The sequence below is a fragment of the Hermetia illucens genome, chromosome 2, assembly GCF_905115235.1.
Source record: "Hermetia illucens chromosome 2, iHerIll2.2.curated.20191125, whole genome shotgun sequence".
In the NCBI taxonomy this organism is placed as follows: Eukaryota; Metazoa; Arthropoda; class Insecta; order Diptera; family Stratiomyidae; genus Hermetia; species Hermetia illucens.
Genome location: NC_051850.1, coordinates 145,517,018 through 145,659,820, shown reverse-complemented (window position 1 = coordinate 145,659,820; position 142,803 = coordinate 145,517,018). Strand labels below are relative to the sequence as shown.

The 142,803-nt window shown below is 40.2% G+C and overlaps 3 protein-coding genes across 11 annotated transcripts; 1 reads left to right on the top strand and 2 right to left on the bottom strand.

Moving 5' to 3' along the window:
- Positions 1–3,825: 3,825 nt before the first annotated feature.
- Positions 3,826–44,914, bottom strand: LOC119648896 (peptidoglycan-recognition protein LC). Of its 3 annotated transcripts, none has more exons than XM_038050795.1 (5): positions 44,760–44,914; positions 43,266–44,696; positions 4,965–5,180; positions 4,682–4,833; positions 3,826–4,617 (listed from the first exon to the last, which is right to left on the bottom strand). In XM_038050795.1, exons 2-5 carry the CDS (start codon positions 43,930–43,932, stop codon positions 4,231–4,233), a joined length of 1,422 nt encoding a protein of 473 aa, XP_037906723.1. In that variant the 5' UTR covers positions 43,933–44,696; positions 44,760–44,914; the 3' UTR covers positions 3,826–4,230. The 3 variants fall into 3 exon arrangements, with proteins under 3 accessions (XP_037906723.1, XP_037906725.1, XP_037906724.1); XM_038050797.1 differs by having other exon boundaries at positions 5,037–5,180; XM_038050796.1 differs by having other exon boundaries at positions 43,266–44,710; positions 44,760–44,913.
- Positions 44,915–71,336: 26,422 nt separating this feature from the next.
- On the bottom strand, positions 71,337–115,287 carry LOC119649357 (peptidoglycan-recognition protein LA). Of its 4 annotated transcripts, none has more exons than XM_038051469.1 (6): positions 86,326–87,063; positions 86,088–86,252; positions 72,305–72,508; positions 71,920–72,152; positions 71,590–71,796; positions 71,337–71,525 (listed from the first exon to the last, which is right to left on the bottom strand). In XM_038051469.1, exons 2-6 carry the CDS (start codon positions 86,164–86,166, stop codon positions 71,388–71,390), a joined length of 861 nt encoding a protein of 286 aa, XP_037907397.1. In that variant the 5' UTR covers positions 86,167–86,252; positions 86,326–87,063; the 3' UTR covers positions 71,337–71,387. The 4 variants fall into 4 exon arrangements, with proteins under 4 accessions (XP_037907397.1, XP_037907398.1, XP_037907395.1 ...); XM_038051470.1 differs by having other exon boundaries at positions 86,088–86,248; XM_038051467.1 differs by lacking the exons at positions 86,088–86,252; positions 86,326–87,063 and adding an exon at positions 114,633–115,287.
- A 7,171-nt stretch (positions 115,288–122,458) lies between these two features.
- On the top strand, positions 122,459–140,392 carry LOC119648726. Of its 4 annotated transcripts, none has more exons than XM_038050539.1 (5): positions 122,459–123,075; positions 139,489–139,709; positions 139,787–139,997; positions 140,056–140,149; positions 140,213–140,392. In XM_038050539.1, the coding sequence occupies exons 2-5, from the start codon at positions 139,541–139,543 to the stop codon at positions 140,375–140,377; spliced, it is 639 nt and encodes a 212-aa protein (XP_037906467.1). In that variant the 5' UTR covers positions 122,459–123,075; positions 139,489–139,540; the 3' UTR covers positions 140,378–140,392. The 4 variants fall into 4 exon arrangements, with proteins under 4 accessions (XP_037906467.1, XP_037906466.1, XP_037906465.1 ...); XM_038050538.1 differs by having other exon boundaries at positions 122,460–123,075; positions 139,448–139,709; XM_038050537.1 differs by lacking the exon at positions 122,459–123,075 and having other exon boundaries at positions 139,247–139,709.
- Positions 140,393–142,803: the final 2,411 nt, after the last annotated feature.

Below are 142,803 nucleotides of genomic sequence, written 5' to 3'. Positions count from 1 at the left end.
GCTCACCTTTGCCAACGCGATTTCTATGATTTCACTCATAACGGAGGGATACATTCATGACTCCAATATCCACTCGGAGTGCTAATTACCTAATGAAGGGCGGTTTCTGTGCATTTGCCTTTGAAGTAGGCTCGCTGGAAATTGGGGCTTTCGGTATGAAAGCCAGGAGACTGTCTCCAGCATACATGAAATGCGTCACCACCACGTCCAGGAGCCCCTCAATTTTTAAAAAGGGATGAGTTCCTATGTTCTTGGCCTGTCAATGTTTTGACAATAGCCCAGCCACGATCGCTTTCTGGCGTGATGATCGATTTGTACCCCTTCAGGCAGTCTTTGTAAAACTGTTAGTATTTGCGTCAGTAGCAGATATTGAAAACCTTCCTTATCAGCTTCCCAAAGTTGGACAGATTTTCATTTTACCACGGTGGCAATATTATTTGTTGTATTTTATAGGGCATGAGACTTCGTTTCGAATTCCTTTTCCGGAGCCCCGACTTTTAACTCCAGTTCGTCTGTCGTACCAAAGTTACCAATTCGCGTACTGGAGATTTTGTTCTAGATAACTTGACCAGTTGAACCTCCTGGGGTTGCTGATAGGATAGCAAACTTCTACAGCGAGATTTTGACTGAAAAGTATCCAAATGTGGTTTGAGATGTTTTCCATCCTGAAAATCACATTATCGGTTAGTTGGGTAACATCATTTATCTTTCCAATCGTCACATTTCTCCAAGCTGGGCAAAAGGGGGGATGGTGCTGCCCTGTTACACACCGATAAGTTTGTGTTAATAGAAAAAAGGGAAGAAAAGAGATTCCCTTTTTTGTTAATTTCCGAGCTGCCCCAAAGAGTATACCTTGCTCTGGCGTCGCAGTCTATCAATATGATAGTTCGTCTGCAGCGTGCAGGGTCTTTCTGGCGAGGATAATTGCGGTCTGCCCCGGTGAATGTACCTTGTGTCGTGCAATCAATTGTAATTTTGAATTCGGAGCCCTTTAATGGTTCGGCCTCCAGCGCTCTTGTATTAATGCAACGTTTGTAATCACTAATTTAGCAGAAAATTCGATTACTTGTTTAAACAAAATGAGGCAGGCAAAATGGTATAAAGCTTAACTATCTTGGCGCTCGGATAATGGGGGAAAAGTGGCGGAATCTTTAAGAAAACTTTAAATGCCGATATCCCCGAGAATATTGAGAATCTGGAGGAAATGAAGGAGCAGTGGAACGTTTCGAAAAAGTTTAAACGCCGATATCTCCATCGTTATTTTAAGGGAAAATGGTATGAGGGAAAAGTTGAAGGTTTATATCTTCGGTAAAATTGAGATTTTGGAGAAAATGAGCGAAATTCATGATGACCAGTTGAGGGGAGAATGGAAAGAGGAAAATTATATGGGTTCGGGGATATAGGAGTTGAAAAAATGGTGGCAAGTGAAGGTCTCTTTTGGAAAACTTTAAATGCCTATAAGGAAGGAGCGAAATTCGTGATCAGTAGGGTCGAGGAAAATGTTGGTTGGAGGACCCGGGGTTGGGAAAAGTGGTGGAATGTTTTGGGAAACGTTGAACGTCGATGTCTCCGTTAATATTGAGATTTCCGTGATCCTTAGTTTATAGAGGACTGAGACGAGGCGTAGATATGCTGGAGGGTCTAGTAGCTAGAAAAATAACGGAGTAGTGGTGGAATTTTTTTGCAAACCTCTGTCGCTATTAAGCATTTGGAGAAAAGGAGCAAGATTCTGTATTACTAGTTGCGGGGATAATGAGCCAAAAGAAAATAGTATATAGGTGGAGAGATCTAGGAACTGGGAAAATAGTGGAATCTTTTGGAAGATTCTAAACGCGTAAAACCTTCGTTCAGAATTTGGAGAAAAGGGCCGAAATTTGTTCACTGGTTTAGAGGAGAATGAGATTAGCAAAATGAAAGTGGCAGAGTCTTTTGGAAGACTGTAATCACTTAAATCTCCGTTAATATTGATAATTTGGGAAAGAAACGATGTTCGTGCTTTTTAAGTTAGACAGGAATGGGGTGGGGGAATTGGAATATGAATCGGGAGTCTTTTGAGAAATTTCAAACGCTGATGTCTTCGTCAATATTGAGAATTTGGAGAAAAGGGGCGAAATTCATGATCACTATTTTAACGGAGTATGAGAAGAGCAGAAAGGTATATTTTCATCAACTGATACGTCACGGGTCTTTGTGCCGCCAAAAGGCGTATTTCTCGGCATCGAGTCAATCTGTCTGTAGCGCTTCGGTGGGGCCAACCGCGGTATCATTGAGTTTCAACAGTTGGTTATCCAATCGATCAATTTCTTTGAAGGGTCACTTCAGAGATGGCTTTGCTATGTTACTGAGTGGGCTTACCATAGCACAAGAGTTTATAGTGACTTTTACCGCATTCGTCTTTTACGTCATTACTTTTCTTGCATTAATACATTTACATAAGGCGAGTAGAGCCGCCGACTTTGATGGGCTCTCTACAGCCCATTGTTTGCAGCCTCTTCAGTTTCTCTTAACTACTTCCTCTTATATAGAAATCCTTTGAATCAGACATCTCTCCTAGTGAGAAACTCGCATGCATTTTAATTGCGATATTTGTTTACTCCTGTCGCTAAGGAATTTGTGGAACCTATCAAAGAACATCCCGAATACCTGATTGTCCTGCATCAGTCGCATTAATGTCTTTCGGATTATTGTGGAACATTGAAGGGAGTGTAAATCTCCGTTTCATCTTCTCTTTATCGACTTCGAGATGAATTTCGACAGGATCAAGAAGGGATCAACCAATCTTATGTATTTGGAGCCCTCTACATAAGATTGGTTTTTCGGAGAAATTAACAGTGATTATGAGAACGGCATATAATGGCGTAAAACTTCACGTACTGCGGCAAGGTATAATTGGGAATTTGAAGTTCAAGTGGAGTCTACCAGCGTTGTAGGGTTCGATTTTGTCATTGATCATATTTCCTCATCACCCATGACGTTCTTCGTGCTGCTTGAGCAGGAAGACATGGAGGGGTTTAATGGTGTCACTTTTCTTTAGATACCTTCAATGCGCTTATGAAATTTGGTTCTTTAACGAGCCATGGACCTTCACTAGAAATCTCTAGATTAGGAGGAGGCAATTTGGGAGTAGCAGCAGTCGATAGGTTGCATATTGAGAATGGGCGATTGAGATCCTTTACAAAGTGAAGCCCATGCTGAATTGACAGATTTGGGCGTGTGAGCCATATTGGCGAGCGCAGAAAGGGGATCTAATGTTAGAGTTAAATAAATTGAGTAGAGGTAGTAATTGAGCGCAAGCACCTAGTCGAGATTATATACGGGAGGACAACTGGGTGTCGCTAAGGGAATATTTTACCCTTGGTGGCATAGAAGACTGTACAATAAAGAGGATGATGAAGGCATTTGGGGATACACAGACCACTACTATTAGCCTGTCAGTGAAATCAGCTGCTAAACTAATTACCGCGGGCAAAGTAACGATAAGTTAGGTCGTTTGCCGACTTACGGAGCAAGTATCTATTATGACGTGCTTTAGATGTCTCAATTTCGGTCATTTTGCAATAGCACGCATCAGCAAAACGATAGATAAAAAACTGAAGGAAGTGTGGATAAGACGGCTATCTGATCAATGTTTGTACTAATGCATATTGTGTAAAGGAAAAGAGGGAGTGGACCACCGCCACGTTGCAAGTGGTCATGCAATGAAATGCTTAATTTCTAAGTGGCTTGCAAGCGGGTCGTCCTAGAGCTACATCGTGCAGAACGCGTTTCCTTTTCGAGGGTAGACAGGTTTCGGTTTTTAGGTTTCAGTATAAAAAAGAATGATAATAAATCTAGTTTTTTCGTAACTGTATTTACTAACAAAATGCATTTCTACATAAAATAATATACTTATGTATATTGTTACATTATTTACATTTAATAATGAGCGATCTAGAAAGATTTACTAAAACAGTGAGAGTACCTTAAATTAAAATTACGATATGACTTTCGATAATATCCGATTGCTATCAATGAAGTAACTTCGCTCTTGCACATTTTTTTCTCCAATATTGCTCATTAGATACGTTTACAAAATATAACAAACTAACTGTGCAAGAGTAAAATTTTCACATTTTTAATACAAATTTATCACAATAATAGTTCAATAAAAACATTGAAAAATATTTACATCCTTGAACATAAAATCACTTTTTCATATTAATTCTAATTTTCTATGAAATATCTTAATTTCTAAACTTCAATTTCATCAGACCAATGGGGCCATTTTTTGATAATTTCATAAAGTTTCTCACCAGGACTCTCGGAAGGAATTAACTGTCTATGACCGAATAATTTATAATCTTTAGAAATTTTGTTCAGTCGGACACCTTCTTCGATTAGAAGTTTCGCGGCATTTAGCTGTCGATCTGGAGGTACCTGATTAATAAAGGTTCCAATGAATGCTATGCAAATACTATTTTTGTTGAACCCTTTCGTATGTGCTCCTTCTTTATCCCATCCACGACCTTCGTAAACTGCACCATCACCACCGACTAAGAAGTTGTAGGAAATATCATCCCATTGTCGAGATTCCATGTGAAATGTTTGAATATATCGAACGTGGAAGGTGCAACTACCCTGAAGGAGAAATTGATATGTGTTGTTCAAACTGGTCAAATTTATAAGAGTTTATGAATCTTACTTGAGATAAACATCCTTCGGTTGCTGTGTGGGCAATAATAACTCTCCTTGCAGGAAGTTCTAGATCATTCAAGGTATTCCTAGGTGGTTGCGCCACCCATTCCGCTCTGGACACCATCCTTAAGACCTTGCCTCCTCCGATATTATCTTTTCCTGGAATATTTATTGATTTAATAATTTCATTTTCTGGTTCAGGGATTCTAAATGGCAAGAGCGAGGATTCAATAGAGAGGGAGATAGATTGGAGGAAGATTTTGAAGAGTTATCAAAATTATATTGAATACCTATAGTGGAATTAATCGGTATGTTTAGCCTTGAATCATCGCCATCGCCCAATTTGGAATTTAATGACTTGCTTTTTGCTAAAAGCAGCGAACTTGTGATGATTGTGATGAGTATGAGGATAACAAGGATTATTCCACCAGTTATTGTCACCGCCTTTTTTTTAAGAAATATCTTTTTGTAATCTGTTTTCTGGTTATTTGTTCCATTTTTGTCACCTGCAATTAAAATAAATTATTTATTAGTCGGGTTAGTCTATTCGTCGAAAGGTTTAAATTAAATCATGCTGATGAAAGCATTAATAGCTAACATAATGGGTATAAACATAGTCTGTAACTGTTTAGCCTTTATTATTTATTTATTTATTTAATGAGGACAATACACAGAAAACAAATTCCTTATTACATATTGTCTTCAGAGGGAGGAGCAAGTGAATGGCTTGTTTTACGCTTAAAACTAGAGAAGGAACTAGAGTCCAAGGACCCAAGCTTTCGGGCGTTGTAGGACCGATATAGCCTCGGGATCGGAGGGTGGAAGTAAATCTCAAGCTCCGCGAAAGGTACATCAAAAAAGTCCGCACTACGTGTTTTATGAAATGAGGCGATACGGAAAGTAATATCCGAGTTGGCGGAGAAGTCAATCAGACAATTGCAGAGTTTGAAAAGAGTACATACATCAAGGAAGATACGGCGTTGCTGTAGGGAGGAGAGATTGAGGGTGCGGAGTCGTCACGGATAATCAACCCGTGGAAGGTTTTTTTTGTAAAAGAGGGTCCGGGTGAATTTGCGTTGTACAATTTCAAGAGCGCGGAAGGGGGACCAGACTACACGGCAATATTCAAGGATGTTTCTGACAAGGGAAAAGAAGAGTGTTAAGGAGGGCTGAATTGAGGTAAAGTTGGAGGAGGAACGTAGGATAAAACCAGATATTTTGCTATCAGAGGAAACGGTCTTTCTCCACAAATAGCTAAAAGATTTCTTTTCTCTAATATTAAGGTTGTGCCTCTGCTGTTGGCCATAACAAATAAATAAAAGAGACTTGGAAATTGAATGACAAATAAATATAATAATCTAACTTTTCTTTTAGGGTTGAGAGAGTCCTGAGTCCATCATCCACCGAACCAATTGAAGAAAAACTTTCCCACACTTTTTAGTCCACAGTCCTCTCTTTTTGGGCAGGCAGCCAATTTTTAAAAACAGACGATTTGTGGTTTCGTCCAGGGCAATTCGTACAGTTCGCTATCAGGTAGATGCTGGACTCTTTTTACAATCCTATAACAAAAATTAGTTCTGCTTCGATTGGCTTGGTCCTGAGCTACTAGGTAGCTTTTCGTCCAACGTAATTCACACCCATGTTATGTGCGGATCTATTGCAGCGAATGAACCGATTGTAACCAAATTTGGTGGAAACGTTTTGTCTGAGAATCATTTTATTTATAGCCAGTAATGCTATTTTGTGTTCGGTTTAAGGGAGGCTTCTCCATTCGTGGGAAAAAGGGGAATACATTTTTTTATAGAATATATTTGCGTGGGGTATGAAAGGAAATGGAGCTCATTTGAACTTGCTTTTGACATCAGGTGAAATAAAAGGACATAAGAGCTCAACATGTGTTTGAAATAATTAAGACTTGCTTTTTTTATTCGCTAGTGATATTTATTATGGTTGCAAATACCGACATTTCGGGAGTCACTTGTTCCCTTTATCGGTGCTAATAAGTCTAAGTAAGACTTAATACATTAATTTAATCGCTAGAAACACCGTGAAATTGCAAAAATGAAACAGTTCCGGGTCAAAGAACTTATCTAAAAAATCAGGAAGATGCACCTATATGAAATCTAGACCTCAAATACATCCCATTCAAATGTCTGCTCAAATAAAGTTAATAATGGTATATTACTTTATATATTTTAGAAATTAATCATCCTAGAAGTATAAAAATCTGTACGAATGTAAACAATATTGTAGGGCATAGTACTGGAAAATTTGATGGAAATCGTACAATAACAAACAAAAGTCTAAACTTCCTTTTTCATATAAATCTATGAAATACGTGGAATTTATTTCATATACATATATACTTATGTACTATACATAGTATAGCCATAAGTTCTGTCAGTCAAACAAATCTTTATTTCTCGCAAAGTAATAAACCAAATCAATCGAAAAGTACACCATAGGAAAAGGGAAATATAGAGCTTTCAAGCGAAAAAAAAATTATTCAAAATGAATGCCGCTAGCAGCTATACAGGTCCGAAGTCTGTAAGGCCATGCATCGATATGAAGCGGCATTTCTCGAGCTGCACGCACGATGCTGGCCTTCAAACTCTCCAAATCGGTCTAAGTTCGATCACAGGCAGTCTCATCTAACTTAGCTCAAAGGCTCAACTCCAGAGGATTTAAATCTGGGCTGCCTGAGGCCCATTCACCCGCGGTTATGAACTTAGGAACATGCGCCGCTAATCACTACTGAATTATCTTGGCTTTGTGAGCGGGGTCCGAGTCCTGCTGGAAGCACCACGACTTTTCAGCGAATAGAGATTCACTCAATAGCTCGACTATATCCTCTAACATCTTTTCGTACACGCTCGCATTGGTTTTTACGCCGGCCTCGCAGAAATGAATATCAGTTACTCCGTGATATGAAATGCCCCACCATACCTTGGCAGAAGTTGGATGGTGAAGACGATATTTTTTTACCAGGAAATCGTTGCAGAAGAGCAGCACACCGAGTTCGCCGTATTTCCTTCAGTTTTGGGGTTAACATATGGCTAACGCACCGCTGGTACGCACCGAGATCGAGATCTCCTCGTAAAATACAACTCATACTTCGAGTTGAAACGCCCATATCCGCCGACATCCGTTTATGCTTGCGGAGAGGATTGCGATGAACATGATCACCCACAGCATGCCCGACATGCGGGCGACGTACGGAGGGCGGGCGCCCATCCCGCGGCCTGTCAACCACATCAGCTGTTTTGCGGTATCGAGCTAATGTCCTAAAAATGAATCGTTCGTTTACCGGGAGCTTTTCTAACAAGCTATGAATCTTTTTCGGCGTATTCCCCACATTGGTGCAACGCAATAATCACGATTCTTTTTTCATAGTTACCGAACTTCATTGTGTTGTCATTCACGGGCTACTGACCTTCGGAATCTGAAAGTTTGACGGAAGTGGGTATCGTTAGGTACTCTCCGTGCGCAGTGTTACCATTTTCGGTGGCCTAACATTTCTCGCTATACGCATCGACTGACGGAACTTATGGCTATACTATGTATATCAATACCACAATAAAGTGAAAAGTCTGAGAAACTAAAAGCCAACATATATGGGGGCAGTTTGGATACATCTTATGTAGTGGTAATCTTATTATTACCATTTCTTTAATCGGTTTGGCAACTTGTCCACTTCTTAACACATTTGTGTATAGTATAATTCTAAAAATTTCATTGCTCTATCTCTTATTATTAAAAGGTCAGGTTAAAGTTTATTTCAAATGCTGATACAAGAGGAAGATAGGGGGCGTCCTTATAACTATTACACCCTGCAACCTATGGAAGAAGCTCTAAGATGCGACAATGAAAAATAATAATCTATCTGTGCAGCACTGAAATTGAGAAATATTAAAATCAAGAAAGTTTAATAAACAAAAGAAATTCATTAACCCTTCCCTTAGATCTCTAGCATTGCATACATTGTAAACGGCTCCTCTCCTGGAAAAATGATTTTTTTTACTTTAATTGCAGGTTTGACACCGCAAAATGTGAAGCACGATGTTGTTGAAGACTACCATGTCGAAATGATGGAGGACAGCGAGTTGATAGTAGTATCCGAGCTGATGTGTCAGGAGATGGATTAGAACTACTGGCCGGTAAAAGTAGGTTGTCGTATGTATTCTGTGCGAGAACTACATCCCATGAGACTAATCCTCAAATCTAATTGCAATTGTGCCGAAGTTCCCAAAAGCACGGCAATGAATTCTGCTTTTACTGGACTATCACAGGCAAAAAGGACCCCTTTCTTTACTAACCCTCATACGAGTTTTTTCAGTTGGGATTCGATCCTTGACCATAACCGTCTGTTTATGAACAAAATCTGTTAGGCGGGTCACTTAATCCGTATGGATGAGGATGATCCAACCCAGAAAGTCTATAAGGTCAATGCCTATGGTAGAAAAAGATGTGCCAGATCTTGCCTGAGATAAAACGGTGGTGTAGACCAGGACACTAGGCAGCTGTTAGGGATATCGCATTGCTGGACCTCCGTCCAAAACAGGAATGTCTGGAGTTCCTTACTAATTCAGGCCTAGACCGAATACCGGTTGCTGCGCCGTTGATTAAGATGAACCGAATCCTATATAGTCTATCCCCTCAAACACTGTCTCACCTCTATAAGAACTAAATAAAAAGCCTCTCAAATGACTTGCCTCTGCCCTGGTAAGAAACCGTAAAGCCGTTTTCGCTTTCTTTTTTTTCAAAGTTAGATGCTAAGCCCACAGGAGGGGCCCGTGGACCAAAAACAGAGGGAGTCAGTTGCTGATCCGTTCCAACATCAAGCGGTTGCGGATTCAGGATCCCTCAATACTCAAAATATTTCAGCGCTAGCGAAATTTTGGCTCAAAGTATAGACGGATTTACGCTAAGTAGAATTCGCAATCATGTCATGTTTTGCGAATTATCTAATGGAGCGTTTAACATCTGCGAACCGCTTTGGTCACGCTGCTCCTAGGACAGAGGTGAGGCAGCGTTTGACGAGTTGCCTCTGCACTGGTAGGAAACCATAAAGCCGTCTTCGCTTTCTATTTTTTATTGGCACCGAGATTATACAACTTACAAAAAATTTCACCCTCCCTCAGTTGGAAGAGAAAAGAACCCATTATCTGAAATAGGAAATAGGAAATTACGAATGGTAAATCTTAAGGGTCGCTTGGTCCACGAATAAAGAGAAATTTAATAAAATATCGTACAGTGGTTTTATGGCAATGATTACGTATACGATTCCTGTTTGTCCTAAAATAGAAAACAATGCTCCCAATGTTTGACCTACAATACTTTTTGATTGGATGCGGAGGTCACATCATACGTAACATAGCATTTGATTTTATTTTGGTTGATGGATGATGTAATTCCTCAGATCTAAGGTTCTATTCATATATATGTTTCGTAATATGCTCAGCCCTCAGCACCTTAGGCTATAATATTTTTTACATCGGTAGTAAATCATGTTTAACAGTGGTCCCAGAGTGAAATCTCGTGATTTTCTTGCGGTTTTAATTCCACTTGTCTTTCGAATTCGCAGAAATAGTAACTTCTTCCATAACAACAATTTATGATTTTTTCCAATTAATTATATTTCGGTCCTAATCCGCATAGTTAGTTCATGTTGCTCTTCGGTATTCGTTTCTTTACTCTTTTGATCTGTGATATTTGTTCCAAAATTTCGTGATTTAGTTTTAATATTGTTTTTAAATATAGGCCAGTATCAATTTGCCGAGAACACTCTTATCACTTGTAGACTAGTTTTTGTATACATATATATTCTTCTTTTTTTCCAGCTCTTTGGCAACTATTATACATACAACTGATAACCTAAGCAGAGGAGAGGGTTTTCTGGATGTTTTGGGAGATATTTGGTGCTATTATTAATATTATTTCGTCAGTTGTTTCTCTCAATTGCTATGCAACAATTTGTTCTTGAATTACGTAGTTTGTATTAGAGAAACTAAAATTATTCCTTTTAAGTCCTTGAGTGATTTATTGTCCCAAATGTACATTTCAGTAGCAACTTGCTACCTTGATCAGTGGGTTGTGAAAGAAAAAGCCAATGCTTAGTTCGAAAAGTGGGGAATGTGCGTTGCCTGGGTCAGTGTTTAGGCGGGTTTCCTGCGTTTCGCTTTCTATGAAGAAGCTTTCATACAAATCAAGTTTAGCCTGTTTGACCGCTCTTAGTATTTCGACCTCGTCCATTATATGTCCTTCTTCAATTATGTGTTTCGCCACGGATAATTTTATATGCTGCCTATTCTGTTTTTTAGCTAAGTCTGCCTCTTTTGAGTGCTCTTTGACTCGAGTATGAACCAGTCGTTTTGTCAGGGCAATGTATGGGGGGAAAGTTGTGGCACCTCATCCGGTATCCCCCCCTTTTTCTTTGTCTTGCTTCTGGTCCTTCTCTGTAGTTAACCGGATCTTGAGCTGGTATTCTTCGCTGCATCTCGTTAAAAAATTCTATGGAATAGGTGGCACCTAGCCTATGTGATTTACTTTAACTTTTCTCTTGTTTATACAAGGTAGTGTAAATGTTTCTTGATAGTCTTTTTTCTAAGGTTCCAATGTTGTTTTTAAGGTTTTGTGTAAACACAAAACCTTATTAAGATCGGTTTACTGTCTGTCTGTCTTTTTTTTTTGGAGGAGGTGGAGATCTTCAAAAGACACTGGTCTGGACACACCAGCGTGTGGGATTTTTACCCACCAAAACCACCTCCGACTCCCTCCCTGCCCCGCGGAACCACCATAAGGTATTACATCACGGGGCGGAGTCAGCTCACTCTAGCTTAATCCCATTTCTTCTATACGCGGCGCACGTGATCGCGCTTTTCTCCTTTCCTCTGCCTTTCGCAATTTATCTTGAATAGATGCGATCATGGAGTTAACCGCATCCCAATTCTCTTGATGTGCTAGCATTTTCGGCACCAGATTTTCTGGTACCAGCACCTCTCCTAGAGTCTCCTCTAGATTCCTCCTTCCTACAAATCTCGGACAGTGGAAGAATACATGCTCTGGGTCCTCTGGGACTCCCTCACAATTTGGACAGTCGGGTGAGGTCTCCAATTTAAACCTGTGAAGGTATTGGAGATATCCTCCATGTCCGGTGAGAAGCTGGGTGAGAAGCTGGGTGAGATTATAATTAATCTCACCGTGTCGTCTCTCCAACCACTCCTTAATGGCAGGAATGAGCCTGTGAGTCCACCGACCCTTTCCCGAGCGTTCCCACCGCTCTTGCCATCTATAATATTTATGGATCTCTTCCTCTCAGCGTTCTTCGTCTGCGATAAGGGAGAGATTGGCTTCGCATGGTATATATTCGCCATCTCATCTGCCGAGATGTCTGTCTGTCTGTCTGTTTCTGTCTGTCTGTCTGTCCGTCACACGCATTTTTCTCGGAGACGGTTATAGCGATTGACACCAAATTTGATAGAAAGGTGGGAACTGTGAACACTCACGCATACAGTGAATTACATCCTTTTACGTCGAATTTAAGGGGGGTCCCCATACATGCAAAAGGGGGGTGTAAAATTTTTTTTCATCAAATATAGTCATGTGGGATATCAAATTAAAGGTCTCGATTAGTACTTTTCAAAGCCGATCTTAGTTTTGACATTCGTTGGAAGGGTAGGGGGTTGAAAGTGATCACTTCTTTAAGGGGGCCATTCTCAGAAACTACCAAACCGAAAAATCTGAAAAAAATCAGGAGGCTGCCACTATATGGTGCCTGGGCTCCGAAATACCTTCCATGCCGATATCTGTTTAAATAAAGTTAACAATAGTATATTACTACAATTTTTTGTAATTGGTTAGAAACCCCCCTTAAGTTCGTCCTAGTACAATGAAATTTTGTAGTCATATAGGCTATAATGTAGAGCATGATCTTACCAAGTTTGGTGGAAATCGCAATATTACTAACAAAGTTATAATACCTCAAATTTGTGCTTCTTTGAAAATTGAAGACTGTGAATGTCAGTATCACCCGAAAGTGGATACTCTCACATAATATATGGATATATTACGTACTACGTACTAAGAAATACACAAAACCTTTCGTACCTGAAGCGTCCAGCTTCCAGTTTCCCGACGTGTTTCTTTATCGTCTGGTTTATCATCCGGGGGTTGAATTCATTTTTTATTGTTGTCTGTCTGATGAACATTTTTTCTTTGTTGAATCTTTCTTCGGTTAAGGGTACTGTTAGGAGGCGATGTATTATTGAGTATGCGGCCATGTGTTGGTAAAAGTGATTCGATGTGCTTATGATAATCAAAGGGCTATAGGATAGACCAGATGATATACAAAAACCAAAAACAGTCAGTGTAAATAGGCTGGCTCCACTTAATAATAGTTTATATTGTTCTGAGACATATTTCGTATGTAACTCAAAGATCCAGCCAACTTTCATTTTAAATAAAGCATCAAAGTACATAGTTACAAAATTTCCAACATAGCTAGAGTAGTAAACTTTCTCCGAGCGATGGTTCATTAGAGTAGTTACTAGCTTGAGAGTTAGTTGGCAATGATTACGTATGCGATTCACACTTGCCCTAAAATAGAAAACAATGCTCCCAACGCAAACTTTCGCAGCTTTTCCGGCTTAGTGGTTTGGGCACAAACCCACAATACGAAAGTATTGTCTGCAATATCCTGAAGTTTTGGGTCAACTCAGCAGTTTTTCAACAATACATTTGATCCGTTGCTCGGATTAGTTGCTTTAGTATTAACAGTACTTGCTTCCTAAATAGGCATGAGTTGATCGCTAGCACGATGATGACCTCCTACATTCGATGCTAACTTCCTGCTAGCTTGTATGTTCGCATTTCATTCTAAGTATGTCTACATACTCCACGATACCTTAACTTCAGTACAAGAACTTCTTTCTGAGATCTCCTAATCTGGATGGCTTTTTTTCCAGGAGAAAGAATTTCGGGTCTGCCTTTTTAACTGTGCGGGAAATCACGACATGGAGAGGATGATCCACTCTGGCCATATTTTCCGATTCCTTTATTTGTTTTTCGGATTCTGGGGTGCACTATTTGCGTCGTCAGGTTCATACTTCCATACGTCAGCCTGATATCTCTTATCATGACCTATATGTTCTGTGAATGCTCTTCCCTTTCTCAATGAATTCACAGAGTTCTATTAATAGATTTTCAAGTTAAGTGATTGGCTTTTCCCTTCTAACTTTGGCCGAGTAATTAGGCGATGGAATTATGTCCTTACAATTTACAATTTACAAAAGCTTAGAAACTTCACAAACCCTCACAAATTTTCTATTTCTATTTTATCTACATATGCATTCAGACATGGAAACGAATTGAGTTAAAATTGTTTCAAATAGATTATACGCGTATGTATTTTACACTTTTTGAGGAATTAATGATTGTCTTCATAGGGTTACAGGAAAAGAATCTATTGTAACCTTATGGTGCCATACCTCTTCATTCTGTACAATCAAGTCAGAAATATTTGCAAAAAATGGGAGAGAAGAATTGGTTCCGGAGTGTTATCTTATATAGTTGTTTGAAAAAGAAGTAAAAGGCTGGAAAATGTTTTATCTTTCCTGGGCCTTCTATTTTGCGCAAAAGATTTTGTTGCAAGGTCTCTAACGAACAATTTTATATCCTTGAAGCATCCTCTATCAAAAGGCAATCGAATTATTCTAAATAATACTGCTTTTCCCTTTCCTTTGAGTTACGCTATAACATTTATGTAAATTTGTCCCAAAAACCTTCTAGAGCAATAATTCGTCAAAAAACCAAAAATATATTTTGTTTTATATGAAATCAAATCAGATCATTCATCAGATTTCAATTTTAAATGAGCGTACACTTGTTCAGGTAGGGATATAGCCTTGGGCGATGGGATTATAAAAGTCCCATCAACTGCGTTACACAAGCGAAACACAGCCGATAGTATATCAATTTTTTCAACTATATAATGTTGTGCCGTATAGTTTAGACAGTGTAAGTTTTTTGAAGACTTGTACGCATATGTTCATCGAACTGTGAAAAATACGCATAAACCTTTCTAAAACTCCAACATCCAAACCTGCACCTGTTGCTTTTGTCACACATTTTTTTTAATAATTATTATTTTGTAGAATAAAATATATACGACGGCACATAAGAAGTGACCTATAAATTTTTAATTAAGTATTACTTTTGAATTTCCAAATCCTCATTTGATATCAAGGGAAATTCAAGTTGATAATTTGGAATTTCTACGTATTTCCATACACTTTTATCACTAACCAATTGATCTCTGATCTTTGCAGCTCATATGCATATATATAGTACATATGGTACATGTAAGCATGCGACAACAACATCAACTTGATGTAGGTAAACATATAAATATAAAAAAGGTTAGATGGTAAAAGAGGATAACATTTCAAGAGAACAGTTTGAGGAGGAAAATCACTCTAGAGTTTTCGGAAAATTGAATATTTTTTGGTTTAAGCTATATCTCAATATGTATTGTAAAAATTTCGTGAAAATGTTTCTTGTACCAGAAAAATCTGCAAGAGCTAGAATTGTGACGCGATGAGGTAATGCGCATTTGCCAGTAGAAGATCCAACTACTGGTGGAATAGTAAACTGAGCAACCTTCGATCATTTTGCCATCGATCATCTTGTCCACGAGTCGGACGAATAATTTAGATGGCAGCAGGTAAGATCTTTCAGGGTCAAAAAGGGCTCACTTTTAAGAAAACCTTTAAAACTACAAATTGGGCATATAGCGGAGCTAATCAGGTCGCCTAGCAGGAGGACGAAAATTCATCGGTCAATGCTTATAAAATCACGAAGGGATGATTCAGAGGCCGTTTATCTTCAACGATCACGTACCCCATCTTCTCGTTGAAAATCATATGAGAGTTACTAGCTCAGCAAGAGGGAGGGGCAGATAGCTTCCACATCTACAATAGCAGAGAGGAGCTGCTAGAGATTTGTGGGAGAATAGGTGACAATAAAGCCTGGAAGCCATACTAAATAAGACCTTAAAGCTTGCTGTGAAATCTAGACCGATGCTCACTAAGTTCTTCGAAGTATACGTATCCGAGGGGACATTTCCTACATCATGGAAGCGATAGAAGCTGGTACTACTGGTTAACGCTGGTAAACCTTCAGATTGGACATCCTTTTATAGACCCATATCTCTTCTAGACAATATGGAGAAAATTTAAGAGCAAGTGATCTACATTGTTTGCTCCGAATTTTTGAGAGCCCAAGAGGCCTTTCAGATCAACCGTATGCGTTCCAAGAAACCAGATCAACTATTGAGGCCATCACACTGGTTACTGGTTTGTCGGAAAATGTAATTCACGGAGCAGATTGTACCAGTAAGTATTACGTAGTGGTGACTTTGGACGTGAGGAATGCGTGGCCAATTGGAACCCAAAACGGAACTTCTTGACGATGACTGATATTCCCAAATATCTACAACTATAGTTGCAGTCGCGAAGAAGATTTTGTTTTTTTTGAAGAGGTGAAAATCTTCAAAAGACGAGTGAAAGTGTCGGATTTTTACCCGCTAAAACCACCCTCGCCAAGCTACGATTGAGATGCCCCCATCTAGCAGTTTTTGCATATTTAAGTTTCGTTTTTTTTTTTAGAATAAGACCCTGTGGTTTACCCTAGCACTTTTTTGGCTTTACTGAGGAACCAGTAAGCGTTTAGTATGCTTCTAAGCATTTTATTTTGGAACGTTTCTATGACCTTTAGGTTTGATTCTTTGGTACAACCCCAGAGCTGGATGTTTATAAATTAGCATTTTGTTATCGACAATCAGCTGGGAATTCCTCCCTAACAGCCAGTACATATGACTGTATCTGGCATTTAGCTCGTCCTCCTTTTTTCTATTATGTATGTCGCTTTTTCGGCTTATTTTTTAGTGTCGTCCCGCTTTTTTAGGATGTGTCTTTTCCAGCGAGTTTAGCATCGAGTGTCATGCCTAAATATTTGACCTCATTCGCTCATTTATGATTTTAGCTGGATTCTCTTTTTTGTTTGCGAAGTTTCTTGGGCCATTCCACAATGTTGTCAATAGCTGTTTATAGCTTTATTTTTGCTTCATCAGTAGTTTTACCCGTGGCAAGGATGCAATGTCGTCCATAAATGGCGCTATTTTGGCTTCTTCACAGCAAGGTATATCATTAGTATACGAAAGAAATAGTGTTGGGCCCAAGGCACTGCCTTGCGGTACACTAGTTGCAATTTTTTCTCATATGAATGATTTTATGATTTTTTATGATTTTAGTATATCGAAAAATCTTCCTGGTAGACCCTTATGCAATTTATACAACAGAACTTGGTACCATCCCTATCAAATTTCTGGGCGACATCGAGAAAAATGGCTGAACATACCCGCTTTTTCTCCATTGCATTTTCTGTCGGATTTGTGATCCTGGGCACCTGTTGGATTGTGAAATACTTTTAGCGGAAACCCAGTTGGTAGGGTGGTATTAGGTATTAGGTTTCGATCCACAATTATTATAATAGTTTCAGTGTCGTAAGGAGAAGCCTTTCAAATAGCTTGGCTGTAGTAGCGATATTGATCGATACGATTCGACTCTACTTGAATTCTTCCCTGGTTTGGGACTATTATCACTTAGACTACTTTCCATTGGCGAGGGACATATTTTAATCTGAACGCTGCATCGATTATTTGTAACAACTTGATTATTTCTGCAAATTTTTCAGTATTCTGTAATAAGTTCATAGCCAGGAACTGAATTAGAAGGCATGTTTGTTTTAATTTCTGTCCACAGCTCATTTAATTTTCCATTCCATACCACTTTTCTGATTGGGGTTAATCATGTAGAAGTTTGTGTTTCAAGACGCTGGAAGGTACTTTCTAGATGCTCCTGGAAGAGATGCTGAATTATGCTCAGGCAAAGTAGTGACTATTATTTAGGATGTGTTAGGGGGCCCTGGATTGACACTTGCGGAAGAAAAGACCAAAGTGAATTTCATCATCAAGCACCATAAGAGAAATTATATTCGCATCAAAATTGCAAATAATAATACTTGAGAGTGATGGCGAACGCATTGATAAGTACGATTATAATATCAGAAAGTTTCTTACGAGCCATGGAGGATATCTCTAGTGCTCTACAGATTCAAATTGAATATCTCACCAGAGTGTTTAAACTGAACTGAAGTTATACATCAAGGGGCAGAGAGGAGTGGGGCTGGCTTTAGTGGTGAAAATCCCAGGACTCGCATGTCTGGGCAAGCGTCTTTTGAAGATTTCTACTTCCTTAAATAAAACAGACAGTCAATCGATATTAATAATGTTTTGTATTTCATAAATCCAAGAAAATACAAAAGGATTTGATGGCAAAGGACTGGGAAACTAATTGATGAACTTTGAGTTTCTGTATTTAAAATCTAATGGGGGTCATCCCAAACGGAGGTGTATTTTTTCGCTTTTTTGGGGATTTATTTTGAGGGACAGAATAAATTTACAATAAGTCCTAGTCATTTGCTTCCTTATGTGGGTATGCGTATGAATTATATTCAGGACAAAAACACCTAGTAAATTTAAGGACTAAGCCGGTCGAATTATCGACTTAAGAAGGGAAAGCACATTAGGAGGCTTTTGGAATTTACTTTTTTATTCCATAAATTGTTAGCTTAACTAACTACCCCAGAATATGTTGCAGAAATTTCAAAGGGAAATTCGGTGTCCTTTAGAATTCATAGAGGTAGAAGTCAACGATTGTCGGGTACAGACTCAGGGTCCGCCGACCAGGAGGTAGTCACCTTATGACCTTACAAAATCTAGTAGCGTTATGTAAATAGTGTATTTCTAACTACTTGGTGTCAGACCCTTGTACAAGTGCTTTTCTATGTGCTGTAACTGTATTTTTTCGTAATTAAGAGTGATAAATCTCTCCATATTGGAAAGGGCATTTTTCAAACGCGTTTTTCTCAACTCTTTTCTCATCTCTCTTCACATTTGCGGGAATTTTAGTTCAAAAAGTAATAAATCAATCATTATGAAATTTGGAGATATGATTCTGATTTGATGATGTGATTGCTGAGAATTTGAACCAACATTTGGGATGATATCATGTTTCTAAGAGTGTTTTTTTGTATAATTAGTGAAAAAAAGTGGTGCAAATTCAAATATTTTTCTATGAAAACCTGTAAAATTTTTGATTTTTACTATTTTTAGCTACATTGAGGTTCATATTCTTAAAAAATAAGTTAGAGATCTTAAATTAAAAGCTTTTTGGATTAAGACAAAAATTGGAGTGGCTACACGTCCCGTAGTCTAGTTACGACCTTCACCGGAATAAATTTTAAAAAAAATCTCAAAAGTTATTTGGAATATGATTAATTTAATGTCCAGATTTGATAGAATCTCAATCAATTGTTTCAACTAGAAACAGTGGCAGAAAAGTACGTGAAAAAAGGCCTCCAAATGTGGTCCCCCAGCCGCCTTTAATGGCAAACGGACCAGTGAAGGGCTAATGAACTCCCTCTGCCCTGGATGAAACCGCACGTCGTTTATCTTTGTCAAATTAGGTGCTAATTCAAAATTGAGAGATCCATGGACCAAAATCCGTGGGAGGAAGGACTCCCTTAATTCCTAGTGAATGATAACATTAGGACTTACATTGAAAGACGCATGTCGGGAATATTAGGCGGAAACATACAAGGACTTTGATAATTTGATGATCCATAGCAAGGAAGAAATGGGAATTCACTCCGAAAATATTATGCTGTATATGAATGTATCAGCGAGGGGAGAGCTGCAAAAACCGAAAAGAAGATCCATTGAAATTCCTCTCCGGGCCCCCGAAAAGACTGCTGGCCACGGGGGAAACCGGACCTTCCCGCCCCCTCTTGTCAGGTAACAGAACAAAGTGGGAGGTCGTGGCAGTGATTTGGTTACTGGTACACTTACGGGTCCCTCATAACAGAGGGAGTGGCCGCCGAGGTTATTGGTCTAAAGGAAATATTTTTCGAACCAATGGGTAAGAATACTAGTATATTTTAGACCGAAATATATGCCATGTACTTTAACCTCTAAAGGAGCTATAGGGGGTAGAGTATTGCGAATTTAACTGGCGACCAGGTGGATAAACTAGTACGGGAATGCCATAAAAAATTGAATAAGGTTGGTAAGGACACCCTCTCGATTGCTGGCCATATTGCGTTAGAAAATAAAGAGGGGTGGATAAACTAACCAGAAAAGGAGCAGAAACGCGCTTATGTGGATTTGGGAAAGGGTTTATGATCATGACTGTAAGGAATGAATAGGAACAGTTGGGGGACCTATACTGGTCGATTTGCCAGGAATAGAACAATCCAGAATGCTTCTGAGAGCATATGAACCAAAGCACTTGATTATTTAGACCTCATCCAGAAGAGCCTTTGCATCATAGAGGGAATACTCATGTATCACTCCACGCTGAATTACCACCGGGGGAAGCTAGGGATATCTGCGGGGACTGTCTGTACATTTTGAGAGAGAATGATAAGATTCTCACATAAATATATCAGAAAAATATCCGGCACTTGTGTTAAGGTACCTAGGAGAATACTTAATTCTAGATGCTAGGCTGAAATACGTAGAATTAGGAAACACCTCAAAAATCTTTACTGTTATAAGTTTAATCGACATACTATAGATAAAAGGTACACTATAACAATTAAGGGGACACAATAATTCTTTTAGGACGCAGTGAAACCCCATTTACTACTATTACTATTATCATTATTCCGAATATGGGAAAATCATTTTACTTATTCTACACTATATTTGGATACAATCTAATCAATAAAAAAATTGATATCTCGGAGTCGCCACACGAGATGACCCCTTTGCAACGCATTATTCTTAAAACACTTTCAAGTCGGCCGGATTGATATTTTGAACAATTTTTGTTCAATCGACTTAATATTTTGTCTGTGTGCTCAGTTTGATCTTTGACCCTTCGTATGTATGTTGCATTGTTCAATTTATAACAATTTGCGAGAGTTTTTTTTTTCTTTCGAATTTTTGCAAAAAATCAAGTAATAAAGAATCCTGCGCTTGGGTGCCTATGGGAAAACGCTAGAAAACTGGCATTTTATTTTGAATAGCTTTGATAAAATTTAAGAACATTGCTGAATGCTGCTACAGATAATAAATATCTCGTTACCGAATTTCGAAATGTTGTTTAATTTCTTTGAAACAGTTTCCCAGTGTATTCTCTCTTTTTCGGTCTTTTTCAATGGTTAAAATGATTACTATATTATACAATATATAAGACCTTCGTCAATTCGAAAGTATGCATTTGATAATGTAGAAACGTTCTACAAGTAAAATATAAATGCGAAACTGAAATTATTTTGAGGAAATTTTCTAAGAATTTTTTGGTCTTACATCTACACTGAATTGTGAGAGTTTACCCCTGCATTAATGTATGATTGCTTGAAATGAGTACTCACAGTATTATCAGTGTTTTACATTTGTTGACCTTGCACTATTTTTGTTGTTGTTGCTTTATGTATATTCAAAAGTAATTGATATCAAATTGTGGACTTTAGTGGAGTAGTTTGTTTGCCCTTCATGTGTTTTTGCACTGCAAAGTGCTTCATGAATTACATAGGAAATTCAAATAGTTTGCGTTTCTCAGTACAATTTCTAGTTCCACTTCCTTAAGACTCCAATGAAAATGATAATACTTTAGCACAAGTATCCAGTTTTTCCTATAAAATGTAGAATTAAATTGAATTTTTAATAATTCCAGTTTTTCTGTGTTCTAATCTTGAGTTACCAATTGAATTTAATTGATTTATTTTAACACATTTTTTAAAAATATTTTTTTTTTTATAAAACACAAGCCAATAAATAAATCATAAAATATAATTGGATAAATTCTACTGTATCGATCAATATAGAATAAAATATAAAAAATCCACAAGCACAATTTTATATAAACCTAATTCATTTTTCATAGAAGGGATTGTTTTACATAATTTTTGTCATTTGTCATTGCATTTTATGCATTACGCCAGCCTAATCTGCTGTAGCTATAGTGAAAAGTGGTTAGGCTTCAACTATCACATAACTTTTTTTTGTGATATCTGTGATAACTTTGCTACTACTAGTGAATGTACATCGCGCCCCTAGATTTTCATATATTTTGTTTACAAACAATAGCTTATCAAAATTATCGTTGTTCCTATTTCTGTTATTTCTTGAAGATTAATCACCTACATATCTAAATATAGAGGTTTAATTTTTCATAGGATATGAATGATACAATATATGGCGTCTATTTTATCTCTTCTAAAACTTTTGATACAATAAAATGGGGAATTGAAATTGTGTCATGTTCAAAGCATTTTCCGTCGATTGCTATGCACCTCACGTTTACCCCATTTTGTATAATTGGAGGGAAATGTTCTTGGCTATTGCGATGCATTATGCGTACCACTTTGAGCCCAAGCGACATACTTTGCGAGCTTTTCTACGAAATGATTTCTAAACAAGATAAGAAAATATACACAAGGCTTTTGTAACTGAATTTCTTTTTCCTGTGATAATTACAATCATTTCCGCTGGTTATGAATGAGTTTAGCAGATATTTGATTTTTATTCGCAAGGTAATCTGAGATAGAGGAAATTCAGTTAGAAATATTATAATAATAAAAATAAACACAATTCAACCACTGGAATGACAAATTTTATGATGACATTTTGTGATTCTGGAATTTTTAATGAATGCTCGATTTCTCCATTCCCAACAGAAATATTAGAAAAATATTAAATAATTGAAAAATATCTGGAATAAATTCAACGTCGTTGAAGAAACCGGATGTATCAAGTATAATCTGTAACCTAACAGCCTAAGATTCTTCGGCTCTTGGGCAGGGATATCAACCTTGCAACTAATATCTGAACCATGCACTTTGCTGACCATAACGTGATTAACAGCACAATAAGAATATCAGAGAGTCCAAATTTTTATAGCGAGTTGAGGATTAACGTGTTTGGGGAGACCTTCGAGCTTATTGAATTTTGTGCAAAGAGTTTCAAACGTCAACTTTTTGAACTCTTTTATAAATATTTCAAACCCTCCTATTCCTTCAAAAACCATATCCAAACCATGTCCATATAACAAGAAGCCAAAAAAGTAAATGAAAAGATTGGAATGTTAATCAACCAGAAAAGGCCGATTTTATATGATCCAGATAAAGGTTTAAACATTAATACCTATATTCATTTTCTTAACTTTAACGCATATTTTTCGTAGTCCTGGTCGCCTGGTCATCTCGTTTGATTATAGTTGCCTCTTCTATGGTGCACTGGTTTCTCATTTTCATTTTAATTTGAGCAGCTTTTTCGAAAGGTCTGGTTTTCCCTTCGAAAAACTAATCACGCGCTGCTTCTGCCTGTTTGTATTTCAGCCTTGTTTTTCGGCCTCCCTTTAAGTCGTTGCTTCTGCGGAATTGCTTTTAGTGATTCCTTTTTTTTGGTAGTCTACTTGCAGATTGGGGCCTCGAGTACGTGGCGCTTCTTCCTTCCAATGATGTTAATTAAACAATTATCGAACCAGTGACATAACTACTATCTTATTACATATGTTTGGTTAATTTTAAATTTGGCGCCCAATGTGGGATAAAAAATCATTCCGCGTTTTCAAATTTAGTCAAATAACGAGCTTAGTGCGGTCCTTGTATCCTAGATATGGGCCGAAAAGAGTATCAAACACTTTTTCTTCCATTGCTCACTCATTTGCCCATTCTCGGCTGTGCTTTGGTATATCCATGTTTCGATACAAGTTATGATTCGATGTGAACAATAATCTCTCAAAATTTGGTAATAAGTGAACAGTCTTTGGAAACTTCCAAACAATGTTGTTTGTGTTGTTCAGTGGCAGGAACTTTTTGAAAACTAAGACTGATTACATTAACCAACTTCAGCAGGAATTTCCCCAATTGACTACTAGTGATTGATTGCATTATTTTGTTCCGTTCTTGTCTTTCAACGGATCCTTAAAATCTATGGGATTTTTAATGCCTCGGACTGTTTTGCATCCTTAGGAGTACGGCACTGATCAATTTTTCCTAGAAAATCTTACTGGACATAATAGGGGCTACGCAGTGGAGTTTACTATCTATTGCCTTCTATGCTTTTCCATTCTTATTTCTTAAACCTTCAGCCGTTTCTGATTTGCTCGAAAACTTACTATTTAAATCAACTATATATTGTGTTTGACTCAACTTGATACTTTTGTATTTCTTTAGATTGAAAGATAATCCTTGTTGGTAAATCGGAAAAAGATAGAATAACGGTCTCATTAATTTCGAGAGGCGCTACGAAGAGCGAACAATAGACTCCTCTTATTCTTATTTTTCTTATTTTCAATAATGACGAAAATCACTTCTATAGTGCAATCTAACAAAACTCTCAAAGACCTGAGTGAAATTATGCGGTGTTTCCAACGATTAATTATCTGAAATAATAAAAACTTGTTGTTTCTTTTTCGTTGGTGTGAATATTTATTCTTGCAAAGACCGATATTTCGGGAACCACTTGTTCCCTTCGTCAGTGCTAACTTGTTAGTAAGAATAAATATTCCCACCAACGAAAAAGAAACAACAAGTTTTTATTAATTCAGAATCTCAAAGACCGTTTAAAAAAAAAACGTTTGTTTGAAAATATCATTATTATAAATTTCAATTCAAACGCACTAAAAATCCCGCGCCATGTTGACTGACAACACAAGTTGCGCCAAGAAATTTTAGTAGATTCGCAACTGCCAGCTACTCATAAAAAGGCGTCCAAATTAATTTCGCACGCGAATGTCAAGGAAGACAGTGATATACTGTTTTATTCCTTGCTGCACAAGTAACTTCAAAACACCGCGCTTGAAGCTTTTTTGGCTGTTCCGAAAGATGATATTTGGAAGAAGTGGATCGCCATTGTCCGACGAAATCCAGTTTCTTTTCGGTCAGGTTTATATTGTTAAGAAGATCATTTCAATGTGAGTTAACATTCAATAAACGATTTTATATAATTAATAATATATGACTGAATTTAGAATTTTCTATCACTATTATTTATTATTATCAGTGGAAAGATTTTGAAAATTTTACGCAGTTCTCATTAGATCCTACTTCCAAAACGTCAGAACGGCACATCCTATGAAAATTCAACGTGTAGCTGCGGAAAAGCAAAGGAAGCAAAGGGTCTAATTCAAATCAAGTCACAAGCGAAAAGTTATCGCAAGCCCAATCTTCGAATCCTGCTCAGTGCGAATTCACTCTTTTTGCGACCTTTGAATCTTTCAGAAACATGTTTTATTGCCCCCCCAGGTAAAGATGCGAGTGAAGTTTCTTATGTTCGGGCATTATTTCCGCCAAAGCCGTGTAAACATTGGCTTTGCACGTTAACTGCACTCCTCCATTGTATTGTCTCTATAACTTTTACCCTGATTTACATTCAATTATGTAACATTATTTTAACTGAAAAATTTCCTTTCATGCAACAATTTCCCACTTTTCTGTTAAAAACTGATTGATTACTTCAAAAGTAACAAGTAACATACGTTTTCACGTAAATAAATAAATAAATAAAATAAATAAATTCCTCGCTCCGTGATGTCAGCTAGTTGTCAAGTGTCAGCTAATCACCGTGTTTTCTTTTCGGTCTTGTCAGAATTCAATTTTTAAACCGTTATAATTAATAAATGAGTGTTCCAAATTGATTTTTTTTCAATGGATTGATTAGGCAGGCGAAACTACTATTTCGCCGTAAAAAAACATGTAGTTATTTTCTAACGTGAGGAGTCTATTGGTACCAAATTTGCTTGCAGATCATGAGGAAGGCGTAATTTTGGCAGCTTCCGCCGTTCAACAAGAAAAGATCGTCAAGATATATTGTGTACAATTTGCCGCGCAATAAGAGTGCAATAGGTGAAAAAAACTAACATTTGCGCAATCTACTGAAGCTTATCACATTTCTGAAACAACACTTATTGGAAGAAAAAGTGGTGTCAATTTTGTTTTGTTCATGTTCACAAGATTTTGTATAATAAAAGCATTTAATGCCATGTAATTGTGAATTCTACATAGTTCGATGACCATAGTTCCCGAATAGGAAGGGGAAGGGTTCATTATGCTCGTATTTCCTGAAGAAGATAAATTTTCTTGGAAAGTTTTCTGAAATTATTAAGCGAACAAGTAACTATTATAAGAAAGATGTTTAACATGTACTTGACGTGCTCTGAATACATTTACTGAAATAATGATACCATTTACGATTTTATTGCAAGGAGACCACACAATAGCTACCGACTGGTCACTTCTTATCGAGTCGCAAATATCATAATTTAATCGATTACTATTACGATAATTTAATCAGGGGTTAAGATATTATTAATCTACTGTGACCAACTACCGATACCAAGTTCCTTTCCTATTAATTGAATATCAATTGGTTGCGATATGTGCAACATCGAAAATGAGGACAAGAAAAATCCATGTACATGAAATGCATTTAAAGTCTGAACAATGCCAGTATATCGACGGCTTAATTAATAGCCTCTATGCAATCATAATGTTCAAAGACTCGTGTGAGACGTCCTAAAAAGGAAACACACAATGCAATAACAAAATGTTGTGTGCATTCAAGTATTTACTTCGCGTCTATCTTCAGATAAGATTGAATGGTTCCGATAAGAGGTGGTCTCAATTAGCAAGGTAAATGTACGACAATTCTTCTTGAAGTTTTCCGTTTTTTGTTATCCAAAGAATTGTACATGTTTGGATTGATGTGAAAAAAAATATTACGGCAATTATTAATTTAGATTTATGAAAAGCTTCCTAGTGATATCATCCTAAAGATATTTCAAAGTATGTATGTATAAGGCGAAATTTATCTTTTTTAGTATCTTTTGATTGTTGAATTTAGATTCAAGCTAAATTTAGATATTTACATATCACACTACATAGTTTAATAAAGTAATCTTTGGCAAATATTGTAATGTCGGGGGTTTTTGTATGTATGTAGTATGTATGGCATTTCTTTAAATCCATCGTGAAGGAATTGAAGAATCCTCAGATATTTTTCCGGACTGAGATAAAAAATGTGTTTCTTTTTTCCTGGCAAAGTCAATGTAGTTTACTTAAATCCTCTAATCTTTATTCTCTCTTTTAGCATCGGTAGCAAGGTACAGTAGATAATTATCCCTTTATAATTTTATCAATTTTTTGGGCTTTCTGCGGTTTCTCCTCTCTCTCTTCCAACTATCATTTTTTTAAGTATATTTTTTAATAACTTTTTTAATTTTGAAGCAAACAAACTTTTCATCTTTCGATTCAGAATAATACATCGTTTAATCCAAGTAAACATTTTTCACGGTAATAAGTTCTTAATATAAATTTGTAGCGTGGGAAGAAATCGATACAAATTGCTTCAATAGACCAAGATATCTTTCCTCAAATATCTCGGCTACTTGCCATTTATTTGTTATTTCACCAAATCATGCACATAAGCTAAAAGCGTCTGGATTTGGAGTTTTTGGCGGTGCATAGGCCCGGTACCGGTAGACCTGTTTTTTAGAAGGTGCACATGGCAGTGGAAATGTTACAATCCATTGCTAATTATACTGTGAATCTACTCTCCCAGAGTGGTCGGCAAGTGGATCGCCTTGGAAAGACATGGCGTAGAACAGTAGAGGAAGAGTGTAAATTCCTCGGGATGACCTGAAAGCTGAAGCCCTTTTCGGCGGACTGGCGCCCATTTAGACGATATTGGCAAACATACATACATAACAGAAATGATTAGGGGATGTATGTAGTTTTACGAAAGTGATGTTACCTTAAAGTGTAATATTATATTACTAACAGCGAGCGCAATACAAACATTACTAAACGTTACAACATCACCTAACATCACCGCAATACCGAGGGGCTTCGGGCTTGCGTTAGGCTGGCTTCGGGCTGGCTTTGGACTAACTTTGAGCTGGCTTCTGGCTTGCTTTGGACTGGCTTTTGGCTAGAGTATGATTTCAGGTCATGGAAACTATATAAAGGAGGAACAAATCGAGTTTCTAATTGGAATGTCAATGCAAATACGAGGGATAGGTATGAGGTAGCTAAGTGGCGCGTGGGTCGATAACGCCTAGATAGTTTTCTTGTCTATGCTTTCCCCTCTCATACAACACATACGCAACACCAGACTAATGCAAGAAATTTTTCACTTCGGAAGTGATTGAAAAATGTCGAACATTAGCCATGCTTTTCTTCTACCATACAAATTCAAGTAATGCGCCGAGAGATAAATTTCCTGTACGTAGTTTTCTTGTTTCGAGTGCATGTGGATATGAGAATGCAGATTCTGGACTTTAAGTAATTGATTTGTAATGTTATGAATTGGATAGAAAGTCGGCTGCTTGATGATGTGTATGGCGCTGGTCTACGTAATATTTCCTAGTATAAGCGGCCGAGGCAAATATCGAATGTTGATACCGACTATCGGTTGAGAATCTATTCTTTCAGCTGGCTTTGATGTGAAAAGGTGATTTCGACTTTATGAGTGATAGGCAAACTTTAATTATGCCAAGATAACATTTAAGTGAAGTATTGCTCGTTCGCAAAAGTGATGATTCCCTGTTCCTTGCATGTGAAAATATTGTACTCTCTATTATTTTATATTCTTATGGGATCTTTTTTTTTGTTCTTTTCCATGGAAGGCTCCATTTTTCATTGATAATTATTTGGCGCTCTCGTATTGGTTACGTTATAAATGTAATAAATGGAGGGCAAATTATTCTAGTAATCAGTAATATATATTTGGTACTATGAGCTGCCGAATGTTCATATTTGATGTTTATGATATAACATCATATGTACGGTTAGGGTAATGAAATATTAATTTGTAATATCCCCTTTTTCAAAAAGTGATATCATATTACATTACTTGCCAAAGTGATGTGTTCCGCACATCAATTAGATGTATATTAGATGTACATCACATATGTACGTTTCACCTCTATAAAAAGAGTTCCGGTCATTTCATCTTGTTCGATACGGATATTTTTTATCAAACGTTTCAGTTTAAAATTAAGCCTCTATACTTATATTTTTTGCCATTATCTTGTCAAAAATATGTTTTTTGAAAATTCCTTTTCTTTAGTATGCCTTTTTGAGAGTAGACAGCGCCCTCGATATAAGAAGGAAAATGTATATTGAAATGTTTCATATTTAGACAAAAAATGAATTGTGATATAAAACGATCAATCATTTTGTGCATATTTGGATAAAATTGGGAAATGCTTTTGCACCTACGTAATATTTTTAAAAAGAAACATAATTTTAATATGTTTTGCTCCTTTAATTGATCATTACCGTGTTTGATAACAGTAAATAGAGATTAAGTTACGACATGATAACAGCAGGGAATCAACGTTGGTGTATAAAGTAAGTACGTAGGATCAACTACGAATATAATAAATCTGCGCAAGTTACTTATTTAGTCTTATAAAAATAGCTTAAAATTCGTTATTAATAATTCACGATTTGACGCAATCTAAATATCCGTTGGCAGATAAATGGGAAATGGTAGATGTTCTGGCAAATATCCGCAGCCAATTGCTAAAGTTTGTCCAATGATTCAGAGTTCTGTGAAATTCGGCGCCAAGCTACATACGTATATATGTGTATGTATACATAAAAGCAAGTTTTAAACGGGTTGTTTGATTTCAAATGAAACTTTTCCTCGTGGTTTATGCTTGCGTGGTTATTGAATTAATTATCATATTTTAAATTTTCCTATAATAAAGCACAGTCGATTCACTTGAAACATAATTGTATATAAACTATGTATCTATCTATATATTTATATGAACCTTAGATAATAGAATTTTCGAGATGATCATGGATCCAGACGAAATTTTGAAAATTTAGTCAAAGAAAAGCCGCAGAGGATTGACACGATGCATAATGGGTTTCTCATGCAATAGAAAAAACAGATGATTTGGTCTTCTTAATCCCATGAACTGCTTGGAGAATCTTTTACATATCCTTATATAATTTTTTTTGAAAGCTTTGCTTTGTAGATAGCTTTTTAAGGATTTGTATGAAACAACTTGTTAATGTCGGTTTACTGTCTCTCTGTCTGTCTGGCATGCACCTTATTCGGAAGCGGTTAGACGCAATGATAAGAAATTTGGCGGCGATTTTCGAACTTTACACTCCTCGTATTGACATTGGTTGTAAAGAAAGTCAACCTTTGCGGAAGGTATCTTAGGTGATTTTAGGAAGGAAGCTTATGCTAGAAGTAAATAATTACAAAGATCCTATTTCTTAGCATCTACAAAGAAAATCTAAATAGCAATAGGCAGTTTAAATAGTAACAGCTTTCTTAGAGCTGAAATCTAATCTGATGCTCAAGGGCAGCGAGGCATTATCTATTCAATACATATAAAGTAGATATCACGCAGTGCAGCAATTATAGAGGTATCACGTTGCTGAGTACCATATGTAGGATATTCTCCGCTATTTTGCTAGGACTCATATCAAAGAGGCTACACTACAGGCAAATTAGCAGCAGATCAGATTTCCACTTTGCGCCAAGTGATGGAAAAAGTGTTGAGAATGGACAGTTTCGTAGCCTCTATAAAGGCGAAATTTATGAATGATACCACGACCGTCTGGTTATGGACAACGTGCGGCTCAATGCGTTGGGCGGGTCACTTAATCCTTGTGGATGAGGATGATCCAGCCCGGAAACACTATAAGCGCAATATATGAAGTAAAAAAACAAGATGTGGCAGACCCTGCCTAAAATGAAGCGATGGAGTAGGCCAAGACGCCAGATAGCTTTTAGGGGTATCGAATTGGTGGGCCTCGGCGCAAAACCAGGATATCTGGAGTTCCTTATTAAAGTATGCCTAGGCCAGATTCCGGTTGTTGGGTCGTTGGTGATGATGGTGTTATATAAGAATGGAACTTGCTGGATATATTCCGAAAATTCAACGCAGTATATACTACAAAATTTCGAAAACGTACTCATTTTTTTTAAGGTAGGCAGGACATTGCAGGCTTTATTTATCATTAAGCAAATTATGAATTAGATTACTGTTGTGTGTGAAATATCGCCATGTAGAGAAGTTAGACATTTTCAAATAGGCAAAGAAACCATTCTTAATAGGTTGACTGTAGGCCTGTGGTTCGTATGTTTTCAGATTTCCGCTCTGCAACTGACTCAGGGGAATTTATAGTCACGCTAAATGAGAGTAAGTATAAAGGCACTTGTGGGATTGTTGTAAAAAAATCGCATTCCTTTAGGAACTTGAGAAGCGCAAAGCTTTTCCATTTTTCACGGTCCTTGACCATCCTTCTGAGCTTATTCCAGTGTTTGAAAGTTTAATTATAGATGTTTTGCCTGGAAATTGTTTTTGGTCGGTCGTTTCTTGAGTCGACCGAATGCTTTCTTGACGATTTCTATGAACGCTTTATGATTTCCATAATGATAAGCCATATTAATTTGGTAGCAGCTAGTAAAGTGCCTGTTTTCTATTCTATTGTTTGATAGTGTTAATAATATTCTTAGGGACACTTTTGCTACTGATAAACTCTAAATAGCCGATCAGATAGAGTATAGAGGAATATGAATAGGAAGACGATATATGGTAGAGAAGAATTCGAGTTTGGGAGATTGCCCATACATGCAAAAGGAAGGTGAAATTTTTTTTCACCAAGTATATTCATGTGGGGTATCAAATAATATCGATTAGTACTTTTCAAAGCTGGTCTGAGTTCTGGCACTGTATGGCCAAAGAAAGAGGGTGGAGATTTCAAGGACTCATTCTCAAAACCTGTTCACCCGAACCTGAAAACAAGTCCGGAAACCAGAAGCTGGACACTCCAGGCATGAAAGGCTTTGTGTATTTCTTCTATAAAGACATTTGAGTGTGCATTTGTCCCATTAGTACCTAGCACGTAATATATGCATATTTTATGTGAAAATATCTACTTTCGCGTGATATTGATATTCAAAGTTTTGAATTTGCAATGAAGTGACAAATTTGACCTATTATAACTTTGTTAGTAATGGTGCGATTTCCACCAAACTTGGTATGATCGCGCTTCATATTATTAGCCTGGATTGCTTGGATCAGCTAGTCACCGTGGAACAAGTACTCGAGAAGTACCGGAAGTACTGAATACATGTAGGGTTCGCGGCACTGCTTCGTGTGCAAATATCATTCGCCTTTTTGCAGGACAATTTAATAATACGCAATACTTATATTTTTTTCACCTCTACATAAAAAGATTCATCTCCCCCATATTGCTTGCGTTAATGACGGTAGTAGCGGGTGGGAGACACTATATTCTTCCTTACCAGCGAAGGATATTGCCACGAAACCCAAAGACACCCCTCGGGACGGAATAGATCAACGGAAACGATCACTGGACTACTTACACTGGAGTTAATTAAAGATAACTTCTGCAGTCGTCCTGAAACTTAGGAAAATTTGCAACTCCATAGCAAGGTTAAAATATTGTCTGGGGATTTTAGCAAAAAAGGAGCCCACAGCCTTCACAAGGCCAATAATTACAAAGGACACAGCTTCGTTAATTTCGCTGCTAGTATAATAGATATATGATAGCGACAGCTACATATTTCATACATAGGTACAGACGATAAAAACCTGTGCATTTCTTCGAACTTAGGACCGGATTGACTTTGTATTTATTAAGAAAATATGCGGCTTTAGCTTTGTACTTATCCAGGAGAGAACTGCGATTCTAATGACTAAGATATCTAGTGAAAGCCATCTATCGGTATTGCATATCTACATAGTACGAAAACTAAAGCCAGCCACTTTAACACATTCAACATTGTATGTTTCTATTCTGTAAAATAAATATGTACCAATCCTCAACGACCTAAAAAATAAATCGGTCAATGATATAGGAAACTAGCCAATATTGGAAAGGGAAAGAAGAAACAACGGGTTTGAGGTGATATTCCAAAGAATAGTGAATAGGATGTGTTTACGGATAAGTATATAGAAAAGGTGAACGAAAGATAGAATTCGTACTTGCCAATCTCTTCAACCTTTTCGAGACAATACCAATGGGCGAGTGGGCAATTCCGCAAACTGAGGAAACAGAGACTGTCATACTGTACATAACTTTCAGAGCTCACAAGGGCATTTATATATACCCCTATTCCGCTCTAGTCCCCCTAACTTAACAGGGATCATCCTCCAATGAAATGGTCTCCGGATGCCAAGGCAGGTTGGGGACCTCTAAGGCCGCGCATCATCATACATCTGAGGCAGGAGAAACATTTATCGAGAATATGATTCGTTTTAGATCCTCCCTTTTTATCGCCACAGTTGGGTCTGGAGTTTTGCGGCTCCATGTGCGCGGTCGAACCGTTATTATTTCTTTTTAATTAATTTTTAGGTTTAGCTCGGGTGATGAAATGTCGGTAGGCTTGCGTCGTGTTTGTGAATTTTCAGGATCCGATATCCCTCCATTCAGGAACCAGAGCAGCACGTATCGATGGAGCACTTTGATGGAGCGTCAGTATTTGCGAGCAGGCTTTCACGGTCAATTTCGCCATATATTTTGGTTTTTTGCCCTTTTGGTTGTCTGTAGCTACTTGGGATAGTCGATCCCAGATAGTCATTACACATCGAAGTCTACTAAATATTTGTCGACTTCAAGTGAGCTTACGAAATTACCAACCATAATGCATTGTACGAAGATATCGTGAAGTCTCATATCTTAGCGGGTGCGAATTCAAGGCATTCTGACTGATCCATTTCTAATACGCAACAAACGGTCTCAGTCAGAGGACCCAATACTCTTCGACTTGGACCTTGACATTCTCAACCATTCGCAAGATACCTGTTGACAATAAAGGTGCACTGCTCTTTAAGTCAATGCAAGTGGTAGCGTATGTCGATGACATCAATACCGTAGCGCGCTCCGTCATCGGTACCAAGAGAAATTTTGGTCAAGCTCGACAATGCAACATTTGAACTTTGATTAATGCTTCTGAAATAATGCTAAACGCGTTTGAAAGCAAGGTGCTAAGAGTTCCTAGCAGTTCGAAAGGATAACGGATGGCGAATTAGGTCCAATAGTGAGTTGTACGGTATATGTATATGACGACCAGACTGGTTGGGAAGCCGAGAAAGAAAGAAAAATTTGGTACTGCTGTTGGAGGAATGTATTTGGAACAGAGCACTCTCAGTCGTAAAAAATGGAAATGCTCGGTATGGGCGACAACATGCATTGTAATGGGTGCAGGTTCTGTGCTCTGCTGACGCTGAAAGTTAAAAAAAAGTATTTAGCTTCATATATTGAGGGATAGTTAAAGATATTAAATATCAAAGGCACAATAATCCAATTTGGATCCAGGTCTTGAACATGTTAGTCCTTCGTTTTAGGATCGTAATAGTGGACTTGAGGGCGACGTGCTCAGCATTGCATTCTTCCGGGATTATCTGCGTCAAAAACGTGCTACTTGGTGAAACTGATTTTTGAGAGATTGACAAGTCGGTTCAGCCAGAGGATCGATCTTAATTGTGAGATATGATGAAAAAATGTGTTGGGCTTGCGTTCGATCACAGAAAGAGCGCACCCACAATGGTGAAGGAAGGTCTACTCGTGTTGGTGTTCGATAGCTCTGTGGATGTGTAGTTTCAGTGAGGTGATAGTCATCAGCTATCTGCTTGTGATGAAAATATGGTTATATAACTCGCGAGATGATGTAGGAGAACTGGAGCTCAGTATTGATTTTGCATATGTACAGGAAGAGGAAATGAGGGTTGAGAATGACAAAAGATTGAAAAGGTCCGCAAAAAGTTCAATCTATTCCGTGGTCAGCTGTCCCGATTATGGCTACTTTAGTTCGGCATCCTCCGAATGTGCTGTTTTGCTCCAATATCGATATTAAGATAGGAAACTTCATATTACATTTACAAATTGTTTCATATTTGCTTCATTTTCTCGGTTTTTCCATTACTAGACATCTACGTATTCGTTTCAGCATTTATGCTGTGGTGCATATTAACGTACGAGCAAACATGATAAGAGTTTCATGCTTAGTGAAATAATTCAGATGAAAAAGGTTGAAGTTCATTCAAAACTTGATAACCATTTTTAAATTCTCGTTACAATCGTGTTGCTAATGATGAATGCGCGCTACATTTCCCGCGCGCTAATAACAAGTAAAATGAACACGTTGACTAAGAATGAAAAGAACTACTCTGGAAAATATGAGGTTTCAAAGTCTATTTGTTTAACTGGCCAGCAGGTAAATCGCAATTAGATTTCAACCGGTGGATGAGTATAGTAACAGCACAATGGCATGCATTTTAGATAATTTTTGTTTTCTGCTGAAATCACATCGTAACCAGTGAAAATTTCCATTTTTCCAATATTGGAATTTCCAAAAGCCATAGAAACCAATTTGGAGAAAAGTTATTTGAATGATAATTTTTCGTAATAATTTATTTAAATAGGTTGACTTGATGCACACATGCATACGGTGTTGGTGTTTTGCAGAGCTACTTTGCTAGTCAACACAATTCCATGTGTAGTTTGTCGTTTTGTTGGGTAGCACCTGAGTGTGGATAGGTGTGCGCCGTACGATAAACCTGTTTATCGTGAATTCGAAAAGCTAACAAAAATACATCTCCGACGTTCGTTTAAGTGTTGGAAGTTTGTTTTTATGGCTACATATTTTCCAGTTTTTTTAATCAGTTGCCTACCCGAAATAGATGTAATTTTAGTATCTGTAAGTCACAAGATCTATCTCCCATATTTTATTGGCTACGTATAAGGTTGATATCGCAGCATCAAACGGGATTGAATTGTGAACTGCTATGACATGGTTTTTCCCTCGAATAGGATAATGACCGAAGATAGTCTATGATAATTTTGACTTCTCCAAAGCATCAGTAGGAAGTATATATTCAAATTTTTTGGTAACTAAGTTACTGATAAGAAATCAGGTGATGACTAATTTTAATTCCATGTAATTGTGAATTGTGAAAAAACCGATAGATGGACCGACAGACAGACGGATTAACAAACAATAAACTAATTTTGATAACGTTTTGTTTTACACACTTTTACAATATTAAACGATTAGAAAATAATATTTTCCAGAAGCATACATCTGAGAGAAACTAATTGATGGCCTTATTATTTACGCATTCTGGCTAGAATTTTAATTATGACATAATTTAGACAGGTTAGGGTTGAATCAAATTGACAAACCAAAAGTCCAATTGTGTACTATCTATTTTTGAAAAGCCAAACCAATCCTTCAAAGGATGAATTAAGAGTGCAATAGTTCGCATAAAACTGTATCTATGATTGTTTGTATCTTTACTCATCTACTTCCTATGTAGTACATATGTCTATATTTTGGTTAGTGTGGTTTCATTTTGCCAGAGGGAGATTCGTATCTTTTTTACTATGTAATGTCTGTAAATGTAAAAGGACGGCAACGAAAACATGAATGAAATTAACAGAACTAATTGGCGAATTTATCTTGTGTTATTGGTAAGAATGGACACTAATTTTTGGGGTTTTCCTCTTCATGCCTTCATGAATTCTCTCATGTTTCTTTGGTTGTTTCTAGTTTCTTATTATGACTGGTAAGGGCGATACACCTGATCAGATATAGTACGTGCTAGTTATAGCCATAGCTTCTGGCGCACGGGATAGAGGAGACCGCGTAAACCAAAATCCTTTTCAGATTTTTTTATTTATGTGCATATATCGGGTAACTCCGTAGCTACAATCTATAGAAAAATTCATTGGAAATGACTTGCATTTACCTGTCAGCACTATAGTAGATGGGTTGGTTACTCTTTAATGGAAATAGTGCAAACATCTAATACGGACTACAGTGTGTACATTTTATTCTACTGGGTTGAAGGCTGGTCTACCAGCTGGCTAATCTTCAATTGATGTGAAGTGTGGAACATTGCTTCTAAACCAAACTTTAGTTTTTTCTGCGTAATGAATTTCGTGGCTTCTCCTGGCGATCGAGCATTAACATAACTGTTCCGTTAATTGAGCAATTATTCTGCAATGAAGATTGTCTCGGCAGTAAACAGATTTTTTTTGTAGGCGTTCTTTGCATACCGGCTGAGTATTATTTTTCATTTTTGTTTATATTTTAACTTCAAAGTACGAATATGCAACCATGCATACCTAGCCCCCCTGCAGATCTTCTTGAGAAGTCTACACCAATGCTTTACTGCTTTGCGCTATTTTTTTATAGGACGAGCCACTTTTGCAAGACATAGGCAGTATGGCAGCGTGATCTATCTACTGCTACATCCGGTTTCTAATCAATATGCCTGATGAGATTATGTCAGGTCGAAAAACACCGCTGGCATGGTGGAGACAGATGTCAACAAAGCTTTTGACTAACAGCGACGGCCACTTCGAACGTTGACAGCGAATAATCGTAATATTAGGTGGAAATTGAAGTATCTGCACCTCCAAATTTTAAACAAAATAGTGAGGATGTATCTTACGCTAATGAGTCGAGTGACATCAAGTTCGATGCCATTATCAACAAAAACAACGCTATCACGATAGAAAAATTGATTAACTGTTTGGTGTTCTGTTGAGAGACTGAGGTGAATTTAAAGTTGAAGAAACTTCGCGGGACTTTTGCATTCAGAGCCGAATGAAGCTCAAACTTGGTGCATCGTTTAGTTTAGTTAGTTTAGTGTTGCGACAGGAACGAAATGATCGGCAAGCGCTCTTAAAACCCATGGGAGAATGCATGGGTAAGGTTAGAGGAAACAGATCATGAGGCAGGTTATGAAATTGGATTTTTTGACAGCAGTGTTTGAGTTTTGAAAAAGCGAGACGTCATACTTGAAACGGGTCCAAAACATGTTAAAGGGAAAAGGACATGTTCAGTACGAAGGAGTAGGGAGATCTACTTCTTCTACTGCTTGTTTGCAAACACCTTTGAATTTCATTATCTAAAACAGGAGAACCGGCACCAGGATACATAATCGCCAAGCTACGAGAATTTCGATTCTGACAGTTTAAATTTTTCCCCATTAAGTATAGGAATATTAGGAACATAAAAGCGAAGGAGCCGGGCGAAAGCGAGCTTCTTCACTGAATAGAAAAAAATAATTTCAGGGGGATGTGTAGGATTGCAACAACCTTAGTTTCAGAGAGAATCTTTCGCTGCCTTCAATATGACTGTCTGCTGAGTTTGCCACAAGCATTGAATTCTGCGAAGTGCCATCAATTGACCATAGCAGTAGTCCAATTCCTGCATGGACTCATTCGACGATGAATAGAACCTTCTATCGCAATGCCCATACCAACAACTCCACTAACATATAATACATAAATTAGTGTTTAGCGTAAATATCCATTCTTTGCTTACATGTTTTTTCGGATAGCAATATTGTTAGTAATTTTCATTTGATCAGAATACGAAAGCGATCCCACATAACTACGAAAGCGATCTTATATAAATTGCAGAGTGATTAAGTGATAATAGACGAACTAAACTATGGTGACTTGCCAGATTCATCAGTGGATAGTTGAAGCGTATCAGTTTTGTATAGCCTCACATTCCTTTGAGCGTTCATCTACACTTTTTTTCCAATTAAAGCATAAAATTAGATACCCTCGCAAATGCTGACCAGATTGCTTTCAGCAGTATAACATAGTTCTGTAATGTACTTCAATCAACTGTTCTAAGACGCTTCAAGGACGAAAGCCAATTAGATTGTTGCGCCAATGATTCAATATGAGTTTTGTAGGTTTCGTCAATTTATATCGTGGCCAATACCGCATAAACGGAACGCCTACGTGCCATTGGTTTGGAGAAACACGCTTTTGCTCACCACAGATCTCGAGATCCTGAGAAGTCTACGCTCTTCTTCTACTTTTCTGCACTACATGATGTGTGTAATAGTGGATTCCATTACATGGCATGCATTTGTCGCCTTTTTTTAAATGTGACCTCCCCACTGCCACTTCCGCTGTTGTAATGGTGCTAAATTTGGATGTACTACCTCTATGTAAGAACATAAGGAAAACATTAATCCGGAACAAGCTCCACTTGACCCTAATTTTTAGGTATAGGCAGTTCCAAATTTCAAACAAAAAAATGAAGGCAGATTTAGCAGTGTTAACGCGTCGGCCTACAGCAAGTTGAATGCCAACGTCGACAAAAACAACGCTATCGAGCCAGGCAAACTAATCAACACTCTCGATGTTGCGCCCGTTAATTTACCCCTTTGTTTTCTTGGTGTTTATTTTCAATCTGACTTTACGCACCTTCTTATCTAACTCTAGAGTCATTAGGCTAAGGTCCATGACTCAGCGAGACAGCAAGATGTCGTCAGTGTATTCGAGCTTTGAGAAAAGACGTTATGGTCGTCAGCGAAAAGAAGGAGGCATAGTAACAGCGATAGAATCCAACCTCGTCGAACTTCGCTTTGAACTTCAAATTTGTCTGAAATTTTACGTCGATGCAATGCGTGATATTTCGCACTATCATATGTCGCTCTGATAATAACTATTGTTTTATCCAGGATGCCACTCCTGCGGAAAGCATTCCAGACAAGCTGTCGAAAGCCTCCTTGAAATCGAATGATAGCAACTGAATTGGTGATTTGAACTATGCACGCTGCTTCAAAATTATCTGTAAGGTGTTGATGTGGTTCATGCAGGAGGATCCAGAGCGGAAACCAGTCTGTTTTCTGTAGATTAAGCTTTCGAGATGACTTTAATGCGCTCCATCGTAATTTTATTTACAATCGTTGCGATCGTAAGAAAGACTCCACTCACTGGAAATAATCTCAGGTTCCCAGGACTTTAGAATGAATGCAAGCTCTGTAGAGACAGCTGTAATAAAAAGTTCCGCAGGGAGAGCGCATTCATCGCCGAAATAATTTCGACTAGCGATTTCGCCCACAACACGTGCAATTTGACCAGCTGTTCTATGGTTTAATAGCATTTTTTCCACACCTCGCAAATTGTTCGTTCTGGATGAATCTATCTTGCATTTCTTTTGTGTGGTATACACAAGAGATATCGTATTAATTTGCGGCAACTTCTGCTTCTGATCTTTTGTCACGGCGCATGTTTCAAACGCTTCACGTTGGCCAAGCTCTCCACCCCGCGACTCTTTTGATGCCAGACCAGTGGTATTCCAGATATCGATAGAGTTCACTAATTGCTTTGTTTATGTTAGTCACCCTTTACGGTATTATAGTAGGGTCAGATTGACTGCAGCTACTTCTTTATACGTTAAGCTGACATTCAGAGTGTAGTGCCTCTTCCCCTCTCCTCTAGTAAACGAGCTTGCGCCCATTGATGGCGTCATTTCAGCTTAGCATTAAATTATTGCAGATTTCTTTAATAACAATAATCGTTATCGCAACAATCCAATTGATTATTGGCCTCCAAGGGTTAGGAACTTGCCAGTTTTGGGTTCACCAGTGATTATTATCCAGATACGACTCAGGCACTGAATCACAGCAGAGGATGTTGGACGCCAGTCGATTTTATATAGAAGTGAGTAAAGATTCTTGACGTATGGTCGGCGTCAGACGGTAACCAAATTAGTTCGAGCCATAGAAATACGTGTCTAAACGATAATGATTGGCACTCCTATTAAGAAGAACAAAGAACTTGCAAAAGCATGGCATAAGAAACTTGATGGTGTGGTGCCAAAAGCTGCGACATAGAACGCAAACGCGGTAAAAATAGGCAGAAATTTCTCTACCTTGGTAGCTCACGCATACAATAGGGTATTGGCATTTCCATTTTTGTGATCATTTCCGTGACGCCCTTAAAGAGCTTGAGTTGTTTAATGCGTGGTTAATGAGGTTCACTATTGTCTGAGTTATCCATCTGCATCACAGACAGAATTTGTACTTGTCAATACAAGTTTAATATATTAAACGGTTGCCTCACATTCCTACATTTGTGGGAATAGCAAAACTTCAATCGCCATATTCTTGTGAGTAGCTGCCATTTTTCATAATCACTGATAGCAAAGCTATTCATTACGAGAATATTACACCTTAACATAGGTAATTTATTGTTGTCTTTCACATCAAGTCACTTTTTAAATAAAGTGAGGAGAACACTGGACCGCCTCAAATTAAATAGTGACGATTTCATAAAAAAGAGAAGAAATGATCACACCCCCGTGAAAGCGAACCATTCTGGGGATCGAAGAAATATGAAATCAACCCAAAGATATAATCCATACGATCCAGAAAGCACCTTATGTAACCCTCGTGGCTATCAAACTTGGTTCCTGCCGAGATGGACGCACACAGGATACCGAATACTTCTGCTGTTTAATGATAAGAACGGCTGCGACCGATAAATGGAGTAAATACTTCGAGCTGAGCTCATTCATCACTTTCACAAGCACTACTGACATTTTAAGCAAATCCACCTGTCAACGATACAGGAAATGAACAACCAATTGAAGGAATGAGATCTAGGATAGTAATAGGATCAGAAGACGCCGGCGCTGCGCGGTGATTATGGAAAAAGACCGTGAAAATCATCGCCCTCTCTATATTGCATTTTTAGATTTAAAAAAGCATTTGAGTGTGTGTCATGCTTCTTTCTTAGTATCTCACAATAAAGCTGATCCCCCTCAACTAATTCAAAAGTGGAATAACCGCTAGATGCATCTCAAATCCAAAATCGACTCCAGTGTCGTTTCCTTTATTGCCCTCAATGGTTCTCGGTGCTGTCCAGCTATCAAAAGCAATGAATGCCACTCGCACTAATGGAGTCGAAGCTATTGCATCACGTCCCATATGAAGGCGGGCGCCAGGTGGCGTCTGATATAGTATTGTCATGTAACTCGTGTTGAAAAAATTCACTAGCTGAGATTGGCTTCGACCAAGAAGTCAATGGGAAACGATCTACAGACCGACGGAAATGAAAACAGCTCAACACATTACGTGGCGATTGGCAACCTCTCGACTCCACCGGGAAAAGTGGGGGATTCGATCTGGAAAGCCAACCCGTTACCGGAACGAACGCTAAAGAAGAAGAAGTTTCATTCTCCCCTTTGAATACTTATGAAGTCCAAAAGCAGTTGCATAATAAAAATAGAAGTGAAGGACATTTAAATAAGGCAGCATTTGTTAATCTTGGCGTTAGTTCTGCTGAATGACATTCCTTTAAGTGCTAAACAGGTGAAATACTGGTAACAGAAATACCGATATACAGTTCAAAGGAGCAACCTTTCCTTAAATTGAGTAAAATTAAAATTGAAAGTAAATACCGGATCCATAAAAAAGGTGGTAAGCATCATCATCTATCTAATTTATTGTACTGTTATAGCGGAGAGAATTTTAATGGTAGTTATTACGTATGCTCGTTTCACCCTCGCCATTAGAGGGTGGGCGGCAATCATGTTATTGTCGCGAATTACGACATTTTGTCTGGTGTGAATGCACTATCATTATTGCAAACACTGAATAAAAGAATATGTGTCCCATTAAGTAAACCGCAGACAATAAGCTAAATTTGTTTTTTATATTATTGACGCTCAAAAAGTATCCATAATTACAATATTTCCATTAAAATTCTAGCTTCATTTTAGGGGTAGACATACTTCAAATTTATGAACCTCGTAGAATCTTTTTTCTCAGCTCTTTCAATGGGTTGCACATACGAGTTCGTGGAAACGAATTTTTATCGACTTTAATCACGTCTCAATTTTCCCAAGACATAGGAAAGATAATATAAAACCTTCCTGTGGGTTTGTTGCATATTATTATCATTGCAATTCATGATTCATTTGGAAGCTGGGAACGTTCTAATCTTAGCAAACCGAGACTCCTCTTATGAGCTTTTAGATGTTAACCGGAAGCTTCCGTCGCTAAACCATTTTGTATTTGACGTCATTCAGCGAGTTATATGTATATGGTTGGCAGCAATATGTATTTTTTTTTTAGCAGAAAATCAAGTAATTTCAAGTTGATTCTCTTGCTCGCTTTTCAATACAATTCGGTATTTAAGGAACATTATCTTGGCCATGACTGCCATATTTCGGATTGATATTCAATGTAATGTTGGGTCTTAGTGATTTTTCTTTTTAGTTTAATCAATACAGGTTACACTTCTTTAGGGCATACCCGTAAGTTGATGAGGTGCTTACTGAGCTAATGGCAACAAGCAATGCCAAAAAAGCAGAGGAACAAAAAAACATGCTGACCGTGACCACGTTCATCAAGTTCTCAGTTGGAATGATTGTAATTGAAAAAAAATTAAAGTATGGTTTCTCACCCAGGTCTGGAAGCTTATGTTGAATGTTAATTGGATATTTTATGAAACCACAGAAATTAACAAGTAAAATGGATGTGAGCTTCTCCATTTTTCTGAAGTGGGAAAGGAACATATTTAATTTGAGTGATATTTAAGAGCAATTATCGCAGGCTTACAGCTGAAGATAATACTAAAGTATTAGAGATTATGTTTGAAAGTTACTGAACCCCAATTATTCATATTCACTTATGAAAAGAACTTACCATTGGTTTTTTCCGTATCACTTCCATCAAAGGCAGGATTAACGTTTCCATTTGAATCCTTTGGTTTCCACTTATTGTTTTCCAATAGAAATTGTTTAATTGTAACTGGTCCTTGGTAGAAAGTTTTATCACCAAAAGTAATATCCGTGGAATTTTGCACAGCTATGCTGCCAATCTGGGGTCGTGGAGTTGTTGATACATTGCTATTCGAACCGGATTTATCCAATTGATTTTGACTGACTACTATTATTCCATTTTTACAATTATTTGGTGTAATGTGTTGACCTAGCTCCTGAATTATAAATTCACCATTTGTCGGCATGTCCTCAAAGTCTGAATCTGAATCGATAACAGATGAATCTATGGCATCTTCATCAATCGATTCTATTGATATATGAGTGGATTCAGGTGAACTGCTTGGTTTTGTTTGGTTGCTGGTGGTGGTACAATGGACTTTATCGTCGCCATTTTGAATTTGACTGGAGTTGACAATTTTGTACTCATTATCATATACTTTGTTATCGTCATTGACTTGAATCGTCGCGGACATATTGACTTTATTATGGGCGCAAACATCATTGAGAGCCGCTGAGTCCTCTGTCATGACCCCCGAATCGTTTGACGAGCTTTCACTTGACCGCGTTTTCGGCTCCGTTTCGATCTTCATTTTTGTTGTTTCTTGTTATCAACTTCGTAATTAACTTGTTTCGACTTTATAAGCATGCATGCATGTTGATCTCAACACTAACTTTTCATTTAATAATCCAAGATGGCACTGTGTTAATAAAACAAGACAAAATACCTCCTTTTCAAACGATCACGCCCTGATCATGATAGGGGCTGATCACCATATTATTCAAACATTAGAATATTAATTATTTTCACAATTTTATTCCATTTAAACGCTCATCACTTGTCATAAAATTCTCACATGAAATTTTATTTACCTTTATTTTGGTATCACTCTAATTCTCCACTAATATCTATAATTAATATAATTTTTCTTTTTTGAAAATCACATCTTCTCAAATCACGAACTAAGAAAACATCTCATCAGAATCTTTTTCACGGGTGCATTATGTTTTGGAATCAAAAAAGAACATTTCATGAGACAGGTCCGTAGCTAGCACACTGAAAAAGTTTAAGCCGAAATTCACGCTTTGAAGCTTCACTGTCGAGTCCTCGAGAATAATTTTATAATTTATGCGGAAAAAACGTCTGCCCCCGTCAGTACAGTGGAATTAACACTGAACAACCTAGCCAAGGTTTTTCCGCGACTTTTTCGACTTGTTGGTTACAGAGGCGCGCTGGTCGACTAACTGATTGCTCGGAACTTTTCTCCGCGCAGTTCAAGTCTGACTGCTCCATTGCTTCAGATACTCTCATGGAATTGAATTTAGCCAGAGGAGATACCATAAGTGCAGATAACGCCTGCAGTAAAAAATCTATTTAAATTATCTGAATGGTAGTTCAAGCGCAAACTTATTCACTTACTCACAGTAACATGTATCTGCTAACTATAATATACAGAAATGATGATCTGTGAGCTTGAAATATGAATTTAATTTTTTTTCCTGTATAGTTAAGTGTAATTATGGATTATGTGGTATTGATGCAAAAACGGTGTAAGCCATTTAATCGTGTTTTGAATATAATGCTGGAAAGCTCTTGGAGACTATTCGAGGCATACCGACACTATTTTAGATAGCGTAACTTTTTAGTCAACAAAAGCTCGTTTGTTTTGGTATACGAAATATCTAACAATTTAAGGCTACACCTTGAATTCTATTTTTAAATTTTCATATAAATAAGTCACTTTTTAAACAGTCTAGAACTAATTTGTGTTTCTGGAGATATTTCGGCGTTGAATTGTTAATTTTCCCTTGAAATGTGATGCACTCATTGTTGTTGCAACACTCCATTCCACTCCAATATCTTCACCCATTGGAGTAAGAAGCATGCGATGGAGTAAGAAGAATGCAGTATTCAACCAGGAAGCAAATCGTTACTATCGATTGAGCTCTGAAGCTTAAGCTTATAGATGCTTTCTTGGAATTTGGATATAGCCGATTTACACCCGGCCAGACTTTCAGGGAAGGGGAGCTTCAAAACCACCCTTGACGGTGTCAGGATCTGTCAGTTCAGTACTTCACTGGTTGCTGGATTTATAGGTCGGATTGCATTCAGCATGATTACTGGATTTTGAAAATATCACATCGCATTTAGACCAGTAATTGCTATTTGAAGTTCATGTTGAATGTCTAATGGAGTTCTTGGTAGTTTTGACCTCGGGGCGCAGTTTTACTGACCATGTACTATATATGTGCTGGCCGAATTTTGTTTATTATACTAAAAATGGCAATGTTTACCAAACATTTTTTCGTGCTTTTGAGATAAGCTTGATAGATGTGTCTACTTAGAAATTGTATCTATTTGTGTGTAACTTTCTCTCATTCCATTGAAACAACCTTTTTAGTAATTTATCCCATCTAGTTTGGCATAGTGTTCGTGTTCATGCTAACCGCAGTCGGACAAAACTCTGCCGGGTCCAGACACTTGCCACTTGCCGCAAATTCCGAACCTTCAATAAATATTTACTTTGATTTTGCGTATTAATATCGTCGCTGTCATGTACAAGCGCGTTATACTAGTCACAGACGTGCAACCAAGTTGTGAAGAAAGTTGTTGGTTGGTGCGAGATTGCACACGTGTTGGCAATTTGCGGTTGCGTGATCGATCAACCACAGCTTGTCCACATGATGGGAAATATGATTTTTTTCGGTGAGTCGACTCATTTCGACTCATTCAGTTAGTTGAGTCGACTCAAAAGAGGCAGCATTATTTTTACTTCACCTATAGCACTATGAGAAGAATTTCGTATCGACAGCTTAAAAATCAGTTTAAAACAATAAAACACTTCTAAATTAATGAGTAAACATTTTGCTCAATTTATTGAGATCTCTGTTGCCCGGTATTTGACGTTCAGAAATTGGAAAGCAATAGATTGGTTCTTTGAACAAATATACAAAAGTTTAGGTGTGCTGGGGTTATATACAAGTTAGCATATTCCTATCTCTGCCCCAATAAACACTCTCCTGAAGTCAGCACTTACATCAATAAACTCAAGAAGTACATTCCTCAATTTCCAGAGTAATATTTCTCAATTCTACTCACATACAATTATCCGATCCAATTCCATACTCCGAAGACTGTACAATTCAAACGAATTTTCTTAGAGATCTTTTCCGAGGATTGAATAACGTCTAGATCATCAAATTTACCTAAAATGCAACATTTAATTGAGAAAGGAACTATCTGAATGCACACCTGTGTATTCACATCATCTTCCCTTTATAATTATTTTTACCAAAAACCTTAAAATGGTCATTTCGACATGAACAGTACAATATTGCCCTGTCAACATCATCATCAATTGATGCGGCGATGTCGTCGATTCTTCTGAGTCGACTAGCTCTATGATCACAGACATACAATCTCCCTGCATTTGCAACTTCCGACAGACGTCCAATCTTCTTGCAACGAACAACCTACTTGCCAACCTGCTTGCTCGAATGTGGCTAGTATTGAGCCATTAACCCTGCGGGAACCAAAGACAGAGCTTCGTTAAAGGTTCATTCAGGATTAATGGCAATTGGTCTTAATGGCATCTGTGAGCGAATGGTGCTTCAAAATTCCTCTATAGGAAGCTTTGTGGAACTACACGCGCATATATATTTTAAAGGTTTTGCTTGTAAAACAAAACCTTTTTAAAATTGATTCAATGTATGTCCGTCTATTTGTCTGTCTGTCGGTTTATCTGTCTGTCTTTCACACGCATTTTTTTTAGAAACGGATATACCGATTGACACGAAATTTGGTGAAAAGGTGTGAATTGTGAATGCCCACACATGTAGTCAAGTTGGGTATCAAATAAAAGGTTTCGATTAGTACTTTTCCAAGCCGGTATTAGTTTCGACATTTATTGGAAAGGAGGGAGCACGGACGTCGAAGTTGGTCAATTCTTTAATGGACCCATTCTCAGAAACTACCCAACCGAAAAATCTGAAAAAAAACAACATGAAGGTGTGTATGGTGGGGGAGAAGCTACAGCTTCTGAGCACTCAGGCCGTGTTGACCCATTGTACTCGCAAACATGAAGGTGACTCTATTAGATATCCAGGCCTCAAAATACTCTCCATATCGATATCTACTCAAATTATGTTAATATTATAATAGTATATTACTATGTTACAGGTAAATCGAAAAGAAACCCTCTTTAAGTTAATCCTAGAGTTACAAAGTAAAGTACATAGACTATAGAATGGAGCATGATATCTCCAAGTTTGATCAAAATCATGCTATTAATTAAAAAGTTACAGTAGCTTAAAGTTATCTTTTCCGGGCAAATCTATTGCAACCCAAAATACTAAATATCAATATCACCTTAAATTCAATTGTTTGATATGTTAAATATACATATACATATGGGCTACGTGAAAATGGGATAGTTATGCACTCAAATATACTTACAAAAGAAACAAGCAAAACCTTTCATATCTTAAGCGTCTAGCTTCTGGTTTTCCGACTTAGTATTCTTTTGTTTCTGTTTTCCTGCTGGGAAAGTTCAAACTTCCAGAAGCGTGCGATGTGAGCTGCAATTGAATGAACATTCCACGTCGACAAAATTCCTTCCGGGTCGGCAAGGTTCGCCCACATTTCACATCGCTCCTTCTTCTCCCGCACACACACCCTTGCTTTTTCCCAAAAAACCGACCCTCCATTGGATTGTGGGCAAGTACTAGCGAAAGGCCCCATACCAAGCAAAACACCCTGTCCACACGTTTGCGTCATGCCTGTTTGTTGAGATTTCGCAAGTGTGTGGACGCTTCAGATCGTCAGCAAGCGCTAGCAACCATGACAAACGCCCTGTCCATACGCTTGGGCTTGAGACCTTTTCGTAAGGCGTTTCGTAGATGGCGCTTAAAAGGTTGGCGAAATTAACCATGAAAGTCTGCTCACTAATATGGAAGCTCCACTGAAGTGTCTTTTCGATATGCACTTGCAAGCCTTTATGCTGGGCAGGCTCGCGAGTGTTGGGGGAAGGGGGCTTTCTTTTGGATATTTTAATCGCTCGGCTGTCATTATCCTAAATTGAAACCTATTTGTTGAAATCGCTAGCTTTAATTTTTGAATGATATCTGTTTGCATCGTAGGCCAGTTTATTGGTATCCCTCTAGTGATAAGGCAAATGGTGCGGGTATACTTGTGAGTCTAGTACCCTTGCAGTCATATCAGCCGATCGAAGTTCGAAATTTCTGAGTTATTAGATGGGTGACTTGTCTGATTTAGTGGAAGTGAAAGTGGAAGGTGTACCTTTTCGGAATGAACCTTTTCTAAATTTCGTTATTTGCATTTTAAGGTGTGCGGCTCTTAAAGAGTGCTATCTTAATAATGGTCCATGGTTTTTGCCGAATATTAGAGCCGGGATACTAATTTTGAAAGATTTACTTTAATTTCTTTTCTCACAGCTTTTCGGTGAGAGTCTTAAGTTTGCTGACAAAGGATGTCACCACAAATATAAACGCAACGCGGAAATCGCGTGTTTCGTCGAAGTCCCTGTTGTTGCACTATTTACAGGTTTGCTGGAGGCATCTATCTTTCGACGTAACAGAGTTATAGCGCTTATCGTGAACGGTAACAAAAAGCTTGACCTTCCCAAAAAATAACAATTTCCCATTCTCTCAGTCGTTTAATCCCGGATTTGATACCATTTTCGGAAACTACATAAAATTTCTTATAAATCGATATATTTTTTTCCAATTGCAAAGTTCAAGTTCAAGTTTGACAATGTCTTTTATGATGATGTCATCTGAAAAATCAAAGAGTCGCTGTTAAAAATACTCATAAAATCCTCGAGTCGTATATTACCGGTAAGAGATTATAATGAATTAAACAAAGAGGCTCCTCAGTTCAAGTCAATCTGAGATTTAAAAGCTTGGATTGATCACTAAAAAATTTTTTAAAGTACATTTGGATTTCAAAAGGCGATAAATTCAATCTGGACCATTAAATACCGAAATTTTTCGAAGAGTATATTATAGTCTAAGATACAGAGAACACGACTTGAAGACCTTAGAATCGGCCCACACAGAGCGTGGTCAGGAATTCCGAGTTCCACGTTCAGAGTTCTACATTCTTTGTAATATGGACTTGCTGATGTAAAGGCTGATGAAAACCCTTGCGTTCTGTCGTTCCACTCGAAGAGACCGCCAGTTCTCTCCACATGGGATATAGTGTAATTCCTCATACACTTTTAAACACACTAATAAAAGAATTAAGCAATACTTGAGATATTTTAAGCAATATATTTAGTATTTTAGGTTGTCAAAGGGTAGTATAGGTCCTAGGGCGAAAGGTGGGTTGGTATTCACAATGGAGCATAAAACCTAGGAAGCACCTGCTGAACCAACACCAAAAGCTCTACTACGAAACCCTATCTGCATCTCCACGTAGTGACCGCTGGGAGTTCTTTCTTAACGAAAAGCTGCAAGCGGAGAACGATGAAGACGAGTCTCCTGAGCTAAAAATGGGAGAGATTGTATCGATTAGTCCACCAGGTTGGGGCTTGGGTAGGGCTGACAACCCTACACGGAAAACAATTTGTTATGAAGCCATAAAAGGCGCCCGGACTTGATGGATTTCACAACGACGAGCACGGTAACGAAAACAGACGAACATACCCTTCCTACGCAAATCTAATGCTGTCCAGCAGTTAGCCGATACCCTGTCCCAATATAAAGCTGATCTAACAGCATTACGAGAGATACGCTGAATAGCGGCTGATTTCCTGAAAAAGAGCCACTACACCATATATTACAGTGACCATCCAGTAAATCATGTGCTCGGAGTAGATTTGTTAGTCAGCCAAAAAATGAAAACTGTTGTTGTTCGCTTTAAAAATATAAGCGAAAGGTTATGTACTCTCCGCTTTCGAGACAAATTTTAAAATATAAACCTTATTAACATTCACGTACAGACTTTGCGGGGAAGGGTACCTTCTAAAAGGCAGCTGAGCAGACCCTCGAAGCTTGTCCCAAGTATGATATCAAAATCAATGGAGATTTCAATAGCCAAGTAGGGAGGGATCCCGTATTCAGGCGATACGTTGCGTCCCATAGCTTAGCACAGCATAGGGGGCCGTAATAGAATCGGATCACTAACTCCTTGGTATGGTGCTTTGGGCTTGAATAACAATACCGACTAGTATTCTTCTGACAATCAAGTGAGAGTGAACACGGAAGGCAATCAAAACAAACCCCTTTTTAACACCTATAAGGAGAAAATGTTTGCCACAATAACCGCCGTCAACAGTGATCCTGGAGATGAAGCATCGACAAATGACCATCACAATCACCTGAATAATGTTATCATTGATATGGCCACAAGTATAGTTGGCCCCAGTCCCAAGAGTAGTCACAACGGCTGGTTCGACGATGAATGTAACATGTAGCAACGGAACGGGCGAATGCCGTATACCGAGTAATGCTACCCTCTCAAAGAACGAGGGCACGCGCAGAGAGTTATCACGAACTTGGTCGAGCGGAGAAGCGACTTCGCAGACGAAAAAAGGAAACCTGGTAGAATCAAAAGATCTGTGAACTCGAGAAGTACAGGGAGCAATCACACGAAGCGCGGAAGTTTAATCAACAAGTCAGCAAGATATCGAGACAAAGAGGAAAATCTGATTTCTGACAGAATGGGCATATTGGAGCGTTGGGTACACATCGGTGAGTTGGGGTCCCGCCAACTGAAAACGACGAACAAATACTGCCACCACCAAGTATTGAAGAAATATCCCATGCAACTAAGAGGCTTAAAAATCATAAGTCGCCAGGAGCCGATGGAATTACAGCCGTACATTTTAAATATGGGGGCAACCAATTACACTAAACGTTTAATTATCATAACTTATGTTCAAGGTGTGGGACAGGCAATCAATAGGTGACGACTAGTAACGATACATTATCTGCCTCATACATAAGAAGGGAGATATCACGCAGTGCATGAATTATAGAGGTATCACGTTGCAGGGTACCATCAATAAGATATTCTCCGCTATCTTGCTAGGTCGGATAGCTTCACACTTCCAGAACATTATAGGCTCATACGAAAGAGGTTTCACTCCAGGCAAATCAGCAACAGATCAAATTTCCTCTATGAGGCAAGGGATGGAAAAAGCGTTGGAATATGGCCAGCAGTTGCACCGTTTTTTTCAACGACTTCAAGGTCGCCTATGATAGTATAGTCAGAGTAAAACTATATAGAGAATTCGGTATCCCGCCGAAATTGATAAAACTGACTAGGCTGACCCTGGCCAATGTACGAGGCCAGACAAAAGTAGCACGATCACTCTCGAGACCATTCGACATCAACGACGATCTAAGACAATAGAGATGGTCTTGAAAAAACCAAAAAAGCAACAACATCAAATGGTACTGGTCAAATAAGAACAATAAAAATAGGAGACTAAAACTTTGAGCTTATTGATAATTTTTCCTATTTTAGGTCGAAAATTACAACCGATAACAGTTACGATGATGTTGGTTGGTTGCTGGCGGCCAAAAGAGCCTATTTAAACTTACAAAAACCGTTGAGTTCGAAACGTCTCACCATGGAGTCAACGCTCTTACTGTACAAAACAATGATCTTGCCAGTCCAAATCTGTTCCCCGTGGACTTGGGTTCTTAGCAAGAAAAATTGTTAACTAGTAGCCGCGTTCAAGAGAAGAATCCTCCGAAGAATTTTTGGCCCTTTACAAGAGGGTAAATGATTCCGTAACATATATACCGACGAAATCTATAAGCGATACCATGGCTATCAGGTTGTGTATAAAATCCGGCTCAATAGGTTACGGTGGGCGGGTCACTTAATTCGTATGGATGTCTATGTCTATGGTAGAAAAAACGACGAGGCAGACTGTGCCTGAGATAGAACGATTACATAAGTCAGGACATCAGACAGCTTTCAGGAATATCGGATTGGTAGATCTTGGCGCAAAACCGGAATGTCTGTAGTTCTTTATTAAGGCAAGCCTCGATCGGATACTGGTTGTTGCACCGTTGATGATGATGAAATGGTACTTAGGTCAACAGGTATAGTTCAGAATCAGATATTTCCAGGACTACTAATCTCCTTCTTTCTCCCAGAAACAAATCGCACATTATGTCTGGAGCAACACTGGAACCTTGATAATTGTTCACCGCATGTGTGCCGTTGGGATCTCATTTATAAAAAGTTGATCAATTGAAACGGGCATAGTCTAATAAACCTACCATACATTCGAATAGTTTGGTTAGGTATCTCTCGCATAAAATTCTGTACCATCGCTTGAAAAGACTTTTTTGCCTTCCTGAAAATGTAAAATAAATGGTTAACTTTTTCACGCCGAACGCAGTTGAATTTTTTTTTTAAATTTTTGTTTCGTTGACACGTTCTTTAAGAACTTGCTTGGGTGCCTTTTTCCTCCTCCTTTTAATGCATAATGCTACGATTTTGATATTTTGTCCTGTAGCATGTGATGCACTACAATTCTTTCAGTAAAGAAACACTTATTGAAAGGATCAATATCCCTTTGCTGTCTAATTGCATCCAGGCAGGCCCCTGTCACTAATATAGACAGCATTGATATAGTTGGAACGTCGTTGAAGGTCCGAGCTCTATATAGCGCTTTCGATTCCTGGTAACCTAGGTCAACTCGCTCCGCGAGTCTCTTCTTCTGCTGTTTTACGATGTATACCACTAGCACGACCCACACGTCGGTCATATTGGGATAAAGGATTGCAGTGCATGGCATACTCAGGATTGAAGTTTTCGTCCTTTCTCAATATATGATCTATCCACTTCCGCTTTCTGATCAACATGTCCCCGGGTATCTGGCCCGTATGTGAATCAAGTTCTTCATTTGTTATTGCTTTAGACCAGAGTACCTCGAGGACACGACACAGACATGAATTGCTGAAAGCTTGGTGCTTTCGAGTAATAGTGGTGACCACTTTACATTCTTGTATAATTCAAGTTCAATACCCCGATATAATGGACTATACACAAAGAGATGCTAGGTGTCGTTATGAGAATCAGTGATATACGATTTTTACTAGTTATACATATGTTACTTAAAGTAACGTAATATATAGCCCATAACGGTACCACTGCCAATATTTGCACCACTTTGTTCATAAAAAATATTGAACCATTGTCTAATTAGTCCCAGATATAAAGAAAGCTAAATGAATTCTTGGAATTCATTGAGGAAATATGGATATACTACGTGCTACTAGAAGTTATACCTGCCTAGAATGCTAACCTTCCAAAGAATAATCTGATGAGGAACTTTTACAAAGTATTCTTCTTGGTTGTTTTCTTAGAAGTACTATGCAAATTTTCCGTGCTTGCTAACTTGATGATGTGGTTTATTCTGGTTTGTATTATAATACGTGGTTATTTAAGATGAAATCCAAGGTCATAATTTTAATAATGATATGGCGTCACTTCCCAAAATTGTCAGTTTCATTTTGACTGTTTATTTTTGCAGAGAATACCGATACGGATTTCGCTGATAGTTTGAATCAAGAATTTTTATTGGGGAATTACAATATTTAAGAAAGTGCTACTCGACCGTACAACTACCATAGAATACTACTTTTTTGTTTATCAATCTTGAGGCATATGCTGCTAATATGTTAGAAGAGATTTGAGTATATTTAATATATGTTTTCCAAGATTTTAAATAATAAAAAAATAATAGTTTAAGACCTCAAACCAGTTACAAACAAATACGAATCTAGCTATCTAGTTTAAAATGTAAACTTTTTTTTTATAACAGAATGTTGCACATACTGAATTTCCGGAATATTGGTTTCCTTTTTGTGCAAGATCTTTTCAAGAACAAATGGTCCTTGAAATACTGTATATGTGATAATTTTAAAGAAATGTAAAGGCGGAAAAATGTACTATTGATTTACTTTTTTTAAGCTTTCGCTTTATAAAAAAATTGAAAATATTCTTTGAAAACATGATTAATCGGATAAGAAATATGAGGTTATAATATTTCTTGTAAAGGTTCTTGATACATGTTTCATATTTCATGAAGAACACATTTTTTTCTAATTAGGTTTTGCTACTTTATTACCAAGGGTAGTTTATTAGAACTGTCGGATAAAAGGCATAGTATATGCTAAGTTGTAGTATATGAATTTATAATTAACAACTATAATAATAAATTCCTTTAGTGTGCCGCTTCAGGTAAAGGTAGATGAGGTGGAAGTAGTTATCGACTATAAAATTCGTTGGTTATCTGGCATAATCATTTTTCATATTTTAATTATTCTCCCTATAAATTATTGTTGTAGTTATAGTTATAGTTGAAATATTGATTTAAATTGAGAAAATTCTTTACAGAAAATGTAGTCATTGGTAAAAAATTCAAAGCTAATTATTGAAAATGATTTTTTTTCCACTCTTCTCATTAAAGTTAATCATTTTCTTAGTTGCATCTATCTAGTCTAGAAATTTCTAAACTTTGCCATTTCTAAGCTTTACACGTTGCCCACCTTAGTTTTAATATTACTCATCATTAAAAGTAAGTGCGCATTCAGGTGTAATGAAAAGATTGGCTATTCATTCATATTGTTAATTTATAATTTAAAATTCTACTAAAAAAAAAACTCAAATGTTTTCCTGCGTATCTGTTGATCTCTGTAATCTTTGAAAACTTGTACATGAGAATTTGAGTTCAGATAGTTTATACTTGTTCGCATTCGGTTAACATTGCAGTAAAAGAACACTTTACTCATTGGAAACGTGTTTTTCTTTCTAATGAAATTGATAATGTATTATTATTTTAATATGACAATGACTTTTTCATTATTTGCTTCGCCAATGTACGCGGGGAATATGACTTTAGAATTATTTGAGCAGGTTTAAGAGTGACACTTTGTTGTATATTGAAATTTGGAAAATATGGGAATGACTAGCAAATTCAACAAAATCAGTTCTATTTATTGACTCATTTTCTCATGTTGATTTAGTACCGTCCATCATGATTAAGCAAAATTTAAAGTATTTTCCTTGCGGAAAGTTGTGGGTGGATTGAAATTCTTATTTACGGCGAGACTAGAAATCTATAAAGCACTTATTCTAGTGCATCATTAATGTCAGATTTAAGCATATATCATTTTTCGTTCAAAAACGCCATTTTCACACGATTTCGACTGATTAACGCTATCTATTAACCTTTGCAGTTCGAAACTACAGTTTATTGTAAAAGAAATAAATGCATTGCATTTGTGTAAATATTCCTAGTAATATCGAATAAAGTCAACACTTTCACTTGCAACTTAACAAATTCTTAAGTGCCATTCCATTAGATTGCAGTTATTAAAACGCCAATATAATTGTCGAAGACCCTGAGTTTATATCACTATTTATGATTATATATTTATCAGATAATGCACATACTAAATAACCAAGGTTTGGTATTGGCTATAGTGGCGTCGAGCATTTTTTTTATCTATGTAGAAACGTGATTTCTTGATTGTTGCTGTTTTAATTGGTCTAAATGACAGTAGAAAAAGAAAAAGACATTGTTGCATTTCGAATGCCCCAGGAATATTTTTGCTTTTCAGACAGTACACGGCGGGAATACTACTACTTGTAAAAACAATGAACAAAAAAAGCACTAGTTTACACGGTTTATGTACTTCGGCCAAAAAGTGTTTTTTATAGATTCTAATCCACTCGCACCGAAAAAACATTTTTAAAAACCTCTCACGTCTAATTTAAAAAATATATAGGAAATAACAAAAACAGAAAGAAATTAAAAAAGTATAAAATGAGAAAAATAAAATTAATAATTTTACCTTTCTTTTTATGATTTTCTGAATCTTATTCTTTTAAACTGTAGTAGCTCTGGTCCCCTAATATACTCTCGCCCCCAAAACTTTGAATTTTTAGGTTCTGCTGGAAGCGCTTACCTTGCTCGTCACTGCCAGGATCCAAGTTTTCAGGCAAAAAGTTTTAAGAGAATTTTGCAGTTGCAGTTGGAATTCATTTCAGAATTTTCCATTTCAAATGCAAACTTTTCCATGTCCAATTCAGATTTTTTAATATTTTACTATAAACTTTTATATCGACATTTTCTCACTGGATAAGGATGGAGTTGAAATTTTGGGCTTCTCATCAATTTTCTATCATTATTTGTTTTAATGAACCAGTCTTAGAATACAATGGACCTCTAGCACGGATAAGTGTCTGAAAGTAATAGCAATGCCACAATTTAAAGTTCTTAATACAGTCACATCTGCATCGCGAATCACTTTTTCCTGGGCCAGGTTGAAGAGGACGCATGATACAGTCTCCCCTTATCTTAAACCGTTGTTGATGTTAAACGGTCTCGATAGTGACCCTGCTGCTTTTATCTGTCAGTCTTATCAATTTGGTCCGGAGCAGCTGTGCTGCCATAGCCGGCTTCAAGTCGATGAAAAGGTAGTGCAGCTTTGATTAATGTTATCCATTGTCTAGGTTCTGTATTCGCTTCCTAGAGGAGTGTTGCTGTATTGAGGCCAGGTGTAGTTTGTTTTTGATCCGGTTTTCGATGAAGTTCCTATTGTATCCGTTTCTCTTGGCAGGCAATGGATATAATTAATCTATTCGGGCCGGACGCAGAGCATCAAAAGACGCCTACACAAACGTGGATTCCGGGTCACCTCGGCCGGCAGACGATACCTACTTAGGACCCCGTTCCAATCAGTCAAGGGCAAAAAAGAGTGTACTGAAAAAAGTGACATTTATATAATAAGATTTCCTGTCCAGACTGCGACAAGATTTATGTAGCGAAAACAAACAAAACAGCTAGTCCACACAAGCGTGATAGAACACATAAAGGAGACCGAATCAGCCAAAAATAAGAATAGCCCACACATAAAGTCCGCCAAACATATAATAGAGCAGAGAGACCATTTGTCGTTGGATAACGCCAATATTTTGAGGGAAGTGAACGACATTAGGAAACTAGACTCCTACGAGAGCCTCCACATCTTGAAAATTCCCCCAGAAAAAAGGCTTAACAGGGACATGGGCAACAATTTTCCCATCTTGGTGGAACCGTTAGGAAGGACTAGGAGAAGAAAAGAAACATAATTAAGATATCATAATTACAGGAATAGCTATAAAAAAAACCTAAACTGTAAAGAAATTTTCAGAAGATAAAACATTGAAGAAGGGGACAGTTGATCACCGAAATACTAATTTGAATACATTACAAAATAATTTTAGCCAATAAAAAGGAATATATCTCCAAAGGCAAATCTTTCAGATAATGCCTCGTTGCCAGTTATCTGGCGTTTATTCGCTGTCTCACAGCCTCAGAGCGAAATCCGTATGAGAGACTGACAGACAGTGAACTGATTGTTTTCAACATAAGGTTAACATTATAAAGGAAAACTCAGGTCGTTCAAGGTCGTTCACTGAGAGAAGAGGTGCGAAGATATATGTATAAAAGCTGTCTTCGTCTTCTTAGTTAATTCAGCAACTAAGGGTGTAGTGGAGGATTATTCTGTTGAAGTCTTCATCAAAGCGTATAGATGATTTACAAGTTAACGAGGAGTAAACGTAAGCATAAGCGACTATGGAGTAACCTTCCATTAAATATACGCTAATGTAAACTCTCAATTCGTAACCTCACTAGTTGAAGAATTAACGTGGTGGCGCTTCCTTGCAAGTGTTCTTGTTGCATCTGTCATTTCAATTAGTACGAGTAAATGCAGAGACTGATTTTTGCAAACTTAAATTCTCTCCTAGTTCAGATCGAAGCTGTTTTGGACTTACGTTCACAATATTTAATATCTGATTACCCAGAAAATGTATGGGGCATTTATCCCATTGGTGCCTGTAATGTTTACGCATTTAGTTCGTCATTTGTATTCACTCTAGAATGATCCTAACGTTCAATGTCCTAGATTGCAACAAATTTGGATAAAAGAGACAAATTGTGCAACCAAACTTGACACTATTGTATTTTGAGTGTGAAAAACAGGGTGACAGATGGACGGAAAGGCAAACAGACAAGCAAACAGAAAGACAGTAAACCTAAAATAGACCTGGTCCTCCAGGTTTCGGGTTCGGAGCGATTGGCCTAGTGGGTGAAGGCAAACAATATGTACAGATAGGAAGAACAGCCTCGGAGATTATCAATCAAGGGAAATAGCCGTGCAAATGAATGAGTCACTACGCTCTTGGATCCTGGAATGTAAGATCACTAAACAAATCTGGTTCTTCAAAGATCTACTTCAACAGGCCAACAAATAGAGTTCCAGCAATCCTTGAAGTAAATTACTGCGAGATAACTGACATGAAGTCCTACATAATTTTTGGAAGTGGAAAACTACAGAGAAACGTGGTATTGGATTCGCTTTCGTCATAGATAGGGACTTTAAAGCAAATATTGAGTTCAAATCTATACACGAAAGATGTGTGCGCTCCGTATCAAAATAAAGTTTTTGAATATATGACTTAATGAAGAAAAACACTTCGAAATCAAAGAGCATTTTTACGATAGTCTGGAAAGACTGTACTACTCATTGCCTCTGAATAATGTCTTGATGAAATATCAAATATTATAATAACGGTCTCATTGACTTTGCAAGTAGCAGAAATTTAATTATAAAGCTGATATGCTTCCTACACAAGTGTATTCACTGAAGGACGTGGGCGTCCCCAGATGGCATTAGCTTCAACCAGATAAACCACCTTCTCATCACCAAAAGATGGTCATCCAGCGTCCTCGACGTATGATCATATGGAGGAGCAAACTGCGACTGCCACCACTACGTGGTGAAAAACGTTCACCCTCGGAGCAAACATCAAACCACTTTGAAAATTTAAGGGTGGAAAACTAAAAAATGATTCAATAGCGGAAGATTACAAGGTAAAGCTGGACTTCATATTCCCCAGAATTTCACGGGGAAGCCTATAGATAATGCTTGGTATAAATCCCCCTGCGGGACAAGGGAAACGAAGGATTATTATTATTATTCTGTTAAGGGAAAGTCGCACCGCGTCCTTGAAGAACTATTGTGCCCTTTTATTGGTTATAGTGTACCTATTGATCATAGTATCTCAAGCAGGCCTGTAACCGTTAGGAACTCTAGTATGTTGCCCACTTCTAGATGTTTCAGCTTTGCATCTGGTATTAAGTGTTCTCCCAGATGTCTCGACCTACTTTGCACAAGTGCCGGACACTGTCCCAGGACGTGTATAGAGGTTTCGTCCTCCTCCTCACAAAACCTGCAGGCAGTGTCCGTAGTCGACAATGACCAGTGAGTATTCCCACTATGATTCGGAGGTTCTTTTTGGTCAGGTTTAAGCAATACTTTGTGCGCATGGGTTCGTATCCCCCAATAAGCATCCTGGACTGCTCCATCCCTGGTAGGCCCGCCCAATATAGTTCCCTCAACCGTTTCTCTTCGTTTCTTAGATTCATAGGCATGAAACCGTTTCCGATTCCACAGAAGGGTTCTGGCCCGTGTAAAGGCACCCTTCTCCCTTCTTGGCTAGTTCATCCGCTGCCTCGTTGCCTTTCGACCCAGCATGGCCTGGAACCCAAAGTATCCAGACCTTGTTGGACGAGCCGAATGTATTCAGTCTCTCAAGGCATTCCCATACCAGTTTAGAGTTCACCTGGTTGGACCTAAGTGCCTTGATCGCTGCTTGGCTATCGGTGAGAATAGCTATGTTCTGCTCCCTGTAGTTCCTTTGCAGATTAAAGGAGGCACATTTGTCTATGGCGTATATTTCCGCCTGGAATATGCTAGTGTACCTGCCTATTGGCTTAAAGTACATTTTCCTTGGACCAATGACCAATGTGAGGGATCCGTCAGTGTACCAAGTAATCAGTTGCTGGTTTAAGCCGTATGTCGCAGCCACGCTCTCCCAGTTTGCCTTGTTACTCCAACGTGTTTCAAACTTCTTATCGAAGTGAAACCTCATTGTCATGTTGTCCCTCGGTATCAGTAATTCGGGATACCGCCTAGAAAGGATATCAAGCTTCGTTCGATTTAGGCAGCTCCCCACCTCAATCATACTACCGGCCATCCTGAATATTGATCTCCTTGCCTGCATCTGTATGTGCAGATGCAGAGGGGTTAATCCCAGAAGGACCTCCAGGGATGCCGTTGGGCATGTTCTCATTGCCCTACTGATACACACGCAAGCCAGCCTTTGGAGCTTATGTAATTCCTTGGCTTGTGTGCTGAGTTGGGTTCTTTCTGCCCAGATTACCGCTCCATAGGTAATCATTCATAATAGTAAGGCTATTGCAGTATATATCCAAAGTAGTATCTTCGGGCTGCAACCCCATTTTTTTCCTGCTATGGATCTGCAAGTCATCAGAGCCCTCGTGGCTTTTCGACAAATGTTTCCAACATGTGTCTTCCAGAGTAATTTTTGGTCTAGCGTGATTTCCAAATATTTGACCTCTGTTTCTCGTTTCACCTTCATATCATGTAATGTTGTGGCTTTCAGGTGATCCAGCTTACGTCTCCTAGTGAATGGTACTATGGTGGTTGTGGTTGGGTTGATCCGCAGTGCCACCTTCCTGCACCAGGCACTAGTAACCCTTAATCCAGTTTGGATTCTATCACATAGGATATATATGTCGTCCGCATAGCCCTGGACTTGTATTCCAGTATTAGTTAACACGTCCAGGAGTTCATCCACTACCATACTCCACATCAGCGGCGATAGTACTCCACCCTGTGGACAGCCTTGAGTGGTGTTCATGATAATAGAATTTGTACCTGTTTGTACCTCTATTTGTCTGCTTTCTAGCATTTTACCCATCCAGAGTGCCAGGGTGTTTCCCACTCCTTTTCGGCTCAGGGCATCCTGTATCTCTGTGTGCGATGTTTTGTCCAATGCTCCTTCTATATCCAAAAACGCGCACAGTGCAGTTTCTTTTGTTTCTATGGCGTCCCGTAGTACCTCTGTCAGCTGATATAGAGCAGTTTCAGTTGACCGTCCTGCTCGGTAAGCGTGTTGACATTGATGTAGAGGATTACGCTTTACAACGTTAGTTCTAATACAGTTGTCTATGGCCTTCTCCACCGTTTTGAGTACGAACGATGTTAGGCAGATTGGTCTGAAAGATTTAGGGTGAAAAGGATCCTTTTTACCCGCTTTCGGAATAAAGACCACTTTTGCCCGTCTCCATGCCCTTGGTATGTAACCCAGTGCTATGCTCCCCCTTACCACCCTCAGAAGAGACTCTAAGGTAATTCCTAGGCCTCTCTGGATAAGTGCTGGGGAAAATGCGATCTACTCCAGGAGATTTCATTGGTTTAAAAGTTCCCACTGTCCATCTTAGCCTAGCTTCTGAGCATACCTCTTTTGCTAGTTTCCAGCTCTCTTTCCTTCCCCTTTTATTCGTTGTTGGGGTGCCACCGAGGGGTAGGACCCCTGGAAATGAGTTCTGAGAAGCAGATGTACCCTGTCCTCCTCATTCTCGGTGAATGTCTCATCTTCCAGCAGACAGAGGATATTTCCCCGTCTTTGGCTACAGCCTTGTACAGCCTGGTTGCTTCTGTGATCTGTTTAATCTCTTCACAGAATTCCCTAAAGCTGTTCCGTTTCCCTTCCCTGATCGCGTTGCTATACGCAGTCAGTGCATTTTTATACATCCGCCAGTCCCCGGTTTGTTTTACCCGGTTAAAGAGTTTTCGTACCTCTGTTCTCAATTTGGCTAGGTTCTTGTTCCACCATGGTACATCCCTTGATGACTTGACTGTCTTGGCCGAACAGTTGGCCTCATATGCGTCAATGACGATTGTGTTGAGGTTTTCCACCACCGTTTCTAATTCCAGTTCGCTCCTGATGTCACCGCCCCTTTGAAGGTGGGCAATGTTGTTGCTCAAGTGCGTTGTGTAGGATTCCCAATCCGTTCTCTTGGGATTCCTTATTATTCTTTTTATTTCGAAGTTTCCCTCAATGTCGAATCTGATTATCCTGTGATCAGACATTGAGGGTTCATCCGACACCCTCCAATTGCTGACCATCCCGTTCATTAGGGTATTTCCTAGAGTTATATCTAGTACCTCCTTTCTGGTGCTGGTCACAAATGTTGGAGTGTTCCCTACGTTGTATATTTCTAACTTATTGCTAAGAATAAATTCGAGAAGGTACTCACCTCTACGATTAGTGTCGCTGCTTCCTCAGACTTCGTGGCGGGCGTTGGCATCGCAGCCGAGAAGAAGTCTTATAAAAAGAACACATTAGTAGTTAAGCATGGTTAAACATGGTTCACATTGTGCGTTTAGAAGGGCTACTGGTTCGGCAATCACTCATAAGGGAGTAAATTGTTTGTTTAGAGCTATTGTGATAGAGATTCATTCTCTCAACGATTTTGTTAATTAAATTTATCCAAATCAAAATTTGATAAGAAATAGCAACACTTCGTGTTCCTCTTCCAAATCTTTTAAATCTGAGCAAATTTAATCAATACATTAACGCGAACGGAATATTATTAAACTAAAATAAATAAACAAAAATTACTTGAACTCTAGAGAGACCGGTACACATGCTGGAGTAAAAAAAACTTGCAATCATTGGAAGTTTCTGAAAAAGCTATGACTCACCTTTACGATATTTCCTGAATTTCTCGTCTGCAGATAAACATTATACCTTTCTTTTTGCTTGCAACTTTGGCTGTGCAGATTGCAAACATGCGTGAATGCTGCAATCATAAAGGTAACTGGCAAATATAAAATGGTGGAGAGAAAAGGCGTACGTTCAGTTATTTTAAGCATCATTCAAATTTATACAAAAGATGTAGTGTTTGAAGCTGTACTTGACAGGTTGCAACCACAGGTACTGCAAGTGCATCGCTGTGTACATTGAAATTGATGTCGGGTTTTCCAGTTACGTATGCAGTCGCAAAGTATCCACGACTATATTCAGGCTTGGTTGCTTTCATCTCACAGATACGTGTACTAAAACATATAAAACATGTTACTATCTGGTGTGTGTGAAGTTTTGAGATTTTCGTGTTGACATTCAGCTTTTCACCCTCTATCTGATTGTTAGATGGATTGAAACGAGAATTTGCATCCAAATATGCTATAATTTCTAGTTCATACTTGCCTTGATGGTTAGCATGGGTATTATGGATAGAGGAGGATGGCACTTTGCAAAAAAAGTAGTGAATGTGTTTAAGATCTACTAGCATTTCTCTTTTGTACAGTAGCTAGGTTCTCAGAGAATCAAATGCCAATTAATAATAAAGGGAAATATGGCTGGTTCTCACAGGCCGATAATTTCGTGTTCTTAGGAGATTAACTCAATACAATCAGATGGTCTTTTATGTAGATATTTGTATAGTAACTGAGTTTAAAACCAATAACATGTTATTTACAGAGAGGTGCAACCTGATTTACTGATAATAAAAGAATTTTTTTGGCCGAGCTTTTTTTTTGGTCGGACTTTGGTTTTTTTCTAATTGGTTTCGATGCTCATGCCCACCTTAGCTAGCGCCGCCTTTCTCGTAACATTTTCAGCATAGGTGTAATGACAGATCGATCGCGGATGTCCCCATTTCGGATTTATTCATAGCATAGCAAATATTAATCTAACGCAATATCTTCGTCTCTATTACTGTTAGGTGGCGTTCACTATCTTTGGTAGCTGGCGTACTCTCGGAAGGGTGACCGACGCTCTATGACAAAATTCGATTTGGAGAGGTTGGTTGATGGGACGACGTTTTGAGGTGTTACTTTATAGGTCACGCTGGTGCGTATAGTAATTTCATGGTGCAGTTTAGAACTGAATGAGAACACCAGATCCAGGATACTTAAAACGGTCAGCTTTGGGTAGGGAGATGTTACTAACAGTGACAGTACCTCATTCATTGGGGCTAGTTAGCAAAATTTGCCTCACAACATCACTTAAGTAAAGTGATGGTGATATCGATTTTATGGTATATCATGTTTTGTAATGACCGCACCGAGGTGATATCACATTACAAGATATTAATAAACATCATCAAGTAATACTGTAATACATCGTTCGATATATGGGACCGTTCTTTCTAGTACAAGTGGCGGTGGGAACTATCAAATACCGATACCGACTGCCGTCTACGAATCTATTAGTGTTATGATGTTCTCTTGGTTGTCTTTGGCTTTGGGCAAATTATTTCAAGGTTATATGTTATAATTTTCCACTATCAGGATTTTTTGTGATGCTGAGCAAAGCAATAGGAAATCCGTTTACATGTGAGAATATTTTATTATAGTATATGGGAATTTTTTTTTTGCTTTTTTCTTTTCTTGCATGAAAGTTTCATTTTTGATTCAGAATGACTTTACTTTCCGTACATTTTATGCTATGAATGTGATTAACATTAAACAGGAAGTCAGCATCACTGTCGTGATAAGTAATACTTGGTGATATTACCTGCTGTTGGTAGTGTAAGATCACATATACGGTTATGAGAAGCAATGAGAGGTTATGTTAGTGATATCACCTTTTTTTAAGAGTGATGTGATATTATATCACCTAGTAATTTGGTATTTCTCAAATTTCTACTGCAATAATTGGTGTGTAGGGCAGTGGATTTTGGATGTTGAAGAGTAGTGGGCCTCGGCCATGTCCCTTCCTTTTGCGACGAATGAGGTAAAAGCCCTGGAATAAAATTATTAATTCGTATGACCTTTATTTTCTTGTCAACGACATTCAATGCGTTTATTTGATCGGTTTGTCGAGGTACAGGATTCAACCTAATCATTTAACCGACTTCAATGAATTTTCTATTTTCTTTTTAAAATTATTAGCAAGCTGCACAGTTTCTACCCTTTCCCATTCTGCCAATTTTATTGGGCTCTAGAACTCGACTTTCGGGATCAAAAATTAAGAAGACTCCATAAGGGAGAGGTAATGCTGACAAAAACAAATGCAATCAGCGGACGGGTTTCTTTTTTTAGAGTAGTAAGTGCAAAATGCTCATGCGCGTAACTTGCACCAGCACAGAACACGAAAGTGGATGGCTCAAGGGAAACCGAATTCAGACACATAAGGGAGGGAACTGTAGGTTAAATCCCGCTAGTCAGAATCTTCTCTTCCGTCTCTACCAGGAACAGAGGAAGAAGGGAAAGCTGATGATGTGAATGCAACTGGGTTCATACCGGTTGCGGATAGGGATCTGTGCGAATCGGACACAATAAATCTGGGAAAGCCGACTGGTTACTGCGAGACTCTTTCGGAATGAGGAAATGTCCACAGAAATAAGACCCAAAGAAGCGAAACTCACGGTGCGGACAAGCTGGTAACCCCGGTGTGACTCGCACTGGATGCAGCAGACTTTTCAGGTAGATGGTGCTTTTTTTATCATATGGAAGGCTGAAAGATGATTAAATCCACTTGTAGCATCACAAAACTTCTTCCTTTCTTCTGACAGTAAGACAGTAAAATTGTAGATATGATCTTATATTTTTCTGGTTCAACTAAATTTGTGGAATAGAATCCGCAAAGGGGGCTAGAATCTTCTACAGTGAAAGATTCAGAAAATTAAGAGTTTATGTCCTAATATCCAATTTATTAGAAGTAACCATGTTTATTTATTAGAACCAACAATATTTATGGGCAGGTCGGATAGGTTGGAGAAAACCACCTACCTATAGTTAAAAAATGACTCTAGGAAGGAAACCCAGAACAAGAAACCAATATGGAGGAAGAAAGGGAGCAAAAGCTCGGAACCCCCAGAACCCCGGCGGCTCCCAGCTGTCGGTATCTCTCGACTACAGTGCCACAGCGGTGGGTTATTTAGCCACCGTTGAATCTAACACTGAAAGTAGCACTGAGAAAAAGGCGTTCAAAAAGGAGTCACGTACCCCCGTTCCAAAGGCGCGAAAAGACGCTGTTACACGCGGCACCGGTCTGAAAGCGCCTTCAGAATAATCTCAGGCGAGGCAGCATGTATCATTGCGGGAATGATTTCGATGGACATTCTGGCAAGTGAGACACGCTATTTGAACGAGAAAAGTAGAATGAATCTACCTGAAAAGGATTCAGAATATCGAAAGTGACAAGGCGGCAGTGGAAAGTGGAGGCCCCGGAAAAGTGGCAGCAACGGTAAAATACCTCGCTGGACTCACATTCCCTGTATTGAGGAGGGAATTCAGCGACGACACGGCGAGATTAACTAGCACTTAACTCAAATCTTGTCAGAACATGGCGTTTTTTTTCTTTTTGTGGGAGTAGGGTAGGTGAATGCCTTTACGCACAGAGTGTTGGACTCCCGCAACAGCACGCTGGCGGACTACCAACTAAACACCTCCCTGTCATCAGAGAACTAGCCTGGAACCGTTTGACACATTACTTCGGGCTAGCCCTCCCGCTCTCCCGGCTTTGGGAACCTTCAAGTCAGGGAATTCCTTTCACCAACGGGAGGGGAGGGGAGGAATTGAGTTGTTAGTTCAGGGAACCCCTTACCGTCCGATCCCTCTGCCGGTCGAGTTCAATCTTCTTCGTAGTAAGAAGAGTCCGAACATAATGCGCAATACGATTCCAGCTGCCAGCGCTCTTCAGCATCTCTCTGACAATGTTGTCTGGAGAGAGCTCCCCTGTGTCTGCATAAAGCTGCTGGCGGAGGCCGTCTCACCTCTCGCAAGAGAAAAAGAAGTGTTCAGCGTCATCCGCCACTCTATTGCAGAACACACAATCAGGAGATCGCGCCTTCCCAACCCAAGCAGGTAAGACTGAAAACCTCCATGCCCACTTAGAAGTTGGGTAAGGAAGTAATCAATCTCACCGTGCTTTCTGTTCAACCCTGGATCTAATTTGTCGATGAGCCGCGCAGTCCACTTGCCCCTTGGCTCATTTTGCCAAGAAAGTTGCCACTCGTTAAGGGTGCGTTGACGTTCTTCACGGGCAACCACTTCTCTTAAGTTTTCGCCCTTACGGCGATAGATAGCTTTGCGCTCCTTGGCAAGGAGGGCAACGGGATCCCCCCCGCAATCACCATCACAGCCGGTTCGGAGACGGTGCGATAAGCAGACGCCACTCGCAAAGCTCCCCGCCTCTGCACTTGAGCGAGGCGTTTACGATGCATCTCCTTGTCAAGGGCATCAGCCCATACCTCCGCACCATAGAGAAGGACGGACTGCGTTGCTCCCATGAGGAGACGTCTCCTAGTTGATATAGGGCCCCCGACATTTGCCATTAGCCGACTCAAGGCCGCGACTCCTGCTGCAGCCCTTCCGCGGCTGCTTTGATTTGCTCGAAGAAGCTCATCTTCGAGTCGAGCATTAAACCAAGGTATTTAATCGCTGGTTTTGACTCTATAGTCAACTCGCCGATCGATATGGGACGCAAGGTCGGGATTCTCCTTCTGGTCAGGATGACTACTTCGGTTTTTTCCAGCGCAAGGTTGAAACCGTGAGCAGTCATCCATCCGCTTACCCGTCGCATCAATATGCCAAGTCTGCTTTGCGCCTGTTCAACAGTGCGTCCGGCAACAAGTGCCGCAACGTCGTCTGCATAACCGACCAGGTGCGACTCTTCGGGCGTATCGAGTCTCAGCAGACTATCGTAGGAAGCGTTCCAGAGGTCCGGCCCTAGGATGGATCCCTGCGCTACTCCCGACGTGATTTCCATCCTCCTCTGGCCCTCTAGCGTCTCATAGAACAGGGAGCGGTCTTCCCGATAATCCCTCAATATCCGCAAGAGATAGCTTGCCACGTGGAAGGAGTTCTCTAGTGTGCCTAGCATATCTGTCCATCTTACGGAATTGAAGGCATTTCTGACATCAAGCGTTATGAGGAGCACTATCCGTCGAGATCGGCTTCTGTGTGCCCCGGCTCGATCAAACGCATCTACGACCTCCATAACAACATCCACTGTAGATTTCCCTGTTCTAAACCCGAACTGCCTTGCGGATAAGTCCCCGGCAGCACGGATCGCTTCAGCGAGTTTACCCCTGATGCGCTTCTCGAGCACTTTTCCAGCTGTGTCAGAACATGGCGTTTAATGGAAATATCTGGGTCAATTCAGGTTGGATGATTCTCCCTTTTGCCCTGAGTGTAGTAGCATAAATGGTGACCCGGCGCATATCATGTTCTATTGTCCCCGTTCTTGCTCAGAGAGGAGGAGTCTGGAAGACTCTCAGAAAATCAGCATAAGGCCTCACAATATCGTTGGGAAATGCAGAAATTGGAATCAAACTGGTGCGCGGTGAATTCCGCATTCAAAAGTAACTTGGAGAACGCTTGGTCGCTCAAATTGCAAGTCTTTGTGCGAAGTAATACTTCGCGGCGGTCCCGCAGGGAAGCAAGAAGGCTGCAACCTGATGCGGCGGTGTTTTTACAAGATTTCCACCTCCATCCATAAACGAGAAACAAGTCGGAATACCGGGAGCTGGGGCTTCCAGTATAAAGGCTTTGTGTTCATTTTATGTGAGAAACTGTCTACGCACAATTTTCCATTCGTATATGCCTAAAAACCCAAATTATTCCTTCATATCTTTTTCACACTACAAGGAATATGTACATACTACAGAAGCGGCCCAGATTATTGCAAGTGATATTACAAGAAATGAATCCAGTTCTTGTTATGCTTTTGTGATTTTCAGATCTCCGTACGTCTGTGCACATAGAATAATACATGGCTGGGTTTACTGAAGTCTTTTACACCGATGACTCAAAACTAGAACAGTGTTCTGGAGCAAGAGTCTACCTTTCGGATAAAAACGAGAAGTAGATTTTTTCCTTGGGCCATATCCGCTGAGGGCTTTGAACAGTCCCTTGATGCAGAAATGTAGAAATCGTTTGAACTCTATATATTCAATGAAATCACAGATCCTAATCATGAACGGTGCAATAACTGGTATCCGGTCTAGGCTCGCATTACTAATATACTCCAGACATCTCGATTTTGTGTCGAGTTCTACCATTTCGATATCCCTAAAAGCTACCTGTCCTGGCCTAAGTGTTGGCTCCATCTCAGACAAGATCCGCCTCGTCTTCTTTTTCTACAATTTATATTGGCTTGACTTTCAGGGCTGCATCATCCTCAGCCATACAGATTAAGCGACCCGCCCACCGTAATCTACTGAGCCGGATTTTATCCACAACCAGACGGTCATGGTATCGCTCAAATATTTCGTCGTTATATAGGTTACAAAATCGTCCATCCTCATGTAGGGGGCCAAACATTCTTCAGAGGATTCTTCTCTCAAACGTGGCCAAGAGTTCGCTATTTTTCTTGCTAAGAAGCCAAGTTTTCGAGGAATACATGAGGACTGGGAAGATCATTGTTTTATACAGTAAGAGCTTTGACCCTACGGTGAGACGTTTTGAGCGGAATGGTTTTTGTAAGCTGAAATAGGCTCCGTTGGGCGGGTTGGGGGTTGGGTTGTGATTTTCGACCCTAGATAGAAGAAGTTATCAACGATCTCAAGGTTGTAGTCGTCTATTTTTATTGTTCTCGTTTGACCAGTACGATTTGATTTTGTTGGTTGGTTGGATTTTGGTGCTGACGTTGCCACCATATATTTCGTCTTGCTCTCATTGATGTGCGGCCAAGATTTCGCGACAACCACCGTCTGCTCGTTCTGGATGAAGGCAGTTTGTAGGCCTCGGGTCGTTCTTCCCATGATGTCGATATCGTCTGCATAGGCCAGTAGTTGGCTGGACTTAAAGAGGCTGGTGCCTCTTGCATTTACCAGGTTTAGGTTAAAGAGGACACATGATAGAGCATCCACTTATCATAGAACGTTGTTGATATTGAATGGTCTCGAGAGTGATCTTGCTGCTTTTATCTGGTCTTGTACATTGGTCAGGGTCAGCCTAGTCAGTCGGGATGCCTAATTCTCTCACGTATACATTTTTAACCTGGCTATGCTATCACAGGCGGCTTTAAAGTTGATGAAAAGATGGTGCAACTGATGTCCATATTCCAACAGTTTTTCTATCGCTTGCCGCATAGAGAAAATCTGATCTACTGCTGATTTGCCTGGAATGAAGCCTCCTCCTATGGGCCAAATCACAGATTCCTTGGTAAAATGGGGGTCGACCACTCCCATAACGGAACCTTAATCAGCAATTAGTTGGCTGACTTATAGTTATGTTATCATGTTATTATGTTATCATCATATCATCATCATATCATATCATGTTCGTTATCATGTTATCATGCCATCATGCCAGAACCAAACAAACATGCTGCAAATTTACCCGATCGAAAAAGGCGAGGACTTGCAGAGCCCCTGATATGTACTTCTGGTGCTTCTATCAAAGAAAGTAAATTAATTCAATTGTAAAATTCTTTTTTGTCGTTACTAAATTTTACAATTCCGCAAATACCAAAACTGTTAAAGGTAAACAAGGGGTGTGGACACCTTGTCTGAGGAAGGAAACAAGTGGTTTTCAAAATATTTGTATTCGAAAATAAAAAAAACCAAGGCGAACACAAATATCCACTATGACTAGGATTCTAACCCAGAGCGATGAGATCGAGAGGTCAGCGCGCTAAACCCCCCAAACCCCTGGCTACGTGAATGCCTCCTCTATGGGCGTATCAGACATCAGATTCTAGGTTTTCACATACTCCACTTGTACCAAGTACAATATTCCACTAAGGGCTTAGAGCTCAGGGGCTGAGCCTCCTTCCCATTATACACAAAGTCACAGATATCTAAAGTTTTTTTATAAGAGGTATATTCTGGGGAAATTGATAATTGTCATCAGAGCGGTATATGGCGGCTCAACTAGTCTTTTGTTGGATCAAAGAATAAGAAGTCTAAGGCGGAACCCAGGACAGAATGAGGTTCTGTCAACAATACTATTTTTCTTCTTTATGGGTGTCGTCCTTCATATTATCTTTCCTGGATGACGGTGCGGAAGCTCGGCTCTAGAACTTCGCACGACAGAATAAGAGAAAGAGTATTAGAGCATGCTGAAATATATGAATTTCCATATCTTTTCAACTGCAGATAAATCTTTGGTTAAAAATTAATGTTGTAAAAAGACATTTTTTAAATTTTTCCTTTATTTAATAACGCCAACAAGAAATTTTAACATTTCACAAATTCATTTCCCAATTTGTAATTCCAACCTCTTCTCCGCACTTGGGGTGGTTTTCTGTTCCGCATGGGTACCAATGGGGCCATTTGATAACTTCTTTGTAAATGTTTGCCCCAGGGCTTTTCGTCTTTTTTGTCTGCAGAAAAAAGATTGATGTGTTAAGAGATTGATTTTTTGTAAATAATATGGGAAGTGGATACCTGATTCTGTGCTACTAATTTATAATCTAGAGCGATGTGTTTATTAGTGACTCCATATGCTAGAAGAAACTGGGTAGCCTCCAGTTGTTTCTCATCGGGTTGATGCCTTATGTAGTCACCCATGAAACACACTGCCAGGGATTTATTTGCATAAGCATTGGTATAGTCCCATCCTCGTCCTACGTATATGTAACCATCGTTGGCGACCTGAAATAATAATTATGTCCAAAGTTAGTACCGAACATTTGAATTTGAATGTGAAGGATTGTGTGTCACACCTGCCCTAAGGAACATTTTGAAATGAAAAAGATCAACTGAAGGTCTACTTACATAAAAGTTAGCTGGAATATCTGTTAAATTTTTCTCGGCAATTGCGGCATCTTGTATTGTACGCATTTTAATTGAGCACTTGTAAACATTGTAACATGGAACAGATTGGACTCCAATATGTGTTATCAGTACGTAGGGAATAGGCTGTTCCAGACGATGTTTACGAACACTACGATCCGATGATCCCCATTGGATACGATCTATCACTAAATGGCCATTGCCCAAATTTGGAACTATTGTAAAAACAAAGCCCAAAATTTATTGTTTTACCATATTTTCACCTTTATTTTAATATGTTTATATTATATTGTATAAAGTGTATATTTTTGTTCGGTTTGAGATTTATGTTTATCTTATCATTTTATTGGTAAGCGCATTTACTCACTGACTGTATTATCGTAATTATTCCCGAAAAATATTTCTTTGGAACCAGTATCCTGGTCCGCTGGTGACTTAGATTGGGAGATGAAATAAATGGCAACGCCGGCCAATATTATTACGATTAGAAGTAAGACTATGAAAATTGTTGAGTTCTTAGTTGCTCTTTGGAGGATTGTTGTAGACTGATTATTACGGTTGGTAGTAACACCTGAAATACAGTTGAAATTCTAGTTGAGTATGATATGAAATTTCCTTTTTTATAATTGAATCAAAAAGCAAACATATTAGCTAAATACATAGCAAAAGATACTATATTCGGCAGACTTAAATTCAGGGAATATTTTAGTTTATATTCCAGCAAAAGTATGTTAAGTACATTTTTCCCTCAAAATCCACTTATAGGATTGTTATCTTTTTGACCATTTTTAAGTACATTTGTGGAGAAAAGCACCAAGATGTGATAGTATATTCAAAAGGTTTGTGGTGTACACGGCTTGGTTTCATGTGATGCATTTTATTCGCCTTGTCCAGTGACAATTTGATGAGAGAGTGCATTTAAAAATATGCAGCTTTTCGGAATATTGTTGAGAAGGAACTAGCAGGCCTAGGGCCAAACTTTAAAAATAAAGTTTACAAAGCTCAAAGTTTACAACTAAACATATTCATTGTTAGCTTTCAGTTCTCTAAAAAATACAAAACCTGCCCATGTATTTTGAAATTTTTTTTTCTGTTTTTCTTTTCTTTTTATTTTATTTCATTGTCCGGTAGTTTATGTAATCCCAAATAGTGCTAGATGCTATCCTTGTAGACCAAATTGTTGAGCTAGTCGCGGATGGAAGAAGCCAACGTTGCGCTACCAGGACTCTCGGGCTACCGGGAAAGACCCGGTGGGCAATCCGAAAATATAAGGCGAACAAAAAGAGAACGCTGTGGATACAGTGCAGTTTGTAAGGGGTGTGGGGAGGGATTTCTCCATGTGTTCCGGGGGCCACCACTCAACGCACAAATTTACACAAGAGAGTTCATCGAAGAATATGTATTCCCCTTCGCACCGTTTATAGGCCCTAATTTAACGCACGACAATGCGTGGTCACAAGTGGCCACTGTTGTGCCAATGTTGTCAGAGACTAGCTTGATGAAGCCAGTATTCGAACCTTGGAGTGATCATTTCACATTTCGGATCTCATTCTTGCAGAGCATCGTTGTGACCAACTTAGAAGTCCATTCGACAATAAATTAACGTCCTACGAGACCTCCACGAAATGGGCACTGTCACAGAAGGGCAGTGGGACCATATTCCAATGTTATAAGGAACATGCATGCAAGGACGCAGACTGTTATTCAAACAAGAGGAGAAAACACTCAATATTAGAGACTATGATTTGTTTGTCTCTCTCTGCTTTTAACTAAAATTTTGGGATGTTGCATTTTTATTTTTATTTGATAGATTACTTTTATTTTGTCGTTTAATAATTTTTTTTTTCTTAAAATTGCATGTCTTATTACTGTTTATTTTGCCATATAAACAGAATATTTATAAATCTGCAAATTTTATTTGGGTGGGGAAAAGAAAAAAAAACACATGTGGAAATTCAAGGTGTTCCGAAATTCTTGCACTCGCATATTAATGGGCACGTTGTAGTGTCCGTGGCTTAGCGACATGAGCGGTATTTCACTCAGCTTTTCCAGAGTCAACCCGAAAGAAGAGAATATTCTACAATATGTAATTTTCTTTTTTCATTTTAACTCTCTTTAGCTTTCCCAATTACCCCCCTCAATTTCATAGTTCAAATCTTCATTCATTTACCTTCAACATTTAATATGTAAAATGATTAATTTTATTGATTTTTCAAAAAAAAACTTAATAATTGGTCGCTTTCCCCTAAACTCAAAAGTTCATTTACATTTGAACAATCCCAAATTTTATTCATTCATCATAATCAACGGCGCAATAACCGGTATCCGGTCTAGGCCTGCCTTAATAAGGAACTCCAGACATCCCGGTTTTGCGCCGAGGTCCACCAATTCGATATCCTTAAAAGCTGTCTGGCGTCCTGACCTACGCCATCGCTCCATCTTAGGCAGGGTCTGCCTCGTCTTCTTTTTCTACCATAGATATTGCCCTTATAGACTTTCCGGGTGGGATCATCCTCCTCCATACGGATTAAGTGACCCGCCCACCGTAACCTATTGAGCCGGATTTTATCCACAAACGGATGGTCATGGTATCGCTCATAGATTTCGTCATTGTGTAGGCTACGGAATCGTCCATCCTCATGGAGGGGGTCAAAAATTCTTCGGAGGATTCTTCTCTCGAACGCGGCCAAGAGTTCGCAATTCTTCTTGCTAAGAACCCAAGTTTCCGAGGAATACATGAGGACTGGCAAGATCATAGTCTTGTACAGTAAGAGCTTTGACCCTATGGTGAGACGTTTCGAGCGGAATAGTCTTTGTAAGTTGAAATAGGCTCTGTTGACTGACAACAACCGTGCGCGGATTTCATCATCGTAGCTGTTATCGGTTGTAATTTTCGACCCTAGATAGGAGAAATTGTCAACGGTCTCAAAGTTGTATTCTCCTATCCTTATTCTTCTTCGTGTTTGTGTTTGACCAGTGCGGTTTGATGTTATTGGTTGATTCGTCATCGGTGCTGAGGTTGCCACCATATACTTTGTCTTGCCTTCATTGATGTGCAGCCCAAGATCTGGCGCCAATCGCGCTGCTCGATCTAGATGAAGGCAGTTTGCACGTCTCGGGTGGTTCTTCCCATGATGTCGATATCGTCAGCATAGGCCAGTAGTTGGGTGGACTTGAAGAGGATCGTACCTCTTGTATTTACCTCAGCATCACGGATCACCTTCTCGAGGGCCAGGTTAAAGAGGACGCATGATAGCGCATCCCCTTGTCGTAGACCGTTGTTGATGTCGAATGGTCTTGAGAGTGATCCTGCTGCTTTTATCTGGCCTCGCACATTGGTTGGGGTCAGCCTAGTTAGTCTTATTAATTTCGTCGGGATACCGATTTCTCTCATGGCCGTGTACAGTTTTACCCTGGCTATGCTATCATAGGCGGGTTTAAAGTCGATGAACAGATGGTGCAACTATTGTCCATATTACAACAGTTTTTCCATCGCTTGCCGCACAGAGAAAATCTGATCTGTTGCTGATTTGCCTGGAGTGAAGCCTCTTTGGTATGGGCCAATGATGTTCTGGGCGTATGGGGCTATCCGGCCTAGTAAGCTGGCGGAGAATATCTTATAGATGGTACTCAGAAACGCGATACCTCTATAATTGCTGCACTGTGTGATATCTCCCGTTTTATGTATCAGACAGATAATGCTTCTTTGCTAACCGTCAGGCATTGATTCGCTGTCCCACACCTTGAGCACAAGTTGGTGAACCACTTGGTGTAACTGGTCGCCTCCATATTTAACCAATTTCGGTGTGATACAGTGGAATAATACGGATTTAGAATACGTCAATAGACGGGTAAGGGTAGTTCTTGAAAACAACAACATGCACAATAGAGCTGCCGAGAAATTGAGGATCACCATCCCACGTCATCAGGGAGGAAGGGGAGTACTTGATTTGAAAACATTGCACTATAATCAAGTGCATTCTCTTCGTGAGTTTTTCTTCGAGAAACAATCCTCTAGCCAAATACATCAACCTACCGTCATGACAGATAATAAATTATCTCCCAGAGAATGGGCTCCCATGTCGAATGTTACTTCAGTTCAACAGAAGATCGACATTTGCAAAGAGAAGCCCATTCACGGATTTTATTGCCAAGCATTGACATCGAAGCCTCGAAGAAATGGTTGACTAATTGTGTACTGTTCTATGAGATCGAAGCATTCCTACCTTCAATTCAGGATGCTTCGGTCTCAACAACAAATTATAAACGGTACATTCTTCACGACTCCTCAATCACCAACTCTAGTTGTAGGTTAGGCAACTGTGAAGAGGAGACCATCCAGCACATAATATCTCCGTGCAGGATGTTGAGCAGTATCGAGAACACCAATCGTCATAACTCCATCTGCCAGATTCTCCATCAAAACGTTGCGTTGAAGTATAACTTAGTGGCAACCTACCATTCTCATTATAAGTATACTTCGCAGAGAATCTTAGAAAATGATCGGGTCAAACTACTTTGGGATCACACTATTGCCACCGACCACAGTGTTAATCATAACAGACCCGATCTAGTTCTGCTTCTGAAGGAAGAACGAGCGTGCTTCATAATCGATGTAGCCGTACCGTTGGACCGGAACACTATTGAAAAACAACACGAAAAAATACGGAGCTATGGCCCCTTGGCGGACGATATGAAGCAGAATTGGAGACTACGAAAGATCGAAGTAGTCCCAGTGGTAATTTCAGCGACGGGATTAGTCCCGCAGAATTTACATAAAGCGCTGAAAATGCTCGATCTTAGGGCTGGACTATACATGGAGATGCAAAAAGCGGTTATCCTTGCAACATGTGCTATAGGCCGAAGAGTCCTGTCCAGTAACAATCAGACCTAGTGGGTTTCAGTCTTGATCCGTACTGTCTTCCATTTAAGATCCATGTCTCTGTAGTGTAGAACCACCGTGTCATTGCTTGAAGTGTTCGCGACAATCGAGATGTAGCAATACATTTTCGCATGGTCGCACACACTTTGCGTTAAAACGCATCATCGCTGTGATGCGGGCCTTTGTATGTTGCCTTCAGCCCATCCTCAAGTTGGTCGCCCCTCGGTCCGGTTCCTCCGGGAAGAGGGTCTGTGGGCTTTTTTAACTATATATATTTTATCCTTTAATTTTTATTATTTTATCATTTAATTTTTTGCCTTTCTTCGAAAGCTTTTTATTTTATATATATATTACATATATATTAAATTCCGCCATGGTGGGATCAGGGGAAGAGATAAATAGAGTATAGTTGGAGTTATTCCACTATGCTAAATCTTAACTGATCTGGCTTGGTGACAGGTCCCGCATACAATGTCGTTAAAAACATGATGATTGGATTGAGTCACAAGCCTCGGAAAATTGCTAGTGCGTCCACTAGCGGCGGCGTGACAGGACGGGTCCTGGTCCTGTCGAGAAATGGGCAAGGGTTCTTGACGCATGGACGGCGTCAGGACGTAAGCAGTTAGTCGGAACAAAACAAACAAAACAAATACATGTCTGCACGCTGCGTTGGTACCCTAACTGGAAAGACGGAGGAACTCGGAAAAGGCGCATTGATATCTGCGCTCTGCAAGAAACCCGATGGTCTGGTGCCAAAAGCTACGACATTGAACGCGAACGCAATCAAAATGGCTATAAACTTCTCTATTTTGGTAACCCACACACTCAATATGGTGTTGGCATTGCCATCTCAGAGGGCTTCCGTGATGCCATTAAAGAAGTCGAACGATTTGATGAAGCTCACCATTATATCAGCTGATTGCACTATTCACTTCTTCACCGCGAACGCACTATAAACAGGTCGACCTGATACCGAGAAAGATGCCTTCTGGCAATTTCTCGATGAAAAGACTTGTCACGTGCCTGCTGACGACTATATTATTATTGCTGGCGACCTTAATGGTCATGTGGGTGAAAAGGCAGACGGCAACAGATGCCATGGGGGAAACGGGTTCGGAGCGCGCGATGAGGGTGACGAGCGTATAAACGATTTTGCGGACACCCATGACCCTGTACTTATGAATACATGGTTCATCGAACGATTGTCTCATCTTCCGACATTTTATAGTGGGAACAGCTAAACGCAAATCGATTATATTCTCATAAGACGCCGACATTTTACCACTGTCACTGATTGCAAATTCGTTCCCTATGAGACCATCGCACCTCAACATCGGCCGTTGATTGCTGTCCTGCGAATTAAGCCACCGATAAAACACACTGGCTTGCGGCGCATCAAATGGTGGCGATTTAGTGAGAAGAAAGAAGAAACGATCTCACTCATACGATTGCCGACCATTACGAATGTGGAAGAATCGTGGAACCAAATGAAAGACACGATCCACAAAGCGGCCTCTGCAACCCTCGGGGTCACCAAGCCGGGTAAGTTGTACATCAACCGAGATACTTGGCTTTGGAATGATGTTGTTGAAATGATGGTCCGTGAAAAGAAACGCCTATACCATAAATTTCTCGACGAGAAAACGCCTGCTAATTGGCAAATTTATAAGAATACCAACCGGGAAGCAAAGAAAGCGGTCGCTGTCACCCGAGCGAATCATTACAAAAATCTTTACGATAAACTGGACACTCGGGATGTCGAGAGAGATCTGTATCGACTTCCTAAAAGCTGTAACCACCGTACACAGGATATCGTACACTTCTGTTACGTTAATGACAAGAACGGTACTTTGCTTACCAACCGGCGAGCCGCAACGGATAGATGGCGAGAATACTTCGAGCAGATTTGAACTGAAGACTTTGCTCATCCTCCACAATCCACAATCATTGCCGACATTTGGACCAATTCCACCTGTTAGCGCATCTGAAGTCGAGGAGGTAATAAAACAAATGAAATCGGGGAAAGCCACTGGATCTGACGACATCGCATCTGAGCCCTGGAAAGCGAAGAGCTGGGACCCAACACTGTGGCTCAGAGAATTCTTTAATCGGGTTATTCGGGAAGGAAGAACACCATCTGACTGGCAAGAAAGTACGACTGTTCCAATATGGAAAAAGAAAGGTAGTCCAGGAGAATGTTCTAATTACCGTCCGATCCGGTTACTTTCCCATACCATGAAGATTTTTGAACGCATTCTTGACAACCGTATTCGCGAAATCGTTGAAATAACCGTGAATCAAGCCGGATTTGTTAAGAACTGCGGAACTACTGACGCAATACACGTTGCGCGGTTACTCATGGAGAAACACCGTGAGAAGCATCGCCCTCTTTACATTGCCTTTCTGGATCTAGAGAAAGCGTTTGACCGTGTACCACACGAGCTCATCTGGTATGCTTTACGACAACACTTCGTGCCAGAAGAACTCGTGCGCTGGGTTCAATTGCTCTACCACGATCCGAAAAGTAAAGTTCGAAGTATGGCGGGTGTATCAAAACCGCTTCGTGTCTCTGTTGGAGTTCATCAAGGAAGTGCCCTCTCACCACTCCTCTTTGTCCTTGTTATGGACATCGGCACACGGGATATCCGACGTCCGGCGCCCTACACACTGCTTTATGCAGATGATGTTTTCCTAGCATCTGATAGCAAAAATGATCTCGAGCAACTTGTTCAAAAATGGAATGATCGCCTCATGCAACATGGTCTCAGTTGAATTTAAACAAAACTGAATTTTTGATGACCGATCCCCATGAAACAGGCACAATCACTGTCAGCGGCAGTGATCTGCCCAGAACTGAGCGATTTAAATACCTCGGGTCAACGCTATCAGCCAATGGAGAGCTGCGTTATGAAATTGCTTCACGCATTAACGCAACCTGGATGAAGTGGCGTTCCACAACTGGTGTCCTTTGCGATCGACGTATCAACGTCTCAAATCTAAAATCTACCGCAATGTCGTCCGTCCAGTCGCTCTCTATGGTTCTGAGTGTTGGCCGACCATAAAAGACAATGAACGGCGTCCTGCGGTAATGAAGACGAAGATGCTACGTTCTACTAGTGGTGGTATGGTCACGCAATTCGTGCAAACGAGAATTCACTTGTAAAGATTGGTCTGAACATCGAAGTCGATGGTAAACGACCAAAAGACCGATCTAAGCAACGGTGGCTTGATACGCTGGATGGGGATTTGAAAGCCTCGAGATTGCACCCAGATCAGGCATTCGATAGAGCCAAATGGCGAAGCCGATCACGACGAGCCGACCCCGCTTGTGAACGGGACAAAGGCTGAAGAAAAAGAAGAAGACTTAGGAATAAGGTATTGTTGCAATCTGCTTCAGAAAGAGGAAAATGACACCTTCACATTAGATTGCCCTGATTGCCAAACCGATAGGACATGTTAATGCGTTGATGAAGCTTAATTTGAAAAGGAAAGTGATAAAACACACTCGCCATCGATTATAACTCGAAACCGCGTTTGTTTAAGACGGGCAGCCGCAAAGGTTTTTCAGGACTCCAGGATGGACTCTTTCAAGCTCATTAATTCGAGGATTGATCCGATGCCCAAAGTTGAGTGTGTAATTAAAAAGAGTAATCCTACCCAGACTTATTAAAAACAGGGTCTTGATAGGAAGGAAGTTTATCAAGGTCAACAAGCCATTAGAAAATATGGTAAAAGCTCCTGTAGAACAAGTAGCAGAAGGAAAAAGGGCTTCAGGTCAAAAGCTAGTATCTGCTGTCGCCACAGTGTCAGAGGCAATGCTAATGCCACCAAACAAAAGAATGTGGGGAAAAAACGGAAATGGAAAGCACTGTAAATGAAAAGCTGGTGCTTCGAGCACAGGTATTCGCAAACGAAAAGAATCCTAACGAAACGACAGTGGTGGAGACCCCAAAGTTGGGACCAAAAAGGGAAAAAAGCAGAGACGCCTAGAGCCAAAGACAATTTGCAGTACGCAGAGATATTGGAAAAGGTTGAAACTTAGCCCGACCTAAAAAACCTAGACATATATGTGAGCAAGATTCGAAGAACCTAGAAAGGGGATTTCATATTCGAACTGATGCTGATCCAGCATGGGCAATGCTGATAGCTTTCACAGACAAGTAAAGAAAAATCATTTTGGTAAAAAGCCGTAATACGTTCCCGAAGACGGGAGATCTATATACAGTGCAAGTCTCTCGATGAAGTGTCCCTCATCTAAAGGTGAAAACTACATTGCGTTTGAGGAACTTGGGAGAAAAAATTCCATCGAAAGCAACGCGGAAGTTATTGGCTTTCGGAAATATTAGTATTTGATGTTATTTAGGATCGCAGAGGGAAAATCCTGGCTCAGGATAAAAATCATATGAATTCTATTGTCCGTTTTCCACCCTACCTCACTCCTCTGGTCTCGATGTATTGGCTATCGTTCAACAGAATAGACCTTGATAAACGCCTCATATTATTGTACTGTATTGACTTGACAGACTAATACACAAGGTATCGGGGTACATTGGCAATGAATCTAACAACTATCCCAAGTAGATATAATAAGAAGAACAAAAAAGAAGGAAGAGATAACGGACATGTTGCTGGAAGCGATGAAAGCACGAAGTTGCGAAAAAGATAGATAAAAATCCCCAATTATTCCAGGTTTCCTCAGGATTTGCCTGCACAGATCAGCTGCACTCCACCCAGTCTCATATTGTTTTAGCTTGAGGAAATGCTCATGTAGTAGTCCGGTAAGGTTGCATCTTCTCTTCTTATTATCGATAACCTTTTTCATTCTGCCCTATCGAAAGAACGTGGAGGGCTTCAATGGATCATGACATCTTTCTTTAAACACTTCGAGTGACATCTATTTTCCCACGCACTGATTTATGCACATTGGCCAAATGTCTCTCGGTTTGGAAGTAAATCAAGGCTTTAGTCTGACGGGTCATCCCACCCTTCATATTTGTATTAATGATCCGAACATCGAAACGGTTGACCAAATGAGCGTATTTTGAAACAGCCGACGGTGGCATCAAACTTGATTTCGCTCGGCGCTGTTGCTGTTACCCAAAAATTTCAAGCCATCGTCTTATGTCTGTGTCGTGCCATTAGAGTACTCTCATTGTCAGTGCGGAACGAAGAACTTGGGGGACACACATTTTATCAAACCATGAACGATGATATGCTCCCATTCACGGATAAATGACAATCATATATATGAAATGCCAAGGTAGAAGGCAGCCCCAATTCGGCTAAGGATGCTCTCCCGTTAGGATGTTCTACCCAACTCAGGCGGTCAACATTTTTGTATTTCTTTTTTTGCGATCTTGCCAATAACTTCCTTTATTTAGATTTTAGTAACGTGTATGACGTCATCATAATACATCAATTCGTCAAAACCACAACAAGAGAGTTCACATGAATGGTAGATCGCAGGGAAACATTTCTTTTTAGTTTGTTAACCATTTATATATCAATATCAATTACTCGAGGCTAACATATCTTCTTTTTCTTCAGCCTTTATACCGTTTACAAGTGGGGTCGGCTGGTCGTCATCGGTTTCGCCATTATATTTTATCAAATGCCTGATTTGGATGAAATCGCGAGGCTTTTAAATCTCCATGCAGTGTATCAAGCCACTGTTGATTCAGCCAGCCTTTTGGGCGCTTACCTTCGACTTCGATGTCCAGACCACAGTTAGATACTAGACAGCTACCTCACTCCCCCTTGCCCCTCAAGGGGGGAAATCAGTGCGAGTACACACGATTTCAAATTGTTTTGCCCTTGAGCATGAGCGAGATGTACCGAAAACCCGATCAGCTGTGTTTGACATACCGCCTGGACTTGCCAATGTATTGGTGAGATTGGCAAGTTTTTGCTTATGGATAAGTGAATACGTGAAACAACTTTTTGCTATATGGGTGAGCACGCCGTAGTACCAGAATAGCAAAAGCTCACCGATCTCTCTCTTACCAATACGATTTGACGAAGATTATGCCTTTTCCTTGTTTAGCGTCTCTGATGTGTACAGATAAGCTTCTGCAAGCACATTTGAAAGTGTGGTCATTTTTGTAAGGGTACTGCCTATAGTAGATCTACTGTGGTCCAGACCTTGAATCGTGGCAAGTACTAGTACAACGCACCATCTTCGTCTCGATTACTGTAAGACACCGTTGATTGTCTTTTATAGTCGGCCATAACTCAGAGCCATAAAGAGCGACAGGACGGACGACATTGTGGTAAATTTTAGATTTGGTACGTCGATCACAAAGAACAGCAGTTGTGGAACGCCACTTCATCCAGGTTGCTTTAATGCATAAAGCAATTTGATAAGGCAGTTCTCCATTGGCTGATAGCATTGATCAGAAATATTTAGACCGCTCAGTTCTGTGCAGGTCACCGTCGTCAAAAGCTCAGTTTTATTCAGATTCAATCTGAGACCGTGTTGCATGAGGCGATCATTCCATTTTAAACAAATTGTATGTATTATATAAATATATGTATATGTAAATGATGCTTTAGGATAGTGCCCTATTCAGGCAGATCTATTTGCATATTGAACAAGTGTATACATTATACATATTTTGTATGTTTGAATCGGAAATAATTGTTTAGGGTGAGCATAATATGTACGTCTGTTATATGTACGTATATCTTGCACTTTGAAAAAAATATCAAGGAATATTTTGGGTGGAGAAATGTGAATGTGTAAAATGAACACAAAACTTTTACACCCGAAGCGCCAGCTTCCGGTATTCCGACTTGTTTTGTTTATTGTATGTGTATATATATATTTTATCCTTTAATTTTTATTATTTTATCATTTTATTTCTTAGGATTCTTGTAAAACTAAGTATTTTATATATATGTATATATATTACAGGACTTCCTTTTCCTCTTTGACCCCGCAAAACTCTCTTCATTAGGGGGCATCCTCCAATAGAATGGCCTGAGGATGCCAAGGCCGGGTGGGATCCTCTAAGGCCGCATCTCATCTGAGCAGGAGGAACATTAATCGACGATGTGATCCGTCATTAAACCGGCTATTCGTTCGCATACTCGAGTCTGAAGTCAATTTCGCCATCTTTTTAAGTTTTTCGGATAGCTTTCCACTCTTGGTCGTCTTCGGTCACTTAGGATATTATAACGTCAGTGGAGTTGCACTTGAGTTTGTATACAGACCTATACAGGCTCCGACTTCATAGTTGGCAATAGTCAACCCGAATTGGCCGTTAGATAATGCCTTAAGCGTTCATGCTTATTAATGTTTGTATGAAACAAAACCTTATTAAAGTTGGTTTTCTGTCTGTCCGTCACAGGTACTTTTCTCAGAAATGGTTGCACCTGTTGATACGAATTCTAGTGGGAAGGTGGAAACCGTGAACCCCCACGCATGCAGTGAATAACATCATTCTATATTGAGTTTAAGGGTAGTTCCAGACATGCAATAGGTGATGTATTTTTTCACCCAATATAGTCGTGTGGAGTATCAAATAAAAGGCTTCGATTAATACTTTCCAAAGCCGGCCTGATTTCAGGGAGTGCGGAACTGGAAAGTGATCCATTCCACGGATCCATTCTCCCTAATCAAGAAATCTGAAAAAACACGAAGCTACCACTGTACGGTTATACCATATATTATTATATTTTTTAGAAATTGGTTTGAAATCCTGTGTAAACACAAAACCTTATTAAAATCGATTTACTATCTGTCCGTCACACGCATTTTTCTCGGAGACGGTTATAGCCATTGACACCAAATTTGGTAGAAAGGTAGGAACTGTGAACGCTCATACATACAGTGAGTTACATCCTTTTCGTTGAATGCCCTTAAACATTACATGCAAAAGGGGGGTGTAAATTTTTTTTCAAATATAGTCATGTGGGGTATCAAATTAAAGGTCTCGGTTAGTACTTTTCGAAGCCGGTCTTAGTTTGGACATTTGTTGGGTAGGTGGGGAGTGCGGGGGGTTGAAATTGATCATTTCTTTAAGGGGGCCATTCTCAGAAACTACCAAACCGAAAAATCTGAAAAAATCAGGAGGCTCCCACTATATGGTACCTGGGTTCCGAAATACCTTCCATACCAATATTTGTTCAAATAAAGTTAATAATAGTATATTACTATATTTTTTTATAATTGGCTGGAAACCCTCCCCCTAAGTTCATTCTATCACCACGAAATTTTGCAGTCATGTAGGCTATAATATAGAGCATGATCTTACCATCTTGGTGAAAATCGCACTATTACTAACAAAGTTATAATACGTCAAAGTTGTTGCTTCTTTGAAAATTGAAGACTATAAATGAAACCCGAAAGTGGATACTCTTACATAACATATGGATATATTACGTGCTACGTACTAAGAAGTACACAAAACCTTTCGTACCTGAAGCGTCCAGCTTCCGGTTTCCCGACTTGTTTTAATTTTTAAAAAGAAAATTCTTAGAAGACAACTCAGGGAAAATAGGATGTTCCGCGTAGAATGGTGAATCCTAACCCAGATGAAATTTTAATGGCTGAGTGAAAAGTTCCGAAAAATGTATTCAGGGGAAGAGATTAATGAAGGGTTAGGCAGAGAAAAACGGCAACTAGGGATTTATCCGAGTATGCAGCCATTACAAGAAACATAAACTGCGGAAGTGATCATGGGTTCAACTCTTATTATAGAAAACTACTACTGAAAAATGCTGTTCAGCTGGAAATTTTTAATTACAGCCACAATTTCCGGAATAAGTAAAACATTATTCGCGCACATCACAACACTGACTCTATCTGGCTAACGCAACCCACCCAAATTTTACTGCGCGAAATTCTGGGAATTTTTTTTGAAGTTAGCAGATTAGAATTTTCATAAATTTAGATGTGTCTTCAATTGAAAGGTAATAATTTTAGTGAAACATATAAAATTATCTCAATTGCTCGGGTGTTTGCAATTATCCCATACCGGTTCTAGCTTGATAACATTCAGGTCAACTAGTAAACTAAGTGTAAACGTAAACGTATACCACCATATGTTTAGTGGTGAGATACATGACTGGTAAATATATGTAGATAAATATTTTAGCCAGAACATCAACATTTTTCATTCAATTTGTTAACGCTCAAACGAAAATAAATATACGAGTAACAGTATAAACAATAAATCTTGGTCTCTACAAAAAGCATTGGATTTTTTGAAAAGGGGGTGTTGTAAACTAGACATAGTATTTTGTTTATATTACTAATTCCACGCACGTTCACTCCATGGTTTGGTGCTCGAAGTGTTATGACGTCTCCGGGTCTTCTCGGAATTCACTTTTAGCAGCAATTTCATTTTCCAATATGTAAGTGTGGAAATATGGACGCCTTCGAACTGGTCGCTCTTCTCAGCTGCAAGCGCTCACTTTACAAGCAATCTGGCTTCAATAACACAATGTTTACATCAATACAATTGCAAAATTATTATCATATGTGAAGAAAAAGATAGTATTACAGTGGGAAAAAATCAAATCCGGATAAATATATGTTGCAAATCTGAGCCGGATACTAAATACAAAGTTTAGGCATTTCGGATATTATTCAGAATGAATGGTGCAAATTGATGTGCTGCCAAGCACGATTGCTTATTTAATTTGCAATGTTGTCCTTGGAGTTTAATGCTCAACAGAAAGATCGGAGACCGTTTTTTGCAAAGCAGATCCGGAATATTTCAGATTAGCGTAAATTCACTTTTATCAGATTTGGTGTTTATTCAGTTCTGCATGGCACTGTAAATATATGTATGTACATGCATACATATAGTACATTAGGGAATATGAGATTTCAAAGTCTTTAAAGCACATTAAGTTTCCTCCCCTAAGTCGCGAACACCCGGCACAGTTCTATGGATCCACCACTATTTAGGATTGCTCATTATGGCCACTCACGTCCACGAACTGTAATTTAACTGCTCAAGGTAACTATTCAGCAATAAAGAGAATTATGAGCGAGAAATTCGCGATGCAAGATTACTGTTTTTATATCCGATTTCCTTTGCTGCACATATGACTAGGTTCCAACACTTATACACAATACCGAATACGCGTTATCAAAATTGTTCCATAGTTTCTAGCACTGTAGTGTTAGTTACTTTTCGATGCGAATGCTGGATTGCTCATAGTAACGGTGGCCATTCGAACCTCGACAACAAAGTTGTGGTCACTTTGTCGTTTGTTAACATTGCCAAGCTACTCGTCATGGATCTAAGTTGTGCGCTGCACCCACCTTCTCATTCCAACCCCCCGAGCCTCCCACAAATGCATTCATTTTTAAGTAGGTAGGTATCGAGCGTCAGAACACGTCCATAGTTCTTGGGTTAAACGGATTATCGCATTCTGTCGCACTCATCCGTACTTAATACACGCACTGACTCGTATCTAAAGAACTATCTGATATCTGCACAGATGTATGGTTGACTATTGATATTATGGGTACGGTCTATAGTTGACAAGCAGAGAGTAGTTAAAATTCGAATGCAGTCGGTTCGGCGAATCTCATGGAAAAGAAGAAACTTCAGCCTTAATCCATTCAGTAAGCAATTCCTGTTCAGTTCTTATATTACTTAAATCAAAAAAGTTAACCAGAGTTTCATTCACATTCAATAGTAGTTTTGCCTGATTCAGAACGGCAAGTTTGTGATATTTCGGAATCTAAATGCCATAGACCAATTGAAATTTCCTCCGTTGAAGTTAGATTTGAAGCAAAAAACGCAAAAGGAGAACAAAAAATTGAATATCCTAATTTAACCAATAGATTAAGTAAATCTTTGTTTCTTTGTTAATTTTTTTTTTGCTCAAGGCCACAAGTACAGTATTTCGGGAACTACTTATTCTTTTCTTCGGTGCGAAGCCTACTACATTGATACTTTAATTTAATATAATTTTGCTTACTGAATCTAAACTGAAAAAGTGAAAGCCTTTCATCTAACCCACATTGGGCGCTCATTCTTTAAAGATATGTATACGAAGCTATGCATATAACATGTATATATGTGTATGCATGTTAGGGTTTTTTTTACTACGCGGAGGTGTTAAAACATCTTAGAACGACACATCCATTTCAGCTCTATCGTGTGAGCGTCAAAGCTGTCATAGATGTAGTGTGGGATTCGCACCCATTAAAAAAGCACCCCCAATTCGCTCCTGCCTTTGCCCCGTGCGAAAACCATTTAGGCATTACTTCGCGAGGCGGGCTTGCCTTCCGTAGGCCTTCAAGCTTCCAACTCTGCAGTCTTCCGCTTCTTTGCTTCCTGCACCAGATCCATTCTGTTTTTAGGGTACTGCCTCTCCATTTCTTTGTGCTCTTCTTGCGCGTGCTTCTTTCAGGAGCTGGGTTTGTATCCCCACAATTGTGTGGATGACCGAAGTCCAGCTTGCCTCCAACTTTACCATTTCCCGGTTTAAGTTTTGGGGTCTCACGCCGACTCCCAGGGCCTCGCTCAGGCTTCCTCTCTCCTCCCGGAATCTCAGGTACTCAAACAGCACATGCTCCGGGTCCTCTGGGATCCCACGGCATCTGTAACAGTTCGGGGACTCATCCACACCGATACGATGCAGATAGGTTTGGTAGCAACCACCGTGCCCAGTGAGAAACTGCGTGAGGTGATGGTTCACCTCCCCGTGTCGTCGGTCAAGCCATTCCCTAATGTCAGGAATAAGCTTGTATGTCCATCGACCCCTCGATTCCCAACGTCATTGCCAGAGTCTATGCGACTCCTCCTTCCCGTTCGCCGGTGAATTGCTTCCGTTCCTGATGGACCTCCCTACCTCCGTCCATACATACATCGCATCTCCCTCGCTAACAGGTCAATAGGGACCATCCCTGCGATTACAAACACCGCATCATCCGCACTAGTTCGAAATGCGCTGCATACTCAGTACAATCAGACTATAGGCAGAATTTATCTTCCTGCACTTTTGTACGTTATCCACAGCCTCTGCCCACACAGGCGACGCGTACAACAATATGAACCGTACGACACCAGCTATCAGCAGCCTGCTACACTGTTTTAACCCACCTACTTTCGGCATCATCCCCGCAAGGGCCGTGGTGGCCTTTGCAGCTTTTTCACAGCCGTACGATATATACCCTTTGAAACTCAGCTTGACATCGAGAGTCACGCCAGGGTATTTAATGGTCGGCTATGAAACGATCGTATGGTTTCCTACCTGATCGTATTTTTTTTTCCGGCGATTTGTAATGAGCATGGTCTCCGTCTTTTCCTCCGCCAGACTCAATCCGGCCCCCTCAAGCCAGGGCCTTACAGCCATCACTGGCTCGGTGGCGTAAACCTCCACATCCTCCGGGAGTTTTTCTGCAAAACCGACCAACGTGGCCTTCTCTGCTACGGGAAGCAAGAGCACCCCCTTATACATCACGTTCCAGAGCAAAGGACCCAATACCAGCCCTTGTGGTACCCTCGCTGTAAGGATGTGTTCATTGGGCCCGTAGTCCGTCCCGTATCAGAGACAGGTAACTCTCGATTAGCTTAGTTAAGTAACCAGGTGCATTAATGTTGGCCAATGACTCCTTAACGCTTCGCCAGTTGGGGGAGTTGAATGCATTTTTTACATCCACTATCACCACGGCACAGCACTTGCCAGAAAGCATTGCCTCTCGAGCCAAGTCCACTACTCTTCCCCGCCAACAGTAGAGCGAGCTTTCCGGAACCCATATTGTTCATCCGCAAGAACATTCCCGCGCTCGAACATCTTCCCCATAGTGTCTAACAAACAGGTAGGCCGGTAGGATGCTGGATCCCCGGGTAGCTTGCCGGGTTTGGGCAACAACACCAATTTTTGCCTTTTCCATTGTGGAGGAAATACGCCTTCCGCCATGCACGCCTCGAAGGTATTTATGAACCAATCAGGTCTGGTTTCCATCGCCAGGTTCAGTGCTTTATTAGAGATGCTATCCAAACCCGGAGCCTTGCCATCGCCGATCCTTCCGCAGACCTCCCGAAGCTCCTCCTCGGCAACGCGAGGTATTACCTCCACTCCGAATTGGCCCTCCTGTTCCCCGTATGGTAAAGGCCGGTCAAATTACCTTGTAATGTATCACATGCTTTTTGCTTTTTGCAGTCTGCAAGGCAGACAAAGTTGTATGACGCCCTAAATCTTATAACTAAATCTGTGATACTGGATGAGTAAAAGTGGTCTGAACTTCTACGATGAGAGATTCACAAAACGGATAGTCTGTGTTCCGATATCTAATGGATTAAAGGCTGAAAAATTTTCTTCTCAGTACTTAGCTACGGATATCTTACGACACCAAATTGATGGCAAAAGCAGAAACGTCACCATATACGCTATGATTTTCTTTGTCCTCCCTCGGGGGCAGAATTAAGGGATCTTGTAGTATAAGCTGAGTCAGGCGGTCTTGAACACTTAGTACGTTATAATACGGAGGCGGGGAATGCAATTCTATAGGGTAGAAACTATTTGGTTTCGTCCCTAGGTAAGCCTTCATCAGTTTAAGAACGTAATGTAATTGACGAAGTGACGCAATTGGTGAAGTTTCACTATTAGGTAGTTTGTACTGTCTCACTGTTAGAGCATCGTTATTTAGAATCCGGTTTCACTATTGTGGGTAAATAGATGTAATACAAAACCAAATTATATGAAAACAGATTGAGTTTCATCCCGAACCCAAATGGCAGCGGGATGAAACCTGAAGACAACGGAGCAAAAATGACTTCCATATGAAAAACGAACTAGGCCCGAAGACGACTAGTAAGAGTAAGTTCTGCGAAGCGGACAAGGGGCTAATGGGGAGAAGGCTCTCGTTTCTAGTCTACGTGCTGTTTAGAAATCCGAAATCTTGACTCCCTCATAAAAATGGTCGAAGTGGAGGAGGCCATAAAGCGTGAATGTCCAGAGGTAACAAAATGCCCGGCCCAAAAGCTCGCTGTGGTTGAAGCGTTGAAAGTCCTTAGCAGCTGGAAAATCAAAATTGGGTGAGTAGTATGCAGGGTAAGAATGCAGATAACCCCGATCAAGTGCAAGGAGTGTCTGGACAATGGATACACGCCAGCAACTTGCAGCACGACGGAGATGCGGTCAGGAAGGTCATCAAGGGAAGACTTGCAATGAAAGTGAAAGTTACTTTCTCTGTTGCGATCGTGGCGTGTCTGATGAGAACTTCGCACACACTGCGGGTTCAAGACAGGGTCCAATCTTTGAGGAGGAACTAGGAAGAGCTAAGGGGCGACTAGCATGATATACGTCCTATATATTAACATGCACCAGAGTGTAACCGCTCACCAACTGTTAGTGCAGTTCGTTGCCGAGGCAAAGGCTGAGCTAGTGTTAATTAGCGAGCAATACCGGAATAGGGACCCGACTTCATGGCATCTTGACTTATCGGGTACCGCTGCCATTTGTGTTCTTGCGTAAGGCCGAGGGAACGGGTTTGTTTGGATTCGCTGTTTACCTGACGCCAAATAAGCTGATGCCGGATTTTCGGCGTTGGCTAGATGCTCTGGAGGACGCCGTTTCGGGTACGAAGGGACGAATCCTAGTAGGCGGTGATTTGCCTCAGCCAGACTCGAGCGGGAAACGTATGCTGGAAATGACGGCGAGAACCGGGTTTGTAGTATTAAACACCGGATCCACGCCAGCGTTTCGGCGACCAGGCTGCGAAGAAAGCGTTCCTGACATTACTTTTTTGTCGGAATCTCTGGCACCTTCAGTGGACGGATTGCGAGTGCTGGAAAACTGCTCGGTAAGTGATCACTAATAAATAGCGTTCAACGTGGTTGACGCTATTTGCGTGTGGAACATCGCGAGCGTGAACATCGCGAAGTTCATCAAAGCTCTTGGAAAAGGCAGAGTCGCGCTAGAGGGCGCTTCGGAGGGTGGTAGCGTTGCAGTTGATACTGTCGTAAATTCAGTGATGAATCTGTAATCGGCAGCGTGTAAGGTTTCCATGCCCAGGAGGGTCCCTAACCGTGACAAGACTATGTACTGGTGGACGGCAGAAACTGCCGCCCTACGGAAAGAGTGTCATAAGCTCTGCTCCTTGACATAAAGTTTACATGTCCGTGAGAGGGCATGCACCATGAAGACAGAGTATAGATCAGAAAAAAGTAGAGTTTGCAGTGCGATAAATAAAAGCAAAGCTTGTGGCTGGCAGAACCTGGTTAACTGAATGAGGGCCCGTGGAGCTTTGTTATAAACTTTGTTACCCGGGAAATCGGGGCTCTGCAGAAGCCCTGCATATTACGTACCGACCAGATGAATCGCATCGTACAGGCAGTATTCGCCAGGCATCCTCTACGGGTTGATGCAATAGCGCGGAAAGAGTCAATGATTGTTCCCTTTTCATAATAAGAGAGCTCAAAGAAGCGGATCTCACTATGAAAAACAAGAAGCGTCAGGTCCTGATGGTATCCCGGCGGAAGTTTACAAACTGCTATTCTGCCAACGGTCAGACTTGCTGCTTGGGGCGCTCAACGCTTCCTTGAAGGAAGGCATTTTTCCTTGTGGCTGGAAGGTAGTGAAACTTGCGCTGATAAGCAAGGAAAATGAGATTCTGAGCTGCCGTTTGCATGCTGACCGCTGTGTATGCTTGGAATGACCGGGAAAGTCCTCGAAAAGCTCATTAGGAGTAGAATCGCTGAAGCAATCCGCGCTGCTGGGGATTTCGGATTCAGAACAAAGAGATTCATGGTAGATGCTATTATGTGGGTGCGGTTCATCAAGCCGAGGCACACAGCCGCCGATCTCGATGAATAGTGCTCCTCATAACGATTGATGTCAGAAATGCGTAAAATGGACAGATATGCTAGGCACATTAGAAAACTTATTTCACGTACTAAGTTGTCTTTTACGGATATTGAGGGATTATCTGAAAGACTGCCCCCTGCTCTATGAGGCATGGAGATCACGTTGGGAGTAACACAGGGATCCATCCTAGGCCGACCTCTAGAACGCTTCCAACGATAGTCTGCTAAGACTCGACATGTCAGAAGAGTCACACTTGGTTGGTTATGCGGACGACTTCGCGGCATTTGTTGCCGGACGCACAGTTGAACAGGCGCACAGCAAGCCAGGCATATTGATGCGACGTGCAAGAAGATGGGTGACTGTTCATGGTTTCAGCTTTGCGCTGGAAAAACCTTGACCATCTCGACTCTGCATCTAATATCGTTCGGCGAGTTGGCTATAGAGCCAAAACCAGCGATTAAATGCTTTGATGTAATGCTCGACTCGAAGATGAGTTTCTTCGAGCAAATCAAAGCAGCAGTGGGCAGGGCTGTACCTGGTGTCTCGTTCTTGAGTCGGCTAATAGCGAATGTTGGTAGCTCTATATCTACTAGGAGACGTTTTCTTATGCGGTGCGGAGGTATAGGCTGATGCTCTTGACAAGGAGATGGTCCATGCAAATTGTATCTGGGCCTGAAAATATCCTCCATACCAACATTTGTTTAAATAAAACTATTAATACAGGGTGCGGCAGCATAACTTCCTTTTTTCAAAACTCAATGCATCGGAAAATATTTATTTATTTTTTATAATGTAGGTACATGTCTAAAGTTTTTATTTACATTGTTTTGAAGATCAAATCTGTTAGGTGACGTCCCCCATTCTCCATACATTGCGTAAATCGATTTCTGGCGTTTGTCATGACTCTTGTTAGCATAGCAAGTGTTATTTTGGCAATTTCCTCTTGGATGTTGGTCTTCAAATCTTGTAGGGTTCTTGGACGGTTCACATAAACACGGGATTTCAAAAAACCCCATAGAAAAAAATCACAAGAGGACAGATCGGGAGAGCGTGCCGGCCATTCCAAATCGCCTCTAATTGAGATAAGGCGCTCTGGAAAGTGTTCCCTCAAAACAGCCATCGATGCTCTTGAAGTGTGTGCTGTTGCACCGTCTTGTTGGAACCAAGTGTCCCCCAAATCCAAATTTTCTAGCCGTGGGAAAAAAAAATTGTGTAGCATGTTTACATACCGGTCCGAATTCACTGTCACTGTAACCTCATTTTCCTCAAAAGCCAGGGACCAATAATTCCAGCTGAGGAAATTGCACACCACACTGTGACTTTGGGTGAATGCAAAGGCTTTTGATGCAATTCTCGAGGGTTGGTGTCAGCCCAGTAGCGCATGTTTTGTTTGTTAACCGACCCACACAAATGAAAATGGGCTTCATCGCTAAAAAAAACAATAGCACCCTCGGGAACGACATCAAGAAGAAGCTCACAAGCGTTCATCCGAGAATTGAAGTCACGTTCTGAAAGTTCCTGCACTATCGCCATTTTATAGGGATGAAAATGAAGATCATCACGAAGAATTCTTCTCACAGAACGATCGGATAGTCCAAGGGCAGATGCGTGTTTGCGCGCAGAACGCCGTGGCGATCGCAACATTGACGCTCTCACTGCTTCAACGTTCTTAGGTGATCTAACGGGCCGAGGGACTCCAGTTCTTCCTTTTGTCGCACTTGCAGTTTGTCTGAATGTAGTGACCCATGTAACAATTGATTTGCGGTCTGGCGCGGGAGCCAACGGGGCTAAATTAAAGCGATTCCGAAATGCATGCTTTGTTGCAATAACCGAACATCCGCTTGAAAAGTAAACTTCAACGGCAAAGGCACGCTCCTCACTATGCCAACGCATGATGGCGACTGAACCGTGTCGGGACAAAACTTTACGGTATCCTCTCTTGAACGAGACCACTTGCGCTCCGCTATGACATCAACTAACTGAGTGGCGCGCATTTTAAAAAAGGAAGTTATGCTGCCGCACCCTGTATATTACTATACTTTTACAGAAACTGGCTGGAAACATCCTTCAAATTATATTATAACAAAGTAATAATAGTTCAAAGTTTACGCTTTTGTGCAAATTTACTGCAAACTAAAACTTTGAATGTCAATCACACTAAAGTGAATAGTTTGGCATACTGTATTATATGCATAAATAGTACTAGTTACGTACAAATGTCCACTGAAATATTCTTACATGAGAAATACACAAAACCTTTCATACCTAAAGCGCTCAGTTTTCTCTGGATGTGCACATCCATAATAAAGTTATATTTATATGCATCTTCTGATAATCGAGCCTAAACTTTGCTAACAGTATAAAAATGTTACCACAAATTCGAAGAGTCAGCTAGCTAAGGACCACTTGAGTATTGGAAACTACGTTATTCTTTTAGGGATTGAATGAAAAGTAGCTACAATATCTCCGGGAAAACTGGCCAGTAGTCAAGCGGTGAGATTAGCTCTATAGTATCAAGCCATATCGGTTATGGCTCCAATATAGTTGATAGCGAAGAGGCTGTTAGAGTAATTTGCTATGAACTTGGCAGCACACTGGGGGGATTGGAGTCACCCATTGTTATATCTGTTCTGAAGGACTAGGTCGTACGCCACCTTTGGTCGCCAGCTGAAAATATTCGAGAAAGATCTTGAGGCCTCCTTCAGTAGGAGACATAATAATCATAGTAGAGCTTCTCACGTAACACTATCTATAACCTACCTCTTTCAAATATTGTAGTGGAGGGAGTGAACGTTTCGGTTATCTGCAGCTAATATCCGAAAGGAGAGGGAAGGGCTCTGCAGGCGGTGATACTTCAGAAAGGTTTTTTTCAAAGATGAATATTGAAAAGCCGTCGGGACTGCAACCGCCATCAACACTCTAAGAAATTCGATAATGAAGGGGTTCAGAAGAGAAATGGAGAATACACAGGCTAAAAGATTCAGCTATCTGATCTCGAAGAATTTAAAATGCTGACTGAGAAGAATAAGAATAAGATTAGTGAATTTTCTATTAACAGCAAGAAGTGCAGGTGGAAAATGAGAAGTATGGAAATGCGATGTGATGAGCTTGAAATCAATTCTTGATTCGTGCTAAGGGGGCGATTTCGATTTTCATGATTAGAGTTTTAAATGAGTTGACTGTTTAATTTCGATGGAAGAAGCGGATGATTTTCACCACCAGCACTGATGTTTCCTCTTTTTCTTAAAAAATAGTCCACCACACAACTTTGCCTTCCTTATTGATCGAAGTTAATCTAAATGGTTGCTTTTGGTTATCCTCGTAGTCATTAAAAGAATTTAAATTGTCCATTCTGTCATTTTCTATCCAGCAACTTATTTCTACTCCATCCCCCCCCTTACTTTGTAAGATAAGGTGGCCGTCGTAATTCTCTATAAGGAATGATGATATTGAAAAAATGATAGTTTGAGCCGCGATAAGTTTTTAAGCGAAGGCGACCGCCACGAGTTTTCATCAGGGTTTAAGAGTAGCGGAATGTCGAAGTAAATTCGTTTTATAAAGTAGATACTCCTCATTTGGCTTATGCCACTGGTCCACTTTGCTTCTGCGGGGTTTAGATAAGCAAAAAGGATAGAATGCTTCTCCGAATTATTATTAGGTGATATGTGTAAACATCGACGATTTTATAAAGTCCAAACTCTTCTTGTTTTCGTGTAATTTCACCGGCAAAACTTTAAAATTCATAAGTTTTCCTTAATTTGTCGCTTAAAATAAAAACCAGTTGTCGGATGTGATTCTGTTTTTGTATAGAAAATATGGAATCCCCTTAGTTTGGAATGTACATATTTTCAAGTAATGATGTTGGTTGCATAAAAAATACAGTATTTATTGGCTTTTATCTTGTATAATAAAAAATAAATTACTTTAAAATTTCCTTAAGTTTGCAGCAACTTTTGAGGGAGACTTGTGACGCTCGAGTTAATTTAAACCCACCATTATATTGCTTGTTTCCTCAATTTGAATTTATTGCGAAAAAAACTGTGATCCACCTTATTTTGTCCATATTTCTTTCCTGCCAACAATTCTAAATGTCTCCAGAAAATGTACTTTAGCATTTAGAATTTTTTATAAGAAAAAAAAAACTTGTAAAACTGGCTAAGCCGAAACTTAAACAACAGAAACTATGGAGTTATATTACCGACTTGATCTTTTTTTAGATAACTCAAAATTTACTGGCAGGTTTGGGAAAAGTACTGAACCCATGAATACCTGTAGAGAACTCTCTTGTTATGAGATGCTATAACAACTATCTAATAAGCAATTGCAGACTTTAGCTACAATAACTTTGCGTTCTAGTTTGTTCGGGATGATTGCTCTTGACTTAACATATTTGCCTATAAAGCTTGAAATCAACACATACTTAAAGTCGTGTCACCCATGTTTATCTTGGGGCTAATGGAGACGCCTAACATCTGGAGGTAGCTACTTAGATATGACAAGTCTCAAGGTCGAAACCTAACGTTCGTATAAATTATGTTTAAATTTATCTTTCTGTGAGGGTTTTACCCGTATTGATAGAGCTCGTGGCTAGCTGTGTAGTTTGCCTTTATTAGTGGTAGGAAATATATTTTCTATATTAAATATATGTATATATATTTTCTAATTTAGAAGCCTTTTCGAATAACTTATATGTACATAGGTTGTTAGCATATTTGTTATAGTTTTACATGTTTGAAGTTTCGATTTTGAAGTTAAACACCAACCAAATATTAACATTGGAAAATCCAGCGTTCTCAATATTTAAGCTATCACAACTTGAGTGAAAGGATGGTATAATTTATAGATCAATCACCGCTGAAATTTTGAAAAGTTCACATTTCTACTCTTTCAAAGTTTCCATTTTTCAGTGGAAAAGCGGTTGAATATCGAGCGAAAATTAGAATATAGTCGATGATTTACAGGAATTCTAAAACTGTGAGTAACAATATCCCGGGTGGTATCTGCCTGGTAACTATAGAATACAAGTGAGTGTAATATGCATGTCTCCTGTTTATTCATCTGAGGAGAAAAGGGCGCCAACATAGGACCTTCTTTCGATTTCTTTTTTTAACATTGCATTTTCAATGTGACACGTTTTGTCTCGTTATCATCATGGAGGGCCAACTGACTGCTTGATACTAACAAAATTTTCTTTTTTCTGGCCAATTTTTAAAGAATCCAACAGTTTTTTATTGGTACTGAAAAATAAAACGGTACGTAGAAAATTAGGACTGTGCTTATCATCACACTTAATGCTGGACTAGCAATAAGCCTAGAATAGCGTGTCAAGCACGAAGACGAACACAAATATCCATGACGACCGCGATTTGATCCCCAAGAATGATATAGGAAACTCACTTTAAATCAACTAAATCATAACATTGTTGTTGGAATCGAGAAACAATCTAGAATTGACAAAATCCGGGAGGTTTAGATAGTTTGGAGATATAGAAATAACATAATAGCATTTATAAGGGTAAAACATTTCTCCTTACGTATTTACTTCTGTAGCGATTCGTTTAGGCGGAATAGGCTTCCTTTCTCTCTAAGACTGGTTATTTTCCATCGACTTTGATGATCAGGCCAACCTTAGCTAGTGAATTCTTGTTAGCGTGAATTACATAATAATGCCATCTGAGACGGTTATAATGGGTGCTTCATTTCGAACCGATACACCTGTCGCCTATGTGAAACATACGAGCTTAAGCAGGCCTGTGTAGAATTTCACTAACCGTTGCGCTGCATTTTCATGCTTCACTGGCCCTGTTACTGCAAGGCCACCACTTATTATATCTTTCCTAACGTAAGATTTACAGGATGTGAGGGGATGCTGAGTAGAGACGAATAAGAGATGTAGTTAATTTCACAAAAGTGTAATATCATGATGAGTAATGTTTAGTAATAAAGGCGGAGATGTGATATCACATTGAGAGACATTACAAGACATCACCAAGTAATATGTAATGATTTCACACCCCAGTGTGGCACAATTATCATTGTTTGTTTGTTTATGGCTTGTCACGTGGGATGGCGAAAAACACAAGAGAAAAACAATCTAGGCGCTATGGAAACACCGACACACCAATACATAAACCACGCCACGAGACAGTTAGCTACTTCTTGTTACTTGTTTCTGCTGACGGTGACACCGAACTTGATGCCGGGTGCCGTGTTAGCAGCGCTAAACTCAACTTGACTATTCCGCTTTATTGTCCAAAACTTGGAAATGAAACTACCTCAACGTGTTGTATCCAGCGGTCCAGCTTTTTTACCTTGCTGATTTCCGCCAGATTCTAAGATTATTTTCTTACAAAGATCGAATACTAGTGACAAATTACGCGTACTTTGCCCGGGATCCATTTCCACAATGACCTTCAGGACCGAAGTGTCAGGTCTGCCACGTAGCTCTTTCCATGTCCTGAGATCGCTAGAAGCAAGCTTTTTAACCCAGTTACTTATCGGGTGCTTAGAAGTCACTTCAACCCAAACACACCGTTAATATTCCGAGCTGTGTCGGATGCTGTGGTTTTACGGTGGAACCGAAATATAATTTATGATAAAACGTGGTTTCAGTATGAAGTTTACGTTATATTATATTGAGACTAACCTAGGTTGTTTATCGAACAAACCTGATTCCGTAAATTTAATGTCAGCTCGAAATAATCGTGGGAAGAACATGTTATTCAAGGGTTTTATATTTGATTTTTGTTTGTTTGAGGATTGAGGAATCTTGATCCCGCAGCGACTTGCTGACAGTCCGGTCATACTTGGAAAGCAACTTATTCCCCCTCTTGTGGTCCATGGACCCCTCTTTTTGCAGAAGCAACTCATCAGCCGCTGCCTCACCTCTGCCTTGGGAACAGTGTGACTGAAAGTGGCGACAGATAATAATCGCTCCATGAGTGCGAATTATATTCCGTCCTGTTTCAGACATAAATTAGGCCTAAGTGAATCCTTTTGTCTGAAGTTTGATTTGATAACTGGGCGGTCTGAACACATGGCGGAAGCCTCTCAAATGAACCTTCTGTCTTTTACCGTAACTGGCTTCCTGTCTGGCATTTTCCAAAACAACGTATCGTTTCTTTGGGGAAACTTGAGGAAGTCATAACCGTAAAGTTACCGGATAGTTACAATGGAGCAAGGAATTAAGGCTTGAGTACTACTAATGCTAGATTTACCTCATATGACAAATCAATGAACTGTTCGGGTAGATAAGCGTTACCTTTACCAGTCCAGGTTCTACTCCCAAAAGACAATGAGAAGAGAATGGCTTTCTGCAGGTGGTTTCCCGAGCGATACTCTTCAGATCGAAATTTCTCCAGAAAAATTCTATGGATCGATGAGGCCGAAGAGAGAAAATCCGGACTCAGGATGAAAATCATCCTTTTTTCATTGAAATTTCTATTTCGGGCCTTCGAAAACTCCGGTTCCCCCATTTCTACGCCTATTACTCAAAAAGTAGACCTTTGGTGCCAAATGCATAGATGTCCAGCCCATAAAATGAGAATTGTTAGAGACTTGTTAAAACAAGAAATCGGAGAAAATGGATTAGTCAATATACTCAGTAACATGGCTTTCGAGAAGTGCAGACCTAACAATTCTAAATTTTTATGCTTTGGGTGATATTAAAAACGCAGTTTATAACCATGAACTAAAAGAAAAACGCGAACAATTTTTCAAGACAATTTTGTCTATCAGCAGAAGATGCCATTTGTGGATAAATCAGGAAGAAGGCCATTTTCAGCAGTTCCTTTAGATGGATTGTTTTGATTTTTATTTAAATTCTTTTAACAAATTTTGCTTGTGTTTTAAAATTTAGTTTTTAAGTCAAAACTCAAGCTTTTACTGGTATGTTTTATAGATAAGAGGAGTTGTAAAGTCAAGAGTCAAGTCATTTTTTTTATTTTAACATCATGTTTTTCTTCCTTTAAAATCCAATAATCGAACATTTTCAAATCTAAATCGTAGATATTTGTACATCATTCGAAAGGTAAGAAAATGAACCATCTATTGGACATTTTGTAGAGCTTTTGGTGCGAAACCTCGTTATAAATTATGGTTTCAATTTTTTCATCAAAATTTGATATCGAATTTGTTATAAAATTTGTACGTTTGTTTTTCGGGCGATGGAATGAATTTCGAAAGCATTTAGGTATCATTAAAACGGGCATTTCATGCAGTTTCTAAATTAATGTTCTTTTCATGGGTTCAATTAGTGGTAGGCCTGTTAATTAGAGTTTCCTCTAAAAGGTCAAACTTTTTGACAAGGATTGGGAAAAACTGAATGGCTCAGTAACGGTAAAAGGTAGAGGTTTTTTGGGCGTTTCTCCAGGAACAGAGTGTGGATTATGCCCTAGTCTTATGGCAATCTTAAAGTGGAACACCCTGTAAATAAATGGAACGATTATCACCTGTCTCCACTTTCGCTCACGTTACTCATAAGGCGGATGAAACAGTCGCGTTTTTACACAAAACCTTTTTAAAATCGGTTAACTAGATCTCTGTCTGTCTGTTTGTTTGTCTGTCTGTTACACGCATCTTTCTCCGAGACGGTTGTAGCGATTGACACTAAATTTAGTGGAATGGTGGGAGCTGTGAACGCTTATGCGCTTCTAGGTACATGCAAAAGGGGTGTGGAAATTGTTTTTCACCAAATATCGTCATGTGGGGTATCAAGTGAAAAGTCTCGATTGGTATTTTGTGAAGCCGGTTTTAGTTTTGACATTCATTAGAAAGGCTGCCACTATATGGTGCCTAGACCCCTAAATACCCTCTATGCTGATATCTGTTCAAATAAAGTTAGTAATAGTACGGTAGGTAGGTAGGTATCAGTGGCCGCTCCGAGGACCCCAATTAGCGCTTTGGTGCGCCGTTTTGATGCCACAAGCTCCTAAGACCGTGACTGTTGTTATGGGAGCAGGGAGGTAGAGTCCAGCCGGCTCGGATCTTCAGCGTCAGCCCGTAGCATTCACGGAGGAAAGCAGCTCTCCCACCCTACAGCTAGAAACCTCTCTGAGGTCCCCAAAGAATGGTTTACCCAGTGCTCGCAGCCTGATTCTAGCCAGAGCTGGGCAATCGCAGAGAAAGTGCATGAGGGTTTCCCTTCCTTCTCCGCAGCTTCGGCAATGCGAGTTGTAGGGTATGCCGGGCCTAGCGGCATGGTCCCCTATAGGCTAGTGCCTCGTGCAGACCGTAATCTTGAATGCATTCGCACGCGTCTGGCACAGGAGCTCTCGTGATCGGGCTATGTTATAAGCGGGCTAAATTCTCCTTGAATTGGCACAGCTTGTAAGCCTTCGCCATCCCAGGCCCGTGGTTGCTAGGTAGTGCGAGTAGACCCGGCCCCCGACAGCCGTCAGCGGAACGCCGATCCTATTCGCCGAAGGACTGCCAAGAGCAGAGCCTTGCCTGGCCAATCCGTCAGCTCGCTCATTCCCCTCTATGTTCCTATGCCCGGGAACCCAGAGGAGAGTGACCTTGAGCGTGCCGCCCAGACGGTTAAGCGCCTCTCTGCACTGCCCCACCAGCCAGGAAGATGTCGTCGTTGAGTACAAGGCCTTGATGGCCGCTTGGTTGTCAGTCGGAATAGTTATTTCACGCTTGGGGCTCGAATCACACTCCAGCCATCGACAGACTCCCAATATCGCCAGTACTTCCGCCTGGAATACACTGGCGAAACCTGGGAGACCATACGACTTGGATACATCGTGCGTATTCGAGAAAACTCCTACGCCGACTCCATAGGCCATCTTTGATAAGTCCGTAAAGAATACTGTATCATAGTCTTGCAACTCGCCGCCGGTCTTCCACTTTGCCCTGGTTGGAAGGTCCACCGCAAAGTTTCTCGCGTGTGACATAGTCCGTGGGGGATGCCCAGATTTCCCGAGATATTTCATCTAGGATGTTGCTGTGGCCGTAATAGCATAATACCATAATTTTTAGTAATTAGCTGCAAAGCCCCCTTAAGTTCATTCTAGCACCACAAAATAATATAGAGCATGATCCTACCAAGTTTGGTGGAAATCGCATTATTACTAACAAAGTTGTAATACCTCAAACTCTTCGCTTTTTTGCAAATTTAAGACTGAATGTCAATATCACGCGAAAGTGGATACTCTCACATATTATAATATATGCATATATTGCGTGCCCCGTACTAATAGGACAAATGCACACTCAAATACCCTTAAAAAAGAAACACAAAAAACTGTTCATATCCGAAGCGTCTAGCTTCTGGTTTTCCGACTTGTTTTATTATAGTTTTTTATTATTCTTTGGAATTACACGCGGTATATAACATTAAGATAAGCATGTCGTTGCCCCCAAATATTTTGTAACCGAATTATTCCCCAAAATAAATCATCAGACCGATTTTCATTACCATATATTAGGTAAAACCCGCAGCAGCAAAACGTGCTGCATAGTATCATACATAATGCATGCATATTGTTACAAGTGGATCTAGATGTTCAGAGGAATCATTGTGCATACGATGTGTCGCAGAAGAAATTTAAACATTTTTTTGTGTTTGTCATATCCTATCTCTCATATGGTGAATATTTCTGCTGCTGTGGGTTTTTCAACAAAATCTTAAAAAACTAATGTAGAAGGACACATTGTGATGATAACCTAATTGCGAATGTAATGTGGAGCTGAAGCATAAATGTGATAAAAAATGTTAATCGCATCTGTACGGAGAACACCAGACCATATCGTCGTAGCCCAAGAACTAGTACGTATCCAGTCTAGTTTTTAAAGAATTTCCGTACATTCTCATATACTGTTTTCACTAGAATTGAGGCTATTATCCCTTAAGATAGAATACTCTAAAATTCATGAATTCATCCGACCATGAGTAATGGGTAACACGCCAATAATCAGAGTGAGTTTGACCCACAAGAAAAGAAAAGTCTGGATAAACCGATGACTAATATACAGACAAACCGCAACACGCGTTTGTAATCTATCTGAATTATACACGTAATGGAATCATTCATTTTGCCACTGGGGGCGAGGCATATGTGCACACACACATCATTATTTTCGAATTTTGCTATTTCTACTTTTTAATTCCTTCGTGTTCAAATCAATAATAATCGTAACTGCGAGAAATGCAAGTTTGTTTACACTTTGGAAACTCCACAAAAGTAAACACTCCGTAGGAGCCTATTATCTTCATCGCATTCATACTTTCCTCAATATAATCAATTGATTCATGGAATTCTCGTTTATTTTGGGATTATAGCTTCATTTTATTCCATAATCCGCACATATGAATACTTGTGGCTTGATATTATAATAGCAACATTGCTTAGGCAATTGGATGCAATTAATGTGCTCGTTTTCAGATGCAGTTCCACTTGGAATTGATGGATTATTGCAAATTTAGCAATAATTTATTGAAAGAGATTGATAACCTCGAAGGTTTGCATACTTCCCAGAATTAGTGTAGTTTAAGCTATATTTGTTATTCTAAAGCACAAAATAAGAAGAGTACATCCTTCTGATTGATGAAAGACTTTTGTCACCAACCTTAATAATGTTGAAGCATGGCTTGAACAATTTACATCTCAAGAACTAATGATGGAGTGCATTGAAGAATAAAAAGAAGACATTGTAGACATAACATCTATAGACATTATGCCAATTGAGAATTGTTTGTTCTGGAAATTACCAAGAGAGCAACTCTTTTCCACGAAATAATACATACTCAAGAATTGCTGGGAATGTAAAGACGAGGTCTATCAAAGACTCAGTAATTTGCATGAATCTTACGCTCAGAATTAACTTTAATACTTATGCCTGGTATCCTTGTAAAACTAGATCATCTCTAAATTGCATTTAGTTCGCCACAACAAATTATCATTTAAAAGATTCCAGGACTAGGGCCTTTATTACCCTTTAGCTTTCGCCATTTCGTTGTGTGCCTCTATTCTGGGTCTCCGAGAGAATTCTGGATCTGAGAAAGAACATCTTTTTCTCCCGTCTTCTTTTCAAGCCTGAGCAACCTAAAAGTATACAACATTCCTTTTGCGTTGAGCATCATTTTCTCCTGATGCCGGTTTTACAACGAATATACTGTAAGAGCGGATTAAATTTAACGTTGTTGCTTTTATCACCACCCCCATATATCGGCTAGCTCAAAAGTAACAATGCGACTCCCAGTGCTAGTGAAAACATAATTTCTTTTACTGTCCTTAATGATGGTGAGTATTGTTTTCCATTTTGTGCTTAGAGAGTAAAACTCAACCCGATATCTTCAAGATATTTGGTAACTAGTATAACCACTGCTATCTTTGACGTCGCAGGAGTTTTTCGCAGCAAGTTAGGTACACGGGTCGTTATACACGATGTTTCACGCTAGTGGACCCCATAAATTGGATACGCATGAAGAAAATATATTCCTGAAGTTCATTACAGTGTCGCACCAGATCCAACTTTTTTCCGTAATTGGTAACTGGACATATTCTCCATAGTACTTGAACTATTTACGGTACAATAAAACGATAGTTGCCTAGGGGTTTACCAGTTTTAGATACAAAGTACGTAGCCTTTTTGGTGCCAACATAAATGTGGCTCGGCAGGATTCGCGGCATTCGAAATTTATTTCGATGGACAGATGACGTCACCGGCGCTCTCCACTCAGTTCAGACCTCGCTACAAGTGTGAAGAACACAGTAGGTGACGAGAAACGTCAGATAAAAAAATAATAATAATAAGAAAAAAGACAGTCGCAGTCATTGTGAGAAGAACGAGTTTCGTGCAGAAAGAAAACAGTTACAGACGGAAATCAGTACAATTTCTAATCTCTCGGAGTTATAATAAGAGTACTTTTTTGAAATTGTGTATTGAACTTTGTGAAATACGAAAAACATGTCAGAAACCTATTTCGAAGAATAAAAGCTCTTAAATTTGTCAAAAGGAAAAAAATACAAGCTCCTAAATAAGCGTCTACAACTTTCATGATGCTGAGGACTCCCCTGCAGTACATGCTCCTTATAACTTGGCAAACATGTGAGGCCTTGTCTTTATCGCAAGCTTGAAAGTCTTATAAGGTACTGTAAATCTACTGCAAATCTCCAGTGGCTTTTCTTTGAATGCTACTATATCCAACTGAAATTTTGCATTATTTGTTAAAGTCGCTGCTCCAGGACGAATATCAGTGAGATCAACATTGAGATGGCCCGAAAATTTTTAGAAGATATTCGGGTTTGAGTAAAAATAAGCCATTTAAGAGTGGAGGAAGAATAGCGAGAGTTCGCCAGTGAAGACAAGGACGCGGTTGCCACCCAGGAAGGTAATAGCAACAGTTGTTTTAAGAATTGCCTTTCACGTCGATTTCCTACACTATCAATGCAAGGCACTCTTGCGAAATGGTGGACTGGGCGAAATTTGTTTTTCGAAAGAAAAGGAAGGAAGAGCGACGAAAAGGGTCATTCTTCTTCACGGTCAACGTCGGGCGACGAAAAATAGTTTCGGTTATATTGGAGGAATTTGAACATCTGCGTTCAATGCAGGCGTTTCAATGGGGTTTCATATTTTTTGACTTTCACTAGTTTTCGAAATTGACTCCTGCCTCACTTTAACCATTGTGTTACCACCCGGGCACCCATCAACGTGCAATTTGTTAAATTACTTTCGTTCTTGGGAAAAATTGCTGAAATCCTCTCGTATCTTCACAGTTAGGACAATTTTCTATCGAATTATGCATTAAACAATTTTCTTTCATCTTTTTAACTAAGAAAATTTTGAAGTTGAAAATAGTATATGTATTATCCACCCAGGATACTTGGGTACCCCTATACAAATGTCATGTTATTCATATATTATATCATAAAGCAAATATGTTTTTAAAAGGGAAATAGGTATTAGATAAATAAATTATGACAGATTATATTCATTTCTTATTGTTTATAAAGTATATACGTCAGTATGATGATTATAATAATAAGTATATTTCATAATATCATCGTAACGAAAAAATATCGAGTTTTCGACGTTGACGTAGTAATACAAAAAAAAAAAAAAATAATGAAATTATTACATTATAGTAAGTAAATTTATTATACATAATTTGAATTTGTTGATTGCATTCTACACATTTAGTTATTTTTGCCCTTAGTGGAACACTTCTTTCTTCGTTTGCGAATACGTTGCTTACTGGAAATGAATGCGCAAAAAGCCTTACTTATTTTTACAAAAGAATATTAAATAATATTTACAATACATGAACACATGAAAATACCATACGGAAATATGCCAGCTCTGCTAGTAACAGCTGCGCGACGCCTATATCTTTTTTCACTGAGTAAATAAGACGCACTAAACTAGACTACTTTCCGAATGCTCCTAAGCCGTTCCAGAATATTTTTCAGATATCAAACAATATGATACCCTTCTTTTAACTTATCTTTCAATTCAAGAAGCTTGAACTTATCTGAATTAAGAAGGTACACTCGATATTATACCTGATTTAGAATTACAAACCAATGCTTGTAGTTCAATAATATAATACAAAAGTCACTATATATTATTTTATTCAGTTTAAATATCTTCGTAAACCATAACTTAGTCAACATCTGTCTAATATATGAACTTATTTTGAGCAACAGTATAGTATTACTTATAAATCGAACAGCCGCATTAGACAGTCCTAGAAAGGATTTTGAAGGGTAAGAAATACAAGGATATAACAGCGGGAAAATTTTTGAGTTGAACTGAAAAGTTTTAGGATTGGAAGCCGAAATCAGGACTAGCAGGCCAGAGATCTTTATAGTCTGCCATGATATAGATGAGGTCACCACCCAGAACGAGGTTCGCGAGGCACTCAAACTGTTGACACCAGGGAGAGTAAGGATAGGTTGAGCTAGGTGTCATCTTAGAGAGTAAAGGGCCCTGAAACGAAGGCTTAGATGCCCTGGCGTCGGTCACATTACGGACGACAGGTCTAAGCAAGAGGAGATAGAAAGTAAAGAGTCACACGCGAAGGTAAGGAGGGTGTGGCAGCAGCAGATGCTCAGAATACAAGAGGATCTACTCTCGCAAACCATCCCCGAGAAAGATATCGATGTGGTCATAATTAGTGAGCCATATTGAAATCATGCGGTGGCATTGGGGCTCAAGAATCAAAGGGGACAAGCAGCGCTATGGGCTTGCGGAGAACAAACCTTCCAGAAAATAATGGAGAACCCCGAGGAAGGCTTCATCACAGCGAAGCGGAAAGGAGTTCGCATATACACCTGTTATTCTCCATCATGAGCAAATGCTGACCACTCCGATTTTGGACTCAAGAGGTTGTTGGCTGATAATCATAGCAGGTGATTTTAATGTGTCGACTATTGAATGGGGCAGCCTGGTAACGAGAATGTAAGAATACGTAACGTAAGAAAAAAACTAGATGTTTTTCCTTATAATGTAAATATAGGAAGGAAACACCTAGTTCTTTTCTTAACTTATATATTAACTGTAAAAAAAATATGGACATCAATTTCAACTAAGAATACGTGTTCTGATCGAAGCATTCGCGGAGCTAGACATGATATTCGCGAATATTGGCTTCTCATACCCTTTCAGCGGAAGGGGCGTGGGGTTTACAATAGACCTGAGATAAGCAAACGGCGTTTTAATCATTTTAAGAGTTGTTTGGCAAGTTAGTGGAGACTACACTCATAGTGACCACCAAGAAATCTGCATGGAGGTCAAGGGAGAGTCGAGCTTCAAAAAGAGCTCTGACAGAGTGCCGGGTGTGTTGCTGGTTAGGCGACAAAAGCTTTTGAGGGGACGCGTTCTCTGCGCCGCTTGACCTTGATATATCTCTGAATAGTATGCTATTGAAAAAGGTACCCAGATAATCCAATGGGTGATTGAAGTATGCGGTGCGACTATTTCCAGAAGGCGACTGCTCCACAACAACCCAACTATTGATGGAACAACAAAATCGGAAATTTGCAATCTGCATGTTTCTGCGCAAGGACGCTTTACCAGGGGTTTACGGGAGGAGGTTTACAGGATCCGCGCGTTCTGAAAAAAAAAATTCGGCATTCTGTTTCCTCACGACTAAAACAGGGGAAAGCAACGGTGGTGCCGGTCAAGGAGTGCGTGATACATATAATTGCCCAGAAGGAGCTGCGGCGGGAAACAATCGGCAGGATTGGCCACACAAAGACCCCAGGATTGGAAGGCATCGCTAACGAAGCTTTAACGCTGGCAATTAAGACTAGGCCCGAACTTTTCGTGAACACCTTAGAGACATACCTAAAAGAAGGAATATTCCGAGAATTACCTCTAGTACGGTATGGATGAGGGTCCCAAAGAGTACTTTACCATAGCGGGGGTAAAACAAGGTTAAGTAATGAGTCTTGCTGCGGAATATAATGTATAATGGAGTTTTTGTGCTTCCGTCCTGGAGAAGGTTAGGATTATAGGCTTTGCCGATGATCCGGCTGTAGTTGTCGCAGCAAAGCAAATTGGTAATGATGAGGCACTATGGGTAGTGGCGGACATGATCCTAGTCGACATTCTGTGAGTGTGCTATACCATGTAAGACGCATGGAGGTGCACATAAAACTGCAGCAAATAAAAATAATTAAATATTAGGGCAAGGCTTGAGCTAGCTCCAGCTTAGATGCTCGTGCGACTGAGCTGGAGTGGACGTATTTTTATAAGATTTTTGCATTGTCGTGAACGCAAAAAAAATACATACTATATACCCTTATACAGACATACAATAGTATATACTTACACATATTTTTACATATTATACAGAGAAAGTGTTTGAAAAAGAAAGAGATGAGGGAATACTCCCAGTTTCATATGTGAACAAGAATGTATGAATCACTATATAACATAAATATGCACACATATACATACTATACTCACATATTCATACTATACGCACTTATACAGCACATATCAAACTAAGCTATAGATGGGAAACAACGACTTACGACCTACTGACTGGGGATGGGGTGGTTGAAATTCCACTAAAATGCTGAAATTTCCTACTCCAGATGAACTTTTCCAAATAGTTTTTTGGAATTGCAAAATAAGTCGGAATACCAGAAGCTGAAAATTTTGGTATAAAGGTTTTGCGTTCATCTTATGTCAAAAACTTTCTTTGCACGCTTTTCCATTCATATGTAGCTAAAAATCCTATATATTCCTTGATATTTTTTTCAAACTTGAAGGTATTTTTAGATATTACAAAAATATATATTATGTTCATCCTAAACAAATACAGTAGAATCCCGATAATTCGTATGGTCAACGTTCTGACTGATTTGACAATTATCGGGAGTGCAATATATTTTATAGTTTTATGCACTCTTCCCACCTTAGCATTTTTTAAACCTCGTTTTTTCATTTGCATTTTTCGAAAGGATTAATATTTATCATTACTGTGATAAAACTTCCTGAAGGTACGAACAGCACTTTTATCAGTAAAAAGATTTTTGTGAGTCCACACAACAAGTAAGGCTCAACGTAGAAGGGCTAGTTTGAACAAAAGTGAGATGATAAATCTTTTCGATTTTTTTAGTTTCATTTGAGATTGGAAAAATTATTAAAAAAAAGTTTTTATTAAACTTAAGGAGTGCATGATTGTAATTCAAAAAGAATTAAATCGTTGTATGCAATATAATTCGCTAAAAAAAAATTCACAAACATAATTAAAAGAGGGGGGAAGACTTCTACGGTTTCGTACCAGGGCATAGGCAACCCATCAGACGTTGTCTCACCTCTGCCTTGGAAGCAGCGTGACCGAAGCGGCTCGCAAGTGTTATAGGCTCCTTTTTAAGGTTTTGTGTAAAACAAAACCTTATTAAAATCGATTCAATGTCTGTCTGCCTGTCTGTCTGTCTGTCTGTCACACGCATTTTTCTCCAAAACGGCTAAACCGATCCGAACGAAATTTGGTGGACAGATGGGAACTATGAAATCCCACGCATACAGTGAGTGGCATAAATTCAGGTGGAGTTTAAAGGGGGGCTCCCCATACATGCAAAGGGGGGATTCAAAAATTTTTTTCACCGGATATAGTTGTGTAGGGTATCAAATGAAAGGTATCGATTTGTACTTTCCGAAACTGATATTAGTTTTGGCATAAATTGCAAAGTGCGTGAGTAATGAGTCAAAATGTATTCACTTGAAGTGAGACAGGACTCATTTTCGGAAACTACCCAACCTAAAAATCCGGAAAAAATCGGAGTGGTGCACCTAGATGAAATCTAGGCCTCAAAATATGTCCCATTCCGATATCTGCTCAAATAAACTTACTAATAGTATATTACTACTTTTTAGAAATTTACTGAAAAACTCCCCTTAAATTCATCCTAGGACTTCCAAATTTTGTACCAGCATAGAGGATAATATTTTGTATGGGCATGCAAAATTTCGTAGAAATCTGGCAATTAACGCCAAAGTTATAGCAGTTCAAACTTAGCAATTTCGCGCGAATTTACCGCTTCCAAAGCCATGCAAATCACATGCTGACGTCATAATTACCCGGAATAATTGACATTCGCGTGAAATATTAAAGTCGCATTTATGAAGAATCTACTTATCTGCAGCACTTTTTCAGATTTTGTGTAAAACACTTATGTGAAATCTAATCTTCGAGAGATGTCCTATTCCGGTATCTGCTCAGATAAATTTACTAATAGTATATTATCGACTTTTAGAAATTGACTAAAAAACTCCCCTTAAGTTCATCCTAAGTGTACTATTTTGCACCGACATAGAGGACAGCCTCGTGCATACACATGCCGAGTTTCATGAAAATCCAACTATTATTGGGAAAGTTATAGCAGTTCAAACTTATCAATTTCGTGCTAATTAACAGGATCCTAAGCCATACAAATAAGATGCTGACGTCATAATTAACGAGAATAATTGAAATTCGAGTGAAATATTAAAATTCCATTCAAGAAGAATCTAATTCTCCCTAGCCCTTTTTTATATTTGATGTTGGTTAAATTGTTGGCATTTGCTAATAATATTAAACTCAGAGTGTGAAGCGTATGAGGTTGACTATTTCAATACAGGGCTTTCCATCAAATGATTATTTAAATTACTTTCTCAAAATAGAATTTTTAACTATGTGACACGGAACTGTCAGGCTCACCGCTCCTCACATCTTCTTCTTTTTCTTCAGCCTTCAGTTCACAAGCGGGGTCGGCTCGTCGTGATCGGTTTCGTCATTTTATTTTATCAAATGCCTGATCAGGATGTAATCGCTAGACCTTCAAATCCCCATCCAGTGTATCATGCGACCATTGTTTTGGCCGGCTTTTTAGTTGCTTACCATTGACTTCGATGTTCTCACCAATACTGGTTGTTGAATTCTCGTTAGCGTGAATTACGTGACCACACCATCGAAAACGCCTCTCTTGCAGTTTTTCCACGATCGGTGCAAACCCATATCGATCGCGGATATTCTCATTTCTGACGTGATCAAAACGTGTCACGCCACCAGTGCAATGCAACATCTTCGTCCCCATTACTGCAAGACGCCGTTCATTGTTCTTTATAGTCAACACTCAAACTATAGAGAGCGACAGACGGACGACATTGCAGTAAATTTTAGATTTGAGACGTGCGCTGATACGCCGATCACAAAGAACACCAGTTGGGGAATGTCACTTCATCCAGCTGGCGTTAATGCTTGAAACATTTCATTACGCAGTTCTCCATTGGCTGGTAGCATTGACTCGAGATATTTAAATCGCTCAGTTCTTTCAATGGCAGTAATCTGCCCCTCCAGATATTTAAATCGCTGAATTCTGGCAATGGTGGTAACTTGCCCAGAACTGAGCGATTTAAATATCTCGGGTCAATGCTATAAGCCAATGGAGAACTACGTTATGCTCCTCACATAGGGAAACACAAAACCTTTTATACCTGAAGCGTCAAGCTTCCGGTTTCCCGACTTGTTTATAATTCGCAGAACATGACAAGGGGGCGAATTATATTTAATATAAACCCGCCCACAGTTCGGATCAAAGCTTGGCCGGAGGTAGACAATTTTTGTTTTGAGGCGTCCTAAGTCCGCATCCACTTAATTATTATAAATGATGATTATAAAAGGGAGCGTATAACACCTGCGAGCCGCTTCGATCATGGTAATCCCAGGGCAGAGGTGAGCCAGCGTATGTTGAGTTGCTTTGCCGTGGTATGAAACTGTAGCCGCCTTCGTCCCTCTTCGTCGCTCGTCTCGGATCGACGTCACAGTGATAGCACACACACACATAGTGCTCGTAGGGCGACCCTAATCATACAAACTGAGTATTTTGGGGAGGCTGAAGGTTTGCCTTACGAACCTGGTGGAGCTGATTAATATCACATTTCAGTAAGTTTTTTTTCACATTTTTTCGATTTTAGTAATCAATTAGTAAAGGGATTTCCTTCATATAGCATTCATTTTAAAGGGTATAAAAAAATGTTCTATATGAACTAAGATTTTTGAAAACAAAATATTTTTAACCCCTTTTTAATGCAGAAATAATAGAAAAATTCAAGCTACCTAGCTAACTTTGTACTGATAACGGGGGTCAGTTGTTCCCGAAATATATATCTACATTGAAAAACAAAAATTGTAGTTTGGAGGAAGCTACTGGTCTATTAATTTTAGGCTTGACTACAAATAGCAGACAATATCTAATCTCCTCGAAATGGTTTGTTATGTTCTGTCTCCATTTTCCCTAAAATAAATATCAAAAAAGCACTACTTTTTTCGGGTTCAAAAAGAACTTCCCCCCTTAAAGTAAAAAGCGCATATTAGGCCTCAATAAAAATTTTCGTGTAAATCCATGTTGGCCGGAAAATTTTGGAGGTCACACCCGATTTTCACCTTTAATGGCTGGACTACATCTTATTTACTTCTCTTCTGTAGTACGGACTCCGAAATAGTATAATATTTGTAAACTTAGTTGTTATATCAGGGAACTAGGAAAACTTTCATGATGCTGAAAGATTTCTGATTTCTGAATGGATATAAGTATCTAGTGGATCCAGCCAACTTTCCTTAACTAGAAGGATGATAGGGTGTGAATATTCGGAACTCTCTTGTTTTTAACCTTTTCTATTGAACATATGTATGTATGTATAATGTTTTCAAATGCCAATGTGACATTCTCTTCAAAGATTTCAATATTCAAGGTATGGCGCTATTGAATGATAAATGTGGGTAGTAAATTGTGGTCCATTTCAATAGATGGGGAAACTGTTGATGATTTATCTTTGCGTCATATGCGTGCCAATTAAGTTAGCGCGGGATTTCCCGCCGGAAAGAAACTGAATATGCTATAAGCAAGCAAATCATTTTCCGTAGGAAGGATCCGAAAGAGTGATTTAGGGAATCTGAACAAGTAGCAGCAGATATATGAAAGTACTTATAACTTCCTTAGGTCCTAATAATAACAATCGCTTGCATACATATGCGCAAATATGAATTTTTTACATGTATGTAGTATTTCTCCGTTCTAATAACAATATTTGTGGATTACTTGATGAGAGTTGAAAAAAGTAATTCCAACTAAAAGAACGTAATCCAAGGCATTGTCTGCTTTATTGTTGTGAATTCGAACAGTTTCCTTATTTTGAGAACGCAGACCACGTTTTCAGGTTTGCATTGTTATTTTTAGTTTGTTTTTCTCAGGTAGGTATGGCCATTGTAGTTATGTTAAATTCTGATCTTGATTGTTTTCTAGTGTAACATATGATTTCATATTCACTATTTTGTTTGAGGTGCACGTTATGCGCAGGTATGACTAAACAGTGATGTCCACTAACTCGACTCAGCGACCCTGGAGAGTAAGTAATCACAGAAAATATTTTTTATTTTGTTTTCTTTTTTTCAACTAAGAACCACAGTTGGTAGGATCGCATCACATTTCGTTACTAATTATTATGTTAATTGCATTTTTTTATATATATGTGTAATTATTCTGTGCTATTGCTCATAAATTAATTTAATTAGAATATAAATTAACTATAATATTACCACCATTAGCTTGCATGGCACGAGCTTCTACAGTAGCATCCATGTACTGGTAGATTGTCACCGGGCCCTGATACTGCGTCATAGGACCAATGACCACATCACTAGAACTAGTTAAGTTGATGACACTGGAGGGCTGAATTGCAGGATTATTATAAAAATTCGGCATCATATTCGACGCCGACGGGATCGACGCCGAATTGCTTGCATTGCGGGCCCGCAATGTGAGCAGTGCATTGTTATCGGGCGGGGGTAGAGGTATTGCATCGTTAGGATTAGGAATGGTACCCATTATTGTTATAATTGATCACATGACAAACTATCCACAAAACTTTTTTCCTGTGGTTATATCTCTGATATTTCCAAGCTCATCCACTATTTGCACTGAAACATTCCCGCGTTCGTCATTATGCAAATACGACTAAAATCGGATACTATTTATCTGGAACGCACTAAGCCTCAACACTGTTTACTTCTGATTATATTATTCAAACTGTCCGAGCCGCGATCGCTTGGTAATGGATAGATACTAACTGAAAGTGTTAGCAAGCAAGATCGCTGCTTTTGACGATCGCGATGTGCAAAATTGAAAACTCGAATGGCTTCAGGCGGGAACTTTTTATTATTTACAACGTTTCGCAAGACAACTCCATCGTCCGGATCTGTGTTCTGCTGGGTCTTGGGGCTTAGCTGTATGATGCATAACGATCGCGACCTCAGACTTGTTTTAAACTTAAGTAATTATTGGAAAAAGGTTTAGTTTTGTTTTATAATGACAACTTTTGCAGATTTTACTCTGTTCCGGAGAGAGCAAAAAATGGCCGGTATCTATCAAACCTGCTGATATTTTTTCTAAGAAAGATGTTGACAGTGTATAGTTGATTCAGATCCATGATATATAGATTAACGTAGGCCTATCAACTAGTACCCTTGCTTGATCAAAATTGATACGGATCCATAACCACATACTAGTATATCTGAAAATGATTTCAATTTGGGATAAATTGACTGTCCTTGGAAAGAGCTCAGATTTTCTAAGAAACGTATAATTGACCTTAGTGCTATTACCGACAATCAAATTTTCCGGAACGAATATTTTAAGTGTATGTATTTACATTAGATTATCGACCTACCTTTCATGTAGTTATTTCTGTGCTACATAGGGGCATACTCTCCAAACTTGCAGGGTGATTTTACTTTATAATGCATGCACTTATTCAATTATCTGCGATAATATTGCGTGCGGCTAATAGCAGCAAATGCATGTATAGTATGTATTTTACAGGACAACATATGGGGCTAATATTAGGTCTGGTGACTACATATAATTAAGAAGAAACCGAAAAAAATGCAGTCACAGATAGTAAATGAATATGAATCACAGAAACGATATAAAGAAGCTGGTCCCACGTTGGGCGCAAGAATAAATAAGTAGCCGATTTGACAGTATTTTTCTCTGGTAGTGACAAAAAGCTTGCTATAAGATGACTATTTACATGTACAAGTATCTATATATTTTTTGGTCCATAGGTTTCGATTGTCTTGTTGGTAGTCCTATATAAGCTAGGTCTCCTAGTCACCTTAGGTATCGCTCAGTCTAATACCATTCCATTGATTGATTTGATTTTTGTGAATATTTCCACTGTACTTCTCTCTGTCACTTAAACTAACAATTGTTTAATACATAGTATATCTGAACTCTTATCGGTGACAAGCAAGCAACTACAAAGCGGGGGTTACATCTGTTAGCTCCAGAGGACAAAAATTGGCCATTGCCACTGTCCTTGAGAAAACAACAAGCCAATTTTTCCGTTGCGGGAAGATAAAGATCGGGCCATTTCCAACCCGTTGATTTAAACGATGGGCCTATGGACACATAACGGGGCTTGCAAAGGGCAGGACACAAGCCCTTTCGTTACAACCGTGGCGAACCCGGGGCACAAAGTGAAGACTCTTGTCCCCGGGCCGCGCCAGGTCTTCAATGAAGATGTCCAGAAAGTGAAAAGTCAAGCACCATGATCCACATCCTGCAAGCGAACTTGCATAATAGTGCAACTGCTCACGAGCTGATGGGACAGATGGTGCAAAAAAGGAGACCTGGCTTGTAATTTCTCAGCGAGCAGTACAGAAACAGGAGCTCACCATCGTGGTATGCCAATATATCGGTTAACTTCCAAGTGCGGGTCCATAGTCGAGGAGATAGGTTCGTTGTGTTGAAGTGACTTTTGTCAGCGTTTACCTTATGCCGTACGAATCTATGTCTGCTTTTCGAGATAGGCTCGCTGCCTTTGGGGACAAGATTAAGAACAAGGAAGTGAGAGTGAGAGTTGGAGGAGGCTTTAACGCTAGAGCCCAAGAATGGGAGTGTCTCAGCCAGATTCTCGAGGTACACAAATTTTTGAGGTAGTCACATATTACAGGACTTCTAAATGTCGGTAGCACTCCGGTATCCGACGCCCCGGCTACGTAACTTTTTGACGGAAGTTACTGGAAGATTTCACGGCCAGTACATTTCTTTCGAAGTGGCAAACGGTTCCTTCGAATGTTCTGACGTTCGGCAAATACCTATCAGGTGAAACATAGGGAATATCGACGTTAAAAAAAATTGCCAAAGCTCATTCAAGAGGGGAAATGAACGACAAGGCCCAAAGGGGACAGATGAACTGCGACTGAATCGCCTTATCACCACAGCTTCCTATACATCGGTTTCAATAAGAAACTCCTCAACGGGCCACGTTGAGGTAACTCTTAGATCCGCGGAATATAAGAGAGGAAAAGGGAACTCTGACACGAAATCAACAGGCAGAAAGCATGCTGTTGGTAGGAAGTAATCACCGACATTAACAGGGATCTAAGGGGCTTCGGGAATAAGGTGGTTACCAAAAAACTGCCCTTTTTCCTGTCCACTCTATTACTATAAAGGAACTAGAGGAGGCGGTTTTGTACATGGACAAAAACCACCAGGACCGGATGGTACTTCAAGCGAAGTGCTGTAACTTGTATGGAAGTATAAGTCGGACTTGTTATTCAGTACCTTCTGCGCATGTTTGCCAGAGAATGTTTTCCCCTCTCGCTGGGAGGCTACGATGCTTGTGCTAATAATCTGATGTGCGCCATCAGGGTACGGTCCTTTCAGTATGTTGGACAGAGTTGGAGGCATACGTGATGCTGGAGATTAACAATCAACACAATATGGTTTTAGCAGGTGGCAATCCACAATTGATGCGAATAAGGCCAGTCAAGGCTGAGGCACATAGACGTCTCTATTGGCGAGTGGTACTCCCTGTGACCATAGATGTAAGAAACGCCTTCAATTCTTCGAGATGGTACCACATGCTTGAGGCGCTAAAAAATCGTTTCCATACTACAGGCTACCTTTTGTGGATATTGAAAGACTATTTAAAGCACAGGGCCCTGCTCTACGAGACTTAGGAAGAACAGTGCAAAGTGAAGGCGACATCGCAGTCGCCCAAGGGATCTTCGGTCCAGCCTTTGGAACGCCTTATACGATAATCTCCCACGACCTGAGGCTCTTATGAAGCGTATCTGATCGGATACAGATTACCGCACCCACAGCTAAGCTAGAATTTTTACGATTTGCCGGCTGTTTTCCAACGTCGGAGGCCCCTTATCTAGTAGGCGCTGTTTGCTGAAAAGTGCGGTTCAGTGCATCCTTCTAGACGGTTCCGAAGTATGGGCTGTGCCGCAAGCGCCTATTACAAGTACAATGAACAGGGGCTGTAGAGGATTGTGTTCGCCTACTTTACCTCCTCGGGAATACCTTTCGATAGAATGGTGTCCAGTGTCTCTGGATACCATATTGAGACCATGATGCAGAGCAAGGTCATGCTGAGCATAGTCTCAAAGCATTCTTAAGGTAAACAAGAGGGAGATGGATAGAAGAGATGCAAGGGCTGCTGTGGCTCTCTGAACCTGAGATAGTAGTCCGGCACTTTGTGTGTAAATTCATTTCCTACCTCGAGAAAGATGCTCTTTGACAACAGCTTGCCTGAGTGTAATTACGCGGTTTTTCCAGCGATTAAATTATTTGAAATAATAAAAACTTGTTTTTCCTATTCGCTAGTGTTGATTTATTTGTTTTGCAAATACCGATATTTCGGGAACCACTTGCTCCTTTCATCAATCTTAAGAAGTCTCCCTTGGATTTATTAGCACTGATGAAGGGAACAAGTGGTTCCCGAATTATCGGTATTTGCAAGGCAAATAAATTTACACTAGCGAATAGAAAAAACAACTTTTTACTATTTCAAAAAACTGCTTGGCACAAAAACCTGTAACGTATCTGCCAACGACTTTATCATCATTGCAGACGATCTTAATGATCGTCAGGCGACAACAGGTACCACGAGGAGAGGGGGATAGGAGCATGCGATAAGGGTGGCGAGCGTATAGTCGATTTTGGGGACACTCATGGCGTTATACTTTTTAATACATGGTTTATCAAATCTTCCCACCTTTTATAGTGGAAACAGTAAAACGTCATTCGGTCGTTGATTGCTGTGTTGCGAATCAAGCTACCAACTCAATGGCCCGTCAAGCATTAAGTGGTGACGATGCCATCAGAAAAAAGAATAATTGGTAACACTTACCCGATTACCAACCATTACGAATGTGACAGAATCGTGAAACCGAGTTAAAAATACGATCAAAAGAGCGGCCTATGTAACGCTCGGGGTTACCAAGCCTGGTAGGTGGTTCATTAACCCAGCTACTTGGCTTTAGAATGACGATGTCCAAATGAGTCCGTGAAAAGAAATATCTTTAACATAAGTTACTCGTCGGTAAAATCACATTGTAAATACAACAATGCTAACCGGGGACCAAAGAAAGCCAGTTTTGTTACCCGAGCGGAATGTTACAAAGTTGATCTCGAGCAACTTGTTCAAAAAAGGAAATGATCGCCTCATGCAACACGGTCTCAGACTAAATCTGAATAAAACAGAGTTTTTGACAACTGATCCCAATGGCACTATCACTGACAATGCCCAGAAGTGTGCGATCTAAATATCTTGGATTCATTCTATCAGCCAATAGTGAACTGCGTTATGAAAATGCTTCAGGCATAAGCGCAACTTGGATCAAGTTCCATAACAGGCTTTGTTTTTGATCGATGTATCAACGAACCAATTCCAAATTTTACCACAGTGTTGTCTGCTCTGTTTCCCTCTACTGTTCTGAGTGTTGGCCAACTGTAAAACACAATGAATGGTGACTCTCGGTAATTGGGATGAAACAATTTTTGGCTGGGTGTCCACAGCCATATGAAAAACCACCTAGTATTTCTGGCCTAAGCTGGCCGAAGCTGAAATAGCTTTTGATTAGAATTGAGTAATTCCTGAGATCGCCATCCACTTGATGGCCAGAAATACCAGCGAGTTTTTCTCATGGATATAATTCGCATATATGATGTGTTTTCGGGTTGATATAAGGGAACGAACTGCATTTGGTGGATTTTGGTCATGCTGTTCCGATGGTACAGGCAGAGGCAGCGCCTGATTAGTTGCTTATACGCTGGACGAAACCGTAGTCGCCTATAAAAAAATAGAGACGAAGAATTTGCGTTGCGTCAGTGGCGGAGGGAGAGGATATCCGCGATCGAATAAGGGGTTGTACCAATTGTGGAAAAATTACGAGAGAGGCGTTTTCGATAGTATGGTTATGTAACTCGGGCTCACGAGAATTTACCTTCCAATATTGGTCCATCCAAGTCGATGGGAAATGATCAAAAGGCTACGGCTTTTCAGTAACTACATACCCTATATTCTTTATATCAGACGTAGTCTTGTGAAAACACAACCATGCAATGGTGATCCCTTTTGAAGCCGATATCAGTGCCCCTCTTGTTACGCATCCGATCCGCCTCCAATTGATACCGGACTGGATTAAATGGGCAGCAACTTACTCCCTCTTTTTTGATGCATGGAAAATAAGCGAAAACGACTTTATGGCTTCATACTACGGCGCAAATTGTCAGACGCTACCTCATCTCTGCCCTGGGAGTAGCGTGACCGAAGCAGTCCGCAGATATGAATTCGCAAAGCACGATGTCAGTGGGAATTATATTGAACGTAAATCCGCCCATACTTCAGGCCAAAGCTTGGCCAGGCCCATTTGTTCCGATCCGACATTAAGTGAATGCAGACTTACGATCCCTCAATCCTTAAACACAATTTTTCACCTATGGTCAAGCTTTGGCCAAAAATATGATCGGATTTACGTTCAATATAAGTCGCAATCTCGTCGTGTTTTGCAAATTATATAAAGGGGCGTTTAATACTTGCGAACTGCTTCGATCACGATGTTTCCAGGGCAGAGGTGAGGCCGCGTCTGACGTGTTGCCTCTGTCCTGGTACGAAACCTTAATGCCATCTTCGCTTATGGTCTATCTGTACGGTGTGGGTGAATTGAAACTCAACCGACCTTATGGCAGGCTCTGTGCTTAGACAGTGTGCTACCAATGACAAGGTGGTGTAAGCTGCAGAAGTCCACAGACTTCCCACCATTAAAAAATAATTGACTGACTATTTCGTCCAGGGCAGAGGCAACTCATCGAACGCTGCCTCATCTCTGCCCTGGGAACAGCGTGACCGAAAGTAGCGACAGGCGGTAATCGTTCCATTTATATATAATCGCAAACACGACATGAGTGCGGATTATATTGAAGTGAAATCTGTCGTAAATTCAGACCTAAATCAGACCGAAGTCAATTTTTGTTGAAGATGGCAGGGCAGAGGTCAGGTAGCGTCTGATGAGCTGCCTTTGCCCTGGAGGAAACCGTCACTCAATTTTTTCGATAAACTTGATTGTTTAACCCCAAAAAGAGGACTCCATGGACCACAAGAAAGGAAGTAAGTTGCTTCCCAAGTGGTCCGATCCGTCATCAAATGGATGCGGGCTCAGGACGTCCAGCATCCTCAATAAAAAATTCCCACCATTATCGTTACAGTCACCAATACCCAATTTCCCCATTATATGTCCAACCAAGGTGTTGTCAGACCTCACATTGGCATTCAGATCACTCATCATCATTACATTGTTACCTCTGCTGCCTCGTTGGTACTGTACAATTGTAATGTTCCTCAACCTGGAGAGGAACCTTTCAGTCAGAATTTTACCATAAACCGGTTTTCAGTTCAAGATAGCTCTTGCGGTAACCGTCCGTAACACACCGACATCATATTTCCGTTTGTTACTACTTCCTTTCCAGAGTTCAAAAGTCCACTGCCTCACACGTAGCAAGAGGGAAGGAGTACTCCCCAGAGTCCAACCAACTTACTTCGGTTAGGGGCAGAATTCCGGCGTTCTGGCGACCATTGATATCGTTGCATGTAGTATGTGGACGTTTTAGAAACTAATCATAGCGCGTTTTTGATAGCCTCGGTGTAAGGTCAGCCCCTATCTGAGGCGCTGTTGACATTCCAGTAATAGTAAAGTTTCGAAATTTGCAAGCCCACAAGTTTCTATCCCTTCTTGCCGCCTTTTTCCACAAGCAGAAAAGACTTTGAGTGTATTTTTAAGCCCGAGCTCAAGGGCTAAAAGGGTTATCAGAAGCTTACGAAAATTTCTACATATACTTTTCAATCACCCTATATTCATATATATACCAATTCAAATTTCACTTTTTTCCCAGGTTTACCGAGATGCTATTGTTCTGGTTAATTATCTGTTGTTTTTGTACTAATATCTTAGACAGCACCAAGCAATCGTCTCTTGGCTTCAGAATTACGCTCGTAGGTGCTGCACATTTTTTCCCACTTGAAAACTAGTTTTTCCCGCAAGTGGTAGCATTAACTTCTTCTAGTACTATTCAAGTGTATCTTTTGTATTTTGCGATTAAGTTGAATTATTTCTGGATTATTGTATAAATAGAAATTTCTTTCAATTCTTCATATATACGAAAGATAGGACGTGGAGGAGAAGAGTGGGAAAATGTTTGGTGTTATGTAAAGCGCCGGCATTTTATGTAAAATTTACGAGTATCGAAGTCATTTGAGTGGTTTTATATGAATCTTTTGCTAATTATTACGGAGATCTAGGAAAATGCATTTTCAATAGGTGGTGGCTTATGAATGAAAAATTATATTTAAATGCTTTAGCATTTCCAGTTTGGTACTTGAAACATGTGACTACATAGAATATGCATATTTCCGATCAAATTGTCACCAGTGGAAGAGAATGTGTTCACGTTGTGCTCCAGGCGTGATGTTTTGGGAGACTAAGCAAAATTGAAATTTTAGGGAAACAGTGGCCAATCAGTTGAGTGAAAGCGAACTTGTCATTTACAAGCGCCAGTAAAACAACACCATTAATTATTGAAAAATTTTTGGGAATACCGGATTGATATCATTAACTCCATTAAGTTCATTAGCTAAGTCTTCGGAACGTAGAACACTAAAAACAAGTCAAAAACCAGACGGTGCTTGAGGTAAGAAAGGTTTTGTGTATTTCTTTTGCCTTATCTGTACATAGTTCGTAATGTTTATGTATTTAGTATATCAAACTATTCACTTTAGTGTGATACTGACTTTCAGTAATGAATTGCAGTAAATTTACACAAAAGGGACAACTTTGATCTATTTTAATTTTGTTATTAGTGGTACGATCCTCTTCAAGTCCACCCAACTACTGGCCTATGCTGACGATATCGACATCATGGGAAGAACCACCCGAGACGTGCAAACTGCCTTCATCCAGATCGAGCAGGCGGCGCGAGATCTTGGGCTGCACATCAATGAAGGCAAGACAAAATATATGGTGGCAACGTCAGCACCGACGACCAATCAACCAACAACATCAAACCGCACTGGTCAAACACAAACACGAACAAGAATAAGGATAGGAGAATACAACTTTGAGACCGTTGACAATTTCTCCTATCTAGGGTCGAAAATCACAACCGATAACAACTACGATGATGAAATCCGCGCACGGTTGTTGTCAGCCAACAGAGCCTATTTCAGCTTACAAAGACTGTTCCGCTCGAAACGTCTCACCATAGGGTCAAAGCTCTTACTGTACAAGACTATGATCTTGCCAGTCCTCATGTATTCCTCGGAGACTTGGGTTCTTAGCAAGAAAAATTGCGAACTCTTGGCCGCGTTCGAGAGAAGAATCCTCCGAAGAATTTTTGGCCCCCTACATGAGGATGGACGATTCCGTAGCCTACACAATGACGAAATCTATGAGCGATACCATGACCGTCCGGTTGTGGATAAAATCCGGCTCAATAGGTTACGGTGGGCGGGTCACTTAATCCGTATGGATGAAGATGATCCCACCCGGAAAGTCTATAAGGGCAATATCTATGGTAGGAAAAGAAGACGAGGCAGACCCTGCCTAAGATGGAGCGATGGCGTGGGCCAGGACGCCAGACAGCTTTTAGGGATATCGAATTGGTGGACCTCGGCGCAAAACCGGGATGTCTGGAGTTCCTTATTAAGGCAGGCCTAGACCGGATACCGGTTGTTGCGCCGTTGATGATGATGATGATTAGTGGTGCGATCTCCACCAAACTTGGTGGAATCATGCTGTATACTGTAACCGATATTATTGCAATTTAATGAATTTCGGATAAACCTCCATTTAATTACTAAAAAATTATGGAGGGTACTTTGAGGTCTAGCCACTGTCTAATAGTAGTTTTGCGATTTTTATTTCAGATTTTGTGGTTGGCTAATTTCTGAGAATGGGTCCGTGGAAGACATGATCACTTTGGAATCCTACCAATTGCCACCCCCTTACAATCATGTCAAAACTAATATTCGGTTTGGAAAGTACTAATTGGGATTTTTAATTTGATGGCTATATTCCGTAAAAAAAATTGTACACCTTCCTTTTGCATGTATGAGGATCCCCCTTTAGTTGCCTAATGCTGACAAATCTCTTGGTGACCATACCATACTTCTACAGCCCCATATATCTTCTAGAAATTATGCGTAAAATGTTAGAGCGGGTAATCTAAAGCAGGTTGCTCCCGGTTGTTAAAAGCCAAGGAGGTCTGTCAGATCGGCAGTATGGCCGAAATCCAATTCACGTTGCGTAGTACTAACCTTGGACATTAGGAATATATATAATTCGGCTAATTGGAACCTTATTCGAAAATCTCGAAATGCTGCCGATAATAGACCAAAGGAGTAGGTTATCTCTGCGGGGGTTCCACAGGGCTTCGAACTGGGTTCACCACTGTAGAACATCATGTACAATCATCATCATTAACGGCGCAACAACCGGTATCCGGTCTAGGCCTGCCTTAATAAGGAACTTCAGACATCCCGGTTTTGAGCCGAGGTCTACCAATTCGATATCCCTAAAAGCGGTCTGGCGTCCTGACCTACGCCATCGCTCCATTTCAGGCAGACTTTCCGGGCTGGATCATCCTCATACATCCATTAAGTGACAAGCCCACCGTAACCTATTGAGCCGGATTTTATCCACACGACGGTTATGGTTTCGCTCATAGATTTCGTCGTTATGTAGGCTACGGAATCGTCTATCCTCATGTAGGGGGCCAAAAATTCTTCGGAGGATTCTTCTGTTGAACGCGGCTAAGAGTTCGCAATTTTTCTGGCTAAGAACTCAAGTCTCCGAGGAATACATGAGGACTGGCAAGATCATTGTCTTGTATAGTAAAAACTTTGACTCTATGGTGAGACGTTTCCAGCGAAACAGTTTTTGTATGGTGAAATAGGCTCTGTCGGCAGCCAACAACCGTGCGTGGATTTCATCGGTTGTGATTTTCGACCCTAGATAGGAGAAATTGTCAACGGTCTCAAAGTTGTATTCTCCTATCCTTATTCTTCCTGTTTGATCAGTGCGGTTTGATGTTGTTGGTTGGTTGGTTTTTGGTGCTGACGTTGCCACCATGTACTTTGTTTTGCCTTCATTGATGTGCAGCCGAAGATCTCGCGCCGCATGCTCGATGTGGGTGAAGGCAGTTTGTACATCTCGGGTGGTTCTTCCCATGATGTCGATATTGTCAGCATAGGCCAGTAGTTGGGTGGACTTGAAGAGGATCGTACCTCTTGCATTTACCTCAGTATCACGGATCACTTTCTCGAGGGCCAGGTTAAAGAGGACGCATGATAGCGCATCCCCTTGTCGTAGACCGTTGTTAATGTCGAATGGTCTTGAGAGTGATTCTGCTGCTTTTATCTGGCTTCGCATATTGGCCAGAGTCAGCCTAGTCAGTCTTACCAATTTCGTCGGGATACCGAATTCTCTCATGGCCGTGTACATTTTTACCCTGGCTAAGATGTCATAGGCGGCTTTAAAGTCGATGATACAACTGATGTCCATATTCCAACAGTTTTTCCAGTGCTTGCCGCAGAGAGAAAATCGGATCTGTTGCTGATTTGCCTGGAGTGATACCTCTTTAGTATGGGCCAATGATGTTCTGGGCGTATGGGGCTATCCGGCCTAGTAAGATGGCGGAGAATATCTCATAGATGGTACTCAGAAACGCGATACCTCCATAATTGCTGCACTGTGTGATATCTCCCGTTTTATGTATCAGACAGATAATGCTTCTTTGCCAACCGTCAGGCATTGATTCGCTGTCCCACACCTTGAGCACAAGTTGGTGAACCACTTGGTGTAATTGGTCGCCTCCATATTTAACCAATTCGGCTGTAATTCGATGAATTGCACGGACTGTTTCTTCTATACTTAGTGGTGGTAGAATTTGTCCAGTGTCTTAAATTGACGGGACCTCCAACTCGCCAATGTTCTGGTTGTTTAGTAGTTCATCAAAGTACTCAACCCATCGCTCCAATATGTCCATTCTGTCGAAAATCAGATTTCCCTCTTTGTCTGGGTAGGATGAATATCGAGGTGTGTAAGGCTTCATTCTGTTGACTTGTTGGTAAAACTTCCGCGCCTGGTGCGGTTGCTTCCTGTACTTTTCGAGTTCACAGACCTGTTGGTTTCCCCAGGCTTCCTTTTTCGGTCTGTGAAGTCGCTTCTCTGCTCGCCGGAGTTCGTGATAAGTCTCTGCGCGTGCATTATTTGAGAATGCAGTATTCTTCCGTTCCGTTGCTAACTTACATTCATCGTCAAACCAGCCATTCCGACTCTTTTTGCGGCTGGGGCCAAGTATGTCTGTGGCCGTATTTATGATAACGTTCTTCAGGTGATTGTGAAGATCATTTGTTGATGCTTCATCCCCAGGATCTCTGTTGACTGCGGTTATTGCGGCATCCATTTCCCTCTAATAGGTGTTGCGGAGGGCTGTGTTGTGGATAGCTCCAGTGTTAACTCTCACCTGATTGTTAGAGGGGATTCTAGGTGGTGTTGTTATTCGAGCTCCGAGCACTATGCCAATGAGATAGTGATCCGAATCTATATTGGCACCCTATGTTTTCTGACATTCATCAAGGTTGAGAGGTGGCAGCGTTCGATCAACACGTGGTCAATTTGGTTGAAAGTGATCCCGTCTGGAGAGGCCCACGTATGATCGCTTTCCGTGCAAACCAGGTACTTCCAACAACCATTTCGTGTGACGCTGCTAATTGAATAATCCGCAGTCCGTTATCATTTGTATTTTGATGTAAGCTAAGGGAGCCAAAGTATCGCCTGAATATGGGCTCCTTGCTACTTGGCTGTATGATTTGGATATCATATCTGGGACAGGCTTTGAGGGTTCGTTCTACTGCCTCGTTGAAGGTATCCTTCTCTGACTCTGCAGTCTTCTCTGTAGGGGCGTGAACATTAATGAGGCTTATATTTCTAAACTTGCCTCACAAGCGCAGAGTGCATAGCCGTTCGCTTGTGCTTTCTAAGCCGATAACAATGGGTTTCATTTTTTGGCTGACTAAGAAACCTACTCCGAGCACATGGTTTACTGGATGACCGCTATAATATATGGTGTAGCGTCTCTTCTTCAGGAAACCGGTCCCTGTCCAACGCATCCCCTGTAACGCTATTACATCAGCCCTATATTGGGGCAGGGTATCGGCTAGCTGTTCACTGTACAGGGAGTGCACGTTCCATGAGAAAATGCACAAATCGTTATTCCTTTATCGTTGCCGAGTTCGCCGTCGTGTTATCCGTCCAGTCCGAGGCTCTTGTTGTGATTTCGCAACAAATTGTTTTCCGTGTAGGGTTGTCAGCCCAACCCCCAACCTGGAGGATCAGTTGGTACAATTTGTCCCGTTCTTAGGCGCAGGAGACTCGCCTTCATCTTCCTCCGTCTGCAGCTTTTCGTTAAGAAAGAGTTCCCAGCGGTCACCACGTGGAGCTGGAGATAGGGTTTGGTAGTAGAACTGTTGGTGCTGGTTCAGCAGGCGTTTTCCAGGTTTTATACTCCATCGTGGGTACCAATCCACATTTCGTCCTGGGACCTATACTACCACCGGGGGTAGTAGTTTCCTATCTTTATTCTTTTCGTTTGACCAGCACGGTTTGATGTTGTTGGTTGGTTGATTTTTGGTACTGACGTTGTCTTGCCTTCATTGGTGTGCAGCCCAAGATCTCGCGTCTCCTGCTCGATCTGGATGAAGGCATTATCTATAGTTTGTACGCTTTGGGTCGTTCTTGCCATGATGTCGATATCGTCAGCATATATGTAAAAATTATTCTTTGAACTGCAGTTTAAATAATATTGATACCAGTGTGTAGTGAGGATCTTCTTAGCTTCTTATATTTTTTTTCTTAAGCGCAAGTTACGACTCATCTGGCAGTCACGCGAAAAAGAGGAAGAAGGGACATTATCTACGAGTATATACTATATTTTCAAAAAAAAAATGGATTATTTACTCAAATACATATGTACATTTTTGCACCATAAACTGAAGTTGATAAGAAGCGTCGTTCATTGATTTATTATTAATAGCTACGGAGTTGGCACTAAATGTTGTTACCTGCATGTTCCTATGATTCGTTCTGTATTTATAGTCATCTTTAAGTATTACTTCCTGTGAGCGGAAATTCATTCCCTGAATAAGCTTGGAATATGTAATTGGAATGAAATAAATAAATATTCACTGCTCACGTAGAAAGAGGGAATAAACTACGTCATAAGTCACATGTCATGATGTACACAGTCTTACAAAAAAATGTAATTGCTCATGTACATGCCATCGATTTGGAGGGTCAATATTTGCCTAGAAGCTTTTCTCACCTGGCTGGCATGTTAACTAATATTCAGCAAGCATTTGGGTTCTAAATCTTTGTGCACACATGTACACATATACTCGCAATTCATCAATAATCAAAAACCCATCCACGGTGGTATCTCAGTTTGTTTACATCGAATGTATTCCAAGGAATTAATCAAAAACTTAGTGTTGACAATCCTTGTAGAAAGAGAAGAAGGCCCCAAACCCAACTAAAGAAATGTCTCCAACTGTTTAAGGTCAACTTAAATCTAATTTCAATACAATTATGAGGGAGAAGTTGGGGTTCATATTCTCAGGATGGTTTGTGTATATTCCAAATAAAAGCCTGAGTAAGGCACGCTGATTCACTGTCTATTGCTTTACTGACCACTCCTACTTAAACCTTCGCAACTGTAACCCCGGGACATAGGGAGGTCGTTGATCGAAAGTCAATGGGCTAAATACTTCGAACAAATACGGAATAATTTATTTGTGGGCTGTCAATCTGAAAATTTTGATTGTTCTTTTTGCTATCGACACGCTGACTATGCCTCGTGTAAGAACGGATTTATCGATTACGACTTTTGACCCCAGTACTGAGAACTTCCTGTAAGTTCACTTTCTTGAAATTGACCGAAATTCCCACATTGTAGGCTAGACATTACGAAGTTAAGCGAGGTTAGATGATGGGACTCTGAAGAGCACTCCTCGGTCCCTCGCAGCACTGACGTGTCCTTATCACTTGGGAGTTGGTTTCTGACAAGATACTGAGTGCGAAATTTATCTGCAGGATGAGAAACATCTTAGTAATATATCGCTACAGACCAACAGTGACTTCCGATATAGAGGGGAACGAGGCTTTCTATAAAGCCCTGCATACAGTCCAAGTGAGGTCACTGGTGACATTGTGATCGTGATATATGATCTGAATACCAGGGGAGGTTTTGATGACACTTTGCTTAGATGATCTTGGTGAGCGTAACAATAAAGACGAGAGTTTTGGATTTATGCATCGCCGTTGGTGGTATATTGCTCGAGCACAGCGCATGCCACATGGTCATTTAGATTTCAACTGGTCTCCTTCGATATTTTAAATTTGAATAAAAAGAATTTTTGTTCCGTTTTGGTTAAGAAGGATTTTTATTGCTTGCAGATACTATATTTTGGGATTTCAAGTGCCTTACATTCTGAGACCTAAGAATGAATGGGAACATACTTATATTTATATACATGCATGTATATGGTTGGAATTTACCCATTGGCGGGGTCAACCACACCCACGCACCATCACCCGTGGTTACCTGAAACGCCTGCCCTGTTTCTCTACTGTTCTGCGCCAAAAGTCCTCGAGTTGACAGGTGTTGATGAAGACTTGGAGCCCTTGAGTGACAATGAGGTCACTTTTCATTTGCCATTTCCATATAGCAACACAGAAAGAACACTAACACAGAATAGTCTCAACTTGATCTTGGTGTTGAGATAATTGCGTTTCCAGATTTCAGGCAAGGCAGCGAAAGTGCATCTAGTGCTGCTGATGCGTCGGACAAAATCCAGTTCGGTGCCACCGTCGGTAGAAACCACGCTTCCTAGATAGAGAAATTTTAACGCTTTTCATGCTTTGCCTATTAACGCAGACAAGGAGAATACGATGGAAAGGCGCGAGGGCAAACAGACGTCATCATCGTAGTCGAGGTGTTTGAGGACAGATGTCTTAGCCTATTGACCTCCTCCACGTCCTCCGGACAAGGCAGCATGAAGAACGTCACCTACAACAAAAAAAAATTATATTGGTAACAAGTTGCAACCCTGGCGAACTCCACTTGCGATCTCAAATTCCTCTTAGATTTTACGTCAGTGTAGCTCAAGACATTTTGGTCCTCATATGTCGCTCTGATAATTGCTATTAGTTTTACCGGAATGCTTCTTCTGCGTAAAGCGCGCCAGAAACACTTCCTGTTCACACTATCGAAAGCTTTCTCGAAATCAATGAAGATCAGATGAAGCGAAGATCTATACTCTGCGCACTGATCCAAAATGATCCGTAAGGTGTTGATGTAGTCAATGCAGAAAGATCCCAGTCTATCCTCTGTCGATCAAGCTTTCGAGATGTTCTTTGATGCGTTCTAGGATAATTTTATCTATTATCTTTGCAGGGGCAGGGAGCACGTAGAAACTCCTGCAATTGTCACATTGAAAACAGGTGCCCTTCTTTGGAATCTTAAAGATCATCCTCTCCTTCCACTCTCTGAACAAGGTCTGGAATTGCCAAGATTACCGTACGAGTAATTGCAGATGTGGTGTTAAACAACTCTGCGGGGACACCATCAAGCCCAGCTGTTTTACTTCATTTGAGTGTATTGACAGCCAAAATGATTTCCCTTATACTTGGAGGAACAGTGCGTATGTTACGGTGACTGGCGATTGCATCCACAAGAGGTGGAAATTCACCAGATGTGATACGGTTAAGAGCCGTGGCGAGTTGTTCATCATAGTGGGTGAGAAGTCGACCGTTAATATCCTTCACAGCACCATCGAAAAATGTGCAACCACATGCAAGTAGTTTCTTAATGCGGTATACACTTCTGGAATCATTGAGTTTTGCAGTACCTTCCACTTCCCTGATTAGTGCAATAGGAAATTTCATTTCGTCATTGGCGTCGGTCCTTCAATCCCTTCAGTTCATTGATCCGCTTCGACGATTCCAAGTTATTGAGTAGATCTTTCATCGGATCAAGAAGATGGCTCTCCCATTTTCGTGCGACAGTTGAATCATACAAGCGGTCGACGTTGAACTTGGGGACCGCAGCTCTCCAATCCTGCGGGAAGAGGCGGAATTAACACGCAAGTAAACGTAAGAGATCATCAGATAGGGATCCCTTTCCAAGCCAATGTCAGCGCCTCTCTTGTTACGCTAGGAGGGAATTGCTAATTCTACTGCTGATCGCAAAGTGGTCGACCTAATTGATCGTGGGTGTCTGTTGAAACCTAATTGACCTTATGGCAGGCTCTGTGCTCGAACAATGTTCCACTAATGACGAGGCTGTAGAATCTGCATCGTTACTGTCGCCAAGACACATCCCAATCACATGTCCGAGCAAGGTGTTTTCAGAGGCCAGCTTGGCATTTAGATCGCCTATCATGATTACAATGTCAACTTTACGAAGCCCCCTCCAACTACGTAATGCTGGATGGTTCTAGAGGTACATAGCGCAGGATAGAAAAGGAGGGGTGGAAGCTGGTGGTGCTCTCTGTTTTACAAATGGCGTGATGAGATAAATAGTAGTTGTTCGATGAGTAAATTTCTTCCGGTGAAAACTCTCTTATATGGCCCATCGAGAGCTACCCCTGAATTTCGTAACTCCTCAACTGGCTGTGCCTTATTCTTCGAATAGGAGCCTGATTATATATTTTCCCAAATACGACTCCCTGCCCTCCCCTCTACCTGCTCGATGATAACCATTTAAATGCTGCGGCCAACAGAATGGTTAACTCGGCGCTACTTTTGGGTATCAGGTCGTTAGTGCCAACCAAACGGCTTCATCGACTGATAATTCTGGTGTTTCTTAGTGTACAGACTACATGTATTTATGGATGAGCATTTATTTACCTTATGTTCTTCATTAAGGCAATTGCAACACAATTTCCGTACGATGTCCCTTCGTTGCTGCGGGCTGAAATTTACTATATTGGTGCATCTGGTGATCCTTGTTGCATTCGGAAGGAAATTGGTCACTCTACTCGTTTGCTCTTCTTCGAAGACCCAAGAGGTTCCAGAATTATGAAGCGACCAGTCATTAAATGCAAGAACGTTGAAAGCTTTGGAACGTCAGTTGATGTCCTAGTGACTATTGTCATTATTTTGTTAAGGGAAGTTGCACCCTTAAAGAACTATTGTGTCCCTTTTTTTGGTTATAGTGTACCTATTAACTATAGTATGTCAAGTAAGCCTATAATTGTTAGGAATTTTAATATATTCCTTACTTCCAAATATTTCAACTTGGCATCGGATATTAAGTATTCTCCCTAGCTTCCCCAGGTGATAGTTTAGTCGGGTATGACCAGTGGGTATTCCCACTATAATCCGGATGTTCTTCTTGGTGAAGTTTAAACAGTCCTTTGAGACCTTGGGTTTGTATCCTCTTATAAGCACCCTAGACTGCTCCATTTCTGATAGATTTGCTCAGTATAGACGTGTAGAAGCGTTTCTGTTCTCTTTTCCTAGCCAGTTCATCCGCTGCCTCAATGCCTTCCAACCGAACAACAACTTTCAAAGCATCCCATACCAGTTTAGAGTACATATGATTGGACACACGTGCCTTGATCACCGCTTGGTTGTCGGTCAGAACGGCAATGCTCTACCCCCTATAGTTTCTTTGTAAATTGAAAGAGGCACATCTGCCTATAGCGTAAATTTCCACCTGGAATATGCCATTGTGTTTACCCATTGGTTCCGAGTACATTTTCCTTGAGCCAATGACCCTGGCGCCCGTTCTCTCTACTGTGAGAGATCCATCAGTGTACCAGGGAATCAGTTTCTGGTTTAAAATGTATGTCACAGCCACCCTTCCCAGTTTTTCCTATCAATCTAAATTTCTTATCGAAGTGACACCTCGTTATCATGCTACCTGTGATATCTCTTGGTATCAAAAATGTGGGGTATCGCTTAGAAAGAATATCAATCTTCCTTCGATTTAGCTTCCCGCCCCATTGATATTCCTGGCTATTCTGAAGATGGTCCTCTTTGCCTGCATTTGTATGTGCAGATGGAGAAGATTCTGCCTAGATTACCGTCCAATAGGTAATTATTGGCCTTAATATTGCAGTATATATCCTGTGCAGTATTTTCGGAGTTCACCCTCCTTTTTCGCCTTCATTAGATCTGCAAATCATCAGAGCCCTTGTGGCATTCCACCACATGTTTTCAACATATGTCTTCCAAAGTAGTTTTTGGTCTAGGGTGATTCCCAAATATTTGACCTCTATACAATGTAATCTAATGGCTCTCAGGGATCAAGCTTGCTTTTCCTAGTGAATAGTACTATATTGGCCTTGGTTGTATTTACGCGTCAACCCACCTTCCTGCAACATGGTTCACTGTCCGGTTTGGACTATGTTACATAAGGGTATCTTCATATTTGTTCCTACAGATTAAAGCAATATCATCAGGGTAACCCTGGGCCTATATTCCACTTGTTAGCACTGATGAAGGGAACAAGTGGTTCCCGAAATATCGGTATTTGCAAGAATAAATACCCACACCAACGAAAAAGAAACAACAAGTTTTTATTACTTCAATTAATTAATCGTTGGAAACACCGCATAATTTCACTCTGATATGTTCCAGTGTTTTTTTTTGTTCTTCTAGGAGCCCATCAGCTACCATGCCCCACATTAATGATGATAATACCCCACCTTGTGAAGTATCGGTACTTCTATTTGCCTACAATCTAACATTTTGCCCATCTAGAAAGCCCGGGTACTTCCCACTTTCTCGCTGTGTGCGATACCTTATCGAACGATCCTTCGATATCCAAAAGCGCACACAATGCTATTTCCTTTGTTTGTATGGAGTCCCGTAATTTATCCGTCAGCTGATACAGAGCAGTTTCGGTTGACCGCCTTGCCCGGAAAGCGTGCTGACATAGATGTAGGGAACTACCCATTAGAATATTAATTCTAATACAATTTTCTATGATCTTCTCCACTGTTTCAAGTAGAACAATGTGAGGCAGATTGGTCTGAAAGATTTAGGATGAAAAGGATCCTTTCTCATTCTCGGTAAATGTCTTCCTTCATCAGACAGGCAGAAGATATTGCTTTGTCTTTGGCTATAGGTTTATATAGCTTGGATACTTTTGTGGTTTGTTCTAGTCCGTCACAGAATTCCCTGAAGCTGTTTCGTTTTGCTTCTCTGATCGCGTTGCTATACGTCGCCAGTGCTCTTTTGGACTTCTGCCAGTCCCCGGTTTATTTCGCCTGGTTGAAGAGTTTTCGAGCCTCCTTTCTCATTTTGGTCAGGTTCTTGTTCCACCAGGGTACATGACTTGACTGTCTTATCAGGACAACTCAGCGTCAATGGCAACTCTGTTGAGGCCTTCCACTACTGTTTGTAGCTCTATTTCGCTCCTGATGTTACCGCTCACCTGTAGATGAACCATGTTGTCATCCAGGTATCTTGGGTAAGAGTCCCAGTCTTTTCTACTGGGATTCCTTATTATTCTATTTACTTCTTAGTTGCCTTCAATGTCGAATCTGATTATTCTGTGATCCGACATAGAAGCTTCATCCACCACTGTCCAATTCTTGAATAACCCGCTCATCAGAGTGTTTCCTACAGTTATGTCTAGTACCTCTTGCCTGGTGTTGATCACGAATTTTGGAATGTTCCCTACGATATGTACTTCCAACTTATTATTGAAGATGAATTCCAGAAGGTACTCACCTCTTCGATTAATGCCGCTGCTTCCCCAGACCTTCCCCGCCGTTGGCATCGCAGCCGAGGAGAAGTCGCCAAAATTTGTCCATTACTGAAGTACGAATAGTAATCGGGTAGCCTCGGAACTGCCCAGGTCAAGGAAACCAAGAACACAGCTCAAAAATATTGTGTCAAAAATGATGTTTACTTTGCCGACCATTCTCGCGCCATCAAAGGCTAAATACTTTGTTAGATACCCTGATAGAGAAATGCATGCCCAACGACTAGATACTGAGCAATTGATCAAAGGACATCTTCGAATCATCTCGATGCAACCACGTGCCTTAAAACCATTCCAGCAACACATAGAAGAAACCATAGTAATATTGAAAATATTGAAAAGTTCCGCTTACCGGATGGGAATCTTTTTGTCCTGTTATAAATCAAGGCTTGCCTAGGCAATTTCGCCCCCTGTGTATAGCTTTATTACTTCAAAAAAAAAAAAAAATTACGTACGTACCCGTTAAGGGACCTTATACATGTGCATCCTCTTTGTTTACAAGGCAACTGGTGTATATACTACAGAAATATTTATGACGTTTGCAAAACTGCGGCTGCATTTAAAACTTCATGTTTTTTCCGTCGATTTGAAATGGGTTTGGCGCCATATGCCTATAGGTAATTATTTCTTAACAACATTTTAACTTTTCCTCTGTGTTAATTTTTTTTTTATTTTCGAGTTGTCACAATCTTGTCAGATGCCGGATTTTACCTAATACCAGCACTAAGTGCTAAGCATTGAGGCTCAGACGATCTTACCTACTTAAATAATAAAGGGGCGCTGGCGGTAGTGGTCGGTGTTATGTTAATGGGAGAGTCCTTCGAGAACTCCCAACAATATCGAGCACGTATGCAGAATGGCGTACTTCTGCATGGTTTCGACCAGACTGTGTGAAAGTCCCAGGACATCAAAGGAAGCCGACTTTACCCTACTCAGAGAATTGAAAGATCGATCTTTCAAGTTAAGTGGAGTCAATCCACAGTCTGCTTTACAGACAGCCGCATGCAAGGGACTTGTCTGCTCTTTGCTGTAAAAATAAGCACGTAGCGAGTCGACTTGGCGATGATGTTGTGCCGCCACGTCAACCATGCCCCTACCTCCGATGTCACGAGGCAGGTTCATTCACTCCATGGCAGAGTTTGAATGATGCATTCGGAATTTGGATGTAGTTGTTCGTATCCGCCGCTGAACGTTTTCAAGATCGGTCATCGTCCAAGGCAATATTCCGAATGTATAAGCCAATGAAGGGATAGCAAATACATTCAACGCGCTTATTTTATTTTTCCCAGAGAGATGCGATTTCAGTACCAGCTTTACACGTCGTAGGAATTCGGACAGCAGAGCATCCTTCATGACATGGGTTCTTTGCAGAATTCCTAGGTACTTGTAAAAGTCTGTCTCGGTCATAGCTTCGATGTGGAGGACATCACAGCTGAACATGTCAACTATTCGTACCAGCGTGCAACTTGATGTCATCTAAGTACATCAAAGGTGTCAGTTCGCACTTAGCACGTAGCCCATACTTTATTGCGAAGTCATGCGCTCTAGCATCATTCTGTGGGTGTGAAAGGGAGTTCAGTGCAATGCAATGGGACTCGACGAATCCCCCTGGAAAATACCCCCGTATACGGATGGGTTCTGAGGTATTAGCTCCCACAGATGTACGCACTGATAAGGTGGTATGCCACCCTTCCATTACTGTCGCCAAAAACTTTATTAGTTTGTGATCAACGCGATACAGATGTAGGACATCGATTAGCCAGGTATGCGGGACGCAATCGAAAGTCTTAGTATAATCGATATAGTAACTAAAGAGGTTTCTTTGGCCTCTAGTTGCTTGTCCTGCAACTACCGAGTCGATAATTAGTTGCTTATTGCCAACCCATTCGGCAGCCCTTCTGCTCCTCGGACAGAATATTGTTGGTCTCGAGGTGCGCATTGACCTTTCCACTAATAATGGACGTTATGAGTTTGTAGAGGGTTGGTAAGCAAGTAATCAGTTTGGTATCTGCGAGGTCCTGCACCGTGTCCTCCTTAGAGATAAGGTAGAAAATCGCCGCAGTAAGGAAGGGTGGAAATTCCTCCGGCCAACTCAAGACCTCATTTATGCAGTGGGTCAGCCGACTGTGTACGCTGGTAAATTTCTTATACCAGAAATTCTGCCCCCGATCCAGACCTGAGCCCCTCCTGTTCCTCGAGCTGTTTATGGCTCGTCGAATTTCCTCTACGGTTACATCCGCAAAATTCATGCCGCCTTTAGCGGTGACTCCCAACTCCCAAAGTCCACCCCAGTATTTATTTCGTTTCCGTTACCGAAAGCTGCACGGTCTGGACGCTCTGTTATTGAGAGATCTGAAAAAGCTCCGCTGGTTCCTCGCGTATGTCGCATCCTGCACGCGTTTGGAGTAACTTTCGCCATACCATATCAACCGACTGCATACGACAGAAAGTTTCTGCTTTAGTGTATCCAAAATTTCAACTACGGCTATCTCACTGGGGATGGCATAGTTTCTGTAAACCCTCTGCACTTTATTTATCACCCGTCTGCTGGCATTGCCAGTACTGATTTGAATCAGCCTAGTAATGTCCTGCTTTAATGAGTCCCGCCGACGTTCCAGACGAATTTTCCATGGTGGATCTCTTTGGTCACTCAAACCAATAACACGAAAGCGAACCTTTTGACCATGCAATCTGACAGTCGTAATCGCACCACAATACACAAGTGGTTGTAGTTGCAGCAGTGACTTATCAGCACACATTCGAGATGCAATCTCATCATTGATTTGAGATAGAATTCTCGGAGTTGCTGCAGATGCATAGAGCCTGGGAATACTTGAATACTTGTAAAATATTGTAGTGCGGCGTGATGTTGTTGGTGCGGCCGCCTCTGCCCCTATCGACTTTCGGTCTCCAGTTTCCCCGATGACCACAAGTCGAATACGCTCCCTGATGATGGCCGTGATTGTGTCGCTGCGAATAATAAAGGTCTGCGACTCGCTGTATAGTCACGTGCGCGAATTGCGGGAAACGCTCGACGAGTCTCTGGAGCAAAAAGGGGCGGTAATGTGTTTTACCCGCCCCCACTGTTATTTTGTAGTAGGAGCGGATGAAGAGGTTCATTTCTTCAGTTCACTTCATCCGCTGCCTACTCGAACCTGCTGAATTGGTCGCCACATATTGTGGCGAAACAGCTGCAGCAGGTGGAGCTATTCTCCTAGTCGTCGTGGCGTCTAGACTTCGAACCGCCCCACGACCATCGGTTTCGACGCTGTGCTGTCCATTACGGGAGGCCGACCCAGTCACCAAGTCAGACGACTCCCGCCGGTTATCCATACCTGACCTTAAATTCCTCCTTCTTCTCATAGATGGATTTGCATTTTATACCTAACTACCAGGTGTGGTGATAGCTTCCTCAGTGAGTAATCTACAAGACTTCAAAGTTCCTGCACTTTTCTCACCTCCCCCGTGAGACGCTGCGATGGCGTAAAGCTATTCAGACTGAAGCTATCCATTCCTCCTCCTTTCACAACCGGGCTTGTGACCGGCTACGGCGTTTTTTTGATTACTTTTAATTAATCTTTTCATCACTTGTATAGTATGATATTTATAATAATTGACTAAATCCATCAATTTTAATCTTAAGTTTTCGCTCAACTGGCGGAAGACTGTACTGCCCTGTTTCTATTCGATTCTCTACTGACACCCAAAAACAATTTTCGCTGTAAAAAAATTGTTTTTCGATGTCATGGCTACCAAGATTCACACTTGCGTGCGTGCGATACGCAAGTTACTCGCTCCGCCACACTCCTAATTACGGATTACCTCTTTACCTCTTAGTTGTATATTTCCGCTTATATTAATAAATTATAGTAAGTAAATATTTTTGTTACGTGTATTTTATCAAGGCCATTCCAGTGAAACGAAAAAAAAATATATTTCGGGGAATTCCAGAGAGACAAGAAACCTCAACGATAATACACTGTCACTGACATTTGGTACAAAGTTTGAATTTTTGAGGAATTAACATATTGGCAATAACCAAACGACTATTATGAACGCTATTTTAGTATAAGAAGAAAAATATTAATTGCAATTCAGGGAATTGCCTATTATTCAAGGGTTTTTCGATTTTCTAAATAGAATTTGAAATGAAAGTTACGTTGGGCATTTCTTTCCACAAATGTTGGACTCCACAATCTAGTACATTTTATGACTTGACATTTCACAGTTCTGAACATTGTATCAACAATTTTAATCGGTGCCCAACAGGTAAACAGTGATTTACGCCGCTAAAGCCCTAGAAGTTGATTAAAATTTAACGATGTCGGAAAGTGGTAGTGGCTCTGAATCGGTTGGGAAATCAAATTCAGCACTTACTCAATATTCGCGGCGTAAAGTGCTAGAAGAATTATCAAAAACTGGCTGTCGTCCTGAAATTCGTAACCAAGTCCTTCGAAAATGCCCAAAAGGTTCACATGCAGCTATACCAGGTAGTCGAGAGGCAATTCCAGTTGATAATCAGCTTTAGTGATTAAAATCTTGTTACTATTCAAGATGTCCGTTTCAGACTTTCTGAACAAGCATGCACAGAAGAGCCAGGAAAATGTTGGCGAGGAAGCCGCTTCGCCCGAATTCTCTGCCGTTGAGAACTGGATAAAGTACTTCAAGGATCGGGGATTTCATACAGAATGCGGGTTCGAGTTGCCACTGGCTTTCAAAACCATTGCGATGACAGAAGAGTTTCCTGAATGTGATCCAGAAAAGGACGTCGATTTTAAGTAAGTTTTCATCTGGTTTCTCAGCGAGGGTCGATTCATCCTTACTTTCGTTTCGCAGGAAATTATATCTGTGGCTCTCAGATGTCATGCAGGGATACGCACCCCCGAAACTGAATGAACAGTCGCAATTGTTTTTAGTCGAAAACTTGACAGTGAGTATCAAAGCCATAATTCACCGACGGAGCGAAGAGCTAACGTTTTTTATAATTTTCCAGGATATGCTGGAATTAAGCAATACTCCCGAGAATGGAATTACGCTTGCCCGAATGATCAACGTTTTGAGCAATAAACCAGAAACTGTCCCCAGTTCCTCAAAGAAGAATTATTTCTTACAGAGTTTGGACCCGTTGCATTTCAGCCTGAAAACTCTGCCAAAATAGATGAGACTGACTGAATTTTCTAGTTTTTATTGTTTTACTTTACAGAACCAAGTTTGAATTAAGAGATATGCGTACAGGACCAAAGCCGTTGAAATGTGGATTTCCCTCGGGCCCGAAATGGGGAAACTTTAAAAAGTTTGGAACAATTATGTAATTTTGGGGAATGTATATAATTATCACTGTAGATTTGGTTTTCCTTCGTTGCCCTTGCGCTATTGCAGAGCATAAATTTGGTTCAACCAAACTTCTCTAAAGTTATTCTTTCCGTTCGTGTAGTAATTAGTGCAGTAAAATTCTTAGCTTCCACTGATAATATCGGCGCACACAAGACCGTTGCCTTAAACTTTGGAATTTTGTTATGCTATAGTGCCGCCGCCGTATAGGGGGTCGCACTACTGACTGTAGGCTAAATCCTGCCTGTTGGAACCTTCCCTCACATCTTCAATGGAAGCTAGTGACATGAGCAGAGTCGGCTCTATATAAGTTTGTGGAATCAGATTTGCACGAACCGGACACATGAACCAAAGAAAGCGCTAAATCGAAAATAAGAGAACATTTTGTGTGAAGGGACTATTTGTGGATGAGGACGTGACTCGCCGAAATTTCAGAAAAAATTGTTTTTAAGAAACCGAGTATTTGACGGTAGAGTGTAAAGGACACCTGGTGTCACCACCCTTTTTAAAGTTTTGGGTGAAACAAAACCTTATTAAAATCGTTTCAATGTCTTTTTTGCTGTTGAGGCGGTGGACATCTCCCAAAGACACTGACTTGGACATGTTAGTATGCAATACATCAGTGGGCGGAGTTAGCCCACTTTAGCGGCGTCCGTAACCGCGCTTTCCTGGTCTCCGCATTCCGCAGTTTCCTATGGATAGATGCGATCATGGACCATCCCAATACTGACGTGCTAGTATTCTCTCTACCACATTTTCTGGTGCTAGATTTACATTTTCCTCCTTTCTCTGGGACTTCAGCGCAGTTTGAATAATCGGGTGAAGTGTCCACTTTACTGACGATATCGTCCATGCCCCGGCAATTGCTGATTAATTGATCTCTTTATGTCGTGCCTCTAACCACTACTTGGTGGCAGGGATGAGCTTGTATATCCACCGACCCTCCCCCGTGCGCTCTCAATGTTCTTGCCATCTACTTATAGATCTCTTCCTTTCGACGTTCTTCATTTACGATAAAGGAGGTCAAAGGGTAGTATAGGTCCCAGGGTGAAACGTGGATTGGTACCCACGATGGAGGATAAAACCTGGGAAATGCCTACTGAACCAACACCAACAGCTATACTACCAAACCCTGTCTCCACCTCCACGTGGGGACCACTGGGAACTTTCTTAACGAAAAGCTGACGGAGAAGGATGAAGGCGAGTCTCCCGCGCCTAAAAAATGGGACAAATTGTACCAACTGGCCCTCCAGGTTGGGGGTTGGGTAGGGCTGACAACCCTACACGGAAAAAAAGAAGAAGAGCCTCTACACCATATATTATAGTGGCGATCTAGTAGACCATGTTCTCGGAGTAGGTTTCTTAGTCAGCTGAAAAAATGAAACCTGCTGTTATCGGCTTGGAAAACATAAGCGAACGGCTATGCACTCTGCGCTTGCGAGGCAAGTTTAGAAATACAAGCCTCATTAACGTTCACGCCCCTACAGAGGAGACCACAGAGTTGGAGAAGGATACTTTCTACGAGGCAGTAGAACGAATCCTCGAAGCCTGTCCCAGATATGATATTAAAATCATACTTGGGGATTTTAACTGCCAAGTAGGGAAGGAGCCCGTATTCAGGCGATACGTTGGCTCCCATAGCTTTCACCAAAATACAAATGATAACGGATTGCGGATTTTTCAATTAGCAGCGTCACACGAAATGGTTGTTGGAAGTATCGCCACCTCTCAGCCTTGATGAATCGCAGAACATATAGGGGGGGGGGGGGCAATATAGACACGGATCACTATCTCATTGGTATGGTGCTCCGAGCTTGAAATACGACACCACCTACAATCCCCTCTGACAATCAGGTGAGAGTGAATACTGAAGCCATCCACCACACCGCCCTCCGCGACATCTATAAGAGGGAAATGGATGCCGCAATAACCGCAGTCAACAGAGATCCTGGAGATGAAGCATCAACAAATGATCTTCACAATCATCTGAAGACCCTTATCATTGATACGGCCACAAAGATACTTGGCCCCAGCTACAAAAAAAGTCGGAACCGCTGGTTAGATGATGAATGTAAGCTAGCAACGGAACGGAAGAATGCCGCATACCGAGTAATGTTGCATTCTCAAAGAACGCGGGCACGCGCAGAGACTTATCACGAACTCCGTCGAGCGGAGAAGCGACTTCACAGACGGAAAAAGGAAGCCTGGGAGAACCAACAAGTCTGTGAACTAGAAAAGTACAGGGAGCAACCG

Excerpts from the sequence above, each read along its gene's own strand:
- LOC119648896 (XM_038050795.1), bottom strand. The coding sequence starts at position 43,932 with ATGAAGATCGAAACGGAGCCGAAAACGCGGTCAAGTGAAAGCTCGTCA. Across the intron at positions 5,181-43,265 it reads TGATACGGAAAAAACCAATG|GTGACAAAAATGGAACAAAT; the intron begins GTAAGTTCTTTT and ends TTTTAATTGCAG. Across the intron at positions 4,834-4,964 it reads ACCGATTAATTCCACTATAG|GAAAAGATAATATCGGAGGA; the intron begins GTATTCAATATA and ends TAAATATTCCAG.
- LOC119649357 (XM_038051467.1), bottom strand. The coding sequence starts at position 114,921 with ATGGGTACCATTCCTAATCCTAACGATGCAATACCTCTACCCCCGCCC. Across the intron at positions 71,797-71,919 it reads ATATTCCAGCTAACTTTTAT|GTCGCCAACGATGGTTACAT; the intron begins GTAAGTAGACCT and ends TTATTATTTCAG. Across the intron at positions 71,526-71,589 it reads AATTAGTAGCACAGAATCAG|ACAAAAAAGACGAAAAGCCC; the intron begins GTATCCACTTCC and ends TTTTTTCTGCAG.
- LOC119648726 (XM_038050539.1), top strand. The coding sequence starts at position 139,541 with ATGTCGGAAAGTGGTAGTGGCTCTGAATCGGTTGGGAAATCAAATTCA. Across the intron at positions 139,710-139,786 it reads TTCACATGCAGCTATACCAG|ACTTTCTGAACAAGCATGCA; the intron begins GTAGTCGAGAGG and ends TGTCCGTTTCAG. Across the intron at positions 139,998-140,055 it reads GAAAAGGACGTCGATTTTAA|GAAATTATATCTGTGGCTCT; the intron begins GTAAGTTTTCAT and ends TTCGTTTCGCAG.